The sequence below is a fragment of the Lipophrys pholis genome (assembly GCF_963383615.2).
Source record: "Lipophrys pholis genome assembly, chromosome: 4".
Taxonomy (NCBI): Eukaryota; Metazoa; Chordata; class Actinopteri; order Blenniiformes; family Blenniidae; genus Lipophrys; species Lipophrys pholis.
The window spans coordinates 6133162-6277340 of NC_137637.1; the positions used below are offsets into that span (position 1 = coordinate 6133162).

Genomic DNA, 144179 nt, shown 5'->3' on the forward strand with positions numbered 1-144179 from the left:
CAATGGAGAAAGTTGAACCTGACCTGCAGCTTTTCAGCCAAATCTCTCCTTTTGAAATGGATAAATTAGTAGAGATGTAAAAATCGCTCATTAGCGCCATCACTACATCTCGTAGAAACACGTAGAACAAACCAACAAACCAGCCACCACTGACTACTTTAGTAATTACTTTACTGAGTTACTTTTCAAGAACATGAGACACAACCAGAGTAACACTATAAAGCAATAGACCTTTCAGGCTAATTGTATTTGTTCTGCATATTCCACCATATACAATTGAATGAAATGAGCGCCTTTAAAACTGAGTTTAGCAGGAGATCAAGGTTTTCTTCCCATGTGAGTGCACAGAGGACGCTAATGTTTTTGTTATGTCGGTATTTCCAAACATTAAACGCTGTCCGGCCCTGCTCAGCCCCGCTCAGCCCCGCGCTCCATGGTGTCTCCTGTTGATCACCACACGTCTGTTTTTTACTCTTTCAGGAAGTGTTCTTTATTGTATGAGCTCCTTAGAGCACAGCACACCTTCCGAGGTCTCACAGCCCACACCCTGAAGGTGTGGAGCTCCGGGAGCGGCTGGTTTCCACTCAGCATGTAGGCGTTTCCTATTGGTGGAAGTCTGCTTGTTGTCATGTCGGGGACATCCTGGCTCCTCCCGATTATATTTAGGAGTCTTGATAAACCTTCTGAAGCCGACACCGATAATCAGCTTCACGCCGACTGAGCGGGCGTCGCCACCATGGAGGGACGTGCTGAGCGGAGAGGAAAGAAGCCTCCCAGTGCAGAGCCGCGTCACCACTGAGCTGCTGACTTTCTTTGCTTTCAGGGCTTTATTTAGCGATCTCTAATCAAACCGACGCTCTCACATGAAGTTTCACTGTCCACAGAACAGGCCTGTCAAACCTCCACTCCTTGTTGGAGGTTATTACTGCAAAATGAGGTTCCAGTTACATTTTAGTTTAGGATTCATTAACTTCTTCCATCTGCACTGTGGAGGTTTATGGAAGTTTGTGTGGATTTACATGAAGAACATTGATACGTGGATCTGTAGATCTGGCCACACTGAAAAACAATGAAAGATTTTTAAAGGATTCACAGTTTCTTGTTGAGTTTGTGTGTCCCTCTGGAGAGGTGAAATAGTTGAAACTTCAGCGTGAATATATCGAAGTCCTCCATTTAGTGGATTTATAAGCCCAAAATATCTACGTTATCTGGTGAAACCTTGCACCGGTGGTGTTTGTTTAAAGGTGGACTCCACCTTGGTTTTCCAGCTGGAAGGACACTGACTAGAGTCTATTAATAGTATTAATAGGCTGAACGAAGCAACGCCTGCACAGTTTCCGGGTGGAAAATCACGCAGGGCGTAACACTCCCTCAACCTGGAATAAAACCACGAGAGATAAGAAAAGCTCAGTGTGAGAAACATCATTTTCTAATTGACACAGAAAGGAAAGTCAGCCTTCACTTCAGTGGATGTTGTTGACCAGCAGAGGGAGACATTCACTCATCGTCAATATCAATCGAACTGGACAGAAAGCTGTGATACTGAGTGAACGACTACATTTATCAGTCTTTTATTGGTCATTTGAAGAAGCTGCAGGAGTGCACAAACTCAGTCCTGCACTAAAGACGGGGGGGGGGGGGGGGGGGGGGGGGGGTGTATATCTATCTATCTATCTATCTATCTATCTATCTATCTATCTATCTATCTATCTATCTATCGATATAGATTTATTAGTGCTGTCAATCGATTAAAAAATAATTAATTGCACAATTTTCTGTAATTAATTGCGATTCATCGCATTGTTTTTCTCCTGACTGAAGCTGAAGCTTGTAATGGATATTTATTAAGGGAAAACCACGGAATTAATGTCGACTCAACACACAGAGAGTATATTTAAATTCAAAGACTATATTTATAACGTCCTTTTAGGTTTGCCTGAAACTGTTTCTCTCCAAGATTAATAAAATAATAAAAACATAACTCAATAAACTCCAAATATAAGTCTTGGTTTTGTTAGAGTGCAGGTCCACCACTTTGAGAATTTGAATATTTCTAGAAACAAAGTTGTAAACTTATTACGTGAACAAAGTGGCACTAATATACTGTAATACACACACACACACACACACACACACACACACACACACACACACACACACACACACACACACACACACAGAGAGAGAGAGAGTATACAGGAGAGTCAGGGAAAGAGAGAAAGAGGAGAAATTAATATTTTACCTGCAAGTCTTTCATCCAGTTTTAGCAGTTTAGTGGCTCCTGGTCAGCCAACATGGCAACCTGCTGTTTTGCTGAAGATTTACTTCTGTGGTCTTAAATTCGGCTTTACAAAGTAAAGCTAATGACTTTCACTTTCTCAATCAGCCGTTAGGGAACTTTTTAAAGTGAAATATTCTGCCTTAATATTGATTCACCCGGTATTATGCTGCTCTGTAGTCACGGTCAATCAATCAATAAAATCAATTAATTAAACTAATGTGTTATTTTTGACTGTTGTTTCTCTCCTTTACGTCCTCATGTGGAATATATAGTTGTGTTAGTTTGTTAAAAAAAAACAAAAAACACCTTCAGATTTTTAGCCAGCAGGAGGCGACGAGCCATGATCACACACATTTCCTAGATAACACATGAGGAGAGCTTTACATGATAAACAGTAATAATTCTTCATGAAACTTTTTGCATTAATACTGTTTCTGATTTGCAGCGGCAGAGACTCCTTTGTAGATTTAGATGTGCATTTTCTCTACTATCCACCGGGAGGTGCTGCAGCAAATTCCTATATTTTAGCAAATGTGAAATCTTTTTCAAAAGTTTGAAATGGCTGCTAAATCAGACAGAAACATATTCTCAGGTACGAAGTGGACAGGGAATGAATGAACCAGCAGTGACCAAGAGATTTATTCGAGTGTGAAGTTTAACATTTCTTAGTCCATCAACACTTCTTAGAGCTCATGAAAAAACACGATACATCAAAAGATTAGGAAATGAGGAATTTCATTGGAACTGCACTGAAAACATTGATACAAATCAGACAATATAAAAATGTACAGCATGCTGGGTCAAGAAAATCTGCTGCCGGTGTGGAGGCTGCATGTTCTCCCTGCTTTCTCTGGAGTCCTCGATTCCCTCCTCTCGTCCAAAACCAGGATCCTCAGGTGGATGTGCTTTAGTGTCGTAAGATTGTCTCTTTGGAGTTTATAGTTACATGAAACTGTAGGAAAAGACCTTACGAAATCCAAACCAAAACAAGAAAAATAAAATATAATAAGCAAATGAAGGTAGCAATAATTGACGAGAACAGATGTGGAATATTTAAAGTAACTTCTGCAGGTAAGTTCCACAACCACAAACCCACTAAACTTTCCATTGTTTGGCACCGTTCTACACAATCCCGCCATCATGTTAAAACAAACTAACAAATATAAAAAATGTGCAGCGGTAGAAGTTGAGCACCAATTGAAAGATCCAGTGTGAGTCTGAGTGCTGGTCACACGGTGCTGGACGTGATGAAGACGTAGATCTTGGCGAGGAAGGAGGTGAGCGAGCCCTGCCGCAGCAGCTTCATCTCCACGTCGATCTGGAAGTCTCTGGGCTGCCGGACCTGCCGCTGCAGGTACACGGCGCCCGTGAAGCCGTTGAGCTTGCGGGTGCTGAAGTAGCCCTCCCGGTTGCCCTTGGTGATGCTGATGGCGATCTGGTCGCCCGAGTACGCCGGCGACTGGCCGATGCGGAAGATCTGTGCCGGGATGACGATGTTGGTCTGAAAGCTGAGCTGGTAGAAGGTGATCCGCACCGGAGAGTTCTGACAGTCTCCAGAGTTCACCGGACAGCTGTTCCGCTCACAGCGTCTGGGAGAGAACAAAGACAGAAGAGACGACGAGTGAAAATGACAAACTGCTGCTGTGGTTTGGATGTTCATCAAAACGTTCCAGGAAGGCTGCAGCTCTGCTTCAATGGGGAAAACAACATTTCTTCATGCAGTCACAGTCTTAATAAAAGGTTCTAGTTCTAGTAGATTGACAATCCTACACCATCATCTGCATGCATGCAGACACAATTCAGATACTGACTGGGTCTCGCCCAGAAGTCTGAAACCTATAAAACCAACATGTACAACAATTCTTTGTAAATGTAAACACTTTCATTTTCTTTTTCTTTTTTTGGAGGAAAAGTAATTCAATTATTGTAGCAAAACAAAGAGGAAACATCTGGACTTAAAATTATTTGACACTGTAAAAATCTAAAATTTGCAGGAATCAGAGCATTTGAGACGAAAAATGGCGAAAAATGGCGCCCGCTCGTCATTTTAGAGAGCAGAGCTCATCTCCCTGTGGGAGGGTCAAGGTGAGTATCCACTACCTGAGGAAGGGGTTATTTCCCTGCATGATGTCATGAAGGGAAAACCTCCCCTGTGTGAGGGAGATGACAGATCCTCGTCACTTCTGGGGCCTCATACACAGGCTACGGGGCCACTTATTACTGATAGAAAACCATTCTAAAGTGAATGTTTCATAATAAGGGGCCGTTAAGTTCAGAGGGAGCCACACCTTCCAATGGAAAACTAACTTCAACATCAAACTGGTGAATATCAGTCAGATAAATGAAGAATGATAGAAGTTAGTTACCTGAATTATCAGTCTTAAAAAATGTTTTAATAGAACTATGTATACTTGTATGTACAGTACTATTCAGTATGCTCAGCTGCAATACCTCTGCCACTGCTTCATCATTCGTGTTTATCAAGAAACCCTCAGAAAGAAGATTTCCTTTCACGTTATTACATATTGAGGTGGTAAATGTTGAATCTACAGGAGAAAAAAAACCCAATGAGACAGAATGAGAGGTCCTTACGTGTCGGACACCTTCCTGTAGTTGTGAGGACAGTTGAAGGACAGACACCTGAAGGAGCCCTGCAGGTTGTAGCAGGTCTGTGCGATGGAGCAGTTGTGGGTTTCTGCGGCGCACTCGTCGATATCTGGAAAAAGAGCCGAGAAATGTGAGGGATTATGAGAAAAATGGAGCAGCTCTGGAGGCTACTGGGAAATCCAGAGTGAGCACAGTGGTGACGAGGTGGAGGAGCTCTGGTTTCAAGAGGGATTACTTCAGTTGATAACTAAGAGGAATTAAACCAATCTGATCAGACAGTTGAGACTTTAGTGACTCAAACCATCGTCACATGGTTTTATCTACAAATTAAGCACCTCAGATATTTCCAGGATGATTTTTATCATTATTGGATTAAGTTAAAAAGATATTTCAACATGTATGATCCTCGAACAGTTAATTAGAGACTTCATCAATAACGTTTGATAACATCAGATTTCAACAAATATTGCAGAAACCAACAGAAAGACGTTTATTTAGAATCTTGTGTTTCAACAATAAAGAAGCAGAATCTGCACCTTTTCTCAAAAAAACTCAGAAAACTCACTTTTATACACTTGTTTTTTCCCCTCCACCTATCCTGATATTTTCATTATTAATATAATTTTGAGACTGTTTGTTTTCCTGTCAGTGCAAAATTTATTTTTAAGAACTGATGAGTTGATCCCAGGCAGAACTTCTGTCTCCGTCACATAGAAACACGATTTGTTACCCAGCTGATTTCCTTATTCTTTGATCACTTTCCACTGCTTTAATGTGAGTGTGTCGGGCTCCTTTGAATATTTGAGAGGCACCACGCTGAATGCAGAGGCCTGCATCTACAAAGGCATTTAAGTCTATTTAAGTCAACTAAAATATTTCCTAACATTAAGCACTTTCCCTGTGGTTTACCTTGTGAGTGAGCTGGAGCAGTCAATACGGCCAATCACGCCATCGTTTTGGACATTTAAAATGTAATATAGGCAATACACTATTGACTTGCAATATTGTAATAACATTTCAACAGTTATTACAATATTGAAGCAGCATAATTACATCCAATAACATAATGATGAATAATTAGGACCACAGTAGGTCCTCTGGCGAGGGGACCTGATAACAGTGGACATCTTGTACTGAGCAGACGAAAGGTTTTTAACTGTTAAAACACCTAAATGAAGGGACAACAGGCCAAACGTGGACAACAGAGGTTTTCCTGGCAAATTGCAAGCTGAGCGACACTAAAATGGTCAAAATACGAGTTTCAATGTCCGCCTTCCTGATGTCCGCCACCTTGGATTTCTCTGCCTGGCCGCCAAGTTCATGCAATAAGGTTTTTATTTAATGCGGTTCACTTATCAATAAAAGGCATAGTGGAAGGCATGATTCTACTTATTTATTGAGTACACAAACTCTACAGCACTGAAATGTTGATGTAATTTGAAGTTCTATTATTATTGGTCCCTACAAGGCGGCTGATCCCTCAGCGCCGCCCAGCAGGAGGCCTCACCTGTGCAGGTGCGTCCGTTGGCCGACATCACGTAACCCTGAGGAGGACAAGAGCACTGGTAGCTGCCCGCAACGTTAACGCACTGGAAGGAACAGAGCTTCCCAACGCTCTGAGAGCACTCGTCGATATCTGGAAACACACACACACACACACACACACACACACACACACACACACACACACACACACACACACACACACACACACACACACACACACACACACACACACACACACACACACACACACACACACACACAGGTAACCAGAGTGTGTGACAGAAGAAGTGTGTGTACTGTACATAGTGACATTATACACACTGTATCACATTGTTGGAGATCATTCCGTTTATTTTCTCCTTTCAGTTTTAAATCGTTGTGTTACTAAAGATTACGAATTGAATGTGAGTCTTAAGTTATCTATTGAGTTAACTATTTGACTATAGTTACTTCTTTAAAAATTTGGTAGACTTAGAAATATTCCAAATAATGGCCATTTATAAATTCGTGAAAATGCCAATTAATTCCTCCATCCATCCATCCATCCATCCATCCATCCATCCATTTATGTATTTTCTGTGTCCGAGGGCCCCCCAGAATCTTAGTTAACCATGTTTTTTGTAATACAGAAACAGATACAAAACATGATGTCCTTTTTTTGGTTTAATTGTAGTAAAACTTGACAATCAGCAAAATTTGATTGGTAGAAAATGAATTATTAAATTTTTGATTTAATTCCAAGTTTCTTTTGGAACATTGTTATTTCATATGACTGCTGCTGCTTTTGTTTTTGATAACTGGCCTGTCAAATCAGCATATTTAGGACTATTTACTTGATTGACTGTTTCAGGCTCATTTCAAATTTAATTGAACGAAGATCAACGAACCAAATGGTGAGCGCACAACGCAAGAGTCTGCACATAAACCCAACGGAGCCTCTTTATGGTCTTTATGGTGCACTGGGAACAACAAACTGTTGGAATTCACTCCTTCACATCCTCAGGGTCTTTAAAACCACTCTCTGATAACGCTCAGGTCTCAGGTTATTAAAGTGCTTCATGTCATTGTTGTGATGTTCTGGGATAATTTCACACTATTAGATCCGTTTAACTCCAACGGAAGTTTACCCACAGTTGCAAACTTAAATTACACTGGATCATTAAATTGGTTGAGTAAAGAAAATGTTTGAGTCATTTAATTTAAATGATTTAGACCTGTGTGGGATTCAGAGGTTGCATTGGACGAGGTGAGTCGTTAAATAAACATGTTTTTAAAAATCTTTTATCATGGTGAGACGTTTCTTCCACTGGCTGGGCGGGACTTTACTTTGCAGACTTTAATGTTTTCTCATAGCAACAAAGCATGTCATTGTATTTTCGGTCCAGCCTGTTGGCCTGCGTTCGGCTTGCAGACCAGCGTACCTTCACAGGTGTGTCCGTCCTCCTTCAGGTAGTAGCCCTGCTGGCAGTAGCACTGGTAGGAGCCGTAGATGTTGGCACACTCCTGGCTGCAGGGCTTTTTCTCACATTCATTCACATCTAAAGGTAAAAAGCAAACACAAGGTTAGCGCGCTCATGCTCTCACATGGGAACATCAGGACACGACACAGGAGCAAAACCCCGCCTGCCAGGGGGTCCGGTTGAGTCTGCAGGAAGGACTGATCAAATTGCGTTTTTTTAAAAATAGCCTAAATGCAGTTTTTTTCAGTATATACTGACTGACAAACAATAGTATTTAAAAGTAATTGTGCTGTTGTGTTACTGATCCCCTTGCGATAGAACAAGGCTGTATGTGACCCCTGGACGAAAGACAGTTGACACTGTAGGTTATCATGGAGGTTCAACCACATAGATTTGGAGCTTTTTTCAAATTGGGGTATTAAATCCAAATAAGGGCAGAAGGGCTGGAGTCTCCCGGTTCACCACACTGATCTTCCTGGAACCAAAGTTCATTTCTAAAAGCCTAAAATCCAACATTGTACTTCATTCGTCACTTTAATGGCACATTTCTAATGTCTCCTCCTGCAGACGGACCCGCCTCCAGTGTGAGGAACAAATTCATCTGAAGGGCGCGGAGCTTCACCTTTGGGCCGAGATATAAAGAAACCCTTTCCATTTATATTCAGCTGACCTGCAGTACAGACTGAGTCCTGGTCAGCGTCGGCTCTCTGAAGCCTCACCGTCAGCTTCACGTACCCTAAGCACTGTCACCAAAGCCCCGAGACAGAGGACCAATTAAACTCCAAGAGAAAACAGTTTCCACTGATAACAGCTTGTGCTTGGGTTTTTGATGCTCGCCTTCTCCCCAGAAGCTCGGCTCAGATTCTTCGAAGGAAATGTGACAGTCTGTCTCAACATGGCGGCGTTTCTATTGTGTGGAGTTACAACCAGGAGTGGATCGTACCTTCACAGTTCTTTCCATCAAAAGCGAGCGAGAAGCCAGTGGTGCAGGAGCAGTGGTATGAGCCCGGAGTGTTTTCACAGGTCTGAGCACACAACCTGCCCCCCGGGTAGCGCCAGCACTCATTTACATCTGTCAGAATGGAGAGAGAGAGAGAGAGAGAGAGAGAGAGAGAGAGAGAGAGAGAGAAACGCTTGTTTAGCCTTGGCAGCATGTCCAAACGCTTCTTTATTTATATGGATCAAAGACAAACACGGTTTGGCTGGAGTTTTAAAAGTGCAATGTGTTCAACTTTTTTCACATGTCAATGCCTGTCTAACAAAGACACGAGGAATATGTCTGAGGATGCTAAATGTTGTAACCATAAAGATAAGAACCACAGTGATGTTTCCTCAGCTGGCTTTTATTTCTTCACTTTGTTAGAACATATTTCCAGAGTTTTGTTCTTATGTCCCACAATCTTTCCTGAATCTCTTCTGTTGGAGGGATGAATCTGCTCAGTCTTATGCAGAGATTATTGAGCTGAGAGAGATTTTCTCAGCTGGACCTACATGACTAGGGATGGGAATGGAAAATTAGTTCTTGCAGAGAACAGGTTCCCAGTGTTTGAATCCCTTGGAATCGTTTGCAAATGATTCCATGATCGATTCCAGTGCACGTGAATGATGTCATCACACACGTTGTGTAACGAAACAAAGTTGATGTGAATGACCTGTTTGTTCTCCTTTTCTCCAAATGAGAATCGATAAGAGAAATGATGACGAACCGAATCATTAAGAAGAATCGAACATGGAATCGGAATCATAGACATCCTATCGATCCCCTTCCCTATCCATGACTTTGGTCTGCTGACTTTATTATCTATCTAATCCACCCCCTACAACAGCATTGAATTTGTGACCAATCATCTCCCACATTTCCTTTCTATTGCCAAAGTCTGATTTCTTTTCTGTGAATCTCCAATGAGTGTGATCATTTTATCCAAGTCCAACTCTGTGGTATTAGGTTTAAATTTCCTCCTCATCCAAAAAAAGCCTGCCAGAGACAAATCGCTCATTTAAATTCTCTTTATGCACATGATCTTACTCATGGTTTGATTCTTTGTTCACTTCCTGCAAAATGCATTCAAACCACATATGAACCATTTTCATTCAGCATGTCCACACAGGTTGAACTCATGAGTTAATTTTATAAATCTAAAGTTTATCGGCAGGAATAAACTACTGTAGCCACGGTAAAACAGCAACACAACTGCACATCAATGCAGCGAAACATACCTGTGCAGACTTTCCGGATGGCGTCATACTGGTAGCCTGTCTGGCAGTCACAGCGGTGCGTCCCGGGGAGGTTGTGACAGATCTGGCCGGCTCCACAGCGGTGCGTCCCCATCAGACACTCGTCAATGTCTAGACCAGACCAGAGAAGAAACAGCACCACCGTCATGATACAATCTGGATCCTAAAAACCAAGCTGAAACCGTGAATGTAGATCATATGACCAGTATGGTGATTCTAATGTATGAAAACACCATCGAAGACCGTGCTGAGTCTCCTTAAAAAAACAGCACTTATGAAGAAATTCATTGATTGTGAAAGATAAACTCGTCCCAGTCTGATTGGACGCGGAGCTACATCCTGCACTCGGTGGAGCACAGACCTTCACCAACGCCACTCTTCTTTGAGGAACTGAGTTAGGATGTCAGCTGTTAGCTCATATTGATGCTAACTGGCCTGTCAGGTCGCAACATCACTGTGAGAAACACTGAGCAGAGGCACACAGATAAACCATGACCCGAGTCAATGTGCTCACACCGGTGTTTGGATACTTTCCAGACCGAGGATATAGCTGCGAGCTCCGGACCGGAGTTAGCAGTGTGCTAGCCGGCGGCTAATGGCAGCTTCCTTACTGCAGCCCTGGCTGACGGCTCACAGCGGAGCTCCAGTGTGTCCACAACGGAGGAAATATATTACCTCCCCCGGAGCTCTGCGATCCCAAAATCTAATGAATTGGTCCTTGGATCATGACAATAGTCAATAGTTGATAGTTTTTTTGAAAAGTTGCTAAAATACATACACACAGACCAATAAATAGGTAAATACACACGGCCAAAAACATAACCTTTGGCACCAACGTTTGTTAGCGAAGGTAGTAACTGAATCCTCTTTCAAGTTGGCATCAGGCCAAACAGAAACTCTGAAAGGAGCTGAGACTCAATTCTTGTTCAGTCGCTCGTTTTCTTCAGTGCAGACACGCAGCACAAAACACTAGACTTTTTTTTTAAATTATTCTTATAACAACAGAATTTTGACTAAAGCTAAAGAAAAATACAAAACAATTTACTTCAGCTGAAGTCTTTTCCTGTCACAGAAACTACAATCTGAAACTGATGCTCTAATAAAAATAAGTTGATAAAATGGTCATTGACAGGAACTCTGCTAATAATCTCATAAACACACTTTTCCCTGCCTTGGATATTATATTAAGGATGAACACATAAAGCTCTAGGTGTCGCTGTTGGTATCTCTACAGACCTTGTAGCAAAGGTTTATGTGAGTTATTTACGTTATGTAAAGTCTTCACTCTCCTTCGTAAGAAGCCCAACAGCTCTCACTAATTTCATTTCGTCAGCTCCTGCTAACCAAGAACATCACGGGCAAAAGTAGTGCTGTCAAAATGTTTAATCCGATTCATCATAATAATCATAATTTCTGCAACTTTTATGCACATTTTATAGAACCTCTGCAGTTTTCTGTGTTTGGTCTTTGATAGCGGTTCTGTGACGTGTACATGTGTGAGAGGTGAAGCTCACCGACACACTTGGCTCCGTCGGGGCCGGCGTGGTAGCCGTGGCTGCAGGCGACGCTCTTCTTCTGGCAGGTGTAGGATCCCACCGTGTTGACGCAGGTCGAGCCTGAGCTGCACGGCTCGCTCAGGCTGCTGCACTCGTTTACATCTGCAGGGTCACAAATGCTCCATCAGGCCTCAAAGCAGCTGCATGGAGACGCATAGAAACACAGAACCACCATCTTCGAAACTACAGCCAAATGTCTTCCTTCATTGTTTTAATTTTGCAATGGATGGAGGATGAAAGCAGCTGTAGACTGAAGCTGAGACCCAGAGCTTCCTGGACCTGTGGTCTGCAACCGAGGTCCAAAATATCTTGTAGGGAGCCTCTGGGACCGAGCCTGTGTCGGAGGAAATCCAGTGTGAGACAGCGGCAGCAGGACACCAGCAGAGCCTCCACCAGCTCCTCAACTATAACAAGTTAAATATGACTAGAGAGAGTTGTTGGGTAAACGGCTATTTCCAAAAATGGAAAAAATAATAAACAAAACTGTGTCTTTAAAATGAACAAAACATGTTTTGACAGATTTGTTGACAAAAGACCGAGGCAAGAATTTTACCAGTGAGCCACAACAGCTTCCTACATGTAGAGATTCTTAGGAGGTGTTAACGTTATATCTACTGTGATGTAATGACGTGGCTCTCACTCAGCTTCTTGTCAATGGAGAAGCAACTGGTTCTTAGGAGGTGCCAGATTGGAACTACCGTATTTTGTGGACTATTGAGCGCACCTGCAAAGTTTAAAAAGGAAAAAAAAAATCAAGTACATATATAGGGCGCACTCGACTATAAGCCACAGGTGTCCACATTGTAACAGGGCAGGAATTTGGTTTTATCTCTGTTGATAAAGTATTTTATAATCTATCTACATGTGGAAGTACACTCTGGCGGCATGAAGAATGTTAACCTAAAATCTATAAATTAGCTGCGTCATTTTATAAGCAGCAGGGTTCAAAGCGTGTGGAAAAAGTAGCGGCTTATAGTCCGAAAATTACGGTAATTAAGCAACAGCACCAGCACTGAACGAGCACCTGGATCTTCTGGGTGTCAAATAAGTGGTTGAGGTCCAGTTCACACGAGCCAAAATCTCACATCAATCTTCTTTCTCTCCTTCATTCTTAAAGAAATTTCCATCCACAGGTCACTATCGACACGACCCAAAATGATGTAGTACGTATGCCACGCCTTTTGGTGGCGCTATAACTCTGCCACAGAAATAGTCCAAAAACAGAGAAGAAGAAGACACCGCTCATCCTCATATTCAAGGAATCCAACATATGTAGTTCGCCCTTGTTGTTAAGTGACGTAGCGGAGAGGGTTGCGAAGTTATCGGGTCGAGAGGTGGGGCGATGACATCATCGTTTTCAGCTAATTTCCGTTCACACCTCAAAGCCGAGGCAACGTTTTCAAATTCCTCCTCTCTGGAACCCGTTTAAAAAAAAATAAAAAACAGCTTTCAGGCTCCTGAAACGCTGCGCCGTGTGGATGATCAATGCTCATTTGGTGCAAATTGCACATGATTTTGTAGTCATGACAGACTTGTGGAATTGTTTGAATCATATTTTCAGTTTTACACTTGGCAACAGGTTGTCGTGTACACAAATGACATAAAGGTTTTTGTTAAACCTTAATAAAGGACAAACAATCTTGAACAACCTTTTAGGTTTGACCTTCCAAAGAAGTTAATACAACATTTGATCCCAACCAGAAGTACGTCACACAAAAGTCTGGAATGAATTATACAAAAATAGAAATATTTCATCTTTCTGTGAAATTATCTTAGTACTTTCTTGCAAATAACAAATAAGAATTCCAATTTTTTTAAATTAATTTCAGTGACAAAACGTCTAAAAAGAAAAGATTTTTCTGCTTCTGAGAGGCGCCTCAATGAGTCAAGCCAAATAAATCACTAAACTATAGAACTGTTAAGGGAACTGAAGACTGCTGATTGATGTGAGTAAAGGTTTGTAAACCTGCCGATGCTCTGAAGGCGGATGAACTCACTTCCCCACTGGGAGCTCGCTGTCTTTACATACTGGACCAGTAAATAAAATAAACATCCGTTATCAAATGTTTACGGTTTCACTCACTTACCAGCTGAATGACTTTCATGTTATCTGGTTGAGGTAAACAGAAATGCAGCAGTAACTCTACAGGTACAATTACAACCTAATTACGACTGTACTCCAGTATAACTTCCTCATTACAGTGCAACTTGGTCATTCTTTAACTGCACAACATAATCAGACTTTATAATGATGTAATTACAAATGACAAAAATGTTGTGATTGATTATATGAATTAAATAAGTTGAAAGAGAAAGCACACTTTGAGGAATAAATCTTGAGGTGTAAAGACATTTACATCCTATTGTGCTGCTTTAATTTGCTCCACAACTTTAATTTGAGAACGTCCTGAAGTTCTGTAATCCCGAGGATTGGGAGTCTGCTTGAGTTAAATTAACAGGAATTTTTAGGAGGACTGAGAAAACTTCCAAAAGCTATTTGTCATGTTTGGTTTGATTTTCAAAAAATTGACATTTGAATACAAATGTGGGAGCGTGCAACACTGTGTGATTAAGAGTTGGTGAGTTTTTTCTTGTATACATAAGAAAGTTATTGTTAGACACATTATGGCACAGTTAGACTGACATTCTCTATTAAGATGCAATCAGAGACATTTCAGAGATGATGAATGAAATGAGTTGTATATATATATCGGTCCTCAGAGACCAGAGCTGCTGTAATTTCCTTCTATAAAACATAATTACCAAATATACCTGCTTGGAGTACACTCTTATAAATAGATGAACACGATTGACAGCCTTTTGTTTGTTTGTTTTGTTTTTTGTGTTTGTTTTGTTTGTTTCACTTTTTGTTTATCTGTTTGCCTTTGCTTATCATTCAGAAATGTATATTCTAAATTAGGAAATATGTGAAAATGAAAGAGAGAGCAATAGCTGAAAGATCAATGTCTTTGAAATATGTCTTGGACTACTGAATGATATTATAAATGGTACACATGTAATTGTATATAGATGTGTAAAAGTTTAATGATTTGGATTTGATATGAAAACTGGACCGTATGATCTCCCTGATTATAAAAAAATGAATAAAAAGATTCACAATAGTTACGCTGATATAATGAAGATGCTGGAATTTAAGAGCAGACAAGAGTAAGTTTTTACTTAATATAAGTTTATAAATCAGTTTGAATGGAGATCATGGAAACACTGAAACGGCTCCGAGTCTCTTACCGACACAGTTTCCATGGGGGTCCTGCGTGAAGCCGCTCATGCACTTGTGTTTGGCAGTGCACAGGAACGAGCCTGCCGTGTTTTCACACACTGTGCCCACGCCACAGTTATGGCTTCTCAGAGCGCATTCGTCCACGTCTGTGAGGACAGAAAATAACAAAAGCAGCGTATCAGTTTTGAGCAGAAGTCTTCAACTCTGGAGCCACATGTGGCACTTTAGCACCACTGTAGTGGCTCCCTGACATTTTCAGAAAATGTATTTAAGATAAATAATTTGCTTGAATATTTCTTTATTTCCATACCACCATGGTTTTCCAAAAAGGTCAAATCAAGGCTAAAAACAGCCAAATAAAGTAAAACAGCCAGAATATCTGGAATTGTCAAAAAAACTGACAAAATAACTAAAATGACTCCAAAAAGATAGATAGATAGATAGATAGATAGATAGATAGATAGATAGATAGATAGTAAAAATGTTTTTTCAGGAAAAAAAAAGAAAAGAAAAGTCAAAATCTCTAAAAATGTCTACAAGAGCTAAACATGTAATAAAATACATCTAAATTGTACTTATGCGGCTCCATACCAATTTTATTTGGTCGAAAATGGCACAAAAAACGTCTCTTTGGGTTATAAAAGTTGCAGAGCACTTTATTTTGACTGACCACTTCCTGTGCTGGAGGACCTGAAGCAGTTCCTCCAGCTCACCAGCAGATGGCACTGTGGCTCAAGATAAAACTAAACCTGCGCTCCATCTCAGACTGTCAGTGTTTAACTAGAGGTAAAATTCAAGAATATAAACTCTCTTCATCCAACTTTGTAATTAATGGAAGTCGAGTGAAACTTCCTAAATGACATTTATTGAATCTGGTGAGCGATGGGCAGAGTCTCGCTCCGTTCCTCCACCGCTCCGTCAACGTCTTCATTTCAGTTTTTCCTCTTCATATAAGGGATCTCATCCCACCTTCCAATCGGCTAATTGGTTTCCCTCCTCGATCTCGATGGATGGTTGCTCTAAATGTTGCCTTCATTATCTGCCCACACTGACCAGGCCTCTCCTGTGCCAAGTGCTGGCGACACGGTGCTTGCGAGTGCCTGAACGTCGGGCGTCTGCTTCAGCATCGTCATCACTAACAGGGGGCTGAAAGAGCATCATCATTCTGAACATCTCATTTGGATTTGCTGACGTCTGAGTTTGTGGGGTGCAGCCTGTGAAACGTGGTGGGAATGCTGGAGTGGAGGAAGATTCTTGTCTCTGTTTTGTTGATCGTACCCAATCGTACTCAATCAGGGCAGAACGAGTCGTTTCCGTTTTGGAAACTTGTGTCTGGATTCAATACTGTGGGGATGCTCAACAGTATTGATGCTCTGCTTCAGTTCCTGTAAGGACACGTTACTCCAGATTCTCAGTGAAAGAGACCCGGGAAGTAAAGATCATCTTTCAATTGTTCAGAAAGTGGCGACATGGAGAGTTGTTCTCCAACACAAACCTCTGCCAGGCGTCAGATCTACTTGTGTGTTTGTGGTGAATTGTTGTTTATGGTCACAAAGCCACAACTACGTGCTGGAGGGGGAAGAGTATTGGACTCATTCATTGTACAGATTTCAAAGCTTTTAAGGCCTTTTTGATATTTCTAAAAGCCTGAATTAATACCGTTACTGCTGTAAGAAGACAAAAAAGGAAGGAAACTACATAAGTTAATGATTTGAAACATGTTAGATAATAATATATTACAGCATGAATTTCTAAAGTTGTAATCAAGAAAAGAAATCAATAACATTTTGGGTATTAATACAAAAGCTTTCTTCCTAAAAATAGTAAAAGAAAAAAAAACAAAAAACATTTAGAATATGGAACAAAACTGACACGCTCGCTGAATTGAATGTGTTTAAGAGTCATTTCTTAGTTTTCGGACTAGTTTCCAGAAAGAGTTGAGATGTTTCAATATATTTGAGTAATGTTTGCAAGAGTTTGATTTGATTCCAGAATCTTTCCTGTGCTGGTATGGTCTGATTTCTGTTTGTGGATTGTTTTCAGTCTGGTTCGAACTGGTTTCTCTGTCTTTGAAAGTGAGTTTAGGTGATTTCTTTATTGGCTTTTCAAAACATGTTTAAACTCGATTCTGACTCTTTAAGTGGGTCTTTTAGTTTGAGTTTAGTCTGTAATTGGTTTTAACCGTTTTTTCACTCCTCTTTTGAATAGATTTTTCTCAGGATGTCCCATCACACTGTATGTCCCCCGTCAGCGATCCGATTTTTCAGATTTGACTATCAGCCGATACCGAGACTTTCCCAATGCAATATTTACATTGCTATTGCTATATTGTGAATATAATTATAGTATATTATAGGAGCAAATAAGTTAAAAGCTTGATTGGAAGACGCTAATATTATTGTAAAACTCCCATCAACAATTTTCTGATGCAAGAACTTATTTTAACTTTATTCAGTCACAACAACAAAATAAAAAAAATCACAATTCCCCTCTGAGCTGTGTCTGAACATACTTATTTGGACTCTCTGATCCACTTCAAATGGTATAAACAACTTCACCTGAATTGTGCAAATAAAAAATAGAAATGCAAAAGATGAATCCCAGTGAAAAGTGAAAGTTTGAATAAAATATAAACTATAATAAACTACAACATGAAACCAATCAGAAGGTCACAAATGACTCCAGAGTGGCTTTAACAGGTTGGCTTGAAAAGAAAAGTCCTTGAAAGTGGCTGACAGCTGACGCGAAAAAGATCAGTCAGGTGATCGGCTGGATTTGCAGATACCCGATCATTTAAAAACTGCGAATATCGGCCATGAGCCGATATCTACTGAGTGTGTTTGGACTGATTTCTCAGGGTTTTCCGGTGGGTTTTGAGGTAAGGCAACAGGACTGACTTTCTATCGGACCGTTTTAACTTTGGTGTTGGTTTCAAACAGTTAAATTACCGTCAGACACAAACTAAGCGATGAAGATTGTGATATCATCCCTCTGGTTGTTTGGAACGCATCATAGCCTGCACATAATAATCTTGTTTACATCATCAGTTTTGTTTAAAGTTATATCCTTTCCACTGATTTGATCAGCAAAGAGGCTTTATCTATCTCTTTTATCACTCTATAGTGAGTTAAATTTGTCAACATGTTAACAGATTTGAGGAAAAATCTGAATTTGTTTATCTGAAAAGCTCTTACTGTTTGGGAACAAGAACACTCATTAAACTTTATCATCAAAGGCAGTAGTGCTTTCCAGAGGGCTGTAATTAATCATAATATAATCAGTTCGTTAGTTAAAAAAAACGCTTGTATTTGTGTAATATACAAACTGCATAATTAGAGGAACTACTGTGCTCCTTCTTGACGACTTTAAAAAGCACTCCGCTAACTAATTATCACGTTTATCTCTAAACAAAATCACTGCATAATGTCACTACATCAAACATCCAATGCAGGTTAAAAAAATACACAAAGGGCTCAAGTTTCCAAAGAAATTACAGATTTAATCCCAAAGCACACTGTGTGAACTCTTGACATGGTGATAAAAACTACAGTAAACTATTACTATTTGTAGTTGTTTTTACTTTGTTTACACAAACCCTATGTGCACTTTAGCTCCCTTTTTCTGCCCAGTGACATCTAACACTGACGTCAACAGATTGTATAAAAATAAAAAGCCTATGTACATAAATATGTGCTCTCACAATGACACAACAGGAGAAACAGTATTGTCAGTACCTCAAGGTACTACATACATCCCTCATGTTTCAGTTACCGTGCGGGTTAGTTGAACTTATTGCAGGGTAAAATGTTTTCATTGTGCTGGTCAGGGAAAAAAAAAAAGTATATACTTCTTCCTACTAGCTTTTGATCACGTAAACACAGATTAACACGTGTCAAAGAGAGATTAGGTTATCTTTTCTACATTTGTTTAATTTATTTTGATGTTTTATCCTGTTTTTTTACATGTTCAAATTAAATAGGTATCAATAAACCAATCAATCAATCAATCAATCAATCAATACAATATCACAATATATTGTGATATCATGATATCATGGTATATCGTCATACTATTGTATCATGACCCAAGTATCATGATACATATGGTGAGGTCCTTGCCAATTCTCACCCTTATGATACACATGATGTTTAAAATCATAAGTTTTAGCTTTGAGCAAAGCTAAAACTTTCTGCGATATATAGCATCATCTTTCTGAAATGTATAATTTTGTTGGTTGTCCGAGGAAGTGATGCACAAGAGGAGAAAAACAGTTATCAAATATGTGAATGATGTTGTCAGGCTACAGGGTGGTGTGTCAGTACATGGGTGTAGTTTTACCATCTTCTTTCTCATTTGTGTTCTCTCGCTACTGAAACGGTGCGAAACGCAGTGACCAGCCGGTGGCGACTGCTTTACTGAGGAAGACATCAGTTGCGTTTCCAGAGACTCCTTCAGACGGCCCGGAGATGACTGCGGGTTAAATTGGCTTAATGAAAGACATCAAGAACAATGAACTCACCCTCACACACGCCGTTCCTCAGCCGGTAGCCTGCAGGACAAGTGACCTGCAGCTCGCATACAAATGAGCCCAGCGTGTTCACGCAGCGCTCGCCGGGTCGACAACTGTGGGTGTTGGTCAGGCACTCGTCCACGTCTGCAGGAGGAGATGAAAGGTGACGGAGGGCGGGCGAAGGTGAAGCAGTGTTGCTTCAGAGCTATTGTTGTGACGGTACGTCTGTGCTGTCATGAGCTGGTGGTGAAGGTCATAGTCAGTAGATGAAGAGGTCCTTCATGTAGTTCCTCCCTGCTCTTGTCCTCTCACTGTCACTGATACAGTCCCAATGAGTCAGCAGAGGAAGGACATCAGAACAAATGTCTTCAACTCAGAAGAATACATTTTTTAACACTAAGAACTGATAGAAGTGCTTGCATGGAAACAGCCCATGTGCAACAATGTGAAGTGGTGATTAGCACTCTGACAGCAGGAAGAGGGTCGAATCCAGACTTGAGTATGAAAGTTCCCGTGTGCCTGAGGTAGTTTTCCTCCTTATAAATAGACTTCTATCCTCTTTATATTGCACTTTTTCCACTGACTCATCATCTTTCCAAAGCCCTTTACACTGTTGGTGACATTCACCCATTCATTCACTGCCATTCAAACCGCCTCCAGTGGGAACAGTTTGGGGTTTCGGCGTCTTTCTCTGTCCACATTTGGACAGATGGAGAATCAAACCTGCAACCTTTCAAATGAGAGACAACTCACTCTACCAGTAATTAGGTATTTAAATATTGTAAAACTTCAAATACTTGGATGGTCACAAATCAAAGAAAAATGATGGAGACCAACAAAGAACTTAACGTTGGTAATGTGTGTGGTGTTGTCTGCCTCTGTGTTGATCTTGTGATACTTTATGACATAGTCAGAACGAACCCTGCTCTTTAACAAACACCAGATAGGATACGCTTCATGTACATGGAAATACATCAAGTCGAGATGTTGCCATGAAAAACTGTGGCATGAATAGCCGTGGGCTTGTTTGACAACATATTTGCCATTTGTACAGATATACAGAAATATTGCCATTCCATCCAACTTCACCCCTCTTGCCATAGAACTTGAGTCAGGACTGAAACATTGACATGTTGGATTTAAGTTGGTATAATGAGTTGGTTCACAGTCTTCATCAATGGAAGAGGAGGCAGGTTTGTAGATACACCTGACGTGTATTTTCCTATATGACATACGGATTACATGTTATATCATTGTGTCCTTCTCCTATGTGATCATATAATATGCAGTGTTTCAAAATCAGGCTAATAGTTAAAGTTCCACCTCCTTATGATGAGGCGCCCCTGAGCAAAGATCGATGTTTTGTGCTTATTCTGATGTTCTGATTATTATCTTATCTGTTGTTATGCACCGAATATGTAACTCACATGTTTGCCGTTTCTAAACGGTACATAAGCCAGCCTGAACTTTGATACTGGGAGAAAGCATATTCGAAGCCAGCTTCTCCCGCAGACCTATTCCACCGGTCTGTGGTTTTCCTGATGCTGTTCAACATTAAACATCTATAATTCAAACAAAGAAGCATGGTCAAAGCAGTTCTTTTTCAAGCCTTTCATCTCAGCTGATTTCCTTCATTGATTTGGCGTCATGAACAATGTGTGTTACGGGGGTCGGAGCGGCGGAGGACCGGCACCGGCAGGCGCAGCTCTGCTTGACAGTGGAGCACTGTGGTGAGATTTTCTCTACTTCTCCTTCGGTTCTCCCCCGCTGTCCGTTGTACCGTGAATCCTGTTTCCTTCACACCACTGCTATTGGTTGAATTTAGTGGGCACAGCCATCTAAGATGAAACCCAAAAGACTGCCAACACTTTCTATCCACCGAAGGAATTAGATTCAGACTCTTAATCAACATACTTTGAGTGTATTATCAGTGTGAGTTTTGAAAATCAACTCATTTTCTCACACTAAGCATTTGAACAGAGACAGTCATTCAGTTAATGCTGGGAGTTTGGCCATAGTTTCCCACAGCATGCATTTCAAATCGTTTTCCTAATTAGCAAAGAAACACAACTTTATGGTCCATATTTGCTCAGCGACATATTCTTTGTTATTTCAATACATAATTACAGTGAAGTAAGATGAATTACTCCTGATGAACTTACCAGGCCATCTTTAAAAGACAAGCCAATTCAAGGAAGTTCACTGTTCAGTGATTTTTTTGTAAAAAAGACAGTATGCCAGATTTATTGAGTTTTGTAGTCCATTATATTAACATTTACTCTTTGAGTCATGTAAACCCTAAACAGTTTTTTGTTATCTGTTAAAAAAAAAATAAAAAATTAATGTAGAAAGTTTTACGGATCATCTTCACTTCCTTCAACCAAACTTATTCCAAGCTAAACAAAAGAAAGCATAAATAAAGACTGCTTCAGTTTCTTAGCTCGTCTGAGTTGATGAATGAGTGAAATTACAATAAACTACTTTGTACTTTGTGTTCAGCACAATGAGGCGGCGTTACGAATAACCTATGTGGTCCCAGTTGACTTGTTAGCTATGAGTGTTTTACAGTTTGGTATTAAATGATGAAGTCGAAGTTACATAAAACCTAAATATTTACTGAATTAGTGCTCCTGCCAGAACATCATTAGCCTCCAAACCAAAAACCCATAAGCTCATGAGCATGAGGGAATCTGAAATGCAGAAAAGGCCCATTATTTCTAGGTATTGATATTCATGCACACCTGAAACTGTGCCATGTTGTCAAGTGATTAGTAGCTAGCCTCGCTACTTCAGTGAACCCAGACTGTGTTTGTTAGAAAAAGGCTGATTTCTAGGTAGCTGAGCTTGTTTATCGAAGCGGTACAGAGACAGACCTCAAATAAAAAGCCAGACCCACTCTTGTTTAGCCTGACAGTGCTGTGACATTATGAGCTAACTGGTGTAGAGCATTTGAATAGAAGGTGCACTACTCAGTGTTACCAATAGGTTGCACTGTGACCTGACTGTTGTAGAACTGTGTTGACTAGGAGAACGGAGAAGAACATAAAAGTGTTGACGAGACAGAGCTTCCTCGAATCCCAAAAAAACAGGCAGAAGATGGAGCAAATAAAACTTCCTCCATCAATAAGTCCAGAAGGAAATCTAGCGGGAAACCGGAGAGTCTGCAACCAAAGATTTGAATTGTTTCTCCTCGCCAACGGAATTGGTGAAAAGTCCGACAAGGTGAAAAGAGCTACGTTTCTGCACATGGCTGGAAACGAAGCAATCAATATAACACCTTTAACTTTGATGAAGAGGTGGATGACTGCGATACAGTGAAAGGACGAGATAGACTGGACACAGAATCATGTGTGGAATCATGGATGACCAGGCGAGAGGACGACTGCTGAGAGAACCGGACCTCATCTACACAAAGCAATAGACATTTAGAGCTAGTGAGTTGATTCGGAGTCAGCTGAAAAGCCTACACAAGGAGGGTGAAATACCTGTTAATAAACCAAGAAAAAGCAACATGACGTAAAGACAGTTGTGCTCCAACACTGTCTGTGAAGATGAGAAATCAAGGAAACTGCACAAGATGTGGCTACAGACACCAGTCCGAGGAAGTATCCTGCCCACGGACAAGTGTGCAGGATATCTAATGATTCTAACAAAGCCTGACACTGCTGGCAAGTGAAAACACAATTAGTAGTTAACCTAGCTGCTATATTAAAACTGTCCAGTGTTTGCTAGCAATATGCTAATGAGTTAATTAGTTCCTCAAACCAACAATGTGGTTGGCAATATTGTAAAGCTTCAGCAGCCTAGATAGGTTAGCTACTGCTTAGCCTGTAACTTGCAAATTTTGCTATTTTCAATGGATCTGTACACAGTTGATGTTCTAATAAGTAGCTAACAATTACATAACATAACGTTATAATATTAAGCTGCTTATTCAGCAAGCAGCGGTGGATAGGCACAAAAAATGAGAAATTTAAAGGAGTAAATTCTCCCGTGTCCAGTCTCCCTTAAATGATCTTGAATTTTTTATTTTTTTTTTATTAGGAAAGAAATCAAACATGGAGCTCTTTCTGATCTTTTTTCATACCGCAACTTTGTCTCGCAAGAGTACATGTGAGATTTTGATTGGTACAGAGGTTAGGCACATGTTGATTGGCTGCAGCATCTGTCAATCATGGTTAGCATAGCGGTCCTTTGCTCCCACAAAAAATACAGATAAAATACGACCGTGGAGCCATCTACAAACATATGTGCAGCAGAGCAACACACCCCAGAGATTTAACATGAAATATAGGGTTATTTGTAAATCATATGGGGTTCAACGTTTATACTAGTTCTGTTAGCGGCTAACTGCTAAATTTAACAGGGGCGGATTCATGATATTAGCCTCTTGCGTTGACAATAATCAAAATCGCCCCCTTGTGAGATTGACTCCTTTAACAAACTCAAAAGTAAAAATTTTCCTTTTCTTTTACACTTTAGACTGAGAGAAGGAACAAGTTAGTTTTGCCTTGACTGAGTGACGATTTATTTTAGCACCATTGACATGGCACACCTAACACTCAAACACACTGAAATGAGTTGGCAAGACCACTGAATCATCTCTGAACTGCCACAGCTTTGAAAATCCCCTAACAATTTGGAAGTATCAGATCTTGGCAAAAAGCTAAGTGATACTTTGCTTGATGTGCATGTTTGTTTGAAATAGAACCCACAGTTGCGGACGCTTAAATCTTTATCAGTAGAACGGCACCGCGGGCCGGTAAACAGGCGCTGTTGATTTATGACACGGGCCAGCTCGTGCTGAGACGGTGGATCGCTGCTCGATTGTGTCTCCTCTTTATCAAACGGCTGCATTCCCTTATGAAGCGTTGTGGTGCATAGCAGATTAGCTGGGCGCGCTGATAGGGGTTGGACTGGGATTATCGCCTGCTTATGTGAGGTTGTGGCAGCCGTCCAGATTTTGAGGATCAGCCTCAAAATATCTAAAAATCCAAAGGGAACATGGGAAGACCAAAAAACAACAAAAAAGCAAAACTGCCTTACAGGAATCTGCATGAAGGTAAAAACCTCTGGAACAAGAACGGGAATAGTAATCTCCTGTCGTGAACGTACTCTACATCCTCGCTGAAGCACTTCTGTCGACTTTCAAAGTTTGTGCCGCAGGGAGTGTGAAGGAATCATGTGCTTTACGTCGTCTTCCCACAAGGAGTGCGATGAGGGAAGAACACTGATCTGAGGAGTGAGCCCAGTGTGCACCTCACGTCCTCCTGCTTTGCTTCTGCACAGTACAACTTTTAAAACTATACGAGTGTCACCTCTCACGGCGGTGAACGTTTACGTTTATTGTATAAAACGAAGCCTCCGATGGGCCACAGCAAGCACATTTGTCTCACTCACTAAAATTACCATCATATTCTTTTTACACTGTGGCCTCGGTGGGACGTGTGCAGCGGAGACAAACTCACAATGTCCTCGTTTGTCTGAGATGTCTGTTATCTGGATTTCCAGGGGCAAATCACACCCCAGCTGAAATCCAGTCCGTCCTCCGGGCCCTGGGACGTGTGTGCGGAGTACCGGTGGTGCAAAAAGTGGCAGAGCTCCAGTGACCGGAGTTGTTTTCCAGTGCGTCATTCAGAGGGAAAAAAAAAAGCTGCTATTGCCTTGGCGTCCCAACACCTTCCCTCAGCAGGTCCCCTGGGGACGGCAGCATCACACAGCAGTGAGGAGCCAAGTGAGCAAAACACCAGGCAGAAACAAAGAGTTTATTTTTGAGAAATGCCTGGATGAGCAGAGACGGCAGATAGAAGCCCGAGATATACTCTGTCAGCGAAGCGCAGGGAGACGTCAGACCGGCAGCACCATCGGTCAGAACTAAACACACGCCCTGTTGTTCTCACACACCAGACACAGCAGACAACCAGGGGCTTTTCTCTGAAAGTTCAAGCTGCGGTAAATGAAGTCAGCTTTGGCTTATTTAGAGAAATTGGTTCTCGTTGTACAGATGCAGCCTGCTGGGACAAGAAAGCTGTGAGTGTAACTCCTGTCATCAGCGCGTGACGATGAATAAAGAACGAGCCACACCGAGCCTGCAAGAGGACTCTGGTGTATAGCTTGGAAATATTTCTTTAGGCTTATTCCACACTGAGTTAAGGTTATTATTTCAGTCTGTTCTGACAGGTAAAATGCAATAACTCAATAATGTAATACAATTTGAAGAGGCTATAACTACAATGAGCTGTGTTCGGCTGCAAGTTAAATGATTTAAATGTCCTAAGCTTTTTTTAGAGATTTCAAGAGGAGAAAGAAAGAACTGCTGCTGTGATAAAGACCTGTGTGCAGTCAAAGGGTAGTTTTAGATTTGCTTTCATTAAAGTGATACTGTAAAAGTCAACTTTACATTTAACAAAATTATAGAATCAACTTCACAATGATGTTTATCGTTAAACTGATGATTTCAGGTTGGATTCACTATGGGTAGTTTCAAAGACATCAACTTTCCCAATACTGAGTTTGCAACACTGCGTTTGGAAGCTTTAGCATCAACAATAACAAGAAAGAAACAGACAAAAATGTTTCCGTCCCACGGCTGGTCCAAAAAAAAAGTTAACAGGCAGTTGGCGGTGCAATAGTTAACACATATCTGCTCTTAGTCCTCTTAGTACTTTTTGTAATATTTTGTATATCTGAGGTTTAATAGAAATTCTAAATTTGCCTCCAGGTCACAAGTTGCTCCCTGTACCCAATGGTTGGATAAAGTGGTGCAGAAGACGGATGGATGTTCAATAACTAGTCTGAATATACCGGCAACGAATTGCTGACTTTTCATGAAGACATCAACAGCACAGATCATGGAGCTGCTAGATTCTCAACTGGAAGGACCACCTCTTTCAGACTGGTTCTGATTATTGGCTATAAAAACATCCTGATTGTTGGAGGAAGTGGCATTTTGGTAAGTGGGTGGGAAAACCATCCTCGGCTGTTGGGACTTCAAGCAAATGTTCAACCAAATGTTTCCAAACAGAGGAAATTCCTCAAACAACAGCAGAGGCCCGAGAGGACCTAAAAAGTGCATCCAAATTTCAACAGGTCTGCAAATTCATTCAGACATTTGCTTCCAATAGGTTAATTCTCGGCAAGTATCAGGTTTGAGCAGCAAATATATCACAAAGTGAAAGTGGGCCTAAGTTTTAAAAAAGGAATAAGAAATGCCGCTCTCGTGATTATGAATGACTCATAGAAGAAGTTCACCAGCTTTGAACCAACCAGTCAAATCTGTGCACAGACAAATCGCCAGTAAAAAGCAAAACTGGACATGAACGTGGCCACCCCGGCCAGAACTTTACAGTGTGGGCTGAGGTTGGTAAAAAAGGATCCTTGTCTCTTTATTTTTCTTTCGTTAATTGGAAGTTTGAGAACATACTGGATAGACCTGTCACAAGTCAGTTGGATTAATCGTATGAGGTGTTGTGTCTGCAGCAGCTAATGGCAGTGACCTTTGGCCTGGACGGGACCTCAGCGTGTCTGGCTGGAGGAGGCCAAGATTCAGAGAAGTTAGGTGGAGCAGAATTAGATCTCTGACTATCTCAGCCATGGAAACCAAACAGATTGTTAGCACTGTGACCACAGAGAGGATGAAGGCAGCAGCTCTGATTACTATCGACTGTAAGAGCTCATCCCTCGTTGATTCATTTAATGACTTTAAGCTCTCCATTTCTAGGCAACATTTGGAGGAATTCAAAACAAACCCAGATCTGCCTGTGATGGTTTGTTTTGGAGGTAAAGTTGGTAACGTCATGCTTTAGAGCCAAGTCTGTCTCTCTCTCTCTTCCTCTCTGTCTCTTCCTCTCTGTTTCTCTCTCTCCTTTCCTCTCTGTCTCTCTTCCTCTCTGTGTCTCCCCCCCCTTCTCTCTTGCATTGCATGCTGGGTAGGGGTGATTGTGTGAGCGGGCGCAGAGCGCTTGGAAAATTTTGAGTGTGAAAAAATTGTGTTTCTGCACTTTAAACTTTGGTGTTTCTCTTCCTCTGGGTTCTCTATGTAAAGGTAAGAGGAGTTTAATTCATCAGTTTGAAAAAAAAGAGGTTTTGTCAGTAATCAAGGGTTTGGTTGGAGGAGTGACGGCGTCCACCTGGTGGAGGGCTCGCCACCTCCCTCCATCAAACACGGAGTTCGGGTGGTAGCTGACCCCTGGTACTCTGTGGAGGATGTTCTCCTGGCCGTTGGAGACGTGGTGGGCCATATTAACATTTTATATGGTTCTAGAATAAACAAGGCCGTGGTGGCTTTTCTCCGTGAGGAGAAGATGGTCCACTCACTGGTTGAACAGGGAATCGTGTTAGAGGATCAGTATGTACTGGTGTCACCGCTGTTCGTACCATCCACCCGGGTCACTGTGTCCCCTGTATATTCCCAACCACCTGCTGGAGAACCAACTGGCCCGTTTCAGGAAGTTCTCCCGCGGCCTCAGGGAAGTGAAATTAAACTGTAAGAACGATAAACTGCAACACGTCCAGTCCCTCCGCAGACAGGCCTTCATGTACCTGAACGACCCGGAACAATCCCTGGAGGTGTCCTTTAAAGTTAAATATGGTGACAGGTTCTAAATGGGGTACGCCAGCTCGAGAAGCATCAAGTGCTTCAAGTGCGGGGATGTCGGACACAAATGCTTGCCATGTCCTCACAGAGAGCAGCCTGTGGACGGCGGCGCGCCACGGCCAGGGCAAGAGGCCACGGGCGCTGGGCCCCCCAGCGAGCCACAGCCGGCCCCCGATGCTGGTGCTCCCGGTGGGTTGCGGGCGGAGGCCCCGACCCCGGGTGCTGATGTGGCTCCGGAGCCGCAGGTGTAAGAACAGGAGGTGGAGGAGGCTCTCCACAGAAAAGGAATAAAAGAAAGTTCCAGGATGACAGAGAAAGAAATGTAGACAAGAAAAACAGAGACACAAACACTGTTGAAGGCAACGGACTGACATCCCCGACGCACACACACATACACACATACCCAACACTGACAGCTCCAGCACACACACATACACACATTCCCCATGATGACAGCCCCGGCTCACGCACACACACACACACACACACACCCGACACCGACACCTGTGACCTGACAGAAAAGCACCTGGATGACGACATGGAGGACGACGACTCCCTCTCCCAGTTCTCTGACTCTCCCTCTCAGGACGACTCAACCTCATACACTCTACAAGAAATAAATAACTTTCTGGACGAGACTTATGGACAACAATCAGTGGACGTGAAGGACATTTTTTCAGATGAGGACAAATTTATCAATTCGGTTCTGAAAATTAAGAAATTGGACAGCACTGAGGAACTCAGTAAACAGAAACGATATCGACTCCAAAAACTGCTGACCAAACTGAGGAAGGAAAGGAGAGGGAAGACTCATTCCCAAAGCACAAAAACTAGGGATGTCCCGATCAGATCGGTAGATATCGGATCGGGGCCGATATTGGTGATTTGTGAGTGATCGGGGATCGGCAAATCCAGCCGATCACCGCACCGATCTAAAAACAAACAAAAAAAAAAAAACGCGGTCCACAACATCACCTAATAACCACAACAATCACGGACTACAAGCTCTGGTTGAGCTGCAGAAGCTAGAAGCAGGCGGAGCGGGGCCATAGACCTATATAACTAGAGCTATTATTAGAGGTTTATGTGTTTATGTGGAAAAGTCTACTTCTAAATTTCTATGTGGTCTGTCTTCTTCTGCGTTTTTGTTGTGTTTGGTGAGTCATAGCACCCCTAAAGGTCTGGCATGTGCACTACATGCCCTGAAGCCTCATGTTGAGCCGTGTTCATAGTGAGGTGTGGACGGAAGTTTTTTGGGAGAAGGCCAGGGAGAAAAAAGATTGTTTTTTTCGTCGTGTGGATGTACGCTCAGTTTACAACAACCAAAGAAAAGGCCGCACCGAAGCAGCAAACTTGGTGCGGCTTTGAAAAAAAGAATTTTAAAATAAAGGAGAAGTACGCACTGGTGAGTGAACAAAATAAGCCAGAAGGTTATGCTAGTTTGAAGGGAGACTGGGATATTCTGAATACGTTTTTGAGAGAACTATGTTCAGACTACTTTTGTCAAACAGGTTTTAACACTTTGAAGTGGAATTAAGTGTTTATAATTCACATTGAAATGTAAATGTTTTGTGACAATTCAGGTCAAACCTCTCATACTGCTTTAAGTTCAACTGAAATTGAATACACAAAGAAGTTACATTGCCTAAGAGTATTTATGTTTAAGTCATTCTGAGAAGAATTTTGATACAATAAGTGAGCTTTACAATAATTTCTAGCTAAACAAAGCTTCTGCTTCTGACTCTTATTCTGAAGGTGTTGTTTCCTCACTGGTGGTGGTTCACTGTCCTGCTCTTCCTTTCTCTTCTCATGGAGACTCTTACAGTTGCTACACTAAATGTGAACGGAGGGAGAGACAGAGAAAGGAGAGTACTGATATCAGAGCTGAGCAAAGAAAAAAAAAAGATGTTTTCCTCCTCCAGGAGACACACAGCTCATTTGATAATGAAAAAGACTGGCTCCTGGGCTGGAGAGGGGAAACCTTCTTCAGTCATGGCACTAATTTCAGTGCAGGAGTCACAGTGTTGTTCTCACCTCACCTGTGTCCTACAGACATTTCATCCTGCAAGGTGGAGCAGGGTAGGGCTCAGGTGGTGCAGGCAAAAATAAAAGGAACCAGTTTCACTTCATTAAAATCTACGCCCATAGCACCGGCGCCAACCGTCTTCGACGCTTTCATAAACTAAACAGTAAAGTAAAACAACTTAACAGCAGTTAATTTACAATCATAGGAGGAGACTGGAACTGCACCACCCATCTAGACTCTGACAGGAACACACAAGAACCACACCCATCATCAGCATCCACCCTTTCCACTGAGAATGACCTGATAGACGCCTGGAGGACCCTTCAGACAATAAGTCAGACAATACACCTGGGTAAAGGCCACAGACAGCAGAGTCAGTGCAGCCGCACTGGACCAGATCTATATCAACAAAACACAAACTAACTGTCTGGTCCAGTCCACCATCACACCTATAGGTTTTTCTGATCACCATCTACTGGTCACAGATGTCTCATTGCAAATACGCCCACACCCACCTCCATATTGGACTTTTAACATCCAGCTCACACAGGACACTTCTTTCTGTCAGGCTTTTGCCGTCTTCTGGACTCAGTGGAGACGGAGGAAACTGGACTTGAGTGAGTTTGGTGGGAGGTGGGGAAAACCCAAATTCACCTTTTCTGCAAGCAGCACACCGCACAAAGGACACAAACACAAAAAAACCATCTCCATCGGCTAGAAAAGGAAATTAGTACAATGTAAGAACAAATCACTAAAGGAACAGAGAGCAATAAAACATTACATGACAGGAAGAAAGCTTTAAACACTTTCCTCCACACAAAAGAAAAAGGGGCTTTAATCAAAAACCAAATCACCTCAATTTAAGAAATTCATGCGCCGACCCGCTACTTCTTCAAATTAGAGAAAAAACCCAGGAAAAATAATATGATGACACACCTAAAACATAGCAATGGGGCAATAACAACAGACCCTTCTGAGATGAGGAAGCTGGCTATCAGTTTTTACTCAGACCGGTTCAGCGCAGACACCTGTGACCCTGGCAACGTGGCCCAGATCCTGGAGGGGCTCCCACGACTGGAGGAGTCCATCTCAGCCTCGCTGGAGTCCAGCTTCTCATGTGAAGAGATGTCCACGGCGCTCCAGCAGCTCAGCTGTAGACGGTCTCCCGGGATCGATGGCCTCCCTACAGAGTTCTAAACCTCTGGCTGCACTGTCAGAGACTGACCTCCCTCTTTGCTCTGCTGCAGCAGAGGTTGACCCAGTCAGGTCATGTTTTCCACAGTACACTTTTCATATTTGGACCAAAATACTCTGCAGCCCAACGCAGGAACATCTGCCTGGTCAACTTCCTGATAGAACAGGTGAAAATGAGCTTCTGGTTGTCACGGCGCAACAAAAGCCAAGGTACAGGGTCTGATGATGCTCTGCAGATTTTCAGAGGCCTGGTGGCTGCTCCACTTAGGGTGGAGTTCACCTTCTACAAACAAGTGTCGGATTTGAGAGAGTTTGCTTCTGTTTGGACTGTTGGTGATGTTCTGTGTGCCGTAGAGCAAGAAGAACTACTGCTGCATTTCTAGGTGTGTGTGTGTGTGTGTGTGTGTGTGTGTGTGTGTGTGTGTGTGTGTGTGTGTGTGTGTGTGTGTGTGTGTGTGTGTGTGTGTGTATTGTAAATAGTTTTTTCACATCAATTTCTCATCACCTTTCTATGAGGAAAAGGAAAACTGAAAATAAAGAACTGTTAAAGGTCTCTCTCTCTCTCTCTCTCTCTCTCTCTCTCTCTCTCTCTCTCTCTCTCTCTCTCTCTCTCTCTCTCTCTCTCTCTCTCTCTCTCTCTCTCTCTCTCTCTCTCTCTCTTCCTCTCTGTGTCACTCTCTCTCGCTCACACCTGCAATTATAAAAACGTACCAATGTGCACGTTTTACACTCTTTAATGGTGCAGACGGCCGACCTTGTGGTCTCCATGAGCACACACTATCGCGGGGAACCAGTGTCGGGTGTCGGGTACCCATGTCTGCCACGCCTCTGCACCATGCCTGCCATTTGAATACGACGGCAGCCATCTTGTCATCATCCTCCCGTCCCCCCAGATGAACAATTCAAGAATCGACATTTTGTCAATAAACACCCGTTCGCTAAATTGACTGATTCCTGGTGGTTATTGTGTTTTTGTTGTGACACTCAAATATCACAACTCCTCTTTCATTTAAGTGTATCCTGGTAAAGACTATTAACAAACCTTTGTGAATCCTTGCAACTGAAGTTGATCGATTGATAATTAGTCCCTGTGCCCCACAATTATTAATTAACAAATAACAAATTTATTCTTTTATTTCTCTGTAAAGCTTTTATGCATTTCTCTCACTGTGAGTCAATGTTGCTCTATTAATAAATTTGTCTTGCTTGTCTTAATAATTTCAATTATTTGTAAATTACCGCCAGTGATTTATTACTTTAAGTAGTCTATTACTTCAGTTATTTACTATTTATAACCAAATATAAACCCCAACAATATCAATACTTATTGATTATTGGATGGATTTTATTGGATTGTAAATTAGAATATCCATATAGAGTTGTTACGTTAAAGAAGGAATTGTGTTCAGATGATGGCTGACTGCTGAAGTGGAGTTTGTCTTGGTGTATTTTCAAAAGCTGGAATCTGAAAATACCTTTAACATCCTGCTCTTACACATAAGGGTTGCCCTCAAACAAATTATTGGTATCATTTGTGTATCAGCAATACTTTTACTCACTATCAGATTGGAAAGGTGATTAGTGGTTTCACATCACTTTTCATTGCAGGAAATTAATGAAAGCCAATGCAATGGAAACTGTGTACACTGGCTCTATATTGCAAGAGGTTTGCAAGAATTGGACAGTTAACATATGGCTGTAGGTCGATCGGAAGGCCCCCCAAAAAGAAAGGTTTCTTGATGCGTACGTGTATGTTTGCCCTTGGAAGCTTTTGACTTCCTGTGCAGTCTGTCTTTGCTTAATACACGTGTCCATGAGAAAGAGAGCGTGTTCAAACTATAACATTGGTTCACTTTCCTATGTGGCTAAATAGAGCGAGAGCTCAGGGTTGCCTCTTATTAAGCCATCAAGCCTTGGTGAGGTCGGCTGAACCACAGCGAGATCCCTGCCAAACTCATGACAGGCGACTGCTGCCGCTCCAGGTGTTAATGTTTTTACCGGGTTTTCAGTCCATACGATCCGTACGTCTTCAACCGTCAGTGCCCCCACGCTTTATTTCACAGTCTACTTACGTGTCTGTGAAGTGTTCGCCTCTCGTTGTATTGTTTGCTTTGTTTTACTCCAGCCTAAACCCAACATGGGCCACCCACACGTCCACATGTGGGAACACTTTAGGAGAGCGAGTGTTCACCCAACGAGCTGATAAGAGGTGAAACTCTAATTCTTGTACGGTGCTGAACTATCCGGCGGTATTATCCCGTCCGCTAACAGACAGACTGATTAAATAAACTCCAACACGTACTGTACATTCACTGAGGCTCAGCTTGCTCCGTCTTTCACTGCAGCCTTCTGGGCTCCAGGGCCACATGATCAGACTATTAAACTGTTTTCATGCCTGTATCTCGTCTTCCTCTGTCTGCTCACCTCCACAATGCCAACGTGAAGTGTATTGAATTCCACCGGTGGCCCATAAATCAATTCCACAAACAAAGACCGCTGCCAAGATTTCACTACTTTCACAGATCCAAGTATCGATTTCCTAATGACTTCTGCAAATATATCATGGTAAGGGCATTCCTGGGAAATTGACTGTGACATGATAACAGAGCTCTTTTTGAGGGATTTTCCTCATCCATGAGCAGTGTGCTGGTCTTTATCTGAGTAAAATATGAAGTTGGAGCACATGCAAGGCTTCATTTGTCATTTCATATTGATTTTCAGTTCATGCACATTTTCGTGAGATTTCTACATCACACTGATTACGTTCACCAGTGTCCTGTTCACTGATGGACAGTAATACATTAGAAGCAACGTATTACTGTAATCCGATTACTTTTTTCAAGTAACGTGTAGCAAAAGTGATTGAAAACAGTAGATATGTCTCGCAAGCAGGCCGCGTTACTTAACTGTGATATTATTTTATGAGACTGTCTGGTGACGTCAGTGATCAACAACAGACACGGTGATAACATGGAGCGTTGGAGAGAGCAGGACCTGCAGAGTTTAATGCTCAGAACTACCGACATTACTTTGAGTTCAACTTGGTAAAGAGTGACAAAAACGTTAGCGTCCTGTGTGCACTCTACGTGGGAAGAAAGCTTTTATCTACAGTGAAATATTCCACCTCAACTCTGAGCAAGCAGCAAGAAAACCGCACGGGAAAGTGAAACCTTGTGAGAAAGTGATTTCACTGTGGCATTTGCGTGCAGAAATCAAAGTTAATAGACTAAATACTTGCTTTATTATATTAGTATATTGTGCAATGTGAAGAAAATTAGGTTTGAATGTTCAGAAATTTCAAGCTGGCGACTGTTGCATTTAATCTCATTTCTGCTTGATGCAATGTGCATGAAATTAAAAGAATGAAATGAACAAAACAGGTTTTTAAAAATGATTTGATTCAGCATTTGATTGAGTTCCATATGATAGAATATGCAGAATGAATAGAATGAGGCTGAAAGATCTATTCCCTCAGGTTGAGCATCATATTTATAAAAAGTAACTAAGTAATTATTGAAGTAAATAATTACTTTTCAAAATAAGTAATCAGTAAAGTAACTGGGTCATTCGCTTGAGATTCAAGACATTCAGATTCAAATGATTCATTGTCATTGTCATAAATACAATGAAATTCTGTTAGAGCATCACAACAACATAGCATGTTGGAATAGTCATTATAATAATAGAATCTTGAGTGCAGCCTCAAGATGTAAACAATCTTATTTTTAGCAGCAAGACAATTAGAAAAACAGATAAAGGAAAAAAGAAAAAAAAAAGGGCACCAAAAAACACAAGCACCAATCAGTAGCTAATTACTATTTCCAAATAACTTAACTTAAATAAATAACTTGTTATTACCACAAATGATCCTGCTGTCTGTTGTCAGTTCATCTCACCTCTGGGTTACTCGTCTCATCGGCCTGGTTTGGATCTGGTCTTGCTCTTTTTCTCTTTAATGCTTCCCCGATACTTCTTGGATTACCTTCTTCTTACCGGACATACTATTTATTTCATAACATTCCTTTAATGCTTTGTTCACACTGCATTTTTTGCATCACGTTCAACCATTCCTTGTGGGTTTCTGCACTTCCTGTTACACCTTTGCTTTAACCTGGTAAAAGCTTGAATTTGTTGAATGACTGAGCCTCATTGACTTTTTGTTTTGGGATTCAGCAATCAGCAATAAAGTTGCACCTTTTACAACGTATCTGATGTCTGCAGTCATGTTTAAGTGCACTGAGAAAAAATATCTAAAATTTAATCAAAACTTGAATTTTTCTTAAAAAAATCATAGATTTTTTTTTTTAGGCGAAATCGCATAGTCCTACATCAGACCAAAGGTTTTAAACACAGTTTGTTCAATGTCTTCACAGCCGTCTTTGAGGGGAGCCGCTTCAACGATAGTGTGTGATGGGATAACATATCTTCAATATGAACACTCCCATCATCGAAGGTATTTGGGACGGGAAATCGCAGTGGAGACACTTATTGTACGTAAGGTGGCGGCCATTTACCTCACAATGTAAATCCTGTATGGTAACATTTGACTGTAAATTGGTCTTGTAAATGTGATGATTGTCTGTCTGTGTGTTAATCCTTTGGCATACTGCTGCACTAACAAGGTGTACCCCTCATTTAACCAGAGTTAACTGGATCGTTCCAGCAGGGTCCCGTAACCCAGAGTTAGATGTTACGGGGAAAGAAAGGATTGTGAGGTGGTTTAAACAGTGGAACAAATATCAGTGCAACTCAAACTATGGGTGGAATCATCAACTGTTTGATTCTTGACTATGCCTCTCCATGTGTTGGAGTGTCTTTGCACAGAAGTTTTACTGGCAATGAATGTTTGCAACATAACGTCAATGATATTAATGGTGTTCAGGAAACATGGACATAAGGTGAATTTTAATGGTTTGGCTTGGTTTAGTCTGCAAACATTGGGATTAATAAGGAAGGTTTAGGTGTTAAGTGAAGTGTACATTTTACACACTTTATAAATGACAATACTCTTTAAATTTATTTCTCTATTTTCTATTCTGCTTTATCCACCTCAGGGTCACGAGGTACTGCAGAAGAACCTAGAGGACTATGCTCGATGGCAGAGTACACCAGAGTACACGGGTCGCCAGTCCAACATGGTGCAAAACCAGAGAAATATACAGTCAAACACTCACATTCCCAACTGAGGACAACCTATGGTGCTTTTCCAGTAGTACCTACTCAGTCTTACTTGCCTCTACTCGCCTTGCCTCTATTCAGCCTCGGTTGTTTTCCATTACAATACAGTACCATCACGGTATGGCCGGAGTCATCAGAGCTTTTCCCTGTCATGCACAAGTACACCCCCGATATGATGCGGAGCGAACTTGCATTGAATATCAGCTCAAGTAATAGATTAAATAGTACATATTTTTATATGTATATTAATAATAAATATTACAAAATGTCGATTTACAAACATACTTCACTGTCCGGTGTTTTGGTTTCACTGGTGCCCTTGTTAACTGGTGACTTCTACCACCAGCCGTTAGCAGCAGCTGATGTTAAAATAAGAAAAACAAAGGCTGCGATATTTTAAATTTTAGTGGAAATGTGGTTAAATGGCATCCACCAGGACAGCTACAGATTGTGGTTGGGATTTTAACATCGAGGGACATCGAACATCAAAGGAGACGCTTGAGGAAGCCAGTCACCAGTTAACAGGGAAACCAGTTAATCTAAAACAGCGATTCTCATAGACAGACAAGGAAACACCTGCACATCTTTGTTGCTCCACGGAGTTCATTTCTGTGCGTCCATTTCTGTTTGCGAGCGTTCTTGTTGTGATTGGGTTTAAAGAATGGTGGGGTGAATGAGCCAGCGTCTGACTCATCTGTACCGTCACGCGCCGGCCAATCAGCGGCTTGCTGTCTGATGACATCACATTGTCTACTTGCCCACTTGGAACCTCGGCCGCGAATGCACCACGAAAGTACCTGGTACCGGGTCCTAACATGTAATGGAAAAGTGTCAATAGCTAGTAGAGTCAAGTTGAGTAGGGCTGAGTAGGAAGTAGTGGAAAAGCACCTTTAGAGTGACCATTAACTTTCAAACACACAGAAAACCCCCAAGACCGACCCAGACTTCAACCAGAGACCTTCTTGCCAAGACGTGAGAGTGAAATACACCACCATGCAGTCCTGCCCTTTCACTCCATGTGTTAGCTTTAGTCATTTCCCAGTATTATAGGTTGTCTCTGAGCTGTCAGATTGGACTCATGTAATCACACAAAAGCCTCTGAGAGGAAGCCGCCACATAAACAGATGCTGCGTGTAGAGCCAGATATTGATTCTAGAGCTGCCAGGTGGTAATTGGCTATGGTTGACTTATGCTCCAGGCAAACGTCTCCATCACAAGACCCACGTTTTGTTCCATCTTGTGCAAGTGAATCCAATTAAAAATGGACCAGATCTCTGTAGAGATCACTCCTTTCCTCGGAGCTGCATGTGCTTGTTTGTTGTTGCTTCAGCCAACGTTGACTGGTACAGTCAATAATGGTTTGTTGATTTGTGTAAATACAGGTCAAGAAGGACAGTTAAAGACAGTCAAAGGAAGTTGTTCCAAATAGTGAGGACAAGGAAGGAGACAGCGGTCTCTCTCTCTCTCTCTCTTACCTTCACATGTGCGTCCATCTGACTTCAGTCTGAAACCCAGGAAGCAGGAGCAGCGAGGGCGGCCTGCCACCGCCGTGCACTGCTGGCTGCACCGACGGTTTCCTGCAAGAGACACACAACCTCCATCAGCTCCAGAATACATGGACGAACAGTGCAGTTTAGTACAACACTGGCTTAAAAAACAATCCTGAACAGAGTATTTACTGTATTAAAATGTCAGCAATGGCTCAACAGTTTCCTCACAACAAAAAATAACTGAACACAGTTATGGGGCGCTACATGAGAGGAGGGAAAAATATTCTCAACTTCCAGTGACCACATGAGACTGAACTCACAAATGAAGGTGTGACTTCATTGGAAGAAGCTGTCAGAGCATCAGAAATGCTCCAAAGATCAACATTCATTCACTGTCATTCAAGTCTTTAGATGCTTCCTGGAAACAGAAAAAGCTTAAGTCTGAGCTGGAATAATACAATTTGTTGCTTTCAGTTTGCATCGCCCAAAAAAACAAAACAAGCAAGACTCAGAGAGACACCACAGTCTTTCATGGGATCAGGTTTTTGGCGATAGAAGTTAAATTAGAGTTATTTGCGAGTGCTAAAACACACCCAGTCTATAAACTGTATAACATGGTGGGGGTACCATCATGCTTTAGAGTTGCTTCAGTACTGGCGGAATGAGACTTGTCAAAGAGAAAACTGTGCTTGTCAAGCCCAGAACATGTGGACTGAAGTCAAGCTGTTTGGTCGAGTAGCACTCTAAAAAGGAGGGGACATTTTCAAGTGGCTATTAATGAGCTTCCAGAGGTGAAAACTGCCGAGTGTCGCACACCAGCAGCCTCAGGAACCAGGAAGTGTGTAACTCCATCTAATCTAAAAAGGCTTCAGGAGCTCCAAGTCTTTAAATTTAAAAGTAAAGGGCCTGGACTTTGCGTTAGATCCACTGCTCCCAGTTTTCAGCGATTACAGAACTTTGTCCTGGATTTAACTTTTGACTGCCAGGTAGTGCGTCTGCGAGACAACAGTGGCCCCGTCTGCTTTTCTTGGTGGAGTGAAAAACAGAAGAGCTGATGTCTTGAGCAGACACATCCGGCCCCGAAGGCTTCCACACAGAGACAAGCGACCGTACGTCATCGCCTGGAGGAGCCTCAGCCCCGAACGCTTTCATCCACCGTTATGCATGAAGCTGCAAACACAAACTGCAGGTCCATGAAAGGAGGCCTCACAGCAGGAGGACTGCATCAGAGCCCAGAATCTACAAATCACGCTCGGTATTCCTGCAGTCAGGCATCGGGGGACGCCCCGATCACAGCTCCTAGCTACCGTCTCACAGTTGGTAATGCAATTTAGGTGAACATCAATCATGGAGACTTAAGATGTACTTTCGCAGTTTGACAGTGTGTCTGCAGTGATTCAATCCACCCTGAGCACTGAGACCGTTCTGCAGCCGTAACACAGTGTTAGCTTTCAACAAAAGGTTTGGATGTCTGTCACTCGGCTACAGTAGCTGGACTGTTACTGCTCTTTACCACGTGGGATTACAACCTGAAACACATCTATGACTAATGGCTGACAAAAGGATGTGAGTCACAGTACAGGCAACAAATACATCTCGTTATTCAGTCTTCTACACTACATATTGATCCCTACATGCATCTATCGATACATTTGTCAGAATTCAGTAATTATGAGGATTAAATGTATTATACGTAACAAACTGTGTACTTCAATTGTTAAAGTTGGTTGTGATTGTGACAGCTCTGTTTCACGTTGATTTCAATATAAATGTATTGCGTTATCAGGGGGGCAGTAATCCTCAACTGACTCTTTAACGTTTATAGATTTATAGAATTAAAAGAACATTGGGTTTCCTTTTAGAGCCACAAACAGCAATCTCTACATCATAATGGGATTTCACTTTGGAATTTTAACGCAAGTCTTGAAATATTGCTTTTAATGATCGCAGCTGTTCCAATTATGGATAACACTGCATAATATGTATATGTAATGTCTAACTACAATTCTGTTTACACTTTTAATAAGAAACGAGGGATGTTAGGTCAGAAATCGGCACAATGGGATAAATAAATAAATAAATAAATAAATAAATACAGACTGACTCCCTCCAACAAGTCATACAGCAGCATATTATAAGCACTGACTGCTGATGTAACTGGATCTGTGTCAAACTTCTGGAGCTGCTTTTTGCAAAAAATAAATAAATAAATAAATAAAATAAAACTTTCTAATGAAAAAAAAAATATGCATCTTTTATTTAAGTAAAAACCTTATTGAAATCAGTATCTTCTCGAAGAAGGACCTGACAGACAGTACAACATATGGGAGGCTGATCGTCCAGATTTGCGTTTACACGGCAACGTTCTGAAAATGATGTTTGTTTACATGGAAACCGCAGAAAAATTAAAAACGATGTAGGAACTGTTTGTTTTGATAATGGAACCAGACACACACATGCAGCAGAGAACAATACTCTATAAATATTAACAATGTTCGTACACGGACATCCAAGTTGGATTGTCATTACGGTGACTGTCAAAATAAAACTACCAAGTTCCAGGAGAATTTGGACTGGGGGTCACACTCTGGAGGAAACATTGTCCAGCTACGGAGCATGTGCACAACTATTAGTTACTATGGCCGTGGTACACAGGACCAGTGGCAACATTTCAGAAAAGTTGTGTTTTCCTCTGTTTACACTCAGACGGAGCCCGGACGTTCTCACAAAGTTTCACCTCCAAGCACCATTGTCGTGTAAAACAGACACCAAAAACACAAGAAAAGTTGGGTTAGATGAGGCCTGAGTCTGTAAAAAATCCACAGAAAAGACCATGACTTTTTAAAAGAAACAAAACTCAACTGATGAGGTTTATTTTTGTAACATTCAAGAGTTAGTTTGTACTATCTTCCATTGGTTCCAAAATATTGTGACTTTATAGGCATTATTCTGTTAACCCACTATTCTTTAAATCACAGAATAAATTAATCACCCATCCTCAAATCTCACAACAATTAGTAGCTTTTGATGAACGTCAGAATTCCTTAAATTTTTCAGATTGTAAAATACTGCGATCTACAGACAATAACAAACATTTCTCTTCTTATGCAAAAAATTCATTTTAATTTGAAATATACAGTAAGTCTCGTCTAAAGTCTGTTATTGTTGTTGTCGCTGTTAAACTCATAGTTTTGAGCAAAAGCTTATCATACTTTTAATACATTTTTCACACAACAAAGGCAAATTACTGCACAGACTGTGTTACTCCAAGGCAAGGCTACATCCAATATGTCCTGAAGTTTCTCCAATGTGTGATGAAGGTAAAGACGCAGAAGCAGACTGAGCCCATATTTTTGTTTTCATTTTTACCAACATTTCAATGTACAGTTGGATCCAGACCCTGTTCTGATTATTTTGGGACATTTGCAGCAATTACAAGAACGCAAAGCTTCTCAAGCATGTCTCGTTTCATGTGGTCTAATCTCATGTTTGCTAAAAGACTGAACGGATTTAATGTATTTTAAAGGACAAACTGGCCGACTTTGGCCGACTTACATGGAAACCTGGGTGGGGTATTTTCTTTTGCTCTGTGTTTTTTATAAAAAAAAGATTGGTGAACGTTTGTCTCTTTTATGGTGTCCTTTTCTTGTATGTTCAACTTTAACAAAATTAAGCCATGACATCATTTGAACTGATATTTAACTCCCATTCCTCGATGGCAACATTCTGTTATACAAATTTTAAATCATTTTTTTCTGTAGACATTTGTTTCTATTCCACAGAAAAATATGAATTCAAAAATATAAATAAATATAAATTAAAAAGACATTTCCCTGACCCTCGGGTGTTTTTCTGGGGTAACATCCACAATGAGATTATCAGATCATTAGACCATTATTAAATACCTTCGCTGTTTAAAATAGCTGCTTTATGATGGAGGGTTTTCATGCTTCTGCTCAGCCATGGAAACTTTTACTCTGAAGTTTCTGAGTTGATGTTGAAACCAGGAGAGGTTTGGATCTCTGCAGTGACCGAGTCAGCAGAAACTTTGGGACCTTGACGCGGTCCGACAGACGAGGAGCTGTAAATCCACTTAGCAGCATCATCACTTCAAGTTGAAGGTGGAACATGTAGAAAAGTGAAAAACAACAATGACCTCTGACTGACACGGGAGGAAGAGTTCTACCTGGAGATAAATGTCTGCCATCAGCATTTGCCTGAATTACCTGAACAGGGGTTCACCCTGACGGTGGTACTGGTGGGGGGACTGGGTCTGGTGGTCCACACCGATCCTGGTGTGGGTCTGGTGGTCCACACTGATCCTGGTGTGGGTCTGGTAGTCCACACTGGTCCTGGTGCGGGTCGGTCCACCTCTCGGACTCGGTTGTCCACATCAGGATCCACTGCAGAACAAAAACAGACAATGTGGTGAGAATGAGACGTTACTGAGGAGTGAATCTCCAAATCACATCAGAGTGTTTAAAGACGTCGAAGCCAAGACCTGTCGTGAACCCTGCTTCGTGTTTTTGTCATGTGTCACTCGTGTAAAGGTCAGAGCGGAGCCTTCCAATCAATTAGCTTTCATTTGAGGCTGTGTGGAATTTTGACGAGGCTTTTTAAAAGCTTTTCCACAAGTGCCTTATTTGTGATGACGATGAAATCAGATGCTGGTTTTAACCGCAGTCTAACCATCGCATGATAACTATGAAAACACACACAATGCCATTGAAAGTTTCTTTCTTTGAGCGTTTAGTGAAATTTGAAACACTCGAGTTTAATTTGTCCTCAGCTGCCTTTTTCAACAGAGGGAGATTCCAAACACATCCGACTACTGGTGAGGAAAAATAAGTGAAAGAGGAGTCAACGAGGAGACACTCAAGAGAATTCTGAAAAGGCTAAAATGTGTGCATTAGACTGGATTAAGAGTACTATTAGTAGTAATGATATTATAGCACTACTGAATTCCTGAGTGCGATGAAATTACAATTACAGAATAATGGATGAAATTGAAGGATGATGAAGAGCCCCACCGGAGACATGTACCACCACTGCAAACACATGGCTAATGTGTGAGGTTAACTGAGTTTATGATAAATAATAGTCTTCATCAACATTTTTTTCCACTCTATACTGTAATTACTGCTGAAGTAACAAACAAGTGAAATACTTCATTCAATATCAAAATACAATACAAATGGAACAAATAACAATATCGTCAATGAGCATTCATGTGTGTTTGTTACCTATAAATCAGTAATGAATTCATGTGCATGTAGAATACGTCATTGTAGTATTGGGACAAAGCCAACTTGTCAGGATCCCGCTATGTATTAATACTATTAAATAATAATAAAATAATATAATATATAATATAATGCACTTTAAAAATTATCATTGATTCTGCCATTTCGGGATTATTGATTACATCTGAGGGTGCAATGTGTCTTATTGATTTGTTAAAATACCTTATTTCTTGTATCTACAATCAATAATACCCAAAAAGCAGAATCTACAATAATACGACCATTTCTTAACTGTATGATGTCACATAACCTTCAGTGGTGTCGTATGAGACGAATACATAAAGTGGAGGTGTCCAAACTATGGCTGCATTATTCACCTCTAGGTGATTATACTGATAATTCTATGACACTAGAGATAAAACGATGTACTTCTCCAATTGAGATCCTGCTCTTTATAAGTGGATAAAGTTTGAACATCCCTGACAAGAGTCAAGATGTTTGACTGAAGTTCCTATTTAGGTTATGACAGGTGAGATGTATCCTCTAAAAAGCAATAACTCTATATTTCCCAGCTTGCAATGCTGGCGCAATCTGTGTACTCTGTGCTGCTTTAAGTGAGCGTATGGCTCCTCTGTGCCTGTAAAAAACGAGTTGGATAAAGTTGAGTTTTGCTGAGGAAATAATGGACGATGTTTCCAGGCTGGGAGATTTCTGGCCCGAGAGCATTAAGATGGACACGAGAGGCAGCCAGGAAAAGTTGCAAATCTTCGCTGTCGGGAGTTTAAAATAAAGTGTTTTTTGGGAAATCAAATAAAAAGTGAAAATATCTTGATATCTGCTCTTGAGGGATTCACGGTCTTCAGAAGACGTTCAGCCCAAATGAAACACAAGAAAGTGTTTTATTTAGTGTAGAATTATCACAAAGATGTTTCCAACACATTTTAAATCTTGGACTCCTAATGAGACCTCTGGACTGGATCCTGCCGGGGGGTCGGGGTACCTGGAGCACAGGAGTGTCCGTCTGGCTGCAGGATGTAGCCCCGGTGGCAGCCACAGCGGTACGAGCCCCACACGTTGTCACACGTGTGCTGGCACAGCTGCGCGCCGTACAGCCGGCACTCGTCCACGTCCTCCTGCTCCTCCACGGCGTTGGCGGCTTCGTCCGTGGCGCCGATGGAGAAAGCCTCCTTGGGGAACTGGCTGTCTGAGACTGGAGGGGGGACCAGGGGAAGCGGTGGGCGTATTAAACAGGAGAGAGAACCAGATTGTCGGTATAATTTACCCCGAACACTCACACGAGGGAAAGAGACTCTAAACAACATCTGCTCCTCCTCTGTGTTTACATCGAGGGCTTCAGTCGTCCTCCCACAAAGAGCCTCCATTCTTCAATTACCATAATTACAAGACGTCAGTGGTGACAAGTGCATGGCAGCAGTGATAACGTTAGAGTTCCCATGATGTAGGCTGCTTATTCTGACACTATCGTGAGACCCTGCCAGACGAGTGGAGAGACTAGCACAAGCTGGGAAAACGAGAATGACACCCATTAATAGGGAAAGTGAGCTGGGTTAGACCGCCGTGAGACAGGTTAGTTTTACCCTACTGATGATGTGTTGTTGCAATATTAATACAGAATTACTTTTGCAACAACACATCATCAGTAGGGTAAAACTAACCTGTCTCACGACGGTCTAAACCCAGCTTATGTTCCTTATTCGTGGGTGAACAATCCAAGGCTTGGTGAATTCTGCTTCATAATGATAGGAAGAGCCGACATCGAAGGATGGTCAACATTTGTATACGTACGGGTTTGATATGGTGTTCATTATTCTTTCCAGAGATGTTGCAAAGCACTGAACGTTGGAGCAGCCATAATATAATAATATCTATCATTTATTTCTGATTAATTAATGTATTTTTTGTGATTTATTTTAATGTGAATGGCAGTTTTCCATTTATTTAAGGTGTTTTACAGGTTGATCCTGGGTTGATAACTAACAAAACTAAAACATTAGTTCAATCATGCCAAACGTGTTAAAGTAAAAAAAAAGTAAAAACAAATACTGACTGCTTCGAAATGGAGATATTTTTCTAGATTAAAAATATTTGGGATTCTTCGGTTTCCATAAACCAAGCAGGCTCTGTTTGTGACATTTGGGCCCAGTATGAATACACTGTGCATGGCGGAAGTTTGTGTTTACAACTTGTGTCGACAATATGTTATGTTTCTCTTTTCCTCCTCTCCCCTAACTTCAACTAGAACAGCAGAAAGTCTCCTCCTCTGACTCTGCAGAAAGTCTCCTCCTCTGACTCTGCAGAAAGTCTCCTCCTCTGACTCTGGTTCTGCAGGTTTCTTCCTGTTGAAAGTTTTTCCTTTCCTTCATCTCCTCTATGTGCTCACATGGAATAGATGTTTTTCTCTGTTGAAGTGTCTTGAACTGACTATGATGTATTTGGCACTGTAGAGATAAAATTTAATTGAAATATATTGTAAAAGATTATTTTGCCAAAAGCATTCTCTGTGTTAGCAAAGCCATTAGCTTTACCTTTTAAAGTCCCCCAGTATTACTTTAGACCACCGGGTGGTGATAGTGAGTCACTAATTACTTGACTTAACTCTTTCCAACTAGCAGAAGAAGTGACTGGTGTTTATGATTGAACCTTTAAACAACAGAGATGAGCTAACAGTAAAATGTCAAATGTCTGGGAGTAGAATCATGAACAAACTGGACGCTACACCGATTTGAAAGCACACAAAAGAAGAATAACCAAAATCTGACATGACAGAACTAGAAATATATTTTCAAGCTCAGTTTGACTGATGAAAGCATTTAGAGGCCAAAATAACTCGATGGGTACAGTCCAGATTTCTTTGTCATTAGTTGGGGTTCAAATTCCAAGGAGTAAGGCGATTAGCAGTTTCTCGTTTTAATTAAAAGGCAGCGACTCAAACGAGTGAAAAAAATGTTTCCCCTTGGAAATAATTACTGAGTCTCGTCTGTGTTTTACAACCATAAAACTCTCGCAAAGCATCCTGAGAAAGTGTGTGTGTGTGTGTGTGCTTGCGTGCGTGCGTGTGTGTGTGCGTGACTGTGTTGCAGCTTTCAGCAGGTTAATTGATTCCCACTTCACGATGACATCATCCACATTTCCTCTTTAAGAGCCGAAGGAAACGAGCTGCAGTGGATGGTCAGAGCGAGGACTATTAAAGGCTGGATTAGGAGAAATTCCTCTGATGTTGTGAATGAAATAACAGGCAGAGGCTTCCAAGAGACCGGCCTTACCTCACCACCATACTTGGATATGACGACTCCCATTAAAAGACGACCGCCGAGGCTGACTAATGAAGAACTGCAGCTCACAGCGTAAAAACCATGAAAAGCTCTGCAAAGGCTTAAAGAGCCACAAATCAATGACCTGGGATGAGGTCTGTGCTTTTTGTAGCAATGATTTAATACTAATTTAAAACTGCTCAGTTGAGCACAAACACACAAATGTGGTCCTTATTTGACCCATGGCGCCTCACACAAACATGGATATGTGTTTTGGAAGAAAGCTCAGAGCTGCAAACAGGACACAGAAGATGTCAAACCATCAGGTCTGAACAGACTTATTGATGCCAGCAGTCATTGGAATTCGCGGAGCGTTGGCTGCTTGAATATCTACAGTGGCATTGGGCGCTTGACGGAACGGAGACCATCTGTTTCTGATTCACCACAGCTCGCACACATCTGCCCCCATTCCTCCCGACAGTAACGCGACTCCTTCGCCCATCGGCCGCCAGCAACCGGATTTCACAACATCAAACTTCTGACACAGTGTCGCTCCAGACACTCGACCTCGACCAGTTCCAAGTAACACGGAGGTGTTCAGAGAAGCTGCAGTGGCTGAGCGTTTGTCCTGGAGGCACAACTCAATTAACGTAGTAAAAGAACAAATGTTAAAGCCTTTGAAAGGTTTTGTGTTCCCTGCTAACTGTGGGTGGCACGGTGCGTCACTGGTGAGCACTGATGTCACACTAATCAAATCCAGGAACCAGGAACTTTTTGAACTGAATTTGGGTTTACTCAGTGTTCCTGCAGATTTTGTTCTTTGGTACTCAGACGTCCTCCAACAGTCTGTTTCTCTGTGAGGGACTGGTCATCTGTCCAGGATGTACTGAAGCCAGCAGGGATGAACTCAAGCTATCCACACTGCAGTAAAGCCAGTATAGCAACTTTAGCTCACGTACCCACTGAAGAACTTTAGATTAAATGTGGAAGGGGGAAATGAACAATCACGGTAAAAAAAAAAAAGAGGGTTGTAGTTTGACAAGCTTATTTAGAACATGCAGCGTTTTCGTCAATATGAGGAGAAATACTGCTGATGTAGGAGAGGGTGGATGGATTACACAGAAACTAGGATAAAATAAAATGTTCTGCTTCTGAACTGAGATATAACAGAAGTTATAATATTTGTCCCAAAACATCTGAGAGAGAAATTATCTCTACACATAGTAATGGTTTTACTTTGACCTCTAGTAGCACTGTGAGGAATGCTTCACTAATTTGGGATGATATAAGGAGAAACACATCAACCTGCGTTTGGAAAGATTCCTGCTGTCAGGGACTCACCTGCAGGTCAATCAGTATGTCTCACAGTTTGTGTAACGTTACGCTTTATTGTGTGTGAAACACTGAAATTACGGTAGACAGACAGCAGCTAACTGCTAACTGGGCTAGCATTAGCCACTAATGGGCCGAGTACAAACTATGAACCCGGTGTGATTAAATAATTACCCTGTATTTCATTTTAAATATCCATTGCTCTGAGGAGTGGATGTTTATGAATGGCTCCACAATAGTTTTTTTTGTCTTTATGTTTCATATCTGAGGAAAGTACTGCTATGCTATCGCTATCCATGATTTACAGTTTCTGCAGCCAATCAACACGTCTAACATCTGTACCAGTCAAAAATCTTGAATGTACTCTCGGGGGAGGAAGTTGTGGTATGGAAAAGGGTCAAAACGAGCTCAATGTTTGATTTTTTTTTTCCTAATAAATCTTAAGAATTGATTTAAAGACAATTTAAAGGAGACTGGATACATGAGAATACCAGGTGACGACTCCTTTTATCAGTCAACTGATTCAAAATGCTGCAGTCAGAGTCCTGACAGGAACCAGCAGGAGAGATGAAATCACTCCAATATTAGTTTCTCTCTTATGGCTTCCTGTTAAATCTAGAATAGAATTTAAAATCCATCTTTTAACCTATAAGCTTTTAACAACCAGACGCCATCAAATCTTAAACAGCTGTTAGTTCCATATCACCCAGAAGGACAGGAAGATGGAGTTCTGTGTGTCTGCCACTGTTATTATTGCTTTTCCTCTCAGGAAAAGATTTACAAGACTCCTCGGGTAACACTCTGTAAATGCTTTCTACTGAGAGAATTCAATGGAGGATCGATGAACAGTGAAAGGATCCTTCCTAAAACTCAAGAGTATTATTTCTGTTTGCAGACTCGAGGTCACAAAATTCAATAAAGCCATGTTGTGTGCAGGCTATGAAAACATGGCACAATTATAACAGTGTCGGCCAAGTAGTTCTCCCATCCACTGGGGCTGTCGGGGGAGTAAACAACCTCCCTCAAACTTGGTTCCAGGAACCAAGGTCATAAATTAAGTTGTTCAAACAACTTGTGGCCCCTGGGGGAAAGCTCATGTATTGGACCTCCTTTCAGACATTTACTCACTTTCTGAGCACTTTGCAGTGTGATGAGTTTAAGACTATACATGATATCTGGGAGGACTTGGCAACACAAGACATCTAGAAGGACAGATTACAGTGATTTTCAATAGCAAATGTCACAACAATATCTCCTTTATAACAGTGGTTCAAAACTAGTCCAAGTTGAGGAAAGAAACGTCACACAATGAAAACCCTCCATCCAAATTAAAAATACTGAACTTTTCAAATCCATTGATTTAAAAGAGTTTGGAGAGGAGATGATGAAACAGAATATTATAGGTGCCAACAAGAACATAGAAAAAAACCATTAAAGTGTTAATGATAAATGACCAAATGGAGACCAAGAGAAGCCGTACCAAGGGGAATATGACGTTAAAAGGAGTCATCATCTGGTTTTCTCATGTATCCAGTCTCCTTTAAATTGTCTTTAAATCAACTCTTAAAATTCATTTGGAAAATAAATCAAACATGGAGCTTGTGCTGACACTTCCTCTTGTGAGAGTACTCCAGATTGTGACTGGTACGGATGTTAGACGCGTGCTGATTGGCATATAGCAGTCCTTTGCTCACACAAAAAATATAAATATAAAATGATCGTGGAGCCGTCTACAAATATCTACGCCGCAGAGCAATGCACCCTGGAAATAAAAATTAAATACAAGGTCATTTATGTATCACATGGGGTTCATAGTTTATACTGGTCCCATTAGCTACATTTATCAGAGGTGGGTTTATTCTGTGTTGACGACAATCAAAAGCTCCCCTTTGGGGTGGGCACATTTGTGGCCGATTCTGGCTTGAACAAAGAGCACAACAAAAAATCTCAGCCACTTTCAAAATCCTGAGTTCCAACATCAATATACATGTTTTACCAAGGAGACGTGGTTTTTGGTGGATGAGTCCTATAATGCTCCATTAACTGCATTTTAATTCAAAACAAAACTCTTCACAACTCTGCAAGAATGTGAAGTAATATTAATCTTCTACATCAATCAACAATTTACTGCACAAAACACACGTCTTGTCCTCAATATGACAAAAATCATATCTCATATTTTGTGAAAGTGTGAACTCTGATTAGAAGACATTATTAGCAGATACTGTTAAGTTTGAATAGACTACAGGTAGTTTCAGTCTTTATTTTGCTGCAACATGACAAAAGAACACAAAGGGGTTTGAGCCAGAGGAAGCGTCAGTCAGGACTTGTTTCAACATTAAAGAGAGACATGTAGTTCATGTTCTTCCTGGTAACATTTCAATCTTGTATTGGCTTTTGTGCGATCACGCTACTTCAATGACAAATACTGATTACTCCTCAAAACACATGAACCTCAACATCCTGACTTTAATCCCTTCGTCCACCTCATGCTCCTCTATCCTTTCAGCTGACATGTTGCATCACCTTTCCGTTTATCCCGCCGATCGTCGTAGGCCTGAACATTTCTAGTTGTCAGTTTATAATCCACCTGAGCAATGCAATGCATGAAGACAATGGTGATTTAATGCGGTAAAAGATTCACGAAAGAGATCAAACTTTGTAGTCTTTCAGATATTATCACTGAAACCGACATTATGTTTCAATCAGTTGTCTCAGAAATCTCCATAAAATACTTTTCAGATCCTTTCTGAGCATCATGACGTACCACACTGCTACTTCGAATTAGTTTGTCAGATGTAGGAGAGACGCATCAATGGGGCAAATTGTTAAATTTGAATGTTTCAGGGTGTTCAGAGGTAGACGTTGACACCACAAATATTAAATTGTTCCAAAGCTTTCAATCATTATAAAGGCTTTGTCATTTACCTGATCAAACTAATAAAATCAAAGTTCTGTGCTATATAAACAAAGGTTTTCTGGTTTGATCCAATACCCAGAGATGTGCTCTGCAATGCCAAGTCAAGTCAAGTCACCTTTATTTATATAGCACTTTAAAAGTGCTTCACAATAAAAGACTAAATAAAAGAGTACAAACAGTGAAACACAGGAAAACAAACTATTAGATTGGCAACAATAAAACCAGGCACATGAGTCTCAAACATAGTTAAAAGCCAAGGAATAAAAATGAGTCTTAACATTAGTTTTAAAAGTGGACAGTGAGGGGGTAGTTGTCTGACGGGCAGTGGTAGCTCATTCCACAACAGAGGGGCTGCAACAGAAAATAACCTATCCCCTCTGAGCTTTCATTTGGACCTCGGCACCTCCAGAAGAAGCTGATCAGCTGACCGGAGGCACCAAGCAGGGCTGTAGGGATGTCGACATGTAACTAACTATATGTAAGTATAGTTTCAATCTTATTCTCGTTTTCATTGCACACTCGACAATTTTTACCAAACTTTACCCCCTAGTTTAAATTGGCTTAAAAAGGTTAAATAGCAGAAACTGAGATAGTTAATACCACGATGGAAGGTAAAATGCTTTTAATGCATAGTACACATATATTTTTATGACTTTTTTTTATGATGTTCCTCTATTTTAATGTTTGCTGATTTTATAATGTGACTATATGAAGTATTTCAAAAAGCACAATACAAATAAAATGGATTATTATTATTAATATTGTTATTATTGTTGTTATTTATTCATTTTTAACTATTATTATTATTATCAAAAGGCGTAAACATCTCATAGTTAACATTTAGAAATAACTAAAAAAGTATAAAAAGATGTAATCCAGCTAAACTGGCCAAAAAGATTAACGCAACTAAAACAGCTAATGTTGCTAAAATGACTCAAATCAAACCACAGAACTACTAAAATAACCATAAATAACAACAACAAAAAACACTTGAAAAAAGCTAAAACCCAATAAAAATATATGTACCATCATAAACCATTATACAGTCTAGTGATGCAACTTTGAAAAAAACTCCCTGAAAAACTATTTTCATATGTATAGCAAAACTTCAAACAACTTTGTGGTGAAAAATTGCAATAAAATTTTTTTATCATTAAAATTAAATCAAAGTGAAGTTAACAATACCTCAAGAGTCATTAAACATGAAAAAAAACCTCTCTGTATATTCTGTACAATTAATGTGACGTACTCCTGAATGAGATGAAGCACTTTAGGGATTCTGCAAATTTGTCTGATGGTTGTGAACGTAGGGAAAAAAAAGCTTCTTTCCTTCTTGTCTGTTTCAGTTTAGGGTATATTCCAGAAGTACTTACTTGACCTTTTTTGTGTCTCTTGCAGTAAATCCTAACGCTCCCAATGTATGATGGATGTGTTTTTAGTGCTGAAAGCTCCACTTGAAGAGAACTGGCTGATAGTAACAGATACTTTTTCTCGCTGTACTTTACGGTAACGGATACCTTTTTTGGGCAGGGCGGTGGGCCGAGGCCTCTGCTTCCTTCTCAGAGGGAACTGGCTCAGATGCTCGTCTTCCTCGCAGCAGGTAAGGAAGACGTGGCCACACGGGTAGCCCAGGTACTGGTGGGCGTCGCAGCCCCGCCCCTCCGCCCGCAGCCGCAGGCCGAGTGCGCAGCAGCTGCAGCACACCTGAAGAAACCAGCAGAGCGCCTTACCTTTAAGCCTCTAATCAACCACCGTTATTTTAATACAGTGATGACGAGCAGGCAGGTTCATCCTCAAACTAAACCACATGTCTTGCTTACAACCCCCCACCCCCCACCCACCCCCCACCCCCCTACCCCGCCACCCACCCCCAACCCCTCACCTCCACCCCCACCCCACCCCCGAAGTTACTGAAACTTTCATGTGCGAGCCAGTGCGAGCGGAGGACCTGGCTCCATTCTCTGGCTCGGCTGCCTCGACACATGAACACTTGGCTCGCAGGCCAAACCACCGAGTTTCCTCTTGGAGGGGAGCCCCGTTTCCATATGGAAGCACTTGCTGCTTTGAAGGATGCAAATAGTAATGGGAGATTCGGGCTGATTTGGACTCTCACTTGCCAATAAACACAAACAGGCTGTGCGACCTTTAAGGAATCCTCTGTTCTGGCAGTGGAGTCTGAATCTGAAACCTCACTCAAAACAAGGAGGGGATGTTTAACACACTGGCAGCTGCAGCCCGCACTGTGCTATTGTGGCATAGGATTTACACTGCTTAACTTCTTGATTATAAGGTCAGTTGTCTTGAATCATTTGAAACAATGAGTCACAACTTACCTCACTCACAAACAGTGCACTTTCTCTTTGAGAGCTGGCCTTCAAATGGTGTTCTCTGAGCTGAAGCAGTTTGGGCTGTGTGACGTAAATGACCATAAGGTCATCAAAAGTTTTCAATAGTCAGTTTTGGAATTAGTAAAAGTAATGTTTTAATGACACAAGTTTTTTATCTGTTCTGGACAGAGCCAGTTTTATCCTTTCAGTTAAGTTTCCCATTGAAAGATGAGCCGTCCAATGACCTTAAGCTAAACCTTTTGTCTGAAGGGGAAACAGACTTCAGCAAAACTCTTGAACCTAAATTATATACCTTGAAATACCCACATCAACATCCAGCTGTGATCAACTCTAAGAAGAGAATAATAATTTTTGTGCATCTAATAAAAAGACCCTTATTGCCTTCAGCCTGTGTCTGTGTTTATTCATTTTGTTATTGGAACAAATGTTTCAGGAGAATTCATTTTAGTTTCAGATTTTGGTCAGATTGACGATATCATCGTTGGCTCGGCCTCAGAAGATTTAATGACCTGAAGGCTTAAAGTGGAGCTCTGCAACCTTAATGACCAAAAATAAGTTTTTGTGATTTTTCACCAAATCAAATTAACTTGAAAACATGTTTAGCCATTTAAAATGAGGCTAACACAGCTTCTAACGTTTCATATATACAGCAGTTTTGAAACAAAAACTTTATCTTATGCTGTATTTATGAAGTTTCAATTACAACATAGGATCGTAAACATTTCATTACATCTGCTATTATTTTAGCGATTTCAACAATCAAGAATTTTCACACCTTCATTTGGTTTAGGTGGCGCTCATGCATCACTCGTAAAAACGAAGGAAGAAGGAACATAAAGAAGAAACAAGGCTCACTGAATAGTCCGGACCGAAACAGAAGACCCGCCGCTTTAGCACGTGGTGGCTTGGCTCGTTAGCTCGTGGGTAATTGGTAGCCACAAACAACCGTGATATATAGTCTTCAGACCAGATACCAATGAGAGTCTTCCTCACTACTTCTTCCTCACTACTCCACTTCTGCCTGCGAGAAATCTTCCAACTTTTTCCGTCAGCGTTTTCTTCTTCTGATTCGCGTGGTTAGCTTAGTTTGTTTACTACTCAGAATGTAATGTGCACTACGTCAAGTCCTCTCACGCCGCCCGCTGCAAAGAGAAGCGAGACCATAGTTTTGAAGGGGACTAGAGTTCCCCTGAAGATCCGGTTCAGAGTTCGGAGGAGCGTTGGAGAACTCTGGTCCGGCTCACTCAGGGAAATGTGAACACGCTCATAGTGTCTGATGGCCACAGGAAAGAAGGAAGGACATTTTTTACCATTTTATTAGTTTTTCGTTATTTTTATTTTTAAGCTTTTTTTCCCTTTTAGAAATACTAGTAATTTTAGCATTTATTTCCCATTGTAGTTATTGTGCCTTTTTCTAAGTATTTTTCATCACGTCGTTCTGAAAATGACTTTGGTGTGTAAATGAAAATGAAATAAAGATCAAATGTTTGTTGATGCATAATTCAGTTGAGCCACTAGAGACGGTCTATAGAGCCACATGTGGCTCCAGTGCCGCAGGTTGAACACTCCTGGTTTAACGTCAGGCCTCAAACCTTCCTGGAGTTTTCTGGTGACTGTACCTGGTAGGAGTCGTCAGCGCAGGAATCCTCCTCGGCCACGAGGCAGGCATCTCCTCTTCTGGCTGAAACAACGCCGGTTTCACACTGCGTCTCCTTCAGAGAGATGAGGCAGCATTGCTGCTGTGCAACGCTGAAACACACCGACACATCCAGGATGTTAGTATTGGACCGCACAACACACCAGTAGTGTGGAACCCGCAGCTACCAGAGGTCAAGTATATCACTTAAACATTCCAAACTCATTTTTTGTCCAGCATTTCTTTAGCTCTGACATTTTTGCCACCCGCAGGAACATTTTTCTTTTAGTCCTGTTTCAGAGAGAGAAGCTCACTGAGCCTTGGGGCCATGTTCTGAAAATCCTGTTCAGTTATTGCTAATTATTCAGGGAATCTGTTGTGAAGTATTTCTTCATAATTAGTCTGTAACTTCAAACTAACACTGGTTTCATAAGTTGATGACCTCTGATCTATTCTGTGCCAGTGTTCAAACTCAGGTGTACAAGTCAGTTGGGTTTTATCTGTCGGCCATAATAAATGATGGTTTTGGCTGCAGGCGGTAGTTTGGACATCTCTGTTGGAGAATCACATCATGTTCCTCAGAATGGATTTAGGCGATTGTTTATCTGAGTAAATGTGATTGAAGTGACACTCCTGCCTGAATACATCAAAGCTGTAAAGCTCGGTAACTCAAAACGACTGCCATGAAAACACATCTCCTTTTATTTACTCCCTACAGGCACTTTAGATTCAAACCACGGTTTGCAGCCTTCATATAGAACTGTTTGAGGCAACCAGCCATTAAAGTGCAGTATTTCCAACTGCACTAAGTTAAAACTGATAAGCCATTAAATACGTTTCCTCTCGTCTCTGCCTGGCAGGTCACTTCTCGTTCGAGTCTCAGCTGAAGTCGGGTTCTGTTTGGATGTTGTCTTTTATGGCTTCAGCACTTTTCAAACGTTAGTCCGTCACACTGATACCATTTTAAGATTTAGATAAGCAGTTACTAAAGTTTCTATAAACTCATGAATGTTGTCATGGATGGACAGTAGTTGAAAAGCTGCTCTCTCTGTACTGCGGCCTGGACTCTCATGGAGCCTGACAAATAAACTTCAGCTCACCTTCCTCAGAGCTGCTGTTGTCTGTATGTTTGTTTTATTTCTGCTTCTCCTCATTGCCATGAATTGACCAATCTTTTTTTTTTTTCCAAGAGCAGGTGTAATCCCAAGCTCTGCATGACTGCTGCAGATTGGATTCCATCAATGGAAGTGTGTGCAGAGAAGAAACTGCAGTTAAAAGTACTGGACTTTAAGAACTGATGGAGTCATTAAAGTGTGCAATACCATTTGACTTCCAGCTAACTGACAATACAGCTGACAACTATGTGTCACAGCAATACAACTACATGGATACGATTCAGACAACATAACGTTTCAGAGAGTGAAACTAAATGTAAAAGTAATCATCTGGTAAATAGCTGCCAAACCTTTGAAAGAACTTGAAACTCATTAAAGTACTTGGTTTACTTAAGGCCAGTGTTATTTAAAGTATGTAAAATAACCATAGACAAATAAAAAAAACAAAAAAACATCAAGGAACCTTAAACATGAAAAGACTCACTTGTGTTTACTGGCAGTGATGCTGGTTCGTCTCTAATCAAACAAACGATGAAAGATCTGCTAGTGAAGTGCAGCCCTTCAATTACAACATGAACTGCAGTTTAGTGAGAGTGGGTGGAGTGGGGCCAAAATGTTTGACTGGACAGTGTATGGGCCGCACTGTGGGGAGGAATCGGCACGTCTTGGAAGGGAACAGCGTGAGGAATAAGCAACGGAACAGCTTCTAAGACAGACAAAGTCCATTTGAGCTGATTCTTTAACTTTGACATATTTTGTGTCACAACAAGAATATCGGTCTGATTTCTAGATTACGGTCCCTCTGTGCAGTTTGCATGTTTCTCTGTGTGTTTGTGGGTTACTGCTGTTTCCTCGAGACACAAGTTTGCAACTGAGTGATGAGTTGTGATGTATGTTGATGCCTTGTACAGCGTGACAGCATTCGCTCCCTGACCGCATGGTTAATGGCCTGGGCGAACAACCGCGCCTCCACAAGACGCATCTGGGACGGTGATTCTCAGTTCCTCTCGTGTGTCTTCACAGATTGCATCACTCCCATTACGTCCTCTTCTTTGGACACTTGTTGCCTCTCTGCACCGTTCTTTCAGCACCTTCGTCCTTCTGGCTGTTGGTCTATCCCGTCCTGCCTGGTTCAGTGTTTTGGAGTCTGGTACAGACTGAAAGCAGCTCTGCACTTTGTTCCACCTCAGGCTGAAGCTCTTTTCATGTCCTGCAGCTGTTTTTAACCTTCACATTCTTCTGGAAACATCTGCCGTCTTCCACGACTCTGAATAACTTTCTCCACAAACTGTCTACCTTCAAACCTTTGGAGATGTTTGAGAACAAAGTTTCCGATACCAGAAATGTTTTTTGTCTTTGATGTTGTGGCAACGAAATGTGCAACTGTTTGACTGTCTTACACCTGCTTCTTATAACTGCTTTTATCCAATTAATTTTTTTTTAATCATTACCTTTTACCTTGGAAAGTGTCTTAGAGTATCTAAAAAAGCTCTACTCATAATAATAATAATAATAATAATGATAACAAAAATTATAATAATAATAATAACGATTATAATAATAATAATATTATTATTATGAGTAGCAGTAGTAGTATTAAATAAACAAACCTCTCTCATTGATTTCTTTTTAAAGCAAAGTCTTATCTGTATTTTATTCAGTCTGATCAATTAATTTTAATGACTTTCAGTCCCTCTTCAGAGCACAGACCATATTTTAGGTCAAGTCTCTCCATTATTCTGACATTAGTATGAATAAAAACAATAAAATGATGCCTTCCATGGTTTCCGAATGGCGCAAAGCTCATTTAGTTTCCACTTTTAGGTCTAATTTGCAACAAAACAAGATAGACTGGCAGAAAAACACCAAAATTAATTCCAACAACTTCTCAGCCCTTCTGTTTTCAATGAATTCAATAAGCTGCCTCTAGATGCTAAAACTTAATGTATTTTGCTTCAAGCAAGCCGAAGTTGGCTAACCAGACTTTAGTTGTGGTTTTGTTTTTACCTCTGCTGTACCTCTTCTCCCCACCTCATCCTCACACCCCACTTTTACAACCTCTGCCTCAGAGCAGAAATGTGTTGCCAATGAGCTGTTATTATGTTTTCACTTTAGGTTTTTCATTTCAAATTGAGCTCGGACTTCTTGTCTCAGTGAAGACCGATGGGGCTTTTCCACTAGCAGCTACTCGCTTCGGTTTTTAGGCTTTTTCATTACGTGTTGGTACCTGGTACCAGGTACTTTTCTAGAACCTACTTGACCGCGGTTCCAAGCGAGCTGAGTTGAGCCAAACATGTGACGTCAGCAGACGGCAGGCCACTGATTGGCCGGGACGTGACAATATTAGATGAGTATGTCGAGTAACTCATTCATAAGAGTTTTTTAAAACCCAATATCAATATAGAACAGAGTAGATGCACATGATTCAACCCCATGGAGCAATGATGAGACGCAGACATTTCTTTGTCTGGTGGATTCAGCGGGAGCTCGACAGAGTAACCCACTACGAGGAAGTGTATTCAGAAGTCTCCAAGCTGACAGCCACCGATGAACGCCTTCTTCTGCCGACTCCACCCACACTGAAGTTGTACTATAGTGCAATGGAAAACGACCAGAACTGAGTCGATTCGAGTTCAGTCGAGTAGTGCTAGAACTGTAATGAAAAAGTGCCAAAAGTGACGTAGTCACTATTTTACCAAAAGACTGAGTGTAGCGCCACTGACCTGCAGACAGACTGTTTGTCCAGGTCCAGCAGCGCGATGTGGTCACAGTGACGGTGTTTGGCGGCCCAGGCCTGACCAGCAGCACAGCAGCTCGACACCAGGTCCTCCCCGTGGACCCCCGGTCCTGCAGCAGGAAGACAGGACGGCGTGCACACATTAGCCAGACAGTCGTGTGGTAAATCTTCCACGTCTGCTGAGCCACACAGTGTTCAGCGTATATGAGCTGTGAGACGGAAACATATGGTGGATTGCACCCGGCCCGCTAGACGCATGAAGACGTGCAGAATACACTAGTCCATTTAATGATTGGAAACTTTCTTTTTTAAACACAGCTCTTTGGGGAGACGAGCTAAAAATAGCCTCTGAACAGAAGAGGTCTGGCAGAGTTGTGAATGAGAAGTGTGATGGATTATCAAGAAGTCAGTGTGTAACTTGTGCCACGAGCCACCGGAGCAGCAGGGAGGGGATATTTCATCACCACAATCATTCTCTGCACTCACAGTCATTACAAAAAACCGAGCAAACATTTAGATACCTGATGGCATGAGCAGGTCATACTTTGAAGGTCTAGAGTCCAGACTGCTTGTTAATTCATCCATCTAAGGTGGATGGTTGCTATTTAATGGTAAAGTTTGTCTAACGTATGTTTCTAAGAGGTAGTACTTTCTCTCTTATTCTAGAATGGTGAAAATGACTGGATTTTTTGGTTTTCTCTGTTAAAAGTACTTGAATGAATGAGTGTTGTATGTGGTGCTATATAAATAAAGTTGAATTGAATTGAATTGAATTGAATTTCTGAACTGAAGAAATATTGATGTTGAAACATTGGCAGACATGTGTAATGCTAAGCTTGGAAAAAACGCACAGACTTCACTGAGAGTGCGACACTGTGGTTTGGAGTTACATTTGTAGGGCTGCCGATCATATTTCATAATTGGGTGGTGGTGTGTTGGACCTCAACATGATAAGCTTCAAGCTTTTTTGGGTGGGTGTCCATTTCTTTTTTTATAATTTTGCACAATTCATGCGCAAGTCAAAATCTTTGTATGTGTGAAATTGTGGAAAATAAATAAATGAAATAAATAAAACATCAGTCAGTGATGACTTTCCTAGACCAGGGGTGTCCAGCTCTAGTCCTCGGGAGTCTCCCCCCTGCAGGTTTTAGACGCCTCCCTGCTTCAGGAGACCTCAATCTAATGATATAACCATCCAGCTTGTGAAAAAAAAGCCCAATCAGGAGCTCCACGTTGAAATCAGGTGTGTTGTAACTGGGAGAGACCTACAGCATGTCAGGACACTCCTGTCCAAGATCAAGAGTTTGCAAGTCGTGAATTTGGAGCCACATGTGGCTCTTTAGCTCTGCTGTAGTGGATGTCTGAATGAATCCATCCATCCATACATCCACCTATTCATCCATCCATCATTAAATGGCTTATTGTGTTCATGATGCGTTTTCACTTGAAATATTTAAATGGGGCCTGAGATAATTATCGGTATTTACTGTAATGAACGACTCATACATGCGTCAGACCACAAATAATTAATCTTATATTTCAAAGTCTCGTGAAGTAAAGCTCGTCTACGTCAACGTTGAAACAGTGGCTGAGTCTCTCAGGTCACAAGTGCAGTCTAAACAAGCCAAACACACACACACACACAAACACACACACACACACACACACACACACACACACACACACACACACACACACACACACACACACACACACACACACACACACACACACACACACACACACACACACACACACACACACACACACACACACACACACAGGTAACCAGAGTGTAAAGGTAAAGGAATGTTTTGTCTTGAGTTTACATATGAAATATATCTAACTTTGAAAGGCGAATTCATGTTGGGAACATGAGAACTTTTTTAAACAGTTTCGATTCAGAAAAAGCAGCAGAGGTGATTATACGTCAGTGTACGAATTCTTGACTTGAAGCTTATTTCTCAATATGAGAGAATTCACCACTGAGCCTGTGAAATGTGGCACTGTGATCAGATTTAGCCACAGCATTCCTTCCTCCAGGCGACACAGTGAAATCACTTGCACATGTAATACGGTGAAACTATGCTAATCCCATACAGCACAGTGTACATTCAGATTAAGAAAAGAAAAACTGAAAAAGGCAGAGAATGCGTCTTTGAGTGTTGCTTCTTTCATGCTGTAAAGATCGACAAACAGTCGTTGATCTGCATAATTTATAGGTTCCGCCTTCAGAAAACAGAGTAAAGGCTTTATAGTAAGAGTTGCTTCTTATTGTACCTCTAAAACATTATTTCACACAGCGAATCTATATTAAACAATCGATTGAAATGAGTTGTAGACAAATCTTCATAAATAGTGTGAAACCTATTTTTCTGAACGCTTTTGTTTTTGTAAAACTACTAACTTCTCCACAAATCCTTGTTCTGTTTGATGTAACTATTCAAAATTCTGCCAAATAAAGAGCAACTTACCAAAGACAATCATAAAATTACCATTATAAAGAGTGTTGGAACACATGGAAATTATTTAAAGTAAATAGTTTTTTAGAAATCCCTGCATTTGATTTACCAATGTCAAGCTGGTTAGCTCTTCTGCCATGTAAATACTAAATGAGGCAAAGTCAATCCCTGTGACACTCAGGCCCCGTTTACAAATCAACGATGCAAGTGGCGACACCTTGACTGTTAAAGAAAAGCGTTGCGTTTACATGACAGCAGACACCCTGACAATGAAGTAGTTACTATGACACGCCTTGAGGTGGTGCTATTTTTTGTTTTTGTCATGAAACCACACCTGCCTGTGTGCAGACAACAATCCGATATAAATATTAACACGATGGAGAGTAGTCGACATTTGTAAGGACAGATGAGGAATTGGATGCTAGACGAGAGTCTATAAAACTGCCAATATGGACGATAAAACTGGAAAACAGACAGAGTCATGCCACTATGGAGGCCACCATGTTTGTTACTCGTGCATGAGCAGAAAAACTATTTATCACGGCAGTGGTCACCTGCGCAGTAAGAGCGCTCCGTATTCTCTGGCTGTTTCTGCACGGCAAGGCAAGGCAAATGTATTTATAGCACCATTCAAACACAAAGAAATTCACAGTACTTTACAAAGAAATAAATTAAATACATAAAAGCAAGTAGTGAAGATTCTTAATCTCCACATTTTTTATATTTTACCGAGGCTTCCCCGTTACCTCTGACCACAGTCGAGTTTGGGACCACATTGATCCTTTGAATCAACTTTACGCTGCGCTTTTCACAAAAGGTATTTTGGGTCCAAAATCATCTACAAATAATGCGTCTCCTCGTCAGAAGACACAGACGTCCCGCTGTTCCAGGTACCTTCCCAAGCAACGGACTGGTTCTACGTTGGCAAAATATGGCATAAAGCCACAAATCATACGGAATTTCTCACTCGTCAGTGAGTGGGTGTTGTGAATGACATGTACATACAATAATCCCCAATTACATTCAATCTATATTTGAGCATCAAAGAAAAGTTCCTCCTGTGGAGCCGCTATGAAGAAGTGATGGTTGCAGCGACTCCGAGCACCGCTGGAGTGGAAACGAACCGCCAAATGCCACAAAAGTTTTGCGATTTCCCTCGTTTTCATTGTCGTATAAACGGGGTCTAAAATTCTTATTTCATGACTAAAAATTCTTGTCCATAATCCTGGATTTACATTACGTCTTACAGGAGATAGAAAAGTGACTAGATAGTTGAAGAAACATGTTTTATTGTCTTCTTCAGTTAGTCGTATTATTGTAGTATTAGCATTAGCATTAGCTGAACTGACTAACTCAGTTTAATCAGACGAAGGTAAAGTTGATCACAGTGGTTCATCTTGTGGAGCTTTCAGGAACAGCTAACTATACATTTTCACAGATTCTGCTGCTTCCGTGGAAATGTACATCGTTTTCCAAACGTTGCCGTGTGAACACGAAACTCTTCTGAAACGAAAACACAAACGATGCGTTTTCACTTTGAAAGCTGTCTTGGAAACGGGGAATATAACTTCAGTGTATGATGTAACTGATTCTTATTGTAATCAGCTGCTTGTAACTGTCCCCCACACACCAACCCTTTTATTCAGTTTATCATAAAACCTGTTTTTAACCTTTACAGGGCAAGAAACTATAGCGATCCACTTCCAGCTTTTTCTTCTTTTTACTGTTACAAGTTAAAATCATGACATAATACCTCACTTAGTATACTAAGTGTACACTAAACTTCCTGTTCATTTTGGGGCATGCTGTATGTATTTATTGTACTATTGATAATTCATATAAATGTACTGGCTTATAGACATTTGAAATACAATCATAAAATCCACAAATTCAAAACCTAAAACAATCAAATCAACGGTGGACTTTCATTTAGAAATATGCACATTAGAAACACTCATTAAAAAATGTTCTATGAATCAGCATTTTCACAAACTTCTCACAATTCAGTTCTTGGGTTTAATTTGCAAAATTTCAGGAAAAGCTTCCACTGTTATTTGTTTTGCAGTGAGAGGAAAATGAAACTTTGTTTTCATTTCCTCCCACTGTGACACTAAAAGGGGAAAGTTGGATCGGTGCAGCATCCCAGAGTTTGGAGAAGTTTTCTTCTGGAGTAATTGTTAGAGGCCAAACATGAGGTTGAGCTGGAGGGTGAAACTCAGCTTAACAAGCAGGAGTCGCCCTGTAATTACTGCAAAACAATGGAAACAATAACTATTTACAGCTCAGAATCCACACTGTTGTCGTCGTTCACAGAGTTCTTGTCATGTAGATGAGGAAGGATAGAAAAGACATCCGTCCTCTCCGCAGCTCCACACATTAGACCGAAGTCACACTGCTTCTTCGTCATTACTCTGTCTGGCCAAACACCCTGCTGAGACACATGTCAACACATCTGCGCCGGATGGTACCCCGACGTCCCCACCAACTGCAGCGGGCCACATAATGAACGTCTGCAGCCGGCCGTGGCTCGGCGGTGTCTTCCAGCTGCTCCACGGGCTAATGAGGTGACCAGATACCCAGTCTGAGATTCATCACGCCTGTCCTGCAACATCAGCCAATTAGAAGTGGCCACATCTGACATGATGGAGAATTTACCTCCAAATAAATCAGAAAACTGCAAGTGATACCAGTTGAGAGATGGAGCATCCATTTCCAATATTGTTTTAATTACTTTTTAATTAGTACACTGATGAATAACGCGCCTCACATGAAATCGATGGACGCGTGTTAACGCCACATAGATTTGCATGTTTCATAGGCTCCATCCATCAATGCTGTGTGATGAGAGGAAGGGCAAACCCACAGAGAGCCGGCTCACATCGAGGAATCACCGCAGCGAGTTGAGCTCATCAGCTGCTCTTCCAGGACTAGAACGGTTTAATCTCACCTCAGAAAATAATGCTGATGCTCCTCAGTGTGATGGATGATAAACAAAGCCATTTTAGCAAAGGTCACATGCAAAACTATAACCTGCACAAATCTCAGCTCAACTCATTTAAATATGTTAATTCCACATCAACTGCTTAAAGTATAGATGCGTCAATGCATTTTTTTTTAAAGGACGAGTATGAGTACTAACCTTAAGATAGCGAGTATCGATACAAGTACTTACAAAATGCTATTAAGTCTACTTCATACACTAATGATATGCAAATGTTATGCATTTCTGTGAACCACTGCTGTGTTGACGCTACGTCACCTCCAACAGCCTTGAAGGCTCCAGTAGACGACTGCATCTACAGAATGTATCGCGCAGTGCGTAGCGGTTATCTACGTACTGCACAATGTGTACTACAGACTGTAGAAGAGGGACCGAGCTCACTGTTAATGAGTGTATCAGTCAAACTTCAATCATGTTTAGCTTGTGGCATCGCTGGTGTGTGAGCCCTGAAACTCTTTAGCATGTAGCATGTAGCGCTGAGAAGTTTAAACTACTGAGTGACGTCATTCTAACTCTGGTGAAGTTATTAAGTGGCTGGTGTTGTACAAACTTTCTTTCTCCTCTTGATATTTTGTCAGAACATAAATTACAGTCTGTACTTCTGTCATACTCAGTAATATCAGAGTCTCCAAACCACCGACATCTCTCGTCCTCTCTTGTCTACCAACTGTTGCATTGTTGATGGATGGCGTCACATAATAGTTGTCAAGTTGTATCGGGGATCATTAACGAGTAAGAGTGCATCGGACTCGATATCCAGTACTGACATTGATATGTGTGTATCACTAATTCAAAGTCAAAAAAAAAATCTGATAATATAACAAAGTTTGAAGTTTCCCATTATAGATATATAGATTTTTTAAATAATAAAGTCTGTGGTACAGTACAAAACTGACAACAAAAAAAGAAATAAAACCAACTTAAAGTTCTCTGTGGATTTCTGTAAAACACTGGCTCTATCCTATTTATTGTGTTTTTATCACAAAAAAGTAACTGTTAACAAGCAGCATTGGCAGTATCGTTGACACATATTATCTTTTTAAACACATACGTATTTAGTTAAAGCATCAATCAGAAGCTCTGACTGGGAGGAGGAAATGCAGATGGAATAACATTACTCCTCGATCAGCATGAAGATTTATTTACAGTCAAAATGTTCCCATTTTTAGTTTTAGGAAAACGTGCAGAAAATGGGATGTTGCCAGCCAAGGCTTGTGTTTTATACACATCAGGTCACAAACTGGCCTCTTTTGAGGGAAAAAAAAAAGACGTTGTTACGTGTTCTATAATAATTTGAGAAGCTTAAGCTTCGAGTTTCTATTTCTTCTATATATGACCAAACAAATGGATTCATATTAGCTCCACAGTACCGCAAAGCATGTTCATATTATTTTCCAGTTATATTCTGTATCCATTTATAAAAAGTACCAAAACACACTGGGCACTTTTGCTGCCACATTTTGACACTCATGAGTATTGATGTACAATGAGTTTTAATTTCATTCATTGACAAAAGAAAAAAAACTAAATTCACAAACGTTTCCAAACTTTTGAATGAAAGGAAGCAGAAAGAAGCATTAACTTATGTAATCTGCTCCTTTATATCAAACATTTAGTTAACAGTACACAATCTTACTTCATTTTTTTTTAAATGAAATGCTGGTTTTAATTTGATTTTTAAATCTTCCTTGTGATTTACATTCTTTTGATTCCTCGTCCAGATTGTTCATAAGTTGACCCATTTTACAGAAAAGCAGGGTTGAATTACCATATATTCCAGACGAATGAGCGCACCGGGATATAAGCCGCACCCGCAAAATTTAAAAAGAATAAAAAAAAGCATATATATAGGCCGCACTTGGCTATCAGCTGCAGGGGTCCATGTTGTATGCGGGAATACAGGGATTGCTCGTATTTTCATCAATTCCCACAAATCTGTCTTTTGTAGTGCAAGAAATTCCAGCACACAGTGCTCTCTGTGTGTGTGTGTGTGTGTGTGTGTGTGTGTGTGTGTGTGTGTGTGTGTGTGTGTGTGTGTGTGTGTGTGTGTGTGTGTGTGTGTGTGTGTGTGTGTGTGTGTGTGTGTGTGTGTGTGTGTGTGTGTGTGCGTCGTCCGCCTACTGCGGAGAAGTCCAGAGAGAGAGAGAGTATTTTATCGGTTATTTGCTGTTTGTGATTCTGAGGATGAAGATTTGTCAGCCACGGACTCCAGCAGGGCGGCTTTACATGATGCACCTGAACGCATCACTCACGGCCTTCAGCTGCTGCAGTTCTGCACCACAGAAAGAAGCACAAGACGGGGTCATGAAGAGCAGAGATATCACCTTGAGGGCAGGTTTTGGAGAAGCAGAGGCTCAAAAAAAGCATGCATCTACATGTGGAAGTAGAATCTGGCGGCATGAAGCCTGTTTAACTTGAAGCCCATAAAATATATATAAATTAGCCGCATCGTTTTATAAGCCGTAGGGTTCAAAGCGTGTGGAAAAAGTAGCGGCTTATAGTTGGAAATTATAGTAATTTGTTCCTGAATCTTGGTTTTTTTGAAGATTTATGTTGCTTTTAAGTTTTACTTACGTTCTCCTGTTCTGAACATTGATTGGTAAGGTTTCTTTATGCGCTATAGACATAATTTGCAGAATACTACAATCTACAATGTCAGGAAATTGAAACAATTTTAACTGAATAAATAGTGGCTTGTTGGATCTCAATTTGTTTTCCCACTGATTATAGTGAACTACTGTGAATGAAGACTGCTTCTGGCCTTTCTGTTTTACAAGTCTTTGTGTATTTTGTTTTTATTGTGTGATTTTCTGTTCACGTGTCTTGTTTTATCTCGTTGTATGCCACCTCTTGACCTGGGTGCTAAACACTAACTTAATCTGGTAAGTTAACCTGGTAAAATAAAGGATAAATTAAAAAGTCTTATAGGCATTTTCCCAGACTTCAACACAGTAGGTCAGATGTGATAGAATTATATAAGATGTACAATGTTTTGTTGAGTATTAACAGGAAAAGACCCTTGAGTTTGACTGAAATGGACATAGTGTCATGATTCATCAGTGGTGGTCATCAAAACCAGAGTCAAAATAGGAGTTTGTGGCAATGGAAGAAGTTCAAAGTCGTTTTATTTCTTTAATTTCTCAAATCAAACCTGCAAAAGGTTTTACTCTTTAATCAAGTCTGTGTATTTGGTCACTGGCCCAGTAAATTATTCTATTTGTGTAGAAAAGCATAACTATTTAATGCTATTTTACAATTATTAGTCACAGAAGAGTTTTTTCTTGGTAACTCTGCTAAAGGTAGGTGTAATGTTGAAATACTGGAGTAACGTGAATATATGTGAGGGACATTAGGATGTACTCAACCGTTCGCCCAATCTTTTCAGGAAGAGTTTTGAAGCCTTTCACTTGGATTGACAGATGGACAATTATGAGGTATTAAACTGAAGACAAACAACATTGTCTTTACAGTTTCCCAAAGTCTCCTTTGTTCTGGTTGAGCTTTCACGCCCATAAAGCGTGATTGATTGTGCTCCTCTGAGTGCTCGCCCCCTCCCTGTGTTTGTTTGTGCAGCCAGTGTGAATGGGCTGCCGGGGCTGTCGAGGAGTCCCACATTTACGCTGCAATAATAATAATACGAGCGGGTAATGGCACAGAACAATGCAAGGATGCTAACGGCCTCGGTCTCTGGCGCTCTGGCACAGTGGCAGGCTTTTCTTGCCCTGAAAAACACACAACGGCGACGGCCAATCATCAACATACTTCCTGTGCAAATAAACCAGCAAAAACACAACTGAACTTCTCCTCCAAGACCACAGTATGAGCAGGCTGTGAAATGCCCCCGAGACTGAGCACAATGTCCCTCAACTAACACCAGTTCTCTTAAGTACTGCATGCAGACTGTTAGCAAAGGATGATTGGAGAATGTTAACTTAATGTGACGTAAACTTTTCAATTCATGATGATCCATTCAGTTTGAGTTTTTCTACTTTACATCTTGTGTCCGCTGGATCTTTCTCTTCTCCACATACATACAGGTTGGCTCCTTAACCAAATCTATAGAATTACAGACCTTAAAATGAGTATATGTGTAATACAAAGAGATAGTTACAAATGAATTCTGGCACCACTAGAAAACAACAATCTAAGAGTTTTCGCTTGTTTCAGACTGATGCTGACATTTTGCCAACCACCCATCTCTTCTATCAACCTCATTCAAGTTGGGGTTGGCTGACGGCTGACGGGCTGGGTATTGACGGTAGAGGGATCCAATCCATCACAGAGTTAATGACTCAAAAACAAACCCATCTAATCCAGATCTGGCATCACCAAAACATCCATACTTTGGAGGAATGTGGATAAAACCGACTCAGACAAAGTGAGAACGTGCAGACTCCACCCAGTGAGGCTCAGTTGAGAACTGAAAGCGCTCAACAATGGAAAAAAGCAGCTGAATAGACCAACTCCACTGAAATAGTACATCGTTGCCGTAGCATTTTCTTCTTATTTTCAGTGCGCATACAGTAACGGCACAGATATTGTCTGACATAGTAATTAATAAAATAATGTTTAAATTTACTTTATGACCATTCGTGGTCAGACCAAGTAGTTCTTGCAGCTCAAGCACAGGTTGTTTTCCACATTAAGAGGAAATAAACAAGCCCAACTGCATAAATATAATAAGCTCTGATTTATTTTCATCAAAGGCCAGTTTAACCAAAACAAACGTTTTGAACAGGTCAAGTCATTCACTTGTGTTGTGTTTTCGGGGAATTTAAGGACTTGAGACTGTGTGTGGTGTGATGTAAATGGACACACAATACTTAATGAGGTGTTGTTAAAGGTTCCATATTATGCAAAACCAAGTTTCTAATGGTTTTCTAACAGCAATGTGTCTCCACAGCCTGTGTACTAGGCCCAGAAGTGAAGAAAGTCTGTCATTCTCACTCACTTGTTGCTCTACCTTTAGTCAATGTGTGCTCACACAGGCGATTCGAGATGTTCCCTTTATGACATCATTTGGGGAAATAACCACTTCCTCTGGAAATGGATACTCATTTAGGCCCCGTTTACACGACAACGAATTTGAGTGTATCCGCAAAACTTTCTTCACTTTTGGGGAGAGTCTGTTTACACGGCACCAGTTTGCGGATGCACTGTATCTGCAAAGTTTTTAATCCGGCTCCCAAGGTGGAAAGATTCTTTCACGGCGCAAATCCCTCCTACAGAGCCTGTTACTGTGCATGCATATCTCTCCCCCTCCCTCCTGCTCATCCAGTTGTAAACAAACATGGCAGCCACGTAGTGGTACGACTCACGGTCTATATTCTAGTTTTATCGTCCAGGTCAGTAGTTTTATAGTTGAGACTCTCCCTGATAGCATCCGATGTGTCATCAGTCCATGCGGATGTCGGGTGCTCTCCATTTTCCTCACGTTTTTAGCATATTGTTCTCTGCACACGTCTGTGTACTTTCATTACAAAATCAAGCAACAGCGCCCTCCAGTGGCCCGGCATACTAACTACATTGTTGTCTCTGTGTCCGCTGCTGCAGTGTAAATGCACTCCTTTTTTTTAGCGGATTAGGTGTTGTCACGTGAAACGTTGTCGTGTAAACAGGGCCTTAGAACCTCCCAGAGCTAGATGAAAACATCCAAAGATTATGGATATACTGAATAAATTTTGTGCAATATGAAAAACTAACAGTGAGCTGGAGCTAGTGTTAGCTACTTGCTAGTAAGTATAACGACACGCCAACTGTTCTGAAACGTACTTCGAGTCTGAACGTCTCCAGGAGCCTCTCCTTCTGGCTCAGATTCTGGTTCAAAGGGGTTTGGTTGAAAACAGCATTTCTACAAGCCACAGTGATAAATCCACCGTAAACGCTAGAGCACGGTACCAGAAAGCTGCATCTTCTACCAGGATGCCAGATCTGACTCACTATTTCCAGCCTAAACAACGTAAAACCCACCCACCTCAATAAAAACCAGCCCAAATCTCAATCTCTGTAGAAAGTCATGGTAAAACCATAAAACGATTATTTGTGTAATAAAGAACATGACTGCACTGAATAAACAAAAAAAGGAAACACACACAGGCTCCTCAAGAAGCCTAAAGGCCGATTCATACTCCATAAGAACAAGAAGAAAGTTTGGCACTGCCGTGTGCTGTGCATGTGTGTTCCAGCTCGCTAATGACATATTTTAATCATATTTAGCTTGTAACATCGCTACTGTACGAGCGCCGCAGCTTGTTAAAGTGTCAGAGTGCAGGCTTACATGATAAACCTGAATGCATCACAAAAAGCTGTCAGCTCCTGTACTTAAAACCGGACCAACATCGCGGCTCGGACAAAAACTCTCTTCTATTACTGAAACGGTTCAGATGAATGTATTTCTAAAAGCACTGGAGGCGAGAAATAAACTGTGCATTTAAAAGTTAAAACACCGATTCACAGACATGGCTGCTGCGAGGGGGCGTGGCCTGCCAGTTCGACAGCTTCTTATCAGAGTATAAACAGTCCTGCAGCCAGCTGCCGAAAAAAAAACTTTTTCGGCAGCTGGCTGACATCACTGCCGAATTCTCTTCTTGTTCTTAAGGGTTCAAAAGGGGAGAATGCAGGGGCCTTAATTCGGCAGACACGCGCCCAATCTGGCAACACTGTTCTTCTGCCTGAGAGAGTTGTGGAGTAGTCATGGACAGACACAACTCATTAGCATTTAAAGGTACAGACACAGAAACAGCCTGTTCTCAGTAGAGACACTAGAGGGACTTTTAGTCTACATTCAAACTGCAGGTCTTGAAGCGCAATTCTGTTTTTTTTGCTGGGAACCGATTTTTTTTGCGTGATCATTTCAAACGCAACCTGCTGCGTGAACGTGATCAGACTGGATGTTTTCGGGCCTCAGAGCACAGAAGTTGACGTGAAATCACGCAGAGCACGCAATTTACACATGGCACGCCGGTCAGCACCAGGGTTGCCAGATGTGACCCACTGTTTCCAGCCCAAACAATGTAAAACTCAGACACCTCAATAAAAACCAGCCCAAACTTCAGCCTGTGTAGAAATCATGTTAAAACCGTAAAACTAATAAATGTTTGGAATTTTTCCTCATTCCCCTCCACACCTGCTTGCTTCTTTGATGTTATGTGATAAATTGCCCCCAGTTTTTGTTTATTAGTAGAACTTCTATATGTACCTAACTGCCTTTTCCAAGTTGCACCATGATGGTCCTTTCCCAAAATGTGAAAAATGACTTATTTGTGCCTAACTGGACCCAAATAGATATACCTTCTACAAAACATAGAAAAGGCCCAATTACTAAACTAGTTCAGCAGGAAATTAAAGAATGTAGGTGGACGCATGGCATGTAATAAGAGAAAGAAATTATATAGTTAAAGAGAATCAAAGTGGACCTTTACAGAGTCAAACAAGCAATTTAGGATCAGATGGGAGTGATAGATTGGAGGATCTGGAAGACAATAGAATATTAAGACAGTAATCTGTCACTATCAGGGCAGGCCGTTATCTTGGATTGATTTAAAGATGGATAGAGCGAAGCCACCTGTTCCTCCATTTCTTCTCTCCCAAAGTCTAAAGAGAAACTCACAAACCACAAATTGATGAAATCGTGTGGGTTGTTTTTTTTTTGCTCGCTTCATTCAGAAGTAAAAAAGCAGATTTTGGTCTTAGAGATGATTGTTTGCCGTGAGGCCCCATAGCAAGTTAATCCTACAAACCCCTAACAGCACACACCGTCCATAGTAACCCCAGTGAAACCTGCTAACACCTTCTAATCTCTGCTGTGCCATTCGATATAATAAGAGGTACAATCTCAACACAGGCAATAACCTGTTCTTAAGATTAGTTAATCCCCTTCGTTTGAGTTGTTCTGATGGAAACATCAAACATCTTGTTTCTCAGTTTGTGGATGCAATTTGTGTAATTTAACACAAAGTCCTTCTAAAATGTGACTCATATTTGGCCTTTTCTCACAATTAAAGGTTTTTGTTTCTTGTCGTTAGAAGCGTTACGGCCTTATAAAATTAAATAACAAGCCTTGGCTAAGTGAGACCAGAACCGATGAAGGATGCCACACAAGCGTTCCTGGTTTTGGAAAAAATCTTCATTTCAGCGGTTTAGTTTTCTTGCTGTGGGAAAAGTAACAAAGAAAAGTTAATCCCTAAAAGTATCAACTAAAAAGAGGTGGACACCCCGGAACGAAAGAGAGGTAAATACAGGGTCAACCACGATGTGGCCGTCACACCCTGTATTTCCCTCCAACTAAATAAAGGAGAAAAAGGAGACTTTTGTCTGATGACAACAAAAACAGGACTGTCAGTGACCTCCAACTCAAATTAACATAAACTAAAACGAAATAACTCTTCAAAGTACAAACAACAAGGAGAACTCAAACCTGCTGCAATGTGTGAGCCTCTGTTCATTCTCCTATCAATCACCAACCATGCCTTCCTTCTCCTTCCCTTTAATTCCCCCTGATTGCCAATTGCCTGCCGGCGGAGGAGACAGGAGTAAAAACACATGGCAGCAGCAGACACACCCCTCGGTGTGTCAGCAGGCACCTGCCCACACGTAACAATACCTCAATTGCTTTAACTTTTCCTTTGATTACTTTTTAATTTAATCATAGCAAAGAGGATTTTTCCAACTAATTACTGGAGACAGTAGTATTGCGAAGACTATTTGAGTTTGAGTTCATGGTCGAGATGCACCGATCCACATATTTTGACTTCCAATCCGATCTCGATACCTGAATTTGGATATCTGCTGATACCGATACTATTCCGATACCAGAGCTCTGTTTGCTTTAATATTATTTAGGGATGTCCCGATCCAATCGGTAGATATCGGATCGGGGCCGATATTGGTGATTTGTGAGTGATCGGGAATCGGCAAATCCAGCCGATCACCCCGCCGGTCTAAAAAAAAAGAAAAAAAAAAAAAAAAACTTTTTCACGTCAGCTGCCATAAAGCGAGCCCCGTTTGCGACCTGCCGTAAACTGCCGTTAGCAGCCTAAAGCCACTGAGTGGATAAAATGTCAGCAGTCTGGAGGTATTTTAAGGTTGAGAACGAAACCAGTCCAGCGGCCAGTTGTACTATTCGCTTTGCCACAGTCCCGAGAGGTGGAGCACCAGAGCTTCGTTTAACAACTAATCTGATAAGACATCTAAAAAATAAACATGCGGCGGAGTACGCTCAGCAAAGACGATCATCCGTGGACAAAAGATGACGTAATTGCCCCCCTCTTCCCCCTCACCGCGGTCCATAACGTCAGCTAATAACCACAACAATCACGGACGACAAGCTCCGGTCGAGCTGCAGAAGCTAGAAGCAGGCGGAGAGGGGCCATAGACCTATAAAACTAGAGTTATGTATATTGGTTTATGTGTTTCTGTGCAGAAGTTTACTTCTAAATTTCTATGTGGTCTGTCTTATTCTGCGTTTTTGTTGTGTTTGGTGAGTCACAGCGCCCCTATAGGCAATTGGGATCTTCGGATTGGTTTTACTGAATACTGTTTATGTTGTAGTTTTTTTTATAGTGTATATGTTAGTCAAACTGATTCACTGGGTTTCATTTTTTATTTTTTTAAATTTGCCACAAAATCCAGTTGAAGTTGTTTAGGTTAACATAAATAAGAGCTACAAGACTGCAGAGTGTAATAGTTTTTTTTGTTGTTGTTATGACTGAATAAAGTTTAAATAAGTTCTTAAGTCATTCTGAGAAGAATTTCGATTCAATAAGTGAGTTTTACAATAATTTCTCGCTAAACAAAGCTTCTGCCAATAGTGCTTTTAGCTTCAGACATCTTAGTTGCTCCAAAAATACACTATTGAGTATCTTTGCAATAGCAATGTAAGTATCGGATCGGGAAAGTATCGGTATCGGCCGATACTCCATTCTGAAAAATCGGATCGGTATCGGGGGTAAAAAAGTGTGATCGGGACATCCCTAATATTATTACCAATATTGTTGATTTTCTATGAGGCTGTAATAAACTCCTCTCTACAGACAAGTATGAAATATACGAATGTATGCATGTATTCTCTCAAAAGGCAGCTTGAGGTTAGTGCAAGGTCAGAAAAGGAAGCAGTACAGGAGGAGCTGCTTTTCATTGTTTTGATGCCGCGGTCAGCGCTGTTCTCCTCGGCGAGTTGGAGTTTTAAAACAGTGACATCTGGCAGCAGAGCGGCCGCCTCGCAGTACAACGACTTTGCAAACATTGCATTTTGATGTGTTGTTTTGAGCATAAAATACGTTTAAACAGCAACATGTTGTCATGAACATTTGGGTAGCGCAGTGCTACTACTTTAGCCTGCTAGCTGGCTGCAAACTGTGGAATGGATTTCCTGACTCATTCCTCCTCGTCTCATTGAGAACTTCAGGAAATCCAGTCAGTGAGCAGAGCAGCAGCAGGGAAACACTGTGGAGTCACTTCAGAGGCTCATGGGTCAGAAATCTTCGTAGGTTGGATCAGAAATTACTGATCGGTGAATTATGTTGGTATCAGAACCCAAAACCGATACTGGATTGGATCGGCCCCAACCCTAGTTCATGGTTAATGATGTGTTGAAGTATGTTCATATAACTTACTAGAACTTCACTCCGTCCTGACAGTTCGGTGTTAATACATTAAATCAACTCATTTTCTTTTTCTTACTTTATTTTCCAACTGAATTTTATGCAAACATTAACAAAACAATAAATAAATATATAAATGAACAATAAACTCATGAACCAAGTCATTTTCATTTCAGATTGAACTCTTTTCATACAAGTACTCAATTCCCAGGTCGGCACTGTTTCAAACACTCTACTTGCTTTTGGAAGACGTCTTGTTGCCTGGAAACAAAGACTTCTTTTCAGCACTCGAGCGGCGGATTCCAGTGTTTGTTGACTTTGTCCCATGAACCAGGAGACAAAATACACGATTAGCAGCTCAAAGGCCCACTTTACTGCTGCCGGCGAAATCGCTGCGACTGGGCGCAAAACAAAGGCAGAACCAGCCGTCTCTCCACACTCCGAGATAAGAGCAACTCCAGCGACAGACGAGGGAAACACCCACTTCATTATTCACTTTTATTTAGAGCATTTACTTCCTGCTGTCGAGACCCTGTGAGCCAAAAGGCCTCAGATAACGTCTGAGAGCAGTGAGAGGCAGATAGCATGCTGAGAGCCACGAGCGTCCACAGATCCACTTAAGATTCGTAAAAAGAAACCATCAAGGAGAGTTACATGCAAGAAATGTAACCGGAGATTGGAATCAATATCATCCATTATTCACCATATCTTTGGTGGCTGCTGGTAATGCAGACATCCTGAAAGACAAGCTCTCCATTGTTGGGAAGAATAATAATAATGATAGACAGTCAAAGAAGAGCTGAGCTTCTTCTCTTGTGATTCTGAAGGAAGGAAATAATCGAATAATAAAATGGCACATTCTTTTGTACTTTGCAAAAAACTGTGTTTCATTTTTTGCAATTTAAATATTGGAACACTCTTTGGCCCCAAACACTGCACGTCTTTGGTGATCATATTTCTCCGTCGATCTGCAGTCTGCCTTATTTGTGGCTGAGAATTCTGTGTTGTTTGGATCATATATGTAGCACCGCATTATGTAATAATGGTGCAACATGTCATGTCTGTCACATTTTGTAATACAATTCTTGAAATTTTGTAATAGGCTCAGGCTCTTGAAGATGAAGAGGTAGAACTTCACAGCAGCAGCTTCACTCAGGGACTAAAGGTGCCTGGAGAAGCTGATACTCCAGAAGTTTAAACAAAAAGCAATAATCCAAGTTATTTATTTTGACACTGCTTTGATCCTTCACACTCTGAGGAAACAAATAAAACAATAAAATAACCACCAAAAATGGGTGGTTGTAGATGACATTGATGCAGGACACCAGACGAGTCCTAAAACTGATAATCAGACACAGCTTCTGTCCAACGTGGTAAATAAGTGATCACTCTGGTTTGCTCCACGTGGCCTCCAGGTACTGACACCCTGCACCGGTCAGGTCAACACTGTCGGCAGCTCTCTTACAGAGCTGGATGATTTGTGCCCGCTGTGCAGCCCAGCTGACTTCATTTAAAGGCTTTTCCTTGTGATCCTGTGACATTAACAGCTTAATCGGGGAAAAACATCAATCTGCCATGAGAAGGTTTCTGTAAAGGACTCCAGGAAGCAGCATGCAGGTTTTCTCACACACAAGATTTGACTGAAGAGACCAACACAGAAACAGCTCATGGTTTGAATGAATGCCACAAGGTTTTTTAGTTGAGATCATTTGATCATTTGCCCACTTCCTTGGCTCAAACGTTGAACTACAGGGCAAGTTTTTAATTATCTGGGAACAGGGATCGACACCAGCCTGTCGTTTGCAAATCAGGCTGACTCAGTCAACAACAAAGCACGACAGCGCGTTCACCAGCTGAGGAATCTGAGAACTTTTAATGCCAGCAGAGGCATTTTAACCCTGATTTACGCCTCATCGATCCCAACATCACATTCAACATTTCTTCCTGGTACAGCTCCTCTCCACTAAACTCAAAACAAAACTCTCCTGGATTGTTAAACAGGAGCAAAAGCATTGGTTCACCACAAACTCCCCTCTCCACCAATCTCACACCCACATCTCACCCTCCAACCCCCCCCCCCCCCCCAACCCTCCATCCCTCCTCTCCAACCCCTCCTGTCACCCCTCCATCCCTCCTCTCCAACCCCTCCTGTCACCCCTCCATCCCTCCTCTCACCCCCTCCACCCCTCACCCTCTCCAAACCCTCCTCTCTCCCCTCCAGCACTCCTCTCACCCCCTCCACTCCTCACCCTCTCCAACCCCTCCTCTCACCCCTCCATGACTCCTTCCAGTTACTCCCATCAGGCAGATGTTACTAAGTTCCACTGGCCTGCAAAAACATCTATAGAAAAATCCTCTATTCCCACTGCAAGAATCATCCTAAACAAAACTGCTGTTTCCTTTTAACATTTCCTTTAGATGTCTGTACTTGTGAGTTAGTGTTTTAAATATATGTTGTGTTTTATTGTGCCTTGTCATAGAAAGATTTCTGTCACCATTGGGCACAGACAAAAAAGTCCATCTATCTATCTATCTATCTATCTATCTACAGAGTAGCAGATTTGAAAAAAAATGGGCAACAACTTTCTTAGCTTTTTCTAACAACTGTGTCCAAACTGGGCTTAGACGAGGCTGAATCTCATCTCATACACTCATAGATCACACACTCAGAAGTTATCGTATTAGAGGGATTTCGGGACAATTGAACACACCTGAATATAAGTCGCACCCACCAAATGTAAAAAAAGGAAAACAAGAAAAAAAGAAAAATAGAAAGGTCGGAGTTACATGATGCACCTGAACGCACCAGAAGCTCAATAGCCCATAAATATAAATAAATTAGCCGCGCATTGTATAAGCTGCAGGGTTCAAAGCGTGTGAAAAAAGTACTGGATTATAGTCCGGAAATTACAGCAGCCTTTTTTCCGACGGAATACCTGGAGAAGTCTCATGGAGAACATGGAAACTGTCTAAATTATCAGAGTTCATGTTGGAATCTGATCATTTAACAGCATGTAGGAAATACGTGGAAGTTAGAAGACAGATCAACAATCGTAGCTGCGATGTGATGATAACAAACAGCTGATGATCTGCAGCATCGGGTGTATTTTACTTGGTCAGCTGGAGTTTAATAAACCCTACAGGGCCTGGAGATGCTGCCCTCTGGAAGAAGATACAGACTCTTGAAAACATCTTCAAACATCCTGAAACCAACTAACTAATCTTCGATATGCAGTATTCTGATATTGTCAAGTATTCGGAGGATGGAGATTTATAGTCCTCTAATTTAAGACAACGGGTACAGCTTTAATCCTGCTGCCATTTCTCTTTTAAATGAGTCTTAGTACGCTTCACTTTTAGGTCTTATCATTATTTAACGAAGGTTTGGCCTGGTTTTATCTATTTGTGGTTTATCATATTTTTACAGGTCTATTATATTGGCATTTTAGCAGTTCTTTAGGTTATTCATTCACTTTTTAATCCTGTCAGTGACTCTGTGAGTGCCCAAGCTTTTTTTTTTTTAAATTGTCCAAGCTTTTTTTTAATGTATCAGTATGTACTGCCATATGCCGTCTCCTGATGCACACACAATCTACCTACTGGTACTAATAAAGTCACCTTGACCTTATTTTCATCAGCTAGAGCTGCTGATGTTAAGGACTTGGCTCAGACGGAGGAAGACCCAAATGCAGGACTCGAGACCGGAGGACAGTTCAGGGGTTTTATTGAGACGGGACACAGGAAGGCAATCAGCGAGGCAGAGGTGTCCAGAGGGTGAGGCAAGGAGAATAATCGACAAGGCAGAGCGAGGATCGGCAAGAGAGAGTCAGACAGAGACACGCTGTGACAAAGACATACGAACTGGCACAGGAGGAAGGAGAACACATACTAAATACTCTCTGACAAGACGAGACACAGGTGGAACACAACGATGGGAGCACACAGAGGGAGAAGATCATTGGTTAATTGAAAACACCAGGTGAGGCACACAAGTTGGAGGGGCAGGAAGACAAACCTGAGACAGAGGTGAGTGATTTCAAAATAACACATTAACAAGACATGCAACATGAGGAAAACCTGAACCATCATCTGGGGAGATGTGACAGCTGAACTATTAACTAAAATCCTCTTCTTGTTCTGAATGTCACGTTTCGCAGGTGTATACTGCTGGGTTTGTTTTTGTGTGTGTGGGCGTGTGTACGTAGGTGGAGCGGACGGAGTAGGACGCTCACCTGAAACCGATGAGTGAGGCCAGTATTTAGGAACCGGGTTTCCAGGCTCTCATCGCCAGATCGTCACGTTTACCCCCGCGGTACTTTGACTTGGCCCCTCGAGCTTTTTGTATGACCGTTTGTTTTTCATATACAAAGGTACTTGGAGTTATCTGTTTTATACTCTCCTGTGCAGTCCCTGTGTGTCCTGCTCTGTCCGGCACGGGAGATTGCTGCCCGGTGACATCTGACCTCCGCCTCCACGCCACTCTCCGAGGATTGCCCGTCCACTGGAGAGATCACTTGAATAAACTCTTTTTTCTAACTTAACTTCCTCGTCCTGTCGGTGCCTGAATCCTCCACACACCACACCTGACAGAACGATCTGGCCACGATGGATTCAGCCGACCCGGAAGCCCTCCCACGCGCCATATCCTCACACGGTAATCTCTTGTCCCAACACCAGACATTCCTCCGGGAGATTGGGACAACGTTAAATGACCTGACCGCCAAGATGTCACTCCTCACCAGCCGCCTGGACGGGCTCGCTGCCGGTCAGCAACGTCCCGGTGACGTGGCCGCGGCTGCGGCTCCTCCTCCCGGGACAATACCGCCGACCACCACCAGGGAGCCCCATATGCCCACCCCGGAACGTTATTCTGGGGAACTGGGAGGTTGTGGCCGTTTCCTCCTTCAGTGTGAGCTGGTGTTCAAGCAGCAGCCGGCCACTTACTCCACCGATGACTCTCGGGTTGCTTATGTAATTGGATTACTGTCTGGTAAAGCGGCCAAATGAATGACGGCATTGTGGGAACGGGGATCACCCATATGTAGATCATGCACTCGTTTGATGTAGGAGATGAGGCAGGTTTTCGATCATCCTCTCCAGGGCAAGGAGGCAGCTCGACATCTGATGTCCCTCTCCCAGCAATCGCGGTCGGTTGCTGAATATGCTGTAAATTTTCGGATCTACGCGGCAGAGAGCGGCTGGAATGATCTATCGCTCGAAGGAGTGTTCCTACAGGGGCTCTCCGACGAGGTCCATGATGAAGTGGCAGCCCGGGACGACACAACCAATTTAGAAGAGCTCATCTTCCTGGCGGTCCGGATAGATAATCGACTCCGGTACCGTCGCAAGAACCAGAGGAGCCGTCAGCTCCCTCATCGTCCTGGAACACTTGTGGCCACCCCTGGTAGCTCCATTCTCTCCCATCCAGCTCTTCCAGCCCCGGAGGGTCCCGGGGAACCCATGCAGCTTGGGAGAGCCCACCTGTCTCCCACAGAGAGGAAGCGCAGGTTCAATGCCCGTCTCTGCCTGTACTGTGGGGAGGTGGGACACCAACGAGCCACCTGTCCCCATCAGCCAAAAGCCTAGGCTCATCAGGATTGGAGGTGGTCCTGATGAGCCCCCAGCCTTCGGCTCCCTCACGCCTCCAACTCCAAGCCTCCCTTGTTGGTGACAAGGGCAGTTTCCCCCTGCAGGCCTTGGTAGATTCTGGGGCGGATGACAACTTTTTGGACCGGAGTTTGCTGCTAAAGCCGGTCTCACCTTGGAGCCTCTTCCGAACCCCTGGATCGTGAGTGCCCTGGACGGCAGGAGCTTGGCGAACCTCACCCATCGCACCACTCCTCTCCGTCTTCTGGTCTCTGAGAACCACAGTGAGGAGATCAGGTTACTGGTTCTGTCATCGCCTCACGTCCCGCTGATCCTGGGTCTCCCCTGGCTAAGGAGACATAACCCACACATTAACTGGAACCTGAGCACTATTTCCAGTTGGGGTCCCTTTTGTCATACTCACTGCCTCCAATCAGCTCCGGGGCGCCCCCTGACACCCCCCTTCACAGACCAGGAGATCGACCTGGGTTCCGTCCCTCCTGAATATCATCATCTGAGGGAGGTGTTCAGTAAGCAGCGGGCTACCTCCCTTCCCCCTCACCAACCATATGACTGTGCCATTGAAGTTCTTCCAGGGGCGCCTCTTCCCTCTAGCCGTTTGTATAATGTGTCTCGTCCAGAGAGGGAGACCATGGAGAAGTACATTCACGTGTCCCTCGCCGCGGGCCTGATCCATCCCTCATCTTCACCCTTGGGAGCCGAGTTCCTTTTTGTGGCAAAAAAGGAGGGTACCTTACGGCCATGCATTGACTTCCGAGGTCTCAACAATATTACAGTGAAGAATAAGTACCCCCTGCCTCTGATGGACTCTGCCTTTCAGCTGCTCCATGGCGCTACAGTGTTTTCCAAGCTGGATCTCCGGAACGCTTATCACCTCATTCGGGTCCGTGAAGGTGATGAGTGGAAGACGGCGTTTAAGACTCCCCTCGGGCACTTCGAGTATTTAGTGAATCCGTTTGGACTCACAAACGCACCCGCGGTGTTCCAGCACTTGGTCAATGACGTGTTGAGGGACATGCTGAACAGATTCATAGTTGTTTACTTGGATGACATCTTGATCTTCTCTTGCAACCAGGAGGAGCATGTTCTACACGTTCGAGCAGTTCTACAGCATCTTCTGGAGAACCGGTTGTTGGTTAAAGCAGAGAAGTGTGTCTTCCATGCGACCTCCGTGAGTTTCTTGGGGTACATCATTGAACGGGGGCAGGTGAAGGCGGATCCGGACAAGGTTTAAGCGGTGGTGGACTGGCCCAGACCGATGACCCGTAAACAGTTGCAGCGGTTCCTTGGGTTCGCCAACTTTTACCGGAGGTCCATCCGAAACTACAGCAAGGTCGCAACCCCCCTAACTCAACTCACATCCATCTCAACCTCTTTTCTGTTGACACCGGTGGCCGAACGAGCATTCAGTAGACTTAAACAACTGTTTACCCAGGCTCCGGTGCTGTGCCATCCTGACCCCCTCAGACAGTTCATCGTGGAGGTCGATGCCTCGGTCTCTGGCGTGGGTGCGGTATTATCCCAGCGTAGATTCTAGATTGCACCCTTGTGCCTTCTTTTCAAGACGCCTCACTCCGGTTGAACAGAACTATGATGTTTTTAACTGGGAGTTGCTGGCGGTGGTGCTGGCATTGGAGGAGTGGAAGCACTGGTTGGAGGGTGCTTCCCAACCGTTCGTGGTCTGGACGGACCATAAGAACCTCTCATATATCATCAGGTCCGCGTAAAGACTGAACTCTTTGCAGGCGCGCTGGGCGTTGTTTCTGGGACGGTTTAACTTCACTCTCACTTACAGGCCAGGATCCCGAAACACAAAGTCTGACGCCTTGTCCCGGCAGACCACCGTCGAGAGGACTGAGGTGGAGCCAGAAAACATCCTCCCCTCCACCTGCATGGTCGCGTCCTCTTCCTGGGACATCGAGAGTCAGGTCAGATGTGCTCTACTCACCCATCACGATCCGGGTAATGGTCTGACTAACTGTCTCTTTGTTCCTGAGCTTATGAGGTCCAAGGTTCTTCAGTCCCTGTGTGCCCTGCTCTGTCCGGCTCGGGAGAGCGCTGCCCGGTGACGTCGACCTCCGCCTCGACGCCACTCTCCGAGGATTGCCCGTCCGCTGGAGAGATCACCTGAATAAACTCTTTTTTCTAACTTAACTTCCTTGAATTGATTTGATTCTCCTTATTTCCATAGAATTTGAGGCAAACCAGAGCGAGTTAAAAGAAAGTTCCCCAGCTGTATTTCTTGTGACGTCAGTGATGTTGCTGTGTTGTGATTTACGCTGGACATAAATCACAACCAGGGCGGCTGTGGCTGGGTTGGTCCAGGGTCATCTTTTAATCTCAAGGTTACAAGTTCCATTCCCTGTCTCCTCCAGTGAGCAAAACACTGAAGATATGGCTCCCAGTGGATCCACTAAGTGCCTTGCATTACCATACAGTTGGTGTGTGGAAGGCCGAACGTGACAAATGACATTAAGCTCTTTGTGGAAATCTGAGGAAGGTGAAATCCATTTACCTTTTGCCAAGACCTCTGCCTCATTTGTGACAAACCATGGAGATTGTGAGCATAGAACAGAAGCTGGACAAAGAGGCTTTAGCTTAGCGACGCATTCTGCCTCACTGTCAGGTTGTGTTTACATCCTGTGCTGTAGAAAGATGAGTCTTAAGCTTTCTAATTGATGGTTTGGAACAAACATTTACGCCGCTGCACCTACAATTATGAGCAAACCTCAGAAACATACAGAACTTTTTTTTCTGGGAAACTGACAAAAGAGTCTCACTAAATGCTGGGTTGCTCTTTGTGAAGCCATCACAGAGATTTGTTAAATGTCTGCAACCTTTTGACAAGCAGATCATCACGCAGCGTTGGGAAAAGCACATAATGCCGCACCTGAAAACCATTACTTCTATGCAGATCTGTGTAGCCAGTGACGCTGAGATGGAGAAAAGCGCCCTGCTTGAGAGCGCTAGAGAGAGAGGGGCTGAGCCAAAAGTGCCAAACAAAATGCCGTTCAAATCATTTCACATAATGAGAGATGATTACAGCACCATCTGGAAGAAACCGACGTGTGTTTGTTTTTCCCGTGTTTGACTTTTTCGAGTCCCTGCAGTCGGAGGCTATTCCTGAAATTTATCAGTGTGATGCAGACACTCTTCCTCCAAATGCCTTTTCTCCCACACTGAACTCTGCAGATATTTTACAGTTATAGCAGGTCTTTCATGTTTTACAATCAAGTGATCATACAGTCTCTTGAATCACTGTTGTGTAATAATTTTCTGGAAGCAGTGTCAAGAAGGGACAAGATGTCCGTTTTTTTTTCAAGGGTGGCAAAAGCATAATAGAGCTTATCGACATGACTCAAATTGGTTTTCTTTGGTCTATTGTTGCACTCTTACATGCACTAAACTACCCATCAGAGCCAGCTAGTATTAGCAAAGCCACAAACTAAACCAAACCTTTTCTTTGAAAACTTCAGTTTCGGGATATTTGTACAATAGATGCAGAGCAGGCAGCCAGAGACGTGACACTGCAAACAAGACAAGACCATCACCACTCATTGTCACAAAGTTCCAAAATGATCACACCAAAGTCAATATGTTTACAAAAAAAACCCAACGTAATTTGCAGCCATCAAACTGTGTTTATCTTTCGGGGATATCCAAAACGGCATTGTGGCAGCTCAAGCAAAAAATACCAATATTCAAGCCACGAGAATAGTCTTAAATATTGTGAACTTTATCGTTGATCATTTTCCCAGTGCGAAAATTGATCTGGCGAGATCGAGTGTATGAATGTGATCTTGCTTTGGGAAAGGTCAGGAGTTTCCATGACACTAAGATGTCAACAAACCCGGGGATGTTCTGCAAAGTTTAAATTGTGGAAATACGAGTTTGTATGGGTGTAGTGAAGAATTTCCTTCACAAAGGTTTAGACAAAGTATTAGAGATGTACATCGACAACTAAAACTGGGTCCTGAATATTTTGATTTTTCCCGTGGCGATCCTGGTGGAGGAACTTTAACAGCAACTTTTTGAGAACGAACATGTTTATTCTTGTCAAACTCATTTGACATCTGGTGTTGTCTCAGTCAGTAACATCAGTCTGAGGGAGGAGACATTTGTTTCATTGTGAGAATGTAGTAAAAATTGTTCCAATCCGTTACAACCATTGCTTAGTTTAACATTAAAATCACCTGTCTTTCAGATGAGGTTACACTCTACGGTGCAAAGACTGAGAATAAATCAAAACAGAAGCTGCAGGAACAGAAACTGCTCGTCTGCCTTAATGAATCCTGTCGGTCAGCGAACAACCTCGTTAAAAGCGGCTGAATCTGGCTCAAGTGTTTACCGCCTGCTCTTCATCCGTTCTGCCAGAGCTGCTATTTGCTATTCATGCAAATTACCCAATTATTCCAAAGTACTGGGAAACATAAAACTGATGACCTTCTGTGCACCAATAGTTTATTCCAAGAAGACCAAACTCAGAGTGTGTGTTTTGTAAAGGCTGATGTCAGAAAATGAAAGTGTTTTCATTGAGGAAAATGGTGCATTTTTAATTGTTTCTGAATAAAAACCGTTAGGATAATGTGTCCGTCTCTGAACTACAGTTTCCCTCTCCACCTCCTCTACATTTCAATTAGCCATTCTGAGGTAGTCTGTATAAATAAGCACAAAACAAAAGCCTGTAATCAGTGCTGGTGCTGCAGGAAGCGTGTGGGTGATAAAACTAGCCTTGGTTTAGATAATTGCACGCCACAAAGTCAAGGACAATGTTGTAAAAGGCTTTAATGACTCCAATGAGTCTATTTGTTTATACCTGCAATGAGAAACTGTAATTTGCAAAATATAAAGAGATGACATCAGCGTAACAACGTGAGTTTCTTTTAATAATTGCATTGTCAGTGACTGGCAACAGGTGCTTGTACTTACAAATGTGGTGAACTTTCTTTATGGAGCAGAACACAAAGCAGTGCAAAGCAATTCAAGCTGCTTTTCTGAGATTGACCAAGATATTTACACAAACGTTGCTTTGGCTGCCATGTTGTTTGACCACCTCATATGAGCTGGTAACACACAACAATGTTAAAAGCTTCTTGTATTTTTATTTATTAAATGTTTTTTGCACACCGTCAGAAATTCACTGTTAAAATAGTTGGCCATAAGTCATTATGACCATTCAAATCCAAAACCCTGGCAATGTATTCTTGTCCCCCACCATAATGTATATAAACTGACTGCAAACAAAGCACGTTTGATCATAAACACAAGCTCACTTGTGCAGAGCTGAGGCATTACTATCATCATGGAGGAAACACTGATCACTTCAGAGGACATTTCTCTCTCCGTGGTGAAACGTGATCCAGACCTGAAGGCAGCAGAGCAGTTAGACATCATGATGCTGCCTCCACTGTGCATTTACTACTTTTTGCTTCTACGTTTGTATAAAGGCTATCTGTGTTGCAACTTGTCATGTATTTGTTTGAGCCTCTAGGGGGCATATTTCTGTATTATCGCCTTGTCAGTCAGCAGTTCTATAATGCAAACAGGGGTAGCTTCAGCAGGAAGTTCTCCGAGCTTCATTAGCGCTAGAATGCTAATCTCTGTTCTCCTACTCTTAGTTTGTTTTTAGGAAACAGCAAAATAAGTGAGTAAATGTGTTAACAGTATTGTTATAATGCACATTTATAGTTCTTATAACATGTTTTCAGTGTTGTGATTGTCATTCTATTGGTACGTTATGATGTAAACGCGGAATTGAGGCTTTGGGTTTACCTTTGATGTAGTTTAGCTTTAGTTTGAATGACACTTACCTATAATATCTCACAAGCAATCTGTATTATCAACCAATGCATTTCTGTGTTTTTTGTATGTGCATTGCAGTTTCACACGTCTTTGTATGAAATCTGTTCAACTACAACACTGGCCTGTTACAGAGAAGAGTTTAGTTACACTGAATGTAGCCGTACAGCTTGATTAATCCATATCAATTGTAATCAAATTATTTACAGGGGGCGATGTTAAACAAGGGGAAATGGATGTTCCTGCTAACTGGGGTAACCACTCTCTCATGCCTTTGGGCTGTGCGACCACAGTAAGTAACAGCTTCCTGTCTGATTGCTCGACCGAAGCTAAACAGAAATGAAAAACAAAAATGGCATCAGCCAAAAGAAAACATAATTCTGTCTCAAGTCAGTCGGACAAAGAGCAAAGTTTGTTTAAAGGCTGTGAGCACCAACAACAGCAGAACGATAAACTTGTTTCAGCAAAGTTCTCACACATCACAACAGGCAGGATGAAGTAATAATAAACAGGACAGCATGACTCCTCCATGTTTTGTAGACCCATGAACAGAGACTCTAACTGTCCCAATGAGTCCTCTTAGCCTTTAGCAGCTATTCTCTGATTATATCAATCACATTGTGTTGATCCATGTTATCCATGTGGTTTAAAATGCCTTCAAGTACAAAACCAATGTCAGATTTGCTTTAACATCCAGTCGCTTGTTCTTCAGACAGGTGATGAATCATTTCCTCCATCCAGCTCAGACTGAACTGTTTAGTGGACAGTGCTTTGAAGAGCTAAAACATTTCTATCAGCAGTCCAGACACACAGAAAGTGCATTTCAAAAGCTTTGAGTACACACTTGACTGCTTGGATCTTCTCCAAAAGTTCCGATCAAAGTCACATTTTTCACAATCACACAGAAAAAGTTTGGCCAAAACCCGAGCTGAAGCAGCGTTATTTTACACACACACACACACACACACACACACACACACACACACACACACACACACACACACACACACACACACACACACACACACACACACACACACACACACACACACACACACAGACACACACACACACACACACACACACAGACGGAAAGTTTTGTCTTGAGTTTACATGAGGAATATACCTTGACAGGTCTGGGTGGAGGAGACTTAGTGGAAAGTGTGATGTGAAAACCTTTTCGTGTGTGTGGACTGTCCAGAGTGTGTGACGCAAATTCCACGACCGTCCTGCCTGTCAGCCAGTGTCGCCACGAGCGTTCTGACAGCAGGTTTTCAACAGGAATCGTGAATCTGGACCACATGACAAAACAGGCTCCCTGCTGTGAAGAATTACAGTCTGCATCTCCTCTGTAAAGCGTGTAGTAACTAATATTTCACAGCTCTGTGGCATATGCCTTTAATAAACCATGGACTCAATCAACGGGTGGTGTGGTGACTCAACAATGACCTCACTGGGGGCTTTTGAGGTATTCCAACACACTGTGTATTGGAGCAAACATTTAAGTGTGAGGGCACTTAGAAGGTGTTTCTTAAAAGAATATAAATATTAAACTCTTGTTTTAATGGAGCGTCTTCCAAGCCACTCTGGTTCCTGTCGTTGATCAACTCCTGGTATGTGATACCACACTGCTGCAGCTTTCTTCCTGCCTGCTTTGTCTGTAAGATTAAATTTGTACTTAATGAAGTGCTTTTCATTTCCAGCCCGCCGGGTTGGGTTCCCACTTGTTACAGCTTTGCGAGGCAATATACACTACATTGTGTTCACACACACACACACACACACACACACACACACACACACACACACACACACACACACACACACACACACACACACACACACACACACACACACACACGCACACACACACACACACACACACACACACACACAGCTGTTAAAAAGGTTAGCTGTTAGCTGTTAACAAGACACCAGGTCATTCTTACTATTTCTTCATCTCCGCTCTACACATGAGTGTGTTAGCAGTCAGCCATCATGTGACACGCTGACCTTCAGCTCCAGCTTGATATAGCATGTTGATGGAATTTGCATGTTTTCCCTGCACAGTTGTGAGGTGACATTAAGGCCCTGTCTACACAACAATGCCATTTCCTGTAAATGCGTTGTTTTTGGTCGATCATCCACACGGAGCAGCATTTTAGGATCCTGAAAAATGATGCTTTTTTAAAAACTGGTTCCAGAGTGGAGCAATTTCAAAACACCGCCTCGACTTTGACATGTAAACGGACAAGACGCACGTTAGCTGTAAACGATGACGTCATCGCTCCACCTATCAACCCGATAACCAACCAACAATAGAGGACTTCCTGCTCCAGATCAAGCTGCAGAAGCTAATGATGATATTTGCTTTCATAAGGCAATAGATTTGTCAAGTTCTTCTTCTTTGTTTTTGTTCTATTTCTGTAGCGTTAGAGCACAACCTACATGCCTGGCATCTGTACTACATTGCTTTAAGTAGTTGTTTGTTGTATGTTTCCTCCACCAATGCCATGTGGACTGGAAACTTTTTAAGAACGACGGGGAGATAAAAGATAGTTTTAGCCTTGTGTGGACAGGTTCTAAATATCTCCTGGCTGTGAATGTGAGTGTGTGTGGCTGCCTCTTTAATCTATAGAAAGCCTGGGTTTGCACGGTCAGATTGACTATGCGTTATTTAGGCAGATGGATGGAAAGATGCTTGAACGCACAAGACTCTAGATTCTATGGTGGGTGCAGTCGACGGCTGGACACAATTTTCACCTAAGAGACTGAGGTTTGAGTTAACAACTTTAAATGGAGAAAACGACTCACGTCACCTTGACATGACAGCCCCACACAGCTGCTGCAGTTTGTCTGCTGCACATCCAGGATGTGAACCTTTCAAACACATGGTAAAAGAGCTCTGTGATGCTGCTGACTGAATGTGGAAAGTTGCTCAGGTCCAGTGAACTCGCTTCAACAAAGCAGTTTAAGATTACCAGAGATTATTGACATAGCGTGTCATCCAGCTGGAATTATCCATCACAAACTGCACATTATGCTGCTACAGGGCTGGAAATGGTAAGATACAATACTCAGGAAGGCTGTGGAGTTCAAATCACACTCAGTCGAGGTCCAAAGTGTTTGGTTTGTGGCATTTGCTACCACTGAGCTATTGAGACTATAGTTCCATCAACCAAAAAACTTCCAGCAGCAGCTTGAACCTCCTTGACACCACTGGATAGATCCGTGCTGTCATATTGTTTCCACCCAATTCTAAGCAGACAATCTGAATGTCCCAGCAAAAATGATCATACACTACACTGATCACACAGTGATCTGCTTAATGATTCGATCCTTTATCGATTATCGATTCTCTGGAATAGAAACCTGCAGTACTACCAGCAGAGGACGTGTTAACGTTGTCGCTGCTGCTGCGTTGATATTCACTCCGGAGCGGATGGAAAACGCGACATTCATTCAAAGTTATTGCTGCTGTGTGAAAATGTTTCTGAATATTGTTGGTATTTCCTTCCTTTGATGAAACAGTAAGTATTACAAGTTGCCCTGTTCTTATCTTTTCTCCTGAAATGGAACCAAACTTTTGGTCTGTGCCGATTGGGCACCATGTTTCCTAATGCTGCACTAGTGAATGACGTGGCCACGCACGCTGCGTCGCTTGCAAAATTGGCAAACAGTTCAAAGGAATTGAAACACTGAATCACAACCATGCATTACTATACGGATATGCCTCTTAACTGATTCGCCCTCTGGTTGACCGGACGTTGTGGTATTGTTTTGTTGCAAAGAGAAGTGACATTAGCAGGTGTGCTAGCATATCTGATGTCTTGGATCAAACAGCGTCGAGTTTTTTGTCAAACATTTCTAAGTGTCTGCTTTCAAAACTGCTTCCCCCCCCCCTTAAAGTCTCCACGACTCACAAAACACAGCGGAGATGTAACAGATGGAGATCAGAACCACGTACACTCCTCAGACAGCTCTCATCATTGAGCCTGATTTATCTCCATGGCAGCCTTTGAAAAGCCACATCAGGGCTGACTCACATGAATATGGACAGCAGGAGTGTGAAGCAGCTCCCTGACAAAGAAATCATCCTTGTTTGATTTAGCAGCCTCGCCGTCACCCACTCTGATCAGGACACCTGGCTAGCAGAGCGTGTCTTACAAAACTGAGCGCACGCCGAGTATATGACAAGGACGGGCCAAGACAATTCACTCCTGGCAATCTGTGTGAGAAAATGAGTAAAACTAAACGTTGTAATGATGAACCTGCAAAATGCATTTTTGAGTGAAAATTAGTTTTCACACTTATCCATCTATTTGTCTACATTTTTTCCACAACTTAACACAGGCACAACACTGTTTTATTGCATGACTGAAAAACTGTGGATACATTTTTTTTAAATAAAACCTCTGAAAATTTCAGTAATTTAAGGTCTTCTAACTTGTTACCAGCAAACGGCTGCCAGATGATCACAACTATCAATTCCACCAGTTCACACTCAATTCAACTCAATTCTGCAACTGTTGCAGTGTTTGTCGGACTTCATCAGATTTCTGCAAAACAAGTGTGTGAATCACTAGAAAACGGCTTCATTATTGCTGCTTACACAGCCACTTATTTGGAAGCACTGCAGCCACTGTCCAGAGGGCTGCGACATTCACACATTATTTTCTTTCTGCTTTACAATCCTTAGAATTGCACTACTACACCATCATTACAATGATTGAACAAGTATTCAAATTATAGCTACATTTATGGCGACTCACACACAGGTATCTGGTGGCTCCAGTTTGCCTACCAAAAATACCTTAACCCTAAATCAATAGCAATTATTTCTTGAATACAGTCCTACATGGATTATCCAGACAGTGTTTGGCAGATGCACTTTCTCATGTGTCTGGATGATAAAAATGATGGAACACAGTGTGCAATAAATCAAAACTTCCAACAAGAATTTTCACACCTTCATTTGGTTTGCTTTCACGCTGCACGTTTGAAAGCGGACAAATCACCAAGACAACTTCATGCAATTACAACAGCTGCTGGTTTGGGGGCGCTGTTCCTCTGAAACAAACACTGAAAAGCATGACGAAGAAGAAACCCAGCACATTGATTGGTCCAGACCGAAAGTGGAAATCTCCCCCCTTCAGCCAGCTAGTGGCTAATAGGTCTATTTACTGTATCTCGTGGCTAATGGTGAGCTACAAGCAGCCGCGACATATAGTCTTCAGACCAGATATTAATGACAGTCTTTCTCACTACTTCCTCAATGCTTCGTCCTCTCTACTTCTTCTTCACTACTTCTTCCTCACTACTCCATGTCTGCCCAAAAAATATTTTCCAACTTTTTCTCTCTACATCTGCTTCTTCAGATTTGCGCTGTTTCGTTTGCTTGTTTACTACCCAAAAAACTGCGGTCTACGCCATGTCTTCTCTCTTGGTCTGCTGGAAAGTCTGCTGATAGTCCCTGACACGTTCATACTGTCCGTGAACTGGACCTCAGTTCACTTGCAAGAGAACCAAGACCCACATTTTCAAGAGGACCAGAGTTCACTTGTTTGATCCGGATCAGAGTTCAGGAAGCTTTCAAACGAAGCAGACTTTCCCTGGAATGAACTCTGATCCGGCTCAAACAGTGTTGGTGTGAGCGCGCTCTAATGTATAGATTTTAATTGAATACAAGTAAATTTATAGTTCTTTAGCTATACTAAATGTACTTATTTGGATTACAGTAAAGAAATAACGCATGAAATTAATTTTGTTTGGCGTTGTTGTTTCCATACACACGTTTTTCCAGTGGTTTCTGTCGACAATAGAACAGGATTGGCTCTAGTAGACTACGATCATGAACTGGATGAAGCATTGTGAAGTAAAGAAGGAAAGGCATCAGGTTAAGAAACAGTAACGGATGCTACAACACTCTCTTGAAATCCATGCAGACAATACAAGACACAAATGTTAACCTTCATCTTCCAATAAACACTTTTATGAAAACAAATCAGCCCACATGTGAGTGAAGCTAACAAGATCTTGAGAGGTGCTCCCTTCTCATTGCTCTCCTGAGACAGTGCACCATCACTGATAAAACCTCACTATCAGTCGTCTCGGGGCGAGGCGTCCCTCTTTCTACACTGGAGGACTTCCTGCAGCCACCTGTCTGTCATCCACGGCAGGTCTATCTGTGTGTGAAGCACTCTATCAGGAGGGAGGGAGCACCCTGCCACTCACTCAGATAACTTCTCCATCTGCAAACACGACAGAGGAATGGGCGATGTGTTATTGTTCATCTGGTATCAGCTGGTATCCAGCAGCCTGCGAACTGCTCACTCATCCTAACGGAGAATATCAAAGACTGGATACAGAGGTCACCTGAACATTGTCACCTCGTAATAAGTATGCTTGATTTAAATGGAAAGTTTATTACTGATCTAAACTCAATTTGCATTGAACATGATCATAAAGCCTCAAAAAGAGATGGGAATGGAAAACCGTTTTTTGTTGAGAACCTGTTCTCAGTGTTTCAATTCCTTGGAATTGTTTGCAAATCTAGCAAACGATTCTCTTTATCAATTCCGTTGATGCGTGGTGATTCACCAGTGAAGCCAGCAGGACACATGGCGGCAAAGCGGCACAAAGGCTTGAAAGTTTGGTTCCATTTCAGGAGAAAGGAGGACAACAGGGCAACTTGCAATACTTACTAAGTGGATGTTTCAACAAAGGGAGGAAATACGACTAATATGCAGAAATATTTGCACACAGCAGCGATAACTTTGAATGAATGTTGCGTTTTTGATCCAGAGTGAATCTCAACCCAGCAGCGACAATGTTAGCTCATCCTCGATAATTGATAAAGAACCGAATTGAAAATGGAATCGAAATCATAAAAACCTTCTCAATTCTCTTCTCTAGCACCAACATGTCGGATGGATGTTGGAAATAACGTATGTGATTCAACAGTATATCGAAGGAGAACATATTCCCCAGTGGGTGTTTTTAAGACATTTTGAAACCCAAATGTAAAAAAGAATGTCCTTTTAGCCCCTGAATTTGATACCACGTGTAAAACAAGCTGTTTTGGTGTGTCTCTGAGCTTTCTTAGTGGCGACTGGAGCTGAGCTGGTGGAGTCGGTCACCTACCAATCCAAAGGTTGGTGGTTCAATCCCCCTTTTCACCCCTGTCTGTATGCCAAATTATCCTTGGGCGAGGCACTGCATCTCAACTTGCTCCAAATGAAGAATGAGATTGAGGAAAAACATGAGTGTAGTGTTTAGTATCATGGTGCAGACGGCCTGCACTTTGCATGTTATTTATGAAGGTTTTACTCTGGTTTCCTTCCAAGAACAAATGTTGGAGGTTTATCGGTTACTTAAAATATCATGAAGATGTGTTGTGATGGACGAGTGGTCTAAGCTTCCACATGAATCGGCGCAGTGGCGAGTGACAATAAGTTGGATACAGTGGAAGATTGATGGCTCAACTGGCCATTTAAGAGCATACGAGTATGAGTTTAACCAAGTCTGACACTAAAGATGGTTCACTGAAATAAAAGAGGCCAATAAAGTACTGGAGAAACTTTGTAGTGTATGAAGCAACCAATGATGTAATTAGTCTGTCTATTTTAAATGTAATAAAGGATATATTAATTTGCCAATGTTTGGGTGGATGTCCTGTCAAAATCCATTATCACAACAAGTCCAGACACGTGGTTGAGTGATACGAATATAACAGGGACAGAGAAGAGAAGATAAAATTTACAGACACATATCTGAATGTCTGAATATGTTGAAGCTCAATAAAGAGACTAAAAAAGGAAAAAGTAATAACTGGAGTATTTTTGGAGAGACAAAAACTGATCTTTGTGCCCTGTGCTTTTCTGGATACTCTCCCATTTATGGTTGTAAATTCGTTCTGCTATTTTTGCCTTTTTTAAGATTTATATTATTGGTTGCTCCAGGTGTGCTTGTGTAAACACTCTTTCTGCTGCTGTTTTGTTCTGTGCACAGCAGACTCAGTGTATCCCAGTCCATCTGGATCTGCTGCACGCACGGACGCACGCACACACACACCTTTACAAAACCTTTTCACAAACAGCTCAGCTCTGTATCTTGGTTTACATCATATGAAACACACTGACCTGCTAAACTACTTAGGACAAATATTTAGTGGTCACCGTGTTTTGAGCTCCTCTCGTCATCCTGAAACAGACTCGTTGCAGGAAAATACTTCTGATGAAGAAAATAATCCCTTTTGCCACTCACAGCATAGATCTCAGCACAGCACTTTGTAAATTGCTCAGATGAAACGTTCCCCATCCAAGAAACACCTCTGAAATAAAAGCAGCCATAGTCTGGAGGCCCAGGATTTATGAGCAGGTCCAGCCGGCGTGTCTCCGGAGGACGAAGCCTCATGAGGGGCTGACGGATGTGCTGACGGGTGTTAAGGTAGCTGGATGTTCACCATGGGAGGAGTATTGAACTCCAGGTCCAGGCAGACCCCCAGCTCACTATTTATGTTCTTGTCATCGTATCGGGGGACCCGTGTGAGCCTTACGCATGAAAAACAGCCCGGCTCAGCATTCAGAGGGAGTGGGAAGAGAAAGGCGGCTTCGTTCTCAACGGACGGTTTAGAACAGCTGATCATTAGGACGACCGACTGAAGGGACTCATCTAGAATTGAAAATATGATGCTAAACGCGGAACTGCTTTGCATATGAGTATTTATGTACACTCATGCTGTCATTATAACTTATGTTTTTTAGAACCAAACACAACCGTACACATTCTTCAAATGCTCAACAAGAGGTTTTGTGTTTCCCACCTTTCACTAATATGTCCCGTGATAGCTTCCTAATAGCCTTTATCTATCTTTTATACTACACATAATACTGCAAAATAGACCTTTACTGCTGTATTGGGTTCACAGACACCGGAGAGCAGAGACAAAAGCCACATTGCTCATGTTAGTGTGACAAGAAACAAAGCAGAATAGATTTTAGATCAGATAGTTCATTAGATTTGCCAAATGTAAATGAAAATCCAGTCTTTTTGTTTTGAACTTCATCAATGTAATAAAATTCAAACACAAAACCACAAATGAGAAACATTTGCCTCTTTTCACTTTCATGAGAACATTTTTAATTTAATGCTGATGATTTCATGGTGTACTTTTACTTTTGTGATCTCAAAGACAAAAACTTGGGTTGTTATAAGCTCTTAGGTAATCGTTTCACACAGATGTGGTTGTATGTGGTCCCGGAACTAAAATGAGCTGGACATCTGTCCTCAAGAGGGTCCAAACAAGGCTCACCTCTCATGGTTTTAACACTGATAACACTGAGAGATACTAGTTAAAAATGAATTTCCCCTAAAACAAAATCGGCATTGCCTTGAGTATGTGAATGAAATACATGGATGTGATCTGTAAATCCACTCTTTTTCACACGGAAGGGCGAAATACAAGAAAGTAATTCCACCTTACAAGGAGATACTCTCGCACATACATAATAAAAATATTGAATTGTGAGAGGTGGCACTGACCCAGGAGCTAATAAAACTGACATAACCATTGGATTAATGTTTGGCAAGCATGCTACCATATTGTTTTATTTTCTCTAATTTTCAGTTACATATTGTCAAAGATATTCTTTAGAAACGCTAGAAATGAAAACAAAACATTTCTAAAGAACTGCCTAGAATGCTTTTGCTAGGGATGAACCGATACCAGTATCAGGTATCGGGTTGATACTGCATGGCGTACTCATACTCGGAAAAAGATACAACCCAGATACAACCCAGTGAATACTACGTGACATCATCCATCAGCAACATCAGCAGTGTGTAGATACTTGAATATTAATGAGAATGACAAAAGTAAGACCAGCTGTAAAATATGTTCTTCTAAAATATCAAGAGGAGGAGAAAGACAGTTCGTACAACACGAGCAACTTCATCACCAGCAGAGTTCGCCCGATGTCGCTCATTAGTTTAACTGCTCAGTGGCTCAGGAGGATATTACTCCAAGGCATGCTACATGCTACATGCTAAAGAGTTTCAGAGATCACACAGCAGCAATGCTACATGCTAAACATGATTAAAGTCTGAATGATACACTAACAACGGTCTACAGTCTAAATTACATGTAGCGCAGTGTGTAGATAGACGCTATGTGTACTGCAGTGTAGGACTGTTGGAGGTGACCTAGAGTCGATGCAGAGGCTGTGCCAAAGTGGTTCGCAGCAACGTATAGCCTCCACGCATTGATTGCGTCTTTATACGCACATTGGTCACATTGGTACTCAGTGTAAGTAGCTAAAGCTTCGTACTGGTATTTTAAAAAGTGGCATCAGTGTAACCTGTTTTTACACATAATTGAGGTGAGAAAGGTGCCATCTTGATACAGCAAATTGCAACAAGGTGAAGCAGAGACGAGCTTGTCAGGAAAATGGAAACAAGTACTTTAACCAACCTTGGTTCACTTCAGCTTGCAGTCACTGGAGAGACGATAAATAGGAGAAGGCAATGTGTGTTCTGATGAGGATTATTGATAACCTTCAGGGAATGGCTGTTTTCTACAGTGTGTTTCAATATTTGAAGTGTGAGTGGGATGGTGTCAATGACATAATGTCACACACGGGTACAACTAGAGCCACCGTCAGTATCGCATGACAAACCAACAACTTGTATAACCTAGAAAGTCACTTTACTCAGCTTGCATTTTTATCAAAAAATGTGGTTGATATTCGTATTCAATAAGTTTCGGAGGAAAAAAATCTGTGCTGTATTTATTTAGGGAGGAGTAATTTATTCTGAGAGAATAACAGACTGATGTAATTTGATATACTTCTCTGAGTTAAGTACAATAATTAATCCTCTACCATCATTGAGATAAACAGTATCAGTTGCATCTATTTCTATAATATATTCGTACCAGCCAGTGGACTTTGTATAATGATATACACCAAATCCCCTAAGAGGATTAGAAGGCCGACCCTTAAAAATGGCTAATTTAAATATTCTAATGAAGTTGGTGTAAGTCTGGTTGGTGTGTTGTCGGTTCTGATTGACTTACCTTCCTTAGGTTTGATGAATAAAGCAGGGTAATGCTCCGAGTCCTCCACAGTCTTTGTCGCTTCCTCCTTCACCTTTTTCTCCCCACTTGGACTGTGAATGTTATCTGGACTCTTTCCAGGCTTCTCGCTGGGCTGACTCTCCCCAGGTTCGGTGCCTGTCTGGTCCGATGTCTGGACAGTGGTGGCGCTAAACTGGACGGCCAGGGTCGTCTGGTACTCAGACATCCTCAGGGGAGGCGTGCTCATTTCATCTTCATGACTTCTCTCATTGTGTGGTAACTTCACCCTGTCAGGTTTTTCATTTCCTTTGTGCTCGGTGACAGTCTGAATGGTCACAGTTTCTTCTTCCTCCTCATCAATCTCAAAAACACTCAAACTTTCTTTTTGACCAGCAAAACTTGTCTGGAAATGGACTGGAGGTTCTGTGGTTGTCAGGACATACAGTGGAAAATGTACCTCGGCTGATGCGTTTGGTTGATAAGTTTGTGTATCTGTACTTGTTACTGGATGGCCGACATTGATCAGAGCGTTTGAATCTTTGGGTGTTGGACTATCAGATGAATTTTGACGGTGTGCTTTGGTCTCAGTACCTTTCAGAGGAGCAACAGCACTTTCAGTATTTACATGCAGATTTTCTGGGTTCTTATGACTCACTGTTTCTTTGGTTAGTGGAAATATGACACTGCTGCCCAATGTCTTTTTTGCATGTGATGAAGTTTTGGACTCAGTCTCTGTAATTACATCCCTGAATGAGACACGTGCATGTTGGTAAGGTGTGGCGGTATGCGCACGTGACTCGGCAGTGGTCTGCTCGACACCCTGGGGATCGTCTGTCACCTTCACACTGCCTGCAGGATAGTCATGAACTCCGTATCGCTCTCTCAGCTCCTGCTTGCCTTGTCTGGGGGAACTCTCGAGTTCAAAGGTTCTGTTGAGTTTGACGAACTCTTGGTACAAAGACACAACCTTGTTTAACGGGTAAGAGGAGGAGGAAGGAGAGGGGGAAGACAGAGTGGGGAGGACTAATGATTGAGGAAAGGTCTCTGGAAAGTCTGTAGGATCATAGTCATAGTCATCTGGCTCTTCCTTATCCATTGGTGACAATTTGAAGAGAGGAAGGTTTCCGTTAGCCAGAGGGCGATACTCTGTGGAGGTTTGATCTGTGTGAGGATGCTGATCAATCCCATAAGCGAAAGTATCCCGCCTGCTGGTTGGATTATCCTCAGTTGGTGCAGCTAACATGGATTGATCGACCTTCTGGGGATCACAGTTGGGCACAGGATAGCACATCAGCTTCCCTCCTTCATTGGGGCAGTGACAGACTCGACAAGGGTCAATGTGGAAAGAGTGTCCCGCCTCATACTTCTGCCCATTCTGAACACAACCGATTCGTTCACACTGCATGCAGCCATCCACCGGCTCTAATATCTCAATGCAGTTGGGCGGCATGTCGGGACAGCTGATGAAGTGGCAGCTGATCCGTCCCCCTCCTGTGGGACACGAGCACTCGGTGCTGCCGTAGTCTACAAAGTAAGAATCGCCCTCGGGCACTTTGCCATTCTTGAACCCAGCATTGATGCAGTCATAGTACTGGTAACCCTCACATGTGCAGCCCTTTTGCAAGCATGAGGCACAACAAGCGCCGCTCTCCAGTGCCTCTTCAATACAGTTGTCCAGCTGAGGACAGTCCACGCCAGTGCAGTCCCGCTGGCACACGCACAATCTCAGGCAGAGGAAAAGCACAGCACAAGTTGAAAGTACTCCCCGGGCTTGAGACATGGTGTCCAGTGAAAGTAAGGAAATCAACGAATAATAGGTAGCATCCAAGGCCTTAGGTTTCTCCTCGAGGATGGCGCCTTCTGCAAAGAAACAAACACTGGAGGTCATTTCTAAACAACTAGATCAACATCTGGCTCAAGCTCAGTCACACTGTTACAGCGTCAAAATCCTCATCACCAACTAGGGAACAGTGATTTAAATCAAAACGCAGGATGTCATAATGAAACCTGGATCCTGATGAGCTTCTTGTCTCGTGTTGCTATTGACCCTGAGGTCCAGCTGCTGAACATGAAGGCTTCACATTGCTTCAGTTGTGAGGTTTGTTGGAAACTGAATGCACTTGATGGAAAGTACCTTCTCTGAATTAATAAAGACCAAACGACACAGACTACTTTGACAAATGTTTTTCATGCTACATGAAGTGTTCAAAAGTAAAACAGACCCAACAACAAAGCATCAAAGCACCGATCCTTCTGCTTCCCATTCGTGCTTATTTGGAGAATAATCCAAAAATGACACAATATTCTGGTTGCAAAAAGGCTGCTTGACATATGTGATTCATCAGCAGCGAAGCTAGGCATATTTTCCTCGAGCATTTAGGGTCCTCTCTGTAAGTATACAACCCCCCCCCCACCCACCCACATACAACTGAGGCTGCTCTGTTCCTGGCTCTGTACCTCCACAACAAATAGCTAAGTGCTGAATTTGACACGGGTTTTCCATGAATTCTGCTGTCAAAAGTCGATAAATCTGCTCTGGATGAGTGAAGCTTTCCTGATCATGTTGTCATCCCAGCTCGGCCGTGAACAACACCAGTGTTTCTCGGCCACGGGTGCTGGCCTGCTCGTTTCATATCCCTCCCTGCTGGAGGATCAACCTGCCGGATGGCTCATGATCAAACTCTGCAGCAGCCCGATAACATGCATTCGTCTGGCTCCTTTGTGAGAGCAGGGAGTTTAAATACATGCAAATCAAGCATGGCAGAGGACTCCCAGGACCTTCTCTGACAAACACTGAACCCAACTTAACATCTGACCAGACTGGGAATGAATTACTTCTTTAGTTTGTCTTGTTGCTGCTTTTGAAGTGTCTCAGCAAGCAGGTGTGTCCATAGTGCTCCATGAACTTTATTAGCCCCGATTAGTGACTCCCTGCAGCTTTTACTAAAATAAATATTTTTTTCTGTTTTTTAATGTTGCTTTCCCATGAGCCTGAAAATGTGACTTTTCAATTATAATATGCATCATATTCTAACATCACTAAAAAACACTATGTCATAGTAAAAATCAATGAGCAGCTAAAATGAAAATAATTCCAAAACAACCTGAACCGTTGAAATGGCTGAAACATCTAAAGCAACTACAACAGATTAACAGATTAAACCAAGATGATAAAAAAGCTAAAATGGTTAAAGAAACCATCACCCGGAAATCAAACTTTTGAGTTTGAGTATTTTGGGGCTCTTTGTTGAAACCAGAATCGTCCACAATATCATAAAGTCATCTCTGTTCAATGTATCTACAACAATGTTCCAGTGCCTGAATGTTTCACTGATTTTTGACGATACCAGGCGAAGACGCATCAACCTGCATTTGGAAAGATTCCAGCTGTCAGGGACTCACCAGAATGTCAATTGGTAAGTCTCACTGGTTGTGTGACGTTACGCTTTATTGTGTGTGAGACACTGAAATGATGGCAGACAGACAGCAGCTAACTGCTAATCGGGCAAAGCGCTAGATGGTAATGCTAGACACTGGGGGGTGGAGGTGGGGTGGTTGCAGCAATTATTCAAATCTCAAAATGAATATCCATACCACAACAACGACCAAATATTCAGACGATCGGGTCCAGACGAAGTATTGTGGCCCTTGTAGTGTCGCTCAGCTTGAAATTAACCAGGAAAACTTGTCCAATGCCCACGTTTGGCAGGTTGTCCTCTCCTTAAGGTGTGCTTACAGTTAAAAAGTGTCCGTGCACTCTGATTGGCCCGCGCAGTACAGGACTTCTTCTTCTCTTTCCGGGATAGTTATCTGTAGTTTATCTTAGTACCTGTGAGCTCCCGACCCAATGCAAGACAATTTCTTTCAAAATGTTTTATTGAGCTTTGAAAATACAATACACAAAAAGAACAAATGAGTAAACAAGAGTTAACAAATGAACAAGACAAATAAGCACATAAATAGATGAAAGTAAATCAACAACGAAATGAATAAGAAATAATAAACGAATGAAAATAAGTAAATAAAAAAATAAAAAAAGACACTGTGGGATAATTGGTCTTTAAGACCATTAAAAAAAGAAATAAAGGAAGAAATTTGAAAGTGCGGCAGATAGGATGTAGGAATGATGGCCCGCCACTCCTAAATGAGGCCCCATTCACACAACGTTTCATGTCCGTTAAAAACAAAAATAGTGTTGCGTTTACACGGCAGAAGCAGACACACTGATGCGCTGTCGCTTGTTATTGTAATGAAACTACACAGACATGTGTGCAGAGAACAATACGCTATATGTGAACAAAATCAAGAGAACCCGACATTCATATGGACTGATGACGAGTTGGACGCTATCAGGGGCGAGTCTCAACTATTAACCTTCCATCATGTACGCTAAAACTAGAATACAGACCACGTGTCATACCACTATAACTCCACCATGTTTGTTTACACGCGGATGCGCAGAAGCAGCTATTTATCACAGGGGTGGGATGTGCATGCACAGTAAGCGTGCTCCATCGTCTCAGGCAGTCTCTGCAGCAGGGAATAGCACCCGTGAAAGAAAAGTTCCGCCTTGGGAGCCGGGATAAAAACTTCAGGGATACGGTGGATCAAGAACCCCCCTAAAAGTGACTCATATTCGTTAAAGCACTAATGCTACATGCTAGCGCTAGATGCTAACGGACTAGTACAACTACATACATCACCATAACTATAGCTATGCCAAAGGATTTCCCCAGGAGATTAATAAAGTGATTCGGATTCTAAACAACTTTGAACATCATGCAGTTGTTTTATTTTATTTTTCATGTCTGAGCAAAGGACTGCGATCACACACTACAGTATCCATGAGTGGCAGTTCCTGCAGCCAATCAACACGCGGCTAACATCCGTAGCAGTCAAAATCTCACATGTACTCTCGCGAGAGAAAGTTGCAGTATGAAAAAGGGTCAGAGCGAGTTTTGTCTTCAATTTTTTGTCCTCATAAATTTTGAGAATTGATTTAAAGACAATGTAAGGGAGACTGGATCCGTTAGAATACCAGATGACAACTCCACTAAAATGCATATAGGAGCTAAAACAACTAAAACAAACAATTCAGCAAAACGTTGTAAAACAGCAAAAATGCAAAAATAAAGTATTTCAATTCTATTCCATTCTATTTTATTATTTTAGCTAATAACTAAGCTAAAACTGCTAAAATGGCTAAAAGCTGATAGAACGGTTAAATACTTTAATAAAAAGTCATCAGTTCTGAATTGTAGTTTGTATCTCAACAATAACTACAGTTTTGTAAACGGAGCAAAACTTCATCCTATATAAGTTTATAAGCCAACTCATATTTGAGTGTAAAACATGTTTTGTGGATCCAGCAGATTCATTTAGTGGGAAGTTGGTAAAATAATTGTCTCTTTTGTCATAAATGTTGCAGGTCTCTGATCTACACAATCATAAAAGTGTTTTCATTAGTCTTTAAGAAGACTTCTAACTTTTATGTGCTCAAATATTTTAAATATGACACAAGTGAGGGATCTGCAATTACTTAATCACTTGCGGCTTTGGTCTGGATTAGTAATAGAAAAGAGAGCAGAGCTTCAGCAGACGACACAGACATGTTGGAGTAATTAGCTGTTTGATGGCGGAGGCTAATGAATGGATTTATGTCCACAATTCGTCATGTTCCAGCACTTTCACAGCCAACTCAGGCCTCACGCCAAATGACTAAACAAGCAATTTCCCCTCCAACGGCAGGATGAAATCATGAGGGTTTACTACCTTCATCTGCAGAAGTGCTGATCTGAGCTGGAGTTTCAATGGTTATAGTACAACTAGAGTTAGTACAGTGAGAGTTTATTTAAATCTTAATATAAAGGTTTTAGAGACCGAGCAAATCTCTGGAAAAAGGGTATAGTGGAAACAAAACCATGATTTATTTACACGTTATCTATTTAATGCATGTGTTTTAAAAGTGCTGTGTGAGCAGCTGGTGATGTAAAGCCACTGCCACCTTGTGTCTCTTGTTTGGACAGTCTGACCCACAGAGCTGCACCATCAAGACCAAAAGAAACGAAATGAAATTCATCTGGAGCCACAAAACATGTTTAATCTTTAACATGAGGAGAACAAAGCTTATCACGTTGTAACGCCAAAAACAGTATCAAATTTATGAAGTTTATGAAAAACAATTGAGAACAAGCAAATTCTTTACACTTTCACCATTTTTAGATTAAGTCTGAGCTCTTTTCCTTTTCAGGAATACTGAGTAGATTCATCCTCAACTCAATTATTCCACATGAGGTTATTTCTCAAGTTGTTTTCGCCATTTAAACTGGCCAGGTTTTGCTGTTGTACACTTTTGGGCTGTTTGAAGTGAGCTTAGCAGTTTCAATTATATTGTTATCTTTAGTCCATTTTATTTTTGTTTATCTGTCTGTGGTGTTTTTCATCAGTTTCAGATGTTGGTGGTTTCATAGTTTCAAAAGCAGCAGGTCGTCAGTCAAAATAAAGGAGTGAAACTCTTTTATTTATTTACACTCAGGTGACGTGGTGGGATGTCACATGGATTTGAACAAACTATTGATTCATTATTTCTTTAAAATGTCACATTTGTCCTCTGTAATGGTGAGATAAGTGTTTTTGTTCGATTTAAATACAAAGAGGGATCATTCTCATGTGAGAGCTGTTGGTTTTGTTTTGTACAAATGATTGGTTGACGGGTTTGATGTAAACATCTTTTATCCTGCGCACCATCACGAGAGCCAATCCCAGCTGACTATGGTTGAGGACAGGATACACCTGGACATGTTTCCAGTCCATCACAGGACAAACAACCACAAGCACACACACACACACCTCAGGGCAATTTAGAGTCAAATAGTAATGTCACATGCATGTATTTGGACTGTGAGAGGATCCAGAGTAGGTGGTGGAAATCACACACACACACACACACACACACACACACACACGGGGAGAACATGAAATCTTCACACAGAAAGTGCAAACTTAAGTGCATATTTGAACCTACCACATTATCTCTGTGAGGCCAGAGGACTAACCACTGCACCACAGTGTGGTCCACTATATTGAACCATTTTCCTGACTACAAAGTGGCATTTCAAAAAGTCTCCTTTGACTCAGCTGAGCTGAAATTTACTCAAACATGAAGTTTTTAACAAATAAACATCGCAATGAGTCTAATTTAACGTGGAAAAATCTGGCTTTTTTTACTTAAGTGTTGCTGACAAAGGACAAACTGAGACTCTGTTTACACGACAACATTCCAAGTGACAACGCCTCGTTCATTTCAGAAAAGTTTTGGGTTTACAAGGCGAAGGCAGACTGAATACTATGTAGTTAGCATGTCACGCCACAAGGTGGTGCTGTTGTTGGATTTTGAAAATGAAACCACATTAGAAAATAATTTGTTGAGTTAATGTAATTTAATCATGACACACATTTCCATCTATTCAGAATAAGTCGATTGAATCCTCTTTAATCATTTTATCTGAACATGTATTAGAATTAACCATTTATGAAAGAGAAACGCAACACTGTCATGTTAATCAAACATATTTCTCATATGTAAACTAAAGAACTGCCTTAGTTGATTCATAGAGAACAATACGCTCTAAACGTTAACATGATAGAGAGAACCCGACATTCGTATGGACAGACGACAAATTGGATCAATCAGGGTGAATCTCAACTATAAAACTACCAACATGGACGATAAAACTAGAATCCAGACGGGGAGTCATGACACTATGGAGGCCGCCGCCATGTTTGTTACTCGCACATGAGCAGAAGACCTATTTACCACGGCGGAGGTATGCCGGCGGTCTCCATGGGGGGAATCGTGAACATGAAAGTAAAGTTCCACCTCAGGAGCCGCTATGAAAAAGTGACGGATGCAGAGACTTCGAGCGTCGCTGTCATGTTAACCGACCCTTCAAACGTGACAGAAGGTTTGCGGTTAAACTTATTTCTGTTGTTGTATAAACGGGGCCTCAGGGAAGTGAACAGAATGAGGCATTACCTTTGCCAACAAGAGTTTGGGGAAGGTTATGTTTTTGTCTGCATATATGTATTCATTGGAATGTACTGTATGTCTGTGTTTTACCAACTTTTTGCAAAAACTTTTAACCCGAATTGCCAGAAATCTTAAGGGAGGATTTGTCATCATGCAAGGACCAATCGATTCGATTTTGAGACGGTAACGGCGAACCGTTTCCGAATAAATCCCACAAAACTGCAAAACAATGTCACATATAAAGCGGATGGGAGAGGCACCTCATGGAGATCACAGTCTGCAGATTGCAGGATGAAAACTCAGGCTGAATCGCAGCCAACAACGACTTGAGTCGGCATCATTATGCTATAATAACACGTCATAAACATGAATAGAGAGCATGTAGAAAAGTAGAACTTCCTTCACATGCGGCCATTCAGCCTGTGACACACAGGATTTATTCTGTATTGAGGTTTGCTATGATAATGCCTGAAAGCTCCCCGTGGTGGAAACACGACACTAAACAACTGTTTCTGATCCTGCAAAAGCCTTCAAAGTCTCTGTAAGACTTTTTATGTTCCCCATACATTCCCATACAGTCTGGTACTGATATGTTTCAGCAGTCAAGCCAAGAAATTTGTACCAAAGAGCAAAGAAAAGGAAGACAAGACAAATCATGGAATTTTTTTTATCTTGCTGTCCCTACAGCATCTATGGAGGAAGGTTCTGTGGGGGGGGGTTGGTGGTGTGTGTGTGTGTCTGTGTGTGTGAGTGTGTGAGTGTGAGTGTGTGTGTGTGTGTGTGTGTGTGTGTGTGTGTGTGTGTGTGTGTGTGTGTGTGTGTGTGTGTGTGTGTGTGTGTGTGGGTGGGGGGGTGGGGGGGGGGGGGGTGTTACATTCTCCTTTCATTAAAACTGATACAACCCCACCAGTGAAGAGCTCCACAGGTGAGCCTCTATTACACGCACACACACACACACACACACACACACACACACACACACACACACACACACACACACACACACACACACACACAGCTGATCCTAAACAGTCCCTCATGTCGTGCAGGTCTGCTTGCATGAACACGAAGATGATTCTTTAATGCTTCTACACAAAGAAAAAGCATCTCTGCACCCATACACGCGTGCGCACACCCAGACACGCGCGCGGACATGGTGATTACTTCTTATAAACAACCAGGCTTATTGATGCAATGCAAAAAGTAACTGCACTTTTTCTACATCTGCATGCAATCAGAGAAACTTTACAAAAGTTTGCTTCTTACTTGTTGACTATTCCACCTTCCTTCACCTGGACGCGCCAACAACTTCACAGTCAGTGAAACAAAGTTCCACCAGTTGAGTAAAGTGCAGATTTTAAGCAGATCGACGTTAAAACAAAAGCTGCACACACACGCAATCTAGTGTGTGTGTGGGTGTGTGTGTAACAGAGGAACAACGTGATGAGTTACCTTCTGCCTGGCGCGTCCCGGTGCGCACAGCCACAGCCGCTTCTCTCAACCCGTCTGACCGGGGCGCGCTGCGGGATCAGGCGGGGAGAGGAGGGAGGAGGGAGGAGGGAGGAGAGGGAGGGGGGGGGGGGGGGGGGGGGGGGGAGGAGGGAGGAGAGGGAGGGGGAGGGGGGAGGGAGGAGAGGGAGGGGGGAAGGGAGGAGAGGGAGGAGGGAGGGGGGGAGTCGCTCCAGAGTTCCCATCCCATCATAATGAGGAGCAGATAATGCAGGCGGAGGAAGGCCTACCCGGAGGACTGAGGATGAGGAGGAGACATGTGGAAAAGGAACAGATTTGTACTAAATTAGTACTAACAGTAATAGAGATATTTCCTACACTGAAAAAAAAAGTTCCTTGATTTTATTTCATTTTAATGTCTGTCCCACACAATCATATAATTTCATCCCACACAACATTTTCCCTTTCCCTTTATGTGATTATTGCTTGTCAAACCATAATGTTTAATTCACATTTGACTGATTAAAATAATCATTTTGATTCAACACATTTTACAGTTGATGTAATACCAATGTAGTGTGTAACATCAAAGTTATTTTATCATGTCCAGGGTATCCGATTTAACTTACTCCAAATTGATTTCTTAATGTTAATATTATTCAACAGAATTATGTTGCTTTAATGCAATTTTATTATGTCTCTTTTGACCAATTTAGGTTTAAGTGTGTAACTTGATTTGCTAACTGTCCAAATGTATTGTAAATCAGTGTTTAAAATCTGCACAAATACAAAATCCTAAATGTTGATTTACATTTACAAAAACACAAGTCAGAGATCTGCAGCAAGTTGTTGTATTGAAGTATTTACAGATAATTTTTTCCCCAAAATGGACATAAAGGGATTCTATGAGAAATACCTGACAGTTGGAACATATAGTCTTAACAATGTAGCAAGAGAAAACATAAACAAACAGGATATCAATGAGAAAAATGTCTTCACAGTATCAACTGGAACATATCAAATCTTAACAATGAGAAAACAGTTTTCATAGCATCAACAGGAACTTATACAATCTTAACAATATAGAAATTAGAAAAATGGCTTTGATTTAACAAAAGAAAGGAAATGTGATCAAAATGGCTCAGCAATACCAAAGACGCCATGTTGTTGCCGAAGGTGCAGCATCTATCCCATCACTGAAACAGCTTGTTTTTGAGAGCGAGTGCTCCCTTCGACAGCTTACCTACATCCATTCCCATAAAAATCTTTTGGATTGCCTCAATGTAGTGGAGGCCCGCAGGGTAGTTGAGGTTCAGGGCATACATCAGTTCGAACAGCATAGCAACAGCTGGAGTGACATCGAGGCCTTGCAGCACCTTGATGCCTTCCAGGACAATTCCAATGTCCTGTGGTTCATCGGCGGGAGAATCCTCTTTAAGAGCATAAATCCCAATAGTTGTGTCTTCAATGGCCTCATTTATGGTGCCTTCATCCATGCCCTATACAAACAAAGGTAGATAAATAAGTAGGTATATGAGTTCTATAAAAAAAAGAAAAAAGAAATATCAAATTTGGTGTGAAGCCAATGCAATGACCAAAGTCAATGAATCACTTCAGCCCAAGTTATCAAGTAGGAGAACAAAAGAGGAGTGGAAGGATAGGAAAACAGTGAGCATTGACTTGTGTACATTTCACATATTCCCGTACAATCTTCACCCATGTAGATACAAACTCCCTTTATGATGCACTCTCGCACAGAATCTACATCAGATTAGAAGAAATTTTTTTAGTTTGTGTCCAAATTCATCCTTGATTCTCTTGATTTAAAATTTGAATACTGGCTTTATCTGCCACATGAGTACTTTAAGACAATATAACACCAGGGTTAATAAAATATTATAAGCCTTGCTGTGAGCCCCAAATCATGAAGGAGAAGAAAAAAGGAGGAAAGTCTTTAACTACCAGAACGAACACGAAAGAAGTAAATAAGCTTTAATGTTGTCCAATGCTGTTACAGTTAAAAATCGGAGTAAAGTGAGTCTATTTGTACCTATAAACAATTGAGGAACAATATTTTCCATCTAAAACTAATATTTTCAGAAAAACAAACCCCAAAATTTCACTAAGAATGCAGATTTAGAACTTTTAACTCCAAAATAAAAGGGAAATACAACCACACTTACCACTACAAAGCCTTTCAGTGTACTGAACTAGGAAGGACCTGTGAAAGAAAATATTTAGAATTAGTGAGTGAATTCAGTGGATTGTGGTCTTTCAATCAATTGAGGCAACCAGCTTAAAAAATGTAAATCACAGATCAGTATAATGTGAGCAGTCATATTTTCTCAGATGGTCAGTGCAGCAGGTTGGCATAAATGTAAGAAGTTTAGAAAGAGTAAATTCAAGGTTTTTTTAAAACTGCAACCTTGTGAAGTCAAATTAAACACCATTTAATGACCGTTGATGCATATTTATGATTGAATTAGTGTCATGAATTCAAATATAACACGTTTAAGGAATAATGTGGGAATTGGAAAAACTGGGTCAAAAGGAGAGCCTTATTCCTGTTTTGTTTTTTTGTTTGGGGGGTTGTTGTTGTTGTTGTTGTTGTTGTTGTTACTGTAAAATACTTCAAGTTTTTTTATTGAACTATTGTGTTGTTCGATTTGATTTGACGTTTGAAAAGTTTTTTTTGGACAAGTGAGAAACAAATGAAATTATTCAAAACGAGTCAAAATAAAAACACAACATAACAAATAAACTTAACAAACCAAAGCAAAAAAAAATAATTACTACCCAACTTATCTAAAAAGGAGGAGGGTGAAGCATAAGCTTATTTCTCGTTCCCCTTCTCATCTTGACCATCAGCTACTCAGCTCCAGTGACCTGGAAGAGCAAAACACTACAAAATCCCCAAAACACTACAAAATTCAGAAAACACTACAACACTGTACTTCCAGGCCACCATATTATCCCCCCAAAACCAGGGTCTTGAATAGAAAAGGCTATTCTGGTCTTCAGTCTTGACTTTGTTAGTCTGATATGTGAGACACGGGATCATCAGAGCTCAGCACTTCCACATGAGCTGAGGATGTAAATGTAATCAGTAAAATCTTCAAGCAATCCAGAAATACAACAGTAGATCTGACGTGATGCTGTGGTTATGGTTGAGAGATGCTGCAGGAAGACACGAACAATGGTTTAACATAATAAACAAGAGATCAAAATTGACATGTGAGTGTAATAAAACCTGTAAATGTTCCACATGAATGTCTCTCTCTGGATGGTCTCTTCTCCTCTTCTGTCTGGATGACACAGTGGCCGCGATTTGCAATGATAATTTCAAGTTCAGTTTCATGAAATGAAGAACGAGAAAGAAGAAAACTTATCATTCAATTCAATTTCTCTAATGCCGAATACAACACAGTTACTGTAAAACTATTTTACAGAGAAAAAAACCAGCAATTCTACATGAACAATAAATGGAGACGGAGGGAGGGAAAACTGTTTTAACAGGAAGAAACCTGCACAATCAGACTCAGAGGAGGAGACTTCCTGCTGTTCCGATTGAGGTTAGAGCATAGAAGATGTTAGTTACATGTAATAGTGACACATTGTGATTGACAAAGGAAAGAATCTCAGAGCAGAAAGGTTGTTGAGAGCTTTATAGGATAAAAGAAGCATTATATCTTCTATTCTAGGTTTAACAAGAAGCCAATGAAGAGAAGCTCATGTTAGCTTTACAGTCGCGACCAATCAAACTTGATTTTCAGTCTATTGGGTTTTCTATGCTGTTAACAACTGTAGATGGAGTAGCCAAAGTTTATCACTCTTCAAGCTGATAATTGTTTCTCTCCTTGCTTTTGCAGTCTTTTGCAGGAATAAACCCAACATCTTTATATTCGAGGGATTCAGACTTCCTATGATGCTATTTTTCCATCCATCCACTCATCTTTGACAAAACTCGATTTAGCTGAGGAGCGATGGAGCCAATCTAAGATGAATCTGTGTGCATGCAGGGTACAGTCTGATCACTCGTCTATCACAGATCAAAACATGTCCAGAAAGAAAAAGCTTCAGAATAAAACCCCAGAAATCCTTACTGTGAGGTGGAGTGCAAAGCACAACACAACAACGGCCCCAATCATTTTCACTCCCTGCACATCGATTGTCTATTCTATTTTTGAAGTAATAATGAGGTTTGAATGAGTTAGGCATCAGTGGTTCCTGTCTTTGTTTGAATTTTATACAAAGCTACTGAGGTCAAATCAGATAATTGAAAGAACGATCTTGATCTTTATCATTTATAATTATTAATGAAGTGAACAACTGAGATAGATTACTAACTTTTATGAAAGGAATTCAAGTTTAATCTAGACTGTTCATGCATCACAATGTTTCAAATAGTTGGACATGTTGTTGTCAGGAGAGTGTGTGTGTGTGTGTGTGTGTGTGTGTGTGTGTGTGTGTGTGTGTGTGTGTGTGTGTGTGTGTGTGTGTGTGTGTGTGTGTGTGTGTGTGTGTGTGTGTGTGTGTGTGTGTGTGTGTGTGTGTGTGTGTGTGTGTGTTGTGGTTTTTCCGTCCTCCCACACCTTGAGAAACCCCTAAGCTGAAGGAATCTGTTTCGAACCTCGACAGGAAGATGAACGTCTCCCTGAGCAGAGCAGATGTATGAGCAGTGCTACGAGGAAACAGCCGCAGGGCATTTGAAGGTTGTATTTGACCACAAGCAATTTCTCACTTCATGTAACCTTTACTGCTTGAGCCTCAAGGCCGAGGTCAGAGGAAACTTTATCTTCCTCTCCAGGTCAGACACAGACACTCGTTCAGGACTCACTTGATTCACTAAATGGAAAAGCAAACAGAACTGGGTTCACTCTGTTGACGTGTTGTCATATAACTGCGCCGACCGTACTGCTGCATTCTCCTAATGATCTTTAAGAGTCATGTTGTTGGCCCCCAAAGCAAACTTCACCTGTCACCCGCTGCTGTATTTTGAAAGATCTCGCATGTATCTCTTAAATGGAGGGTCACAACCTTGGCCAAACAAGAGGTCTGTACTTGAATCATTACTCTTATGGCCATCTGTCTGCTGCCAGTTGCAGCTCGTGCATGACACAAGGCCATAGGCTATCCAAACTGCACTCTGAAAACAGTCCAATCTCCTCCAACGCAGGCCTGTTTTTCATTTGGTCTCTGATCCCACACTGAGCCGTGCACTCCCGGCGGATATAAAGATGCTTGTCAGTCAACTGAGCATGTCTCTCGCATGTGGCTCAGGAAGCATTTACCTCCAGATATTCTCAACTCGAGAGAGGAGAGCAACCCTGAAAGAACAAATGGCCGACAGCCTTTAAGATGTTAGGCTTTGCCTGAATCTGTCACGGCTCTGCTGTTTTCTTTGGGAACAGCTCCTTTGAAACAGGTCATAAATTTGTCACCTTCGAAGGACATCCGAGTTCAAAGAGCACCGGGAGTGTGAGTGCGGTTTGGAGTGAGGTTATGTTGGAGCACTACCAACCCAATCATCGACGCAGATTATTCCCAGCAGTTCTGAACGAGGCGCTGCTGAGACCCGGTGAAGTGGCGGCTAAAAGCGTGATAAACAGAGTAACTTTGGTCACTGATAAGGCCGCTGACGGCCGATTTTCGACCGGAGATGAGAGATGGGGTAAAACAACGGGTTTGGAATGTTCAAGACTGGGTCATGGAAAGGACATGTCACGGTTTGCTTGTAGACTCACATTATTATTGAATCTACTGAGGTGTGGGGTGAGCTGCCTTATTTTTCACAGAAGAAAATAGATTTGGCTGTGACAGCGCTGCTCCTTGGAGTTAACTGCAGTTTTGTCTGAAGTTACACGGATGACACAGTGTAGGCTAACAAAATCAGAGTGAGGGAGACGGTACTGAAATATAGCGGAGAAATCTCTGATCAAGTTCACCCCTGCAATAAAACAGTGAGTGGGATCTTTCAACGTCTGGGTGAGATTTGTGGGATCTGAGTGTGATCTCCGGGGGAAAGCCGTCAGACACGGACGAGCCTTTGAAACAGCCTCAGGGAGCCGAGCTTCACATGACAGGTCACTGGTAGCATGTGGCTCTGGACCACTGCTGTCCCCCTTAGACAGTTTATTGACTAGAAGCATGGCAGGGACTCTCACAACTAGATCTGTGAGTCAGTGACAAACAAGATTTGCAGGACTGTTCAGAAATCCAGTTTGTGTGTGGTCATTGGGGTGTGCCAATCACTTTGTGAAAATCCCCCAACTGATGAAAAATACTGCAGCAAGGAACCTGCACTGGAGAAGACGTTTCTGCCGTAATGGCTGAAATCCCCTTTCTGACAGACAAAAATCATCAGATCTAGGATCGATCTCATCTCAGCTGAACGCTGCGTTCTCAGAGTGCTGGATGAGTTTAAGTTTCCTCAAGGTTCCAAAGAGAACATGGGAGGCAGAGCGTTCAACTGTCAGACTCCTCTCTTGTGGAAACTGAAATAATAAATAAATTTAAGAATGGGATCGGTTAAGTATTAGATTTGGACAATCCTCAGATCTAAAACATGGGATTGTATCTGAATGGTGCTCTATAAATAAAGTTGCCTTGCCTATAAACATAAGCAAACTGCAAAATTCAAACTGCGTACTATTGCTTCCTAATAGAAGAAAACAAGAACAACCCCAGATTTCTCTTCAGCACTGCAGCCAGACTGACAAAAGGTCAAGGCTGTTACATCTCATATTCCTAAAACTTTGAGCAGCAATGCTTTTGTAAACCTCTTTAACGACAAGATTCTAACTGATAATATTGAAAACACAAGGCCCAAAGCTGTCTCAGGCCAATCAACCACATCTTAAGGTTTGTCAATAGAACCTGATTTACAGTTCTCTAGCTTCCACCCTATAGAGCTCTCTGAGTTATCCTCAGTCGTGGCTTCATCTTAACCAACCACCTGCCTGTTAGATCCAATCCCCACTAAACATTTTCCCCCTGATTAGTACATCGATACGAGATCAGAGTTGCTTTTAACCTGCTGGATGTGTTTCAATTCTTCATATTCTCAGAGAATAATTGATCCTTCAGTAATCAGTAAACTGCGCTGCAGGGTTTCTCCATGTGTGTGATTGGTGAGAAGCTGCAAACTCCGCCCCTTTCATGCACACGTACTGTAGGTCTGGTTTGAACAAGCGAGTTGATAACCTGCTTTGTAGTAATGGTTATCAGGATCCCGGGTGTCTGGATAAGTTAACCCAGGAAACAGAGAGAGATCCTGGATATGTTTATCAGGGTTCGTAGTACAGGCCTCTGATCCATTAAACCTACGAGCATCAGTAGCTTCTGCAGCTCGAACTGGAGCATGCAGTCCTCCATTGTTGGGATTATTGAGCGACGCCGCAGAGAGAGTCGTGTCAGGGAAGGAGGGTGCTATGAGACCATTGTTTTCTGCAAATGTGCGTCTTGCTTGTCCACACCTCAAAGCCAAGCCGTTTTAGTATTTCCCCACTCTGGGACCTGTGTAAAAAAACCTAAATAAAACGTTTTTGGGTTCCTAAAACACCGCGCAGTGTGGATGATCGGCCCAAAATAGTGCGTTTACATGAAACGGTGTTCTGGTGTGGACATTCTGCAGAACATCTCCACCTCTGAGTCGAGTTCTACTGGATCTTTTGTGTTAAAGGGATTTACTTGCTCATGTGGAAAAGTGGCTTGAAATGTATTTGGCGTTATATAGTTCAATATCCTTTTTCAGACTGTTGCACTTCCTCATGTTTTTTTCTTTTTACTTTTCCTTAACATGCGGAGGCAGATCCACTCCACTGATTTGAATTATTCTTTTATTCCAATCTTGAGCTGATAAAGAAATTGAAGAAACAATCTTCTGATTAACAGTATTTCCAGTTTTACTCTGATTACCATCACAATGTTCAGCAGACCAGCTGGAGCAGAGGTAGATCAGGCATTCTACTTGCAAGATGTATAATCAGCTGATGTTGTTTTAGTGACTGCAATCAATGTTCTCACATGTCATAGCCACAAACTGTCTTCATTGCCTGTGCCAGCGAGGTCCTGGTTCACCTTTCTGTCAACCATAAAGTGAAGGAAAGGAGCTCCGGCACCTGGAGGCAGCACTGAGTAAGACTTTGGTTAAGGGACTCAGCAGTCAATCAGTATATCGTATCTGGAAGCTTCCTGGTGGGCCTGAGGCTTTTCTGGGCACGGCCAAGTAGAAGGAAATCACAAAGCACTCCTAAGAGATTGTCTATCTCATGATTGCCGGGAATGGCATCACGTAGACCCCACTGGATAAGATGGAAAATGTTGCTCCTTAATTAGAGTCCTGCCTCTTTGACCTGATCGGGAACAAGTAGGAGTGAACGAGTTTTAGAAAAATGGATAGATTAGATACTGTCATGATCATTTGCCGTCATATGTTTTCAGAAGTTTCTATATTAAGAGTTTAAAATACAGGGTTCTTACAGGTTTCTACAAATTAAATTTAAGACCTTTGTAAGACTTAGAACAGAATTTAATGCCCATTTCAAAATATAGTTCAGCTCAAGTTCGTTCCTAATTTGAACTGGTACACTAACTAACTAACTTCTTTGCAGCTTGGACACATGAAAACATAATATACAGCAACAAAACTTATTGCTGCCCCTAACAGCTAATTTTGTAATGATTAATCTTTTGACAAATTCTCTGATTAATCAACGACTAATTTTTTAAAAAAAAAGATCAAATGGTTTTATTTATTTGTATTCATTCTATTTTGAGTACAACTCAGGGGCCAAAACATAAAAGTTCACCTGTACCATAGCAAATCATAAAATAATTTAATATTACCAAATAAATAAAATGAAGTAAAAAAAATGTATACACAATTATCCATCCATCCATCCATCCATTTTCTCCCGCTTATCCATTTTGTCATTTCTTTCATCTGTTTCAGCTAGATGTTTATTTTTTTGTTGTTTTAGTAATTGTTTTTGTTGTTTTAGTAATCATTTGGTTGTTGTAGCCTTTTCACTCTTAGAAATTAAAAACTGATCTGGGTTTTTTCCAATTTAGCTGTTTTAGTGTTTCGTTATTATTGTTTTCACTTATTTTTAGGCAGATGATAAAAGTCCCTTTAAAAAAATTGCACAACATGCAAACAAAATGAGGTTAACTTTCTTTTAACATTATATTTTCTGGCAGCTTCAAGGAGCTATTACAGCAGAGCCAAAGAGCCACAGGTTGCAGACCCCTGCTTTACACAGTCATCCAGCAGCAGCAGCACAGTTTCAGCCCCAGGACCATACGTATGTTTGACAGCCCTGAGTTTTTAGCATTGATGTCATCAAAAAGCTTTTTTTTTACCTTGTACATCAGAGAGCAAATATGTAGGGCTGCCATGGTCCTTGCAAAGTTTAGAAACATGTCGTCAAATACAAAAATCATCTGTTTTGCTCATTCGTAAACCTGTTAAGAGTGAAATCACTGACTTTTTCATCTGCCCTTTGACCAAAGGTGATACGAGCTTCAGAGCAAACTCTTGAGAATGTTTCAACAAAACTGTTTGGTTTAATAACATATCTTTTAGAGCTTAACAGTAACAAGTCCATACAACCAGGGTTTTCATTTGAATCCTCAAGAGAGATGCAGCAGTCTTCTGTATGAAAGTATGCACAAGAATCCTATATTGACTGATCCCTGAGGCCAGCAGATCATCTGACATACCTGAGACATGCAGTAAGCTTAATGTACTTCAACTTTTCTGGCATCCAGAAGAACAAAGGGCAATAACTGTTAGGCTTACTAACAGATGTGTCTGCCAGTCTTAAATGTGACCCTTCAAACCAAATTGGAAAAAAATGCACAGAAGTAAAAAAAACAAAACGCAACGAGATGTAAAGCCTAGTCACAGAGAATAATGAATCTAATGACCTGTGTTGACTTTTTCTTGATTTTAGATCCTTTTCCTACTTTGTTTGGCTGGAAGGCAACATTCTGTCCATACAATGATGTGAGTGGTTGAATTGACCACAGACACTATTTAGGTTCATGTTAAAGCTCATATTAGAGAGCAGTTCTCAATCTGAGGAATCTCAACCGCAATGCATCTTGGAGGGAATCTGTGGGAGAAAAGGAACGGCTTCAGCCGAGGCTCGATAACAATATAAAGTTTCTCTGAGTTACATTTGGGTTCTTTGTCAAATTTCAAAACAACAATTGTCCTCTTGTTCATTGGTAAAATGTTTAAAACACAAGGTTCCTCTTTCTCCTTTTCGTTTTTTTAAGGTCTCTATTAGCTCATGATGAAAGGAAGTTACTGAACTACAAGTGGATCCATAACTCATTCCTTTGTTTGACATGCTGATCAAAAGTAGAGAAAATATTCATGCAATGTCACACTGAGCAGCTTTAAATTGTGGTTTTTGTCTGAAGGTAGCGGAGGCCGTGATGAAGGCGTTCATGTCTGTTATAGAGACATCAGGAGCAGAAAAGTACGGGCATTTCTCAGTTCTGTAGAAAACATTCTCAGATTGTGGACCATGTTTTCCATTTCGATGTTTATCAAAGCATGGAGACTTCTGAATGATTAGTTTGCTCATGGTTGATTGATAAAGCAGGGTATATGCAATAATAAAACTTGTCTCTCTGTTACTGCGGGACAGACATCAGTCTGCTTTCACACCACTGGACGTCTTAGGCTCTGTTTACACAACGTTCCAAGTGACAACGCCTTGTTCATTTCAGAAAAGTTTCACGTTTACACGGCAACGGCAGAGACACTGAAAACAATGTACTTAGCATTCCAGGCCATAAGGTGGTGCTGTTGGTAATTTCTGTACTGAAACCATACATACATGTGTGCAGAGAACAATTTGTTTTAAACATAAACTGTGGAGAGAACCTGACATCCGTGTGGACAGATGAGGAATTGCTATTGGAGGTGAATCTCAACTATAAAACTATCAATATGGACGATAAAACCAAAATCCAGATTGGGAGTCATGCCACTCCAGAGGCCGCTATGTTTGTTACTCATGCATGAGCAGAAGAACAACAGTATTTACCATGGCGGAGGTGTGCATGTGCAGTAACCGTCTCTGCAGGGGGGAGTCGGATCGTCAAAGAAAACTTCCACCTTGGGAGCCGGTTTGAAAAGGGAAAGTTGCAGTAACTATGACCACGGAGCACTCGAGAGAACGAACCCACCGAACGCACCGAACCCACCAAACGCACAGAAGGTTTTACTGTTACACTAATTTTTGTTGTCAAGTAAACGAGGCCTAGAAAGAGATATAATAATCTGGAAAATCAATGACAAACATCCCACTCCTTCAGTTTATATCCACATAAATGTTGTGAATACTTAACTTGCCTTCTGACTGACAATTAAAGCAAAAACTGCTCACAGAACAGCGATGAATGTATGAATTTAAAGAAAGAAGAGAGCAGATTATCCCTGAGATTTAAAATCCTGCCATGTAATATCTATGTGCTCCCTTCAGAAGAGAAAAAGTCAGATTTCTTCTGAGATATCTGTATTTTACAATCATAAATAGAAAACATATGCCAGATCACCTTCAGAAACAGGAGGGGGACATTACCCGCCTAATGATGCTCCAATTCTCCATGCAAAGGGAGCAAATCACATCCAGCTCACCAGCATCACCACCATCTGTTGAGCAGTTCGAATCCGGCCACCAATATGCTGCTTGGCTGCTCATGACACAAGTATCATGCACACAGTTTGCACATTGCATATTTTACATATGCATCCTCATACTTACAGTGCATCATAATGGAGAGCACATTTGTACCCGTCTTGGTGAGTGAACTTTGTCCTTGAATAGCAGAAAGTAACTGTGGGTTAAAATAAACCGCAGTGAAATATAGTAGACATATTTAATTTCTGGGACGTTATTAAGTCTGTGCGTTGCTGTCTGAAAGCTGTATTGAATCAGTAAGTTAAATTGCTTCCAGACTGCTTGTAATCACACTGTAATATGTGGTCAAGTCAAAGTATGAATGGAATACTTTGGGAATACTTTTTTTTCCTCTGTGTGAACGGCTCGGCTGCACATTGTGTTGCTGCGGATGTGAAAGTTGTCCATCTCTGGACTCACGGCTTCAGAGAAACATGCAGACTTCAAAAAGAGCCCGTGCTGGCCCTGGTGGGCTCCGAGGGAGCGGGCCTCACTCTGCAGGATTATCCACTGTGACTTGCAGGATGATAGTGAGCTTGGCGAGGAGAGGAGAAGTGGGTGGTGTTGCACTCTGGAATCTCCATTAAGCCTGCCGGCACCGCGGGGGACGCAGCAGCCCGGCCCCTCGACTCCCGTTCGTCCAACACAGGGCAAAATGTGGCCGAGGGCCCTTTTAAAACCAAATGCAAAGCCCGCTGTCAATGGTCTGATTTATAAGAATAATATATGCTGGAATCTCGACTTTAAAAGGCTCAGGTGAACCCTGACTGGACTCCATACACGCTGAGCTGCATCTGTGTTTGCACAAGCACACGAACAAGAAGAATCAGAAGTAGATACCTGGACAGTAACACTGACTGTGGACACACATCGGAGTGGAAACTTTCAGCTCGAAAGAACCGAAACAGTGAGTCAGGAAATTGAATCTGAGCCTGGACGAATTGGGCAAATGGGCGCGTTAATTCCGGCTCTGTGTTTGCCAGTCTGTGGGATTGTCCACATCACTGGCTGACCCATCCTGTTTGGCTGTGCAATCCATTTGGATGAAACCAAGCGAGCCGACAGCGAGGCGCTGACGGACATGAGATCAGACTGCTGTCTCCGCCAGTCAGCAGGAGGCGCTGCACTTTTAACCAGATTACTATTGGTAAAATCTATTTTAAAAAACAACTTATAGTCAAGAATTCCTCCTTCTCAGCTTCCTGTATTGTTGATCACGTTTGCCATGAACAAATCGTTAGAGTGCTTTCTGTCTTTTCAGAATGTGTTCTAAAAAAATCTCCATTACAGCCTGTTACAGCCACACTTCATCTGGATGTGTTGACATGCTGTTGTAGCCACGGCCATACAGTTTCCAGACAGTTTTCAGCCACAGAAAACCGTCACAACACCTGTTTCACTGTCCTGCTCATATGATATCAAGTTTTACCCTGTGGACACCTTTATTTTATAAAACCCCCATCGTTCATTGACCTTCTACCTCTTGTTTACACACCTATACACAAGGTGCAGCCTTGAGCGTGGGTCTCCTGGGTTGTGGTTTAAAGAGCAACCGGTATGAAAACTCGCTACGTCTGTGGTGCAAGTTGTAATGACTTGCTGTGGAAAAACAAATAGGCCCATCACCTGTGATGCTCCATCAGTATTACTATGCGGGTTTAAAGTATGTGAGGTCAGTGGTGTAAAGGATAAAGCATTCAACTTCAGCTCAGGAAGTAGTATCTCCAACGCCTGATTAGCTAAAAAAACCTCTTTAATTCAAATTGTCTAAAACACAAACCACATTCACACTCACATTTGCTGCTCAGATCGAGAAGCCACAGATGATGAATACTGATATGAACAGATTAATACTCTTAAATTGTGTTTTCATTAGATTAATAAATAGACTGGCACCTGGTCCACAATCACTGTACGTGGTCCAAAAACAAACACTGTACCTGGTCCAAAACCACTGTACTTGGTCCAGGTGTAACAACAATTTGATAATTCCATGGACAGGGACCTCTTAAGTGGCCAGCAGATCTGTGCCGGTACCAGGCCCTCCAGTACCATGTGGGACAAGGTGTTGGGCTGTCCATGCAGGACTCCCCTCTGAGATTGGTGCACCTTAAGTTGACCCCCAACTTCATTAGCCCGTTCCCAGCGTAAATAACTCACAATGTGGCTGTAAAGCTCAAGTTGACTGGGGCCATGAAGAGTCTAAGCCCATGTGGTCCAGCTTCCTGATCCCATCCACAGCCACACCACCTCCTCCACAAATCATGTCCGTCTGACGGAGGTTGCTGTACTTGGTGGACTGGAAGAGCTTTAAGCCGGAAGAAATGCGGCGGTCCTGCGAGCCGCCCAAGAACATCCTTGATCCCCCACCGGTGGCCGGTCTCCATCAGACGCATCCGGACCAGCCTGGGTTGTTGGGAGTCGAGTCAGACTGGAAGTTGTCTGACGTGATGTGAACAGGGTCTGTTGAGTCTTATTGGGTTGGCTGAAGTTAAAAACGAAACGTTATGACAATGTAACACATCTCTGTAATTTGTGATGTTTGATGAGGAACTGAAGAATGTTATTTTAATTCTGCGAGTTACACAGTGGTTCTGGTCTCTTCTCCTTTCTCTTAAATTACATCCTATGAAGAGAGTTGTTAGCGCCATTGTTCATTCAACTTCAGTTTAGTTTTCCAGCACTGAGAATAATACTCCAAATGAGGTTTTCTTTTCTTAAAAATGTTAAACCACTGCTCCGCTCACACAGTCCCTAGTTACACATTCAAATTTATGCACCACGCCGTAAAATGTCACATCTCATCCGAAACTTCGCTCCACTTATAGTTTAAGTAAAAAGATATTTCCTTATATTGAGCGATTGTTTTGATGAACTTGCCTATTCGCACCCATTCAGTTAATCAGCTTCTGATTTCATGAAATATGCATGGCTACCAGCAGGCGCTCAGCAGGGGGCTTTGGTTTCCAGGGGATTCTGCTCGATGTGGAGGAGGCATCCAAATTATGCGTTGCTCCAAATTGGCTCCCTGTGTCTCCAGCCCCTCTACGCTGCTGCAAAACAGTCGAGCCAATGCATCCCCAAAAAGGTTTAGCGTGGAGAAAGTGTCAGGGGCGTAGGCAGGATGCTGTTGGAAGGGGGCTGAAGCAGCCAAGTTTTGAGGATGAACTTCCGGGTCATCAGTAGCATGGGCCGAAGGGCCGGACCCTTTGTGGTCAAGGGTGTGGGGGTCACGAATTTTACAGTGATTGGGGTAACTCACATGAGATGGAATTTCAACTTTTGGGGGAGTTTGGGAGCTTTGCAGTACGCTTAGAATGTATATAATGTGAAAATCTGATTTGTATTAGTTACCAGTTGTCATTTAATATATTATATATAGATACTGAAAAAAAATTCCCCCAACGCACAATTTTGAAATGGAAGAAAGAAAGGGGACAACAGAAATATTACAGGCACTAATATTAGTAATTCTGCTGAACTGTGAACGCCTCAGTGTTTCCTATCTTAACACTCGTAGTCAGAGAGACTTCCAGCACCAGCACTGATCTGATTCATGTAATTCCTTTCTTTCTCCAGAAGTTCTGAGTAATTATGATAAAATAAGAAATAAGCGGGAATTAAATCATGTAAATTCCATTAAAAATCACATTTCTCACTATATCTAAATAGTTTTCACATATATAGTGCGTGTCCACTGCTTGAGCAGTCCCAAAAGTGCTTTACATTGTTGATCATATTCACCCATTCACAAACCAATGGCGCTCTGACCATCTATTGGGATGACAGATAGGGAATCGAACCTGCAACCTACTGATGGAGACAGAGTCTGTGCCAGCAACTGAGCCACAGCCGACTCTTAATGTAGAACATGAAGACAGAGGTAAATATGATTAGATTATGTACATATATGCATACACATGGAAACACACACATACAGTATACTGATATTCTATTCTATTCTATTCTATTCTATTCTATTCTATTCCACCCATGTTGGAACATGTTGAAACACCTGATGTCTATCTAAGATCAAAACAATCAGGGAGATTGCTATTTGTCTTAAAAAGTAAAAACTTTTAACTCATTTCCTTTAGCACATAATCTGATGTTGAAACTGATGCATTGTATTGGGATCAGCTGTGGTTTAACTTGGATGAGAAAAGAGATCAATAGAATCATTATTTTGTTGATGGGAAATGACAGGAGGCTCAGGACAGACCGTGACTCCAGTAAAAAATTCTGATTGAGTTACTTGAAGAATACAGATCAGATGTTCCTGCTGCTTTCACCCAGGATTGGTTAAAGTGAACATCCTGTGTAGTCGCCTCCCTTTGTGTTGCTTGGCGCCGGCATTAAGCTGATGGACAAAGTCTCTCGGCCTTTAGAATGCAGTAGCCTGCTCTCCGTTCTGACCTTTTCCTCGAGTGAAAACTCCAGACCGTTGTTAGTAAATGTTGCACACTATCCTGTTTGATTTTGAAATGTATTCCCTGTAATTCTGAAAAGCCCAGCATATCTTTTAAAGATAATAGACACAATTATCCGATCTAGTAAATCCCTGTGATATCATTCACAAGATAAACAGATCCTTTTAGCATACTTACATTGAATATATCTCTATATAGAAATTATGATGAAAGGATAGGTTTTTTGTTTTTTTTGTACCTCCTGTCATTTCATTACTCCAGCCATTGAAATGAGTAGCCCTTGAACTCTTCAAATGTCAACCCAATCATGCTGAATATCAACAGTGTCCCATTGTTTTAGGCGGCCAGTGTGGACGAGCAGTGATGGTGAGCCATAATGTAATCCACAGGCTCTCTTCTCATACAGACAATGAGGCTCCTCCCTACATTGAAGCTGAACTTGAAGCTCATGCTGTCGACGGTGCAGAAGAGACTCACTGTAAACTGTAAATCAGAGCTGCCGTGAATTGGTGACATAATCTGCATTTTTTAAAGTTGAGTCAGCATAATACGAATAGACCACTCATTTATTACCCAAGTAATCCCCCTTCACACCACTCTGTGTTCACGCCGCTGGGTAAGCCCTCTGTCCTCTTTTTCCCCCTTCACTGGTTTGAAATCAAATTGCCAGCGGTAGGTGCAGCGTTTCCACTCGAGTGTGCGTGGCGTCTATCTACGCAGTGCCGTGTGCCACCACACATGGCCCAGCTTGCTAATGGGTATATTAGTCATACTTTAATCATCTTTAGCATGTAGCATCGCTGGTGTGTGAGCTCCGGAACTCTTTAACATGTAGCATGTAGCATCGCTGAGTGTGAGCCCCAAAACTGTTTAGCATGTTGCATGTAGCACGGTGGCGTTAGTTGCTGCACCTGATTGGACAAACACGTCTCTGGGTCTGTCTGCTCCTGGAGATAAAACCAAACCAACATGGCAGCTCTGACACAATTTTTCTCTTTTATTATTCAAACGCTTCAGTAAAAAGTATTTCCTAAAACATTTGAGACAGAAAATAAGCTGTGGCTACTGAATCTGTCCTTGTTTTGGTTCCACTACCACTAATTTAGGAGTTTTACAAAAGTTTTGCGATGCGTCTGAGCTCCACTCCCCCACGCCTCATTTGCATAAAGTTGTTAGAATTCTACTTTATGAATATTTTCCACGGGCAGCTCCAGGGCGATGCATCCATCCATCCATCCATTTTCTCCCGCTTATGCGTTTCCTGGTTGCAGGGATGGCAGTCTGAGCACTGTCACCCAGATCACTTTGCACCAATTAAGAACCTTCCTGCAGGTGGTGAGCCCACGGGAAGCAGGGCGATGCAACACAGCTCAAAACGCACCACACTGCACCCAGCATGCAATGCGGTGCTTTTCAAGTAGATGGGATGCGGTAAATTGCCTGCTCTAGTTTTGCTTCATTATATTTATTTGGTTATATTGTCTAAATTATTTATTACATTTGTCATTTTACAGGTGAGAGTTTATGTTTGGGCGCCTGAGTTGTATTGAAAATAAATTGAACACAAATGAAATAGCAAAAACATGATTTTTTTATTTTTTTATTTAGTCATTTAGATTGGTACATTCATTGAAAAATTTGTAACAAAAACATTGTTTGAAAATTTGTCGTTAGTGGCAGCACAACTGCAAATGTTATTCTATCGTCTCCATCTTTATGTGGGAAACAACTCAAAGGCAGACGTTATTGCTCCGCCTCTTCCTATGAGTACTTCATGTCTTCCTCTCTTATTTTAGATGTCTGTTTGAGGTGATATTACAGCGCCACTACTGGCCTGGTATAGGTACTACAGAATCCTCACTAGTTTAATGTGGACACATTTCTTGATGTGGATTTGTAAACGGACAGTTCCTAGTGAAATATTTCACATGACATGAGCCACCATGCTGCTGGTTTCTGTTTCTGTTGGTGGCCAGAGAGAAAAATCTTTTTGTTGAGTCTTGTGGTAACTGAACAAGACCATTGAGACGAGGGGAAAACAGTGACCATGGTTTTGGTCTTGCAACACCAATTTGAGCCACAAGGTGAAGCCGTTAAGGTCTAATAATTTTTCATCCGCATGTTCCTCGTGTTCGGACTGGACTGGGAAAAATGGCTTTCAGTTTCTCTGCCCATTTTGCTAGGAACACCCTCCAGATAGAAACCAAAATGGCCAAAGTGGTTTGACATTCCCCTGTTTGAGCCGGACCAGAGCTCTCTTCAGAGAAAAAATGTTTTGTTTTGGCGACGCGAAAGCTCCCTCTGAACCGGAGCTAACAAGCGATCTCTGGTCCCCTTGAGGTGCTACGTCTCAGTTCACTTACAAGCAATCTTCCTATCGAGCAGGGTGAGACAATGGGGGGAGAGGACATGACGTAGTGCGCAATACATACTGGATAGTAAAGAAACAAAGCTAACTGCAAGGATCAGAAGAAGCAGACGCAGAAAGAAAAAGTTGGAAAATATCTCGCGGGCAAACATGGAGTAGTGAGGATTCTTCTTCTGGCACTCTACGAAGGCGGTCGCTTCTCTCTTCTCTCCTCTGTTCCCTCGTCCTCTCTGCTTGCTGCTCCTGTCTTGTCCTGTCCTGTGTCAGAGTCTAACAAGAGCCTCTCTTTACATCGCCATCCAAACTGAACCGAAAACCATTGAATTGATCAGCTGGTCTCTCAACGCAATCGACCAAATTTTTACGACAAGACGATCTGGCAAGGGAGAGCCGATATCCCGATGGGACGTTTGCTGCCAGATACAAGCTCGACTCCTGGGGGAGCTAGAGGTCCGTGTGCTTGTCCATTCTTTCCATCGAGGACGTGGAAGACCTCTACATGATTGGTTCATGAAAACAAGTATGCTGCTGAGTGGAGCTGGTAGGCTTTCTGATCTATCGCAAACTTGGGAAGACGCAGGCAGCTGCATTGGGAAGGCTGCCAATCACCACTGAGGGACTGTGCAGGGCTTTGAACGCTCAGACTGATGCGATAAGATAGATATAAGATATCCCTTTATTTATCTCGCATAAACGAACTTAAGAGTACACAAGATGCGAAAAAATTATCTGAGAAACTCCATCATTAAACCGACTGTTTAATGTAAATCTTTATGTTTCCCAACACCAAGTTCCCAAAGAAGTATTTATGTGGCATTCATAACTACGTGAGGTGCTAAATTCAGTGTGTTACAGTGAAATCCAGCAGCCAGATAACTTCTACATGATGGAACCCACAGGCAAGTCTGTTGGCTTTACATATCCGTCCCTCGGTGTTGCCACTCAGTCAGATTTCTCAACAGACAAACGATGCAAACGCAAAAACATCTGTGCCATTGTACAAAATATTACCACATTAAAAAACTCATTGTGCTGAGTTTGAAGCAAGCAGATGTGATATCTTTCCTCGAAGACATTCAAATATGGTGATAAAAAGAACTTTGACATGGTAAATTACAAGCCAGCAGCCATATTGGAGTTCCTCAACAATAAAGCATCTGCTTGTGTCTCCAAATGACGAATCCCTGCAGGAGCTCATAGTTATGGCTACAGATTTTAGTTGAAAGTCACAATCTGTAACGAGACTCCAGACACTTCTACAGTCAGATCCTCGTTTGGGGAAAACATAATGATTTTTTAAAGAGTACATTATCCAAACATCACTATAAAGCCTTTCCTCAGGAGTATGTGATGCTTAAGGTAATAAAGTCTTCAACATAGCCATTCAAAGAATCAACAGAATGCCAAGGTAGGCAAACCATTTGTTAGTCTGTTTAGCTATTTAAGAATGATGGGCAGCTAATTTACGTGTTTTACTTGGCTTGAGCTGATCACAGCTCACAATGTGTGAAAGGCAGAGTACAACCTGGACAGGTCACCAATCCATCAAACACACAGTGACAGAATCACACACATTCACACCTATTGACACCAGGGTCATTACCCATTCATCTCAAATACTTATTTAGACTGTGGCAGGAAACCAGGATATCCAGAGAAGAGCTATTCCAATGTCTGGAATCAAACTTTGTTTCTTTGAGGCAATTTTCATGTTAAAATCCAAAATTAAATACTTATTGATCCTGATTAACTCTGCAATTCAATGTTCCTGGGTTTTGTCTTCTGGTTTCATCCCAGAGTTAAGAATGTGCATGTTTGACCCTAAATTGTCAAGTTCTTCTTCCTCATCTTTGCTGCATGTTCACTGAATGAACATTTTCACTTATACTCAGATATAATACATCCTGTTAACAAGGGTCAGTCAAGCAGTTATCTGAAGGTAGTGTTAAATATTTTCCATTTACCCTGCATGTTCCAAAACTGTGGCGGGCTAAGGCCAACAGATGAGAGTGACAGTTTACACAAGTATTTATTAACAGAAACATCCAATTCACCATGCAGTTCGTACAGGTCCACTGCCTGTGCTCTCCCAAAACTTACGGTGAATGAAAGAGGCAGATTTCCCATGTGCAAAGAGTCTTACACTCGAGGGGCCGTCTGGATACTTCCCGTGACCAACTTCCTTTCCTCTCTGGGCCAATCACAGTGGAGAACTCCTGACCCCCAGCCATCCTCCCATTTTGAAGGTGAACTCAAACCTCCACCTTCCCAGCTTGAGGCCCCGTTTACACGACAACGTTTCACGTGACAACACCTAATCCCCTAAATAAAAGGAGTGTATTTCCACTGCAGCAGCGGACACAGAGACAACAATGTAGTTAGTATGCCGGGCCACAGGAGGGCACTGTTGCTTGATTTTGTAATGAAACTACACAGGCGTGTGCAGAGAACAATATGCTATAAACTTGAAGAAAATGAAGAGAACCCGACATCCGCATGGACTGATGACACATTGGATGCTATCAGGGGTGAGTCTCAACTATTAAACTACTGATATATAAGCTAAAACTAGAATATAGACTGTGAGTCGTACCACTACGCGGCCGCCATGTTTGTTTACAACTGGATGAGCAGGATGGAGGGGGAGAGATGCGCATGTGGAGTAACAGGCTCTGTTGCCTCCATCAGTCCCTGCAGGACGGATTTGCACCGTGAAAGAATCTTTCCACCTTGGGAACCGGATTAAAAACTTTTTCAGATACAGTGGATCCGCACACTGGTGTCGTGTAAATGGCCCCCCCAAAAGTGAAGAAAGTTTTGCGGATACTCTCATATTTGTTGTCGTGTAAAAGGGGCCTCAGGCAGAAGTCATTCCCTGGGTCCATGTTTACATAACAAAAGCTATTGTCTCTCGGAATTACTGAGGCCAACATGGCAGAGCAGCAAATGGAAGAATATTCCTTGTGAGAATCGTTCAACAGCAGGAGAGTTTGTTGAATCTGAACTGGCTTATGTATTTTTATTTAGTTTGTTCGATCTATTGTGAAATACAATATAATACAAAAAAATACAGAACAAACATTTTAAAACGCCCAAGTCAACGGAAGCAGAAATAGGATTACATTTATATACTCTGCCCCCTTATCTCAAATAATGATTTTCCATTGAAAATTAAAAGCACACCGCAATTCCGTTGTAGGAAAAAACAGCATTATAGCATTAGACTCAAGTTCACCTCATCACAAGTGTTTCTTTGTTAAAATGACAATACTCCTGAATGATCTATAATCTATAGATTTAAAAAAAATCTCATTGAGTTGAGCTGAAGTGAGCTAACCCAGTTGATCTCCACGAGCATCAATACACTCATTTATTTGTAATTTAAGCTCTCTTTTCTCACAATAGACTCAAAATTTATACATTATGGACAGATGAAAGGGCGTGAATACTGTTTTTCCTCATGAAAACAAGAGAGAGATAACTGTACTTTATATTATGTTATTGCCATTAGACTTAGTCGGGGACCTGGCTGGTTTTCTGCCCCAGTGGTTTGTGAGGACGTTAAACATTTAAAGTCTTCCTCACTTGTCATAACACTGCCCTGATGGCTACCAGTGGTACTGCTCCATTGGTCTGTATCTGTAGGCTTCCAGGAGACTGTGAGAATGTTCAGAGCAAAACAATTCTAACTCTTCCTAAAACTTCTTAGATTTAAAAGACTTGCTGCTGATATCTTGATCCTTTACAGCAACAGACAACTTTAGTGGTCCAGCAGAGTCTACACTGTAGTTGTGTTTCGATTCAGGAACTACATCGCTCGAAGGATGCGGCCTACTCTTCTTTGGTAGTGGTGGGTAGTCGGAAGGTTAAACTAAAGAAAAAAAGACTGTCCATGGGCACTTTTCAGACTTGCAGTTGTTGCCTAGCAACGGTGGATCATTGGACGAAATCCTTAAAATTTTTGTTTTTTACTTTTTAATTTGTGCTGAAAATGCTTCACTCCACACCACAGTAGCAGTTAACAAACCAACACCGACTCTTTAGGGTTGCAGGTAGGGATGGGAATCTTGACAACCGGTTCCCTGGAATCATTTGCCAATTTTGCAAACGATTCCCTTATGGATTCCAGCGGGTAGGATTGTTGTCACCACACATGTTGCATAGCTTACGCAAGCTACACAACATGCGTGGCCACATCATTCACCAGTACAGACAGCAGGAAATATGGCGCCCAAGTTGAACAAACGCTGGAAAGCTTGGTTCCATTTCAGGAGCAAGGACGACAACATGGTAACTTGCGATACTTACAAAGTGGATATTTCATCAAAGGGAGGCTATACGACCAACATGCAGAAACATTTGAATACATAGGAGCAATACGTTTGGATGAATGTTGGGTTGATTGAATCTCATCTCAGCAGCAGCGGCAACAACATTAGAATGTCCTCTGTTGTAAATACAGCGGGTTTGATTTCCAAATGAGAATCGATAAAAGAATCGATAAAGAACATGTAGCTTTCCATATCCCAAGATGCAAATAATGCATCTTGGGATATGGAAAGCTACACCTGTTGGATCCTTTGTTTGGAGAAAAGATGGAGGACACATTTGTAGGCTGCTACAAGTGGCTTGGGAATGATGCGATCCCTGACTTTGGACTCGTCTTGTGACTTGATGGTTTTTAGATTGTTCAGAAGCACGACAGAAAATCAATGTTTCACATCAACACATCTAAAGGAAGAGAACCTGAGAGAGAGACACAGCCAAACACGATTCAGATGAAGGATACTGTATGTGCAACATCAATTTACAGAGATGATCCGTAAGATATGATGTGAACCCAGCAGCTTCATTGATATGTTGCTCCTGGTGCCAAGAAAAATATTTCCAATGTGAGATTTAGACCACTATGACTTATGATGTTTATCAACAATAAGGACATAGTGGAGAGTGTATAGACTGGGGTTACATCTGGACCTTGGTTACAGCAAATCATCAGAGCATTCACTTACTTGGAGCTAAGAGCCCGAGGCAGAGTGCCAGCCATGTGCTGCATTGGGAGGAGAGGATATAAGTCATAAAGCGTTGCTCCAGTTTGGCAGGACTTGGCTTGGCACCACAAAATATGAGCCAGTATAACTCTTATGAGGTGACTGTAAAACCATACAAATCTCTGTACATATGTACAAAGAATCAGCCAGTAAAACTCAAGAGTAATGAGGTTTAATCTTGTGAAAAGATCTTTGAACAACAGTGGAGAAGAAGCCGACCGTCTCTACTCGTAGCACCAGATTATGTGGTAACATTTCCCAGGACCTCAGGTCTGAAGGAAACTGCTGAAGTACTGATGACAGCGCTGATGCTGCCAAACTTCAACAAGCAATCTGAGATTAGACAGAAAACTACTGTATATTCATGCAATGTTTCAGTTATTTAAACTTATACGATATTAGCGAAGCAAAAACAATAAATGTATTAAAGTAGTTGGGGCTATTTTGGATTTTGTGAGCCTATACACTGAAACTTCTTTGGCCCCCAAGGATCCAGTGGTCCTCTCACATGGACCTTGTTCTTCACTTCAAAGTTTTGGCCACCTAGAAACGTTACCTTTGGTCTTGTGAAGCAGATTGTGGAGGCGGTTCTTCATCAGGAATGTTGTGCTATCGATCATTGACACGTCGGCTCGATTTGCTGACAATGATGAAGTTCTGCTGTTGACTGCTTCAAGTTCTCTTTCAAAATCTTCATATTACTTTTATTCTTAAATCGTAATAAAATAGAACCTCAGTCGTTTTGGTTTCTATTCTATTTCTATATGTGTGCAAACGTTTGTTGTTCCAAGCACTAAAAAAGTAAAACCTAAAAAGTGAGACCAAGGCTTACTTAGGCTGAATCCTTGTTTTAGGTTGGAAGCATTGCAATTAGTGGTTTTCTTTGATTCTGAATGCTAAAAATAAATAATGAAATCGAATTGGCTTCATGTAAAGCCGTCCAAATTTGACCAAACGTCTTCCGAGTGTTTCTGCATTATGTAGTTAGTAATCTGAATCCCAAGCTCACAGCATGGAATGAAGCTGTTTGTTTATACTTGTCCAGCAAAGTGTTTGTTGTGTTGTTGGTCACATAAACTGTAAGAGTTTTAATATTGAGCACATCGTGTTGGGAATAAAGATGTGTAGAGGATGTTTGAAGCTCTGTCAGCGTTTCCCCTGAAGCCTGTTGAAGCTTTTTGCTCCATCTGGAGCTCGTGTTCTTCTTCACCACCACCATTGTTTCTGAGGGACGCCTGATGTGTCTCTGGACTGCAGTACTTTCATTTCATGTCATTAGATCAACCGACACGGGTACTGAAGCAGCACATAAAGATGTTTTTAGGATATTTCTAAAAGTGTGGAAACTTGGAGGCATATTATGACACTTTATGTTTTACATAAAGCTGATGTTTCTCCACACATTTGTTGGTGATGTTCGTCAAAATTAGATTTTTAATATAACGCACACACACACACACACACACACACACACACACACACACACACACACACACACACACACACACACACACACACACACACACACACACACACACACACACACACACACACACACACACACACACACACACACACACACACATTGCACATAACAGAATATATATTCTCTAGTGTGTGACTATCCTAACTTTTTTGATCTATTTGTTAAATTTTGAGCTGCTGAGATGATAGAATTCTGTATTACAATAATAAAGTCTAATCAGATCAGATAAGATCAGATAAGTAGAAGATAAAAGATGTGGCGGTTCACGACAACAAAAATATCTCATATGCATTTTGCGAATAACACACAGGAGATTTTGAAGTTGTGAGGTTCGCTCCATCCCACTGTCACTCTCCTCCAGCTGGTTTAGTTTCCAGGGTGAGGAATCGGGCCTGTGGGATCAGCCGAGCTGAGCCGAGGCCCCCGGGAGCTGCGGCCGCCGGCGGTCTGCAGGATATCACCACAACACAGCTTCCTCCATCTGTTCCCCGCTGCTTCCCTTCAGTCTCCTCTCAAGGTGCTTTCATACGCATGGAAATCTTCCTCTCTCCTGACGTCTCCATCAGCTCACACCTGCACGCCGTCAGCTTTCTTTCCTGCACGACTTCTTGATGTGTGACCTCTCCTCCTCGGTCTGCTGCTGGACGAGCTGTGACGCACCGGGCTGGAAGAAGAGTTCAATCACCGGGGAAGACGCGTTCGCCAAGCGCCTGAAGCACAGACTTCACAGATGGAAAGCTTCTGCATTTGATCTTCTCCCTGAAATTTATTCAAGCATCAGCAGTGACTTTGATAATGGTGCTAAAAGTCCCTCACTGTGACTTTATTCTCTCCAAAAGAGGGGATTTTTCAAAGATGGCAGACACAACAGGGGGCTGACCCAGCAGCTGAGTCAGGGCTCACTCCTTCATTTTCACACAAGAAGGACACAAATGAGGATTTGTGTGTTTGCAACACTTACAACGGAGCACGTTGGAATCTCATTTAAAAAAACGGTGACTTATTTCAGGTAATAAAAGTAAAAGACTGCTGATGTGGGCCACAATGTTGTAGTGGTTTGTCACAGTAAGAATAATCCCAGTTCTATTCCCCCGCTACGGGACCTATCTGTGTGTGTGTGTGTGTGTGTGTGTGTGTGTGTGTGTGTGTGTGTGTGTGTGTGTGTGTGTGTGTGTGTGTGTGTGTGTGTGTGTGTGTGTGTGTGTGTGTGTGTGTGTGTGTGTGTGTGTGTGTGTGTGTGTGTGTGTGTGTGTGTGTGATTGGCCGAGGTGCCCTGCGTCCCTGAGCAGGATAAAGCAATATAGAAAATGTTAGAAAATGTTTGCAGATGTCCAAATCAGCCACTTTTGTAGAGAAGCTCCTGTGAGGAGAGATTTGAAATCCTTCTGTTTTTAAGACTGAATCCATGTAATCAGAGAAATAAATTGCATATATTTGTAATTATTAATATCGTCTTGCTTTAGATGTACATTGATGTCTGCTGCAGTCAGACTCTTCAACCAAGCCTGCTCCCAGTAGACCACAGACACACTACAACTGGACAATATCACTCCACTCCAACTGTGCAATAAGTGGTGCTATAACTATAATAATCTATAAGAACGTATTTACTATGTAAAATACATCCACCTCCATATTCTGTACATGTCCACACTTATAGGCACCGTGTGCATATTTTTCTATTATATTGTATTTTAATCTGCTTTTTTTTAGTTCCTGCTATGTGTGCTTCTTTCTCTTTACTATCCTGTTGTACCACTGCAAATTTCTCCACATGCGAGATAAATAAAGGGATATCTTATAGTGGCAACTATTCATGTTTTCGTCATGTCCCCATGTGTAATGACAATAAAGCTATTCTATTCTATTCTATTCTATTCTATTCTATTCTATTCTATTCTATTCTATTCTACCCTACCCATGGTTCATGATATTTGTAAACATTAGAGTCCACAGTATAAACAGAGGAGATAGAGGAATAGAGACAACAGAACCATTTAAAAAGACCATGGCCGTACTTCAGGAAAGAGTTTGAGCGCTCACTGCTCTGCAGTCAGTGTTCAACTCATTTTTATTGGCTCATTTTATTGGCTGAATGTCTTATTTCATACAAACCGCTTGAAGCCCCGACACATGCTTCGTAAAACATCAAGGCTCATAAAGAAGCTGGAATGTGTGATGGACCAGTTCATGGTTCAGTCTTCAGGTATTCAGAGAACCTGTGCAAATTGAATTCAATGTTCCAGTTACTGTGTGGAGCTGTTGCCCTCCTTGGACTAGTGTTGTTTCAGTAAATTTAGTAAACTGTGTTCAGCAAAGTCTGTTGAGGAAGATATATAGAGAAATATTGTTTTATTAAAACCGCAACATTCCGTTCACAGTCTCCTCCATGTTTGACCACTGAGCATTCAAAGCTCTGGATGAGACTGAACCCTGAACTCTTTCAATTTATAATGAAATCCTCACATTATACTTGCAGCATCCACATGTTCTTGTCTAGTAAATATGAAGACATCACCTTGAAGGATCAGGAGCCAAAGCACCTCTGGAGGTGTACTGAATGGGTTGTTACTACACTGACTGCAAAGCTCCCTCCAGGTTCATCCGGCTAAAACATCATGAAATGGTTGGTTTACACGTTAAAGGAATGACCCACTAGAGTTCATAGACACTTTGGAGCGTATTGTCTCACGTTCTTGATTTTTATCTGCTGTATGGCTTAAAGAAGCCAAACCAACAGCCGAAGCTTAACCCTGCATCACCAGTACAGTCACAACGAGGTGGATTATCAGAACGTATGGAAGGTGTGTTTGGTTTTTCACGGTTTCAACTCCTTCAACACACAGTCAGGATTGTGAACTCTTTAATGTCTTACCATGGTCACTTTCAGGAGCGACTCTGTGAGGTGTGTCTGCTTTTTCTTGACTTTGTTTTCTTTTGAATTTCAGTGAATAAATATTAGATTGTTAAAAAAAGAAAAGAAAAAAATTATGTTATAGAAGTGAGTAATAATGGAATTTGGATTTTAGCTTAAATATGTGAATTTGACCTTTGATCTCCATCAATTGACCTCCAAAAAAGCAGATAGATGGAGGAAAACCTTCACAGAAATCCTTTAAATTTTCATAGACTTTATGGGGTAATCCAGACTAAGGTTTATTATCAGCTGCTACCAACAAGTAGAAATACTCCCTGCAAACTGATTCTCCTCACTGTTTCCTCAGGACTGTGCAAAAATACAGCCAGCCTTGATCCGAGTAATCCATCTTTAGTAAAGCCATTAACACTTGTAGAGCGGCTGTTGATTAAAATCCTGCAGAAGTTCAAATAATCCCTCCGATCGGCGGCAGGTTCAGCTGTTCACATTAAACTGCAGGAAAATCCTGAGCAGCGACAATGTGGAGCTTTAATTCATCACAGAACTCATTTGCTTTTTCTTTTATTTCATCTTGCCAACAAACCTGAGGTGGAAGTTTTGAATCATCAGCAGCAGCAGCAGGAGGAGGAGGAGGAGGAGGAGAACGAAGAGGAGGAAGAGAAGGAGGATATAGGAGGAGGAGAGTGGACGAAGAGGAAGACGAGTAGGAGGAGAATGTAGGAGGAGGAAGAGGAAGATGAGGAGGAGGAGGAGAAGACAATGAGGAGGAAGAAAAGGAAGATGAGGAGGAGGAAGACGAGGAAGAGTGTGAAGGAAGAGGAAGAGGTGGAGGAGAGTGGAGGAAGAAGAAGACAATGAGGAGGAGGAAGAAGAGGAGGAGCAGGGAGAGGAGGAGTGCAGGAGAGAAGGAGAGTGGAGGAAGAGGAAAACGAGGAAAAGGAGAGTGGAGGAAGAGGAGGAGGAAGAGAAGGAAGAGGAGTCACATCTGGACATGTTTGACTCTTTCCTTCATCACTGACGTATACCACAGCGACGTCACCGAGCTGAAAAATGAAATCTGTTCCTCGTGTCTCAGTCAGGATGAATCGGTAGAAATGTGTCAACAGACCGTCACATAAAAGACAGAAGTCAACGTGAAAGAGGGGCCTGGCTGGCAAACTATAACTCTGAAAGCCGAGTCATTCTAGCTCATCTGCACATAAAATTACATTTATTTGAGTCAAAATGAATCTTTTCAGAGTTGCGCTGCTCCAGTATCTAAACTCTGATGTGCTAAAACAATCTTCCTGAGTCCAGGAAGGTTCAAGGTGCAAATCAAAGACACAAATATGGCACCATATACATACAGTTTACTCTTATTGATGTTTAGAACAGAGGAATTCTCCATTCATATATGTTATGAGTCATGCCAGGAAAACAGTAGAAAAAATATGATAAAAACCATCTTACCCATGAAATTCATATTTGAAAAAAGTATTTATTTTAAGAGAAATAAAATGGCCGTTATTCATATTTATGAGACGCTGCACTTTGTCAAGAATAGTGAAAGTGCCTTGTTTTGGGCTTTTTTAAATCTCACATGAAGAGCTGACCGTCACCTCAGCTCATTGACACTGTAAAACATTTGAGATCTACTGTTCCAGCAAACGTAATAGTTTTACAATACTGTTGACAAATGTACCTGCGAGCATGAAATATTTCTGGGGTGAAATGTTTTGTCAAGTGTTTGTGATCATCAAATATTCCAGCCAGAGCCTTTGAAAGCAAACATCATCCAGTGGGACTAAATGCTGGAAAATAAAGGAAAATACAGGAGTGGTGATAAAACATAGGTGGTTCAACAACACAGTCGGCTATTCTGCTTGATTGTCTGTTTGTTGCATGTAAGAAAGAGGGTCAACAAGAATTGACCTGAACTATCATGAATACTTGATACTAGCATTTATACTAGTCCTGTTAGGGCTTAGCAGTTAGCTGCTAACTGCTAGCTGCTAACTGCCACATATAACAGAGGTGGTGTCTGATATCAGTCTCCTGGGTTGACAGCAACCAAAACCTCACGTTTTGAGGTGCGCCCCTGGTTGGTGATTCTGGTTAGAACACAGACCCCACACAAAAAAGCGTTCACGTTCAAACTCCAGATTTTCAGGCAAGTTTCAACAAGGAAAACTGTGTTGACTCCTTTAACTTTTTAAACAGCAATGGATGGGAGAGTAGTAAGTGTGAAACCAACAAATGTAGTTGCACTGTTCTTCGAGATCAGGTGAAAACAAAGGAAAAGAAAACACCACTTCCCTCTACACCTTTTGATATCATGTTGAGCTTATTATTTCATCTTGTTCATGTGCTCTTGATCATTTTGAATCAAATACTTTCAGTGAAAAATCACTGATCGCAGCGCTCCATCACTCAGGCGTTCTTCCAGATTCTAACAGTACTGAAGTATTTGGAGCACAGGGAAGATCCAAAACACTTCAAAAACACTGCACAGTGATGAAAGTCCTATTCTTTCGTCCTAATAGATAGTGGCAGCTTTTATGTGGATAGCTCTTTCACCACTTGTTCACGGTGGTTTTGGAGCCTCCTCTGACAGGCCCGTCTGGGACGGATGAATGAAAATGCCCTGGCTTCCCTCCGAGGCCCACCAGAAGCTGATCAAATGAAGGCTTGAACATGACTCTTCTGCTGTGTGCCCAGCAAGAGCAGCCGGTTTCCCCGAGGAGCTCTTTTAATGGGTCAAGTAATCAACCTCTGATCACCAAACAGCCTCCTCCTGTCGCCGGTCCGCTTCAGCATCACTCTGCCCTCCTGATAGTCTGACATTCACTGCGTTAAGACCACTGCTTTGATTGAACTTATTCAGACACAAATTAGAAAGAACTTTTCTGACAGTGTGGTTGGTAACAGAAGCTCCTGACCTACTTTGAAAACAAAAAAAAAGATCCTCCTTAACAGAAGCTATTTTCACCTGGCATTAACATGTTTCAGCTGATCAGATCACATGTGGCGAGTCCTGACGCAGACTGTTTACATTTGTCCGTGTCATGCGTTTTGGGCTAACCCCTTGAGATTGGACTGTGTTACTACCACTATGTCACTTCCTGTAAATGGCCCTGCGCTCAGTAATGAGCCATCCGGCTTGTGCAGGAGGGATAGTCTGCCCAACCCTCTATACGTGTCTCTGCAGACCCCAGGCCAAGATTCTTTCTTAAGCCAAAATATTCTGCTCATACATCGAGCTAATGCTGTTAATCATCTTTTGACAGTCATCTACAGAAGTGATTAGTATCCGATGGGATGGAACCAAATGCTTTCAAGACGCTCTGAGGACAGAGTGTGTTCCGACCAGCGAGACACTTGTGTCTGAACATATTGACACACATTGATTACATGTATGAATGCAGTTGGCTGGCTAATGCACAACTGCTAATGGCCGTTGCAAGCATTTACAGCAGCTGTAAGGATTGATGCTACTGTCTGTCTGTTCAAAGTATTGCTGGCTGGAGTCTTCTGAAACATATGAGGAGCTGACATGGATCCGTGTACCCATATGTTGTCCAACAATGAAATTATAAAGGTTTTAATCAGACCAAAGGAAAGTAGTGTCAAGTACACATCTGCACTTTGGAGGCACTAGAGACAGTGTTTATATCGGTCTTAATATTCTATTTTATTGTCGTTGTCCGTTTGCTGATTTGCTGATATAGGGTTCACTGTTTGTTGTTGGTTTTTTTCAGTTTTTTTACCTAGGAGTCTGCAATAAAGATTGATTGGATTTGATTTGGTACACTGATCGTCAGTACCTATTTATGTGCAACACCTGGACAGGCTCATTCAAGTCGCTACAGATGTAATTGTTCATTTTTCTTCATTTCACAGGAGCTGATTAACTGAAACAGTTCACTTTTTCCACTGTTTCCATCTTTAGTCTTGAATTTCTCACTATCCTGCATTTACGCAGAACTGGCCTTAGATTGACAAATCCTCTAAATCTATTTAGAAGACTTAGTTTTATGTTATGTCTGAAGACATTCCTGTGAATGATAGTACAAAAAGTACAAAACCCCTTTGAACCATGCAGGAGACGTCTGTCAAATGAACAAAACTGCTTGTTCACAGACTTTAGATCTTCTGCTTCAGGACATTAAAAAGGGTACACAGTCTTCTGCTGCAGAGGTCCTCATCAGCCTCCTCACACAGCGGACAGTGTTCCTGTATCCAGATGTTCCTCTGGTCAGTGGTGGCTCTGACCACAGGTCAAGTGAAAGCAGCTGCATTAGTCAGCATTCTTCTCTGCTTTCGTCTTTGGTATTTCAGCTGTAGAAGATGGTTTCTCCCCACACTGTAAGGAAATAGAAAGCAAAGCTTTTTACAATAGGTTTTTTTTTTTTTTCCCTCCAGTGTTTTTCTTTTATTTGTTGTTTTTGAGTTGCTTTTCCCACAAAAAATAAAAGCAGGGAAAAGTAATATGTAGTCAACCTAGCCACTGGAAAGATTAAATGCAAATGTCAGTGTATTGTGATGAGGCTCGACTCATGAGGAGGCAGGAGGCTGCTTGGAGGAAGGTTCACATCAGGTGAGGTTCCTGCTTTAGTTGTGGATGTGTGGTCGGTTTTCTTGCTCTCACTTGTTGATGGAAGAGATTGAGAACCCAGCAATACTAACCGGGGTCATTTCAGTTAATTTCATCTCATCCATCTATCTTCTATACTAATGAGCCAATCCCAGCTGACTGTGGTTGAGGACAGGTTACACCCTGGACAGACCATCACAGGGCAAACACACAAAGACAAACAACCACAAACACCACATGCATGTTTTTGAACTACTCCATAGAAAGACCCCTGGCTGGTATTTGAACCCAGAACCTTCTCTCTGTGAGGAAAGAGTGATTTCCACTGCTCCACTGTGACACCCCATTCTCCCCAAAGCTCCAAATACAACACAACAAACACAAAAAATACAACTCATTTTTAAAACTTTTACAGAGAAAAACCAACATTTTCACATGAGCAAGTAGAGGAGAAGGAGGACGGAAAAACTCCCTTTTGATAGGAAGAAACCTGTCGAACCAGACTCGGAGGTGGAGAGAGGCACTCAGAGAGAGAGACAGAGTGAGACTATACGACAACAAAAATGAATGTAACTGCAAAACTTTCCCCACATTCGGGGGTTCCATTCACCTGCAACCATCATTTTTTCAAACCTGCTCTAAAGGTGGTACTTTTCTTTCCCACTCCCGATTCCTCCTGCAGAGACAACCAGAGGCACCGGAGCTCTGTAACGGCGTAGTGGCGTGACTCGCAGTGCATATTATAGTTTTATCATTTGAATTACTTTTATAGTTGCGATTCGCCTCCAATAGCCTCCAGTTCATCGTCTGTCCATACGAATGTCAGGTACTCTACATGGTGTTAACATTCATAGCGTATTATTTTCTGCAAACATGTCTGTGTGGTTTCATTACAAAAACAACCAACAGCGCCACCTTGGTGCCTGGCATACTAACTACTACATCGCTGTCATGAAACTTTTCTGAAAGGAAACTTGGAATGTTGTTGTGTAAACAGGGCCTAAGGACCTCCAGCAGCTCCACTAGAAACTGGTCCAGGGTGTCCTGAATCAGCCCTAACTGTAAGCTGTAGTAAATAGAAAAGTCTTGAGCCTAACCTTCATAGTAGAGACTGTACCAGCCTCCCTAACTGAAACTGGGAGCTGCTTCCACATGAGAGGAGCCTGATAGTTGAAGGCTCTGCCTCCCATTCTACTTGAGGAAAACCTAAGAACCTCCAGGGGGCAGCACTCTGAGAACCGAGTGTTCTGGTGAGGTGATGAGAGACCAACAGTTCTTTAAGATAGTTTAAGTTGACATTAAAATCATGTTCACACCTGGAGTAAGGTTCCTCATAGAGTAAAACAGAGAAAGGTCACATTTTAGTGGAGATCACTTTTCTTTTCAAATATTCATACTGGCATATTTTATGACGGAAGACTTACTCAGCTCATTTGTTACAATATGTTGGGATAGATCCAGCATTGGGGTGACAGTGATGGTATTTTTCACCACACGAGGGATCATCAAAAGATTATTTTAAAATGCACAACACTTTCATAATATAAAAAAATAATCTCCATGACAAGCAATGATAATCATCTTGGAGAAGATTGAGCTTCTTAGGCTTCTCAAACTCCATGTTGGAAACTTTTAGGAAATGTTATTGTGTTCATACTTCAATGTAACTGAAGTAAAATATATGTTGGAGTAAACACCAACTCACTTCTCCAGGGGATCTGGCCCGTTTGTCTATTCCCAACCAGCAGTTTAGAACGTATTCACACTTCCAGAGTTTGTTTTAATGGAGTACTAAATGTGAACACACCCTTACAGGATGGATTTGACATTGAACTTCCTGAGACGTTGTTGGCCTCCGAGTATATTATAAACAACCGCCTTAACAGGAGTTGGTGTTCGGGCCAAAGAAAGCCAGACTGGGCAGTTTGTCGTCCGGGCTCTGGCTCCTGCTCTGTTATAAAATCATCACATTACATGTTTTCAAGGTAGTGAAGCTCAGAATTTCCAAACACTTAACCTCTCACTGTCATTTGGAGACATACACATCGAAAAACATTATTCCAGCAGTTTTCTTTTTCCAGGGAATATTCCTGCTAAACAGTCCCCGAGGCAGAAGGAGAGATTACAATGTGAGAGCAAAGATACAAACTCATCACTTACTTCAGACGTGGGAAACACTGCAGCGTGCTTTCACTGCGATATGTCAACTGCCTGATTGATTATTGTTGGGTCTCCATCCAGGCAGAGGGCCACGTCTCTGCGGCTGCTGGTGGATTGAAGGATGAAAGCTTCGTCTGGAGCCCTGTGTGGTCTGGCAGCTCCGAGGGCCGCTGCTCTGGCAGCAACACACCTACATACATCTCGTGTCTGAATCCATCATTTTCCACACAATGCACTGGAAGGGGATTCTGGAGATGAATTGAACAGCAAACAGTAAATAATGCTTTTGTTAGCTTTTTCCGTTTGTAGTCCAGTAAGGTAAGAAACTGCATTTATACCAGCAGCACCAATAACAACAATGATTTAAGATTTTGAATGATGTCTTCAAATAAAAGTTGGGCATGATGGGAAGAGAAAAGCATTTTCATTTGTTTTGGAAGAGTTTTAAAACACAGTTTTAACTTCAACTCTGAGGCTTAATTATTGTGAAATTCTTTGATTGTTTCCTACTGAATCTTGTAAGTTACTGCAGTGTACGCTGAAAATCAGTGTTTTAATGGAGCAAGCAGCTAAGCACAGCCTCCAGTAGTGTTATAGTATAAATGTTTAGCCACGTCATCGCTGAATGAAATAATACTCGGTCAACCTCATTCAGTCATTGACAGGTAAAGTGACATTAATTAATTATCCTGTTACATTTGTACCCAACTATTGATGTTGTGTGTGCAAGTTTAGTCCTGAATGTTTTTGGTCTGTAATGTACGGTGGCCTGAAAGTGCAAAACACTACAAACTGCAGAAAACACTTCCCAATAAAGAAAACACTTACAACTACAAAAAAACACTACCAAATACAAAAAACACTACCAAATACAAAAAACACTACCAAATAGGGAAAACACTTACAAATTCATCACAACACAATGGAAACAAGAGGTACCTGCTGACAGCAGGGTTGTCACTGATTGGACACACTGCCAATGGCACACTCACTGTTGATTAGACAGAAGCACAGTCTGTATCTGGAACCGTAGACATAATAAAGAGTAGACGCCTCATCGACTGGGGAGGGACACGTCAACAGCGCCGCCATCTTGGACCGGTGGTGGTGGCGGCAGGGGTGAATGAACATAGACGATGGAAAGAGGTACTCCTCAATCTCTAAGTAGGATTATAAGTTGAATTTTTAACCGATTTCCAAACTGTTTGATTTTTTTAAAAACGTCATACATGTAGCTACTTTGTTTAGTGTGTGTTGATGTGCAGTATACACTTTGTTTAGTGTGTGTTAATGAGCAGTACACACTTTGTTTAGTGTGCATTGATGTGCAGTATACACTTAGTTTTACTGGGCTGTCATTCATGTGAAATTGATTGACAATGTTTTGTAATTCCTGTGAAATGGGTGCAGTCAATAAATTCTGAATTTCTTCAGCGAGACAGACATCGTAATGTCTCGTGGATGAAATTTCCAGCGATATACCGAGCAGAATCACTCTATTGTGATAATACTGTTATCGTTGGCAAATAGGTTACTGGATATACTCAGCCATAGTAATGGCTATAATAATAATATCAATAATAATATAAGAATCCAGTAACTATAATACAATAATAAAAACTATAATAATAATATACAGCATTAGATAATTATATTAAGGTAATATAATATAATAACATAGCAATAATAATATTACCATGAGAATACCAGTAAACATAAAATAAAATAATAATATGAGAATATAATAATTATAAGAGTAGCAATAACAATAATACTGTAGTAGTACAATTATACAATAATAATTGTCAAATGCAATGTATAGCCACAGCCCGAAGCAATAATGTCAATAAAAACCTGATGACATCTGAATGTTTTCTGGGTTTCTTTTGTTCTATTTACATCTCTCTCTCTCTCTCTCTCTCTCTCTCTCTCTCTCTCTCTCTCTCTCTCTCTCTCTCTCTCTCTCTCTCTCTCTCTCTCTCTCTCTCTCTCTCTCTCTCTCTATATATATATATATATATATAAGATATAAGATATAAGATATAAGATATAAGATATAAGATATATATAAGATTCCTCTATAGATGTAATGCTTCATTATTCGAGGCTTCAATGACACCCAGTGCTTGAGGACCACATCTAGTGGTCAATAAAATTAAGTGCAATGGAGACGTGCTGTTGACAGGTTCATGGATTGTTTCGGATTTGATTTAACTTGTGCGTTCCTGTTTAACTACACTAAATGATTGTATGGTTTGTTATGGATACAATAATGAGTCACTGGCAGCAATCCAATCAATGACGACTCTGTCATCAGCAGGTACCACACATTTCTGTTATGTTTTGGTGAATTGGGAAGTGTTTTCTCTATTTGGAAGTGTTTTTTGAATTGGCAAACGTTTTCTTTATTGGGAAGTGTTTTCTGAAGTTTTCAGTGTTTAGCACTTCCAGGCCACCGTTGTAATGTCAGCAAGAATGGTTCGAAGACAGAAGTGGGATGATGTGACGGGTCATAAGCTTCTCTTCTGCTGCTGCAGCTGAAACAACGGACAGGCTTCTTCTTCTTGCAGGAATCATACATGGTGCCACATTGGAACTGTGAGCTCAATGTGTTGAGTTGAACTACAAATGAATCAGATCTGAGATCAATCAATCTGTGCCATGAAAACAAAATCAATCAACAGAGATCATTGAAAGCGAAACTAGAACAGTCACACAGTAGAGTGCATACCTTTGGCAGCAAAGGATTACAAGGTTATTTGATTCACAACTCCTCCCATCGTTTGTCATGGTCATTTGAATTGCTTCATGTTGTCATGTTGTTGCAATGTTCAGGTTAAATGATGATGTTCTGTTGGTTCCTATTCTTTTGTGTTACTTGAAAACTCGATTAGCTGAGAGTGGCGGTGGTGGTGGGCGGAGTATTCATTTTGTCCATGAATACTCATTAAATAATTCCAAACAGTCTGTCCACTTCCTCTCATAGCTTCTCCCACGGCTACGCTGCTTCTAGACGCATACTTCCGTTA

At 41.7% G+C, this 144179-nt stretch overlaps 1 protein-coding gene across 1 annotated transcript; it reads right to left on the reverse strand.

Moving 5' to 3' along the window:
• Window positions 1–2893: 2893 nt before the first annotated feature.
• Window positions 2894–106558, reverse strand: fbln2 (fibulin 2). The gene is made up of 17 exons (XM_080461841.1): window positions 106509–106558; window positions 97028–98887; window positions 58470–58593; window positions 54615–54744; window positions 52165–52351; window positions 44124–44333; window positions 42107–42283; window positions 37866–37967; window positions 19406–19540; window positions 14895–15032; window positions 11604–11747; window positions 10072–10200; window positions 8798–8926; window positions 7816–7932; window positions 6396–6524; window positions 4874–4997; window positions 2894–3870 (listed from the first exon to the last, which is right to left on the reverse strand). The coding sequence occupies exons 2-17, from the start codon at window positions 98805–98807 to the stop codon at window positions 3510–3512; spliced, it is 4116 nt and encodes a 1371-aa protein (XP_080317967.1). The 5' UTR covers window positions 98808–98887; window positions 106509–106558; the 3' UTR covers window positions 2894–3509.
• Between the last annotated feature and the right edge of the window lie 37621 nt (window positions 106559–144179).

Bases quoted from the DNA above. Each gene is read 5' to 3' on its own strand.
- fbln2 (XM_080461841.1), bottom strand. From the start codon at position 98,807: ATGTCTCAAGCCCGGGGAGTACTTTCAACTTGTGCTGTGCTTTTCCTC. The intron at 58,594-97,027 runs GTAAGTCAATCA...TTCCTGCTGCAG, and splicing joins ATTCATCAAACCTAAGGAAG to GACCGGGGGTCCACGGGGAG. The intron at 11,748-14,894 runs GTAAGAGACTCG...GTGACCCTGCAG, and splicing joins CCCCCATGGAAACTGTGTCG to ATGTAAACGAGTGCAGCAGC.